This window comes from Oncorhynchus nerka, linkage group LG23 (assembly GCF_034236695.1).
Source record: "Oncorhynchus nerka isolate Pitt River linkage group LG23, Oner_Uvic_2.0, whole genome shotgun sequence".
Lineage (NCBI taxonomy): Eukaryota > Metazoa > Chordata > Actinopteri > Salmoniformes > Salmonidae > Oncorhynchus > Oncorhynchus nerka.
Window position 1 is genome coordinate 42,692,635 of NC_088418.1, and position 144,179 is coordinate 42,836,813.

The window sequence follows — 144,179 nt, forward strand, 5'->3', positions numbered from 1 at the left end:
AAATTGCAATTGGCTCAGAACAGGGCAGCACAGCTGGCCCTTGGATGTACACAGAGAGCAAAAATTAATTTTTCTCCTGGCTCAAAGTGGAGGAGAGATTGACTTCATCACTACTTGTATTTGTGACATGTTGAAAGCACCGAGCTGTCTGTTTAAGTGTCTAGAGCACAGTTCAGACACCCATGCATACCCCACAAGACATGCCACCAGAGGTCTCTTCACAGTCCCCAAGTCCAGAACAGACTATGGGAGGCACACAGTACTACATAGAGCCATGACTACATGGAACTCTATTCCACATCAGGTAACTGATGCAAGCAGTAGAATCAGATTTTTTAAAAACAGATAAAAATACACCTTATGGAACAGTGGGGACTGTGAAGCAACACAAACATAGGCATAGACACATGCATACACACACATGATAACATACGCACTATGCACACACGTACACATGGATTTTGCATTGTAGATATGTGGTAGTGGAGTAGGGGCCTGAGGACACACATTTAATGTGTTGTGAAATGCATGGTAATGTTTTTGAAATTGTATAACTGCCTTAATTTTGCCAAACCCCAGGAAGAGTAGCTGCTGCCTTCGCAGCCTAAAACCCCAAACATCAAGCAATGCAGATGTAGAAGCACGGTGGCTAGGAAAAACACCCTAGAAAGACCAGAACCTAGGAAGAAACCTAGAGAGGAACCAGGCACTGAGGGGTGGCCAGTCCATTTCTGGCTGTGTCGGGTGGAGATTATAACAGAACATGGCCAAGATGTTCAAACGTTCATAGATGACCAGCAGGGTCAGATAATAATAATCACAATGGTTGTGGAGGGTGCAACAGGACAACACCTCAGGTGTAAATGACAGTTGGCTTTTCATAGCTTATCATTCAGAGTTAGAGACAGCAGGTGCGGTAGAGAGAGAGTCCAAAACAGCAGGTCCGGGACAAGGTAGCACGTCCAGTGAACAGATCAGGGTTCCATAGAACCTTCACTCCACCTCCACTGTGGGGTTCTATTTTCTACTTTGGCCCTATCTGATCCTACTCCAGGCCAGCAACCTGGGAGGATGGGACACTACTATACAAAACACCTTGTAACTGTTCTGCGGTAAATCTCGCACACTCAAGTACTTATGTGCAGCTGCCACTACAACATATATCTTCTGAGATTTATGTTCCATTCCTGCGGTACAATTGACAACCATTGCAATAAAAAAAATTAAAAAACCTTACTGAAGCACGTTATTCCTATCACTCTCTGATGGGCTTGCTCCTACCTATCTCTCTGATTTGGTCCTGCCGTACATACCTACACGTACGCTACGGTCACAAGACGCAGGCCTCCTAATTGTCCCTAGAATTTCTAAGCAAACAGCTGGAGGCAGGGCTTTCTCCTATAGAGCTCCATTTTTATGGAACGGTCTGCCTACCCATGTCAGAGACGCAAACTCGGTCTCAACCTTTAAGTCTTTACTGAAGACTCATCTCTTCAGTGGGTCATATGATTGAGTGTAGTCTGGCCCAGGAGTGGGAAGGTGAACGGAAAGGCTCTGGAGCAACGAACCGCCCTTGCTGTCTCTGCCTGACCGGTTCCCCTCTTTCCACTGGGATTCTCTGCCTCTAACCCTATTACAGGGGCTGAGTCACTGGCTTACTGGGGCTCTCTCATGCCGTCCCTGGAGGGGGTGCGTCACCTGAGTGGGTTGATTCACTGTTGTGGTCATCCTGTCTGGGTTGGCGCCCCCCCTTGGGTTGTGCCGTGGCGGAGATCTTTGTGGGCTATACTCAGCCTTGTCTCAGGATGGTAAGTTGGTGGTTGACGATATCCCTCTAGTGGTGTGGGGGCTGTGCTTTGGCAAAGTGGGTGGGGTTATATCCATCCTGTTTGGCCCTGTCCGGGGGTGTCCTCGGATGGGGCCATAGTGTCTCCTGACCCCTCCTGTCTCAGCCTCCAGTATTTATGCTGCAGTAGTTTGTGTCGGGGGGCTGGGGTCAGTTTGTTATATCTGGAGTACTTCTCTTGTCCTATTCGGTGTCCTGTGTGAATCTAAGTGTGCGTTCTCTAATTCTCTCCTTCTCTCTTTCTTTCTCTCTCTCGGAGGACCTGAGCCCTAGGACCATGCCCCAGGACTACCTGACATGATGACTCCTTGCTGTCCCCAGTCCACCTGGCCATGCTGCTGCTCCAGTTTCAACTGTTCTGCCTTACTATTATTCGACCATGCTGGTCATTTATGAACATTTGAACATCTTGGCCATGTTCTGTTATAATCTCCACCCAGCACAGCCAGAAGAGGACTGGCCACCCCACATATACTCTCTCTAATTCTCTCTTTCTTTCTCTCTCTCGGAGGACCTGAGCCCTAGGACCGTGCCCCAGGACTACCTGACATGATGACTCCTTGCTGTCCCCAGTCCACCTGACTGTGCTGCTGCTCCAGTTTCAACTGTTCTGCCTTATTATTATTCGACCATGCTGGTCATTTATGAACATTTGAACATCTTGGCCATGTTCTGTTATAATCTCCACCCGGCACAGCCAGAAGAGGACTGGCCACCCCACATAGCCTGGTTCCTCTCTAGGTTTCTTCCTAGGTTTTGGCCTTTCTAGGGAGTTTTTCCTAGCCACCGTGCTCCTACACCTGCATTGCTTGCTGTTTGGGGTTTTAGGCTGGGTTTCTGTACAGCACTTTGAGATATCAGCTGATGTACGAAGGGCTATATAAATAAATTTGATTTGATTTTGATTTGATTTGTTGGCCTCGGCCTACTCACAGGGATCCTCTTAGCATCTCTCACCCTAGACCCATCTTCCTCTACTACTCTTCACTGCCACAGCATACGACACCTTCTGCACTACTCTGATCCTGGCAACGTCAACATGCCTTTCTCTCACCGTACATTCTCTGATCTCCAGCACCATGGGTATCCCTACAGTTTACCCACAATCTCTTTAAAAAGGTACTTCACATTCCTTTGTCTCATGTCCTCTTGAGCACTTCTCACATCTAGGAATCTTCCCCCTACACACTGCTTCCACATGACCATACGCTGGATGCCTAAAACACCATAATGGATTTAGGACAAAGCTTACATCCTAACTTGACTTTATCTGGTAAAGAATCAAAACTTATTGTTTTCTCTGTTTCGCCACGCTCTACACCGGGTCTGCATCGCAACAAATGGTGGGGAATCTTCAACTTCAGTTGAACATCCTCAACACAACATCACTCCAGTTATCACTCCTGCTCTGGAGAGGAAAGCAAGCCACAGTTGTTATCCCCTGTCGTGTGATGCAGAGAGCACGCTCCCTCTGGATGGCAGAAAGGCAAACAATCTACACGATTCCACTTCGAGTCACTTTCACTGACCCAACATTCTCCAACCTCTTCTCCACCCAACCTGACACCACATATGGATCAGCCAGAAGGCAATTACCCATTCTCTCCAAAAACCGGGACGAGGCTCCAACTCGGCGGTCTTGAACTGCACCTGCCACCGCAGTTAATTTATCCTTATTCTCGTCATGTTAATTTTTCTTCTGCTGCACTCCATGTTTACTCTTAGTATGTTCCACTTTCTTCCTTTTTTTCCTGCCTGGCTTTTTACAGACCTCTATGGGTTCCTCTGACACCATCTCCAAATCCCAAAATAATTTGGGCGTATTCCCTTAGGGTCGGTATCTCAGCCCCTGAGAGGGTCAGACATTCCAGGGTAGGTGCAAATTGATGGCTCGGTTGGTTGCTGGGATCCTATGACTGGTTAATACATGTGTTCTAGCCAGCTTCACTTCTTCTGACCGATATGCATTCCTGATCCACCTGGGAAGGCCCCTGTTGGCCAGCTTCTAGAAGTTATTCGGATGGACGGTTCCTCTTGCCCCTCGTGGATTCGCCTCCATTGGTGGAGCCCCTTTGGGAGACGATTCAGCCCAGCTCGCCAATATGCTCAGTCGAGCTACCTGTGACCGAGACCCAGTCGATCCGTCTGTCCAAGTGGCCCTAAAATGTCAATACGGTGCAGGGAAAGGCATGCCCAGGTAACGATGGGGTGTCAGATACAGAGATTGGGGTGTCAGATACACATTTTTCAAACCCTGTCATAGGCTCCTTTGTGCAGTTCCAATAAAATGAACAGTGTCTATTCCAGACCTCGGGCTCCCAGAGCTTGCGCTATGGGTTGGTCAGGTCTCCTCCCTCGCAGGATGGACTGATCCCTGCTTAGTGCATCCCAGGGGGAACTTGGCTGGGATAGGGCTCCAATCCTGGTTCGAGACTGGTTCCCCTCTTATTAACAATCGCTTCGGTTGTTCCCAACTGGCTGTCACCTACTATCCCCAGTACACCTGACTCCACAGTTGCCTTGGAGGGCGATTGGGGACAGTTGGCCAACCTGGTCTCCCCCTCCTCTCTCTCCCAGTGGGAATTTGGCCAGGATTGGGCTTCAGTCCTCACCGGAACCTGGTTCCCTTATCTCCAAACGCCTGGGTTGTCTCGACTGGCTGTCCCCTCCTACCCCAGTTCGCACAGCTCCACGGCCACGTTGGAGGGGGATTGTGGATAGTTGGCCAACTGGATCTCCCCTCCTCTCTCTCTCCTTGGGGAACTTGTCCAGGAAAGGGCTCCAGTCCTCACCCAAGCCTGGTTCCCTCTTATCTTCAAACGCCTGGGTTGTTCCCAACTGGCTTCCCCCTCATATGTACAATACACATGGCTCTATGCCCACGTTGGATGGGGATTGGGTATAGCTGGCCAACCGAGTCTCCCCTCCTCTCTCCCTCGGCGCGGGGTTCTGGGCCGGTGCGGTGCTGGTCCAAAAACAGTGATCCGATCAGATCCATTCTCCCATCAAGGTGCCGCAATGGTGAGTGCAGACCCTCTCACCCATCTTATTCCTGGCCATGGACGTTGAAACACGGACCAAAATCTAGGCATGTCGGGGGACAGAGCCAGTCAACTTAATCGATGGATCAATCATGAGGGGAATTACTTCCTCTCTTTAGTTAAAGTACATTGAAAAAGTTTTCAGTCCCCTTAACTTTTTCTACATTTTGATACGTTACAGCCTTATGATAAAACTGATTACATATTTTTTTATTCTCATCAATCTGCACACAATACCCCATAACAACAAAGCAAAAACAGGTTTTTAGAAATGTTATTAAATGTATTCAAAATAAAAAACTTAAATAATACATTGACATTCATATTCAGACCCTTTACTCAGTACTTTATTGAAGAACAATTGGCGGCGATTACAGCCTTGAGTCTTCTTGGGTATGGCACTACCTGCTTGGCACACCTGTATTTGGGGAGTTTCTCCCATTCTTCTCTGCATATCCTCTAAGGCTCTGTCAGGTTTGATGGGGAGTGTTGCTGCACAGCTATTTTTAAGTCTCTCCAGAGATGTTAAATTGGGTTCAAGTCTGGGCTCTGGCTCGGCCACTCAAGGACATTCAGAGATTTGTCACGAAGCCATTCCTGCAGTTTCTTGGCTGTGTGCTTAGAGTCATTGTCCTGTTGGAAGGTAAACCTTCACCCCAGTCTGAAATCCTGAGCACTCTGGAGCAGGTTTTCATCAAGGATCTCTCTGTACTTTTCTCCGTTCATCTTTCTCTCGACCCAGTCCCTGCCACTGAAAGAAATCCCCACAGCATGATGCTGCCACCACCATGCTTCACCGTAGGGATGGTGCCAGGTGTTCTCCAGACTAGATGTTGGCATTCATGCGAAAGAGTTCAATCTTGGTTTCATCAGACCAGATAATCTTGTTTCTCATGCTCTGAGAGTTTTTAGGTTACTTTTAGCAAACTCCAAGTGGGCTGTCATGTGCTTTTTACTGAGGAGTGGCTTCCGCCTGCCCTCTCTACCATAAAGGCCTGATTGGTGTAGTGCTGACAGATGGTTGTCGTTCTGGAAGACTCTCCCATTTCCACAAAGGAACTCTGGAGCTATGTCAGAGTGACCATCGGGTTCTTGGTCACCTCCCTGACCAAGGCCCTTCTTTCCCTGATTGCTATATTTGGCCGGGCGTCTACCTCTAGGAAGAGTCTTGGTGGTTCCAAACTTCTTCTATTTAAGAATGATGGAGGCCACTGTGTTCTTGTGGACCTTCAATGCTGCAGAAAAGTTGTGGTACTCCTCCCCAGATCTGTTCCTCGACACAATATTGTCTCTCAGCTCTGCTGACAATTCATTCGACCTCATGGCTTGGCTTTTGCTCTGACATGCAATGTCAACTGTGGGACCTTATATAGACAGGTGTGTGCCTTTCCAAATCATGTCCACTACAATCAAGTTGTAGAAACAACTCAAGGATGGTCAACAGAAACAGGATGACCCGAGCTCAAAGTCAAGTCTCATAGTAAAGGGTCTGAATACTTATGTAAACAAGGTATTTCTGTTTTTTATTTTTTATGAATTAGCATACATTTCTAATAACCTGGTTTCACTTTGTAATTATGGGGTATTGTTTGTATATTGATGATACTTCAAAAAATACATTTTAGAATAAGTCTGTAACGTAACAAAATGTGGAAAAGGGAAAGGGGTCTGAATACTTTTTGAATGCACCTTATGCAATAGGTTACCAGGTACACGTGGAAAGGCTGGGTGACAGGGGCGAGAGTGTGAGAGACGGGCAGGCATGTAGACGAAGAGATGAAACGGTAAAAGTTCCACCTTCACCTAGTGAACAAGGCTGTGGAGTGTAGAGTGGGGAAAATCGATCAGGTTACCGATCAGGTTACCGGGTGCACATGGCCTGTTAGAGGTTACCAGATGCACAGAGGCGCGTCTGGATCACCATGTGCCTGTGGTTTTTGGCAATTGGGCTATAGAGGTCTTACTGGCCGGGAGAGGGGTGCTTAAGTGTGGGTGCCACGGTTCTGGAGATGGATGAGCACCAGAAAGAGGGGTGTTTCCCGGGTAGGGAGAGCAGGTGTGGAGGCCTGAAGTTTCAGGGAGATGGCAGGCAGACAGGCAGGGAGATAGTGTAGGCCTAGAGGTCTGGACTTATGCTGTGGAGCTCCAGTGTAAGGAGTGGCAGTAGTGAGGCCCAGACAGAGAGTGCCTTGAGTGGGGCAGAGGTCAACAGTTCTGGAACTCCAGAAAGGGAGGGTGAGGTAGGCATGAGGCCCAGACAGTGGGTGCCTCGAGTGGGGCAGAGTTCAGCAGGTTAGTGGTGGCCTGTGTGGTGGTCAGGTACTCCCAGTCCAAGTGAGAGAGGGCATGGAGTGGGGAGAGGTCAGCCCACCTCTGAGGGCCCCTGCAGCTATTCCCCCTAGCTGCACATGGTAACCCTTTTGGTCATCAGGTGCACATTTGGACTTCAACTTGGTGGTCCAGGGATTTGACCCCTGATGACTGGGCATTAGTAAAGTTTGTGGGGGACAGGGCTTATGTCAACTTTGCGGCCTCACGAAGGAGTAGCCTGGGACCTTCACGCCTGTTTCATACCCAATTAAGACAGCCCTTCGACGATCTCCAGGTCAGTCTTTTAACCTCATAGTCCACCAATGCCGGATCCGGTATCGTGACTACAGCTCAAGCTCATTAGCATAACGCACAATGCGAAAAAATATTCCTAAAAATATTTAACCTCCACACATTAACAAGTAAAATAGCTCAAATGAAAGATAAACAAGTTGTTTATCTACCCAGCAAGTCAGATTTCTAAAATGTTTTACGGCGAAAACATAGCACATATTTATATTAGATCACCACCGAAACAAAAGGCAAGCGGCGGCCATTTTGTCCCAGAAAAAATAAAATTTAAAAGTAGGATTAAAAAATAAATAATTCACTAACCTTTTGAAAATCTTCATCAGATGACAGTAATATTACATGTTACACAGTACATAAAAAATTTTTTCAATAATATGCTATATAATATCCATAAATCTCGGTTGACGACATTTAAAAAAAAAACATGCTACTCAAATGTCAGGAGAAATGATGATAGCTCCGACAGATAACGTCAGATAACAAGCAATAAACATGACTAAATATACATGTTCTACATATTTTTACAAAGATACACTTCTTCTTAATGCAACCGCTGTATTACATTTATTTTTAACGTTACAGACATCGTTCACTTGGCTATATTAGGAGTCGGCGCTCCTATATTAGCAGTACGTTTGGAGTCCACAGAAACCCAAAATACCTACATAAATATTCCCTTACCTTTGATGTTCTTCCATCAGAAGACGTAGAAGGAGTCATACTTACCCAATAAATCGTTTGGTTTCACGTTGCGTGTCCCTGTATTAGCATATGCTAACTGCTTCAGCTGAAATGCATCAAAAATGACTTCTTGTCCAGCACTCTTGCGCACCAAAACTTCCAATTTACATATTATATGTCGATTAAACTGGTCAAACGATGTGCAAAATCGAGCTTTATGCTGTTGTTAGCATGTAGAACAAAGGACAGCGCTAACAGACAAACCGGCTTCAATTTGTGTATCTTGGAAAAGACCCTTCCCCAAATCGGCCACGCGCAATAGAGTGCCTGGTTTTGAGAGGGACACGCAGAATTTCGCGCGCCAAAGGTGCAGGGCTCGTGCGATTCTCACAGTGAACGCGCCATTTGAAAGCAGACATCGCGCTGAACTGATAGAGACTGTTCCTGCATCCGTAGCTGCCTGGGAAGGGTGTTGGCGATGACGTCAAAGTAGACCTAACTTTTCTATTGTTGACAGAGTGTTTCGGAGAATGGCTCTCCTGAGAGTTCTGCTTTACATACAGACATAATTTAAACGGTTTTAGAAACTTTAGAGTGTTTTCTATTCAATAATAATTTTTATATGCATATATTAGCAATTTTGGGAAAAAATATTTTCAGTTTACTATGGGCACGCACTTTCTCCAACGGGGGCAGTATAGAGCCCTAGGCTTAAGTGGTTTTAACCACCCGGGGACCTTCTGGCTCTCGGACTTTGGTGCAATAGGTGTCAATTTTGGGCTGAGCTGGGCTGGGCATACGAGCTTGGGCCAAGGTGGCCATTTAGGACCTGGATTCTCAGGTCTGGGATCCAAATGCGGGGCCGGCCAGAGCAGGGCTCAATCTAGCCTTCACCACTGACAAGGTGAGCACTCTACCTGTTGAGCCATATGGCTACGGAGGGTAGAGCGTACGGTCCAGTACATCACTGGGGCCAAGCTTCCTGCCATCCATAACCTCTATACCAGGTGGTGACAGAAGAAGGCCTTCAAAATTGCCAAAGAGTCCAGCCACCCTAGTCATAGAGTGTTCTTTCTGCTACCTCAAGGTAAGCAGTACCTGAGCACCAAGTCTAGGTCCTAAAGGCTTCTTAACAGCTTCTACCCTTAAGACATAAAACTGCTGAACTGCTAACCAAATGGCTACCCGGACTATTTGCATTGACCCCCCCACCCCCCCGACCCCTTTTTTTTACGCTGCTGCTACTCTCTGTTTATTATCACTTTACCTCTACCTACATGTACAGTGCCTTGCGAAAGTATTCGGCCCCCTTGAACTTTGTGACCTTTTGCCACATTTCAGGCTTCAAACATAAAGATATAAAACTGTATTTTTTTGTGAAGAATCAACAACAAGTGGGACACAATCATGAAGTGGAACGACATTTATTGGATATTTCAAACTTTTTTAACAAATCAAAAACTGAAAAATTGGGCGTGCAAAATTATTCAGCCCCTTTACTTTCAGTGCAGCAAACTCTCTCCAGAAGTTCAGTGAGGATCTCTGAATGATCCAATGTTGACCTAAATGACTAATGATGATAAATAAGTGTCGTTTAAAGTTTGCCACAAGCCACCTGGGAGACACACCAAACATGTGGAAGAAGGTGCTCTGGTCAGATGAAACCAAAATTGAACTTTTTGGCAACAATGCAAAACGTTATGTTTGGCGTAAAAGCAACACAGCTCATCACCCTGAACACACCATCCCCACTGTCAAACATGGTGGTGGCAGCATCATGGTTTGGGCATGCTTTTCTTCAGCAGGGACAGGGAAGATGGTTAATATTGATGGGAAGATGGATGGAGCCAAATACAGGACCATTCTGGAAGAAAACCTGATGGAGTCTGCAAAAGACCTGAGACTGGGACGGAGATTTGTCTTCCAACAAGACAATGATCCAAAACATAAAGCAAAATCTACAATGGAATGGTTCAAAAATAAACATATCCAGGTGTTAGAATGGCCAAGTCAAAGTCCAGACCTGAATCCAATCGAGAATCTGTGGAAAGAACTGAAAACTGCTGTTCACAAATGCTCTCCATCCAACCTCACTGAGCTCAAGCTGTTTTGCAAGGAGGAATGGGAAAAAATTTCAGTCTCTCGATGTGCAAAACTGATAGAGACATACCCCAAGTGACTTACAGCTGTAATCGCAGCAAAAGGTGGCGCTAAAAAGTATTAACTTAAGGGGGCTGAATAACTTTGCACGCCCAATTTTTCAGTTTTTGATTTGTTAAGAAAGTTTGAAATATCCAATAAATGTCGTTCCACTTCATGATTGTGTCCCACTTGTTGTTGATTCTTCACAAAAAAATACAGTTTTATATCTTTATGTTTGAAGCCTGAAATGTGGCAAAAGGTCGCAAAGTTCAAGGGGGCCGAATACTTTCGCAAGGCACTGTACATATTACCTCAATTACCTCGACTAACCTGTAGCCCGGCACGTTGACCCTGTACTGGAACACCCTGTATATAGCCTCGTTATTGTTACTTATTTTATAAATGTTTTATTTAGATTATTTAGTTTAAAAAAAATATTAAAACTGCATTCATGGTTAAGGGTCCAATACCTGTTGTATTGGACGCATGTGGCAAATTAAAATGTATTTGATATATATCAGATCTGCTTTAGCCAACATAGCGGATGTTTTGGTGCTGTTGAAGGTGGAACTGCATTAGAGGTGTCAAATCCACAAGTGGTTCCCAGCATTGTACCGAAAGCGAACATTGCCATTGGCTGCATGGAGTCGCATTAACAGAAATCTCATGTAACCTTGTTTACAAGTTCAAACACTGGAATGTGAGTTAAAAGATGATATCAACTCTCATTATTTGGTCCAATTTCTCACTTTGAGAGTAATTGTTTCTTTATAGCCTACACTCTTGTTCTGAACTTCTAATGTGAGTGAGGCAGGTGTGGCTTTGTGACAATGATCACAAAAGCAGCTGCTCACTGATTTGAAGGCTCCAATGCAGTTCAGACTGCTATTGCCGGTTGAGGCTTCATCTAATTTAAGTCATTCCTTCGTATTTTTATTTCCGATGGAAATAACATCAATCTCCATGCACTGTAAATGACAACTTGATAAGAGCTATTCATAAGAGCTAAGTGAATGAGTGAGCCCTTTGGATAAGGGGATTGTAAATAGAGATGACAATTGTTTTAGACATATCTTACCTTCTGATCGTTGGAGACAAATGTGAAACCAGTCGTATGACAGAAAACTAAAGCATATCAAACACATGACCTTTTCCAGGTTTATGAAATGCTGGTCTAATAACTTGGGATGACATTTGGAAACACAAGCTATAGGCTTCTGTAAGCATGCGCAAATTACAGTATGGCGCCAAATTTACCATATGCCCTTTTCACTGTACTTTTCACTGTATTTTTCACTGTACTTTTCACTGTACTTTTCACTGTACTTTTCACTGTATTTTTCACTGTACTTTTCACTGTACTTTTCACTGTACTTTTTTAAACAATTTGTATAGTGGTAAAAACCAGCCACTATTGGTAGCCACCATTAGTTATACCCACATACATTTATAACTGTCACTGATTTAAGTATTAGTTTCCTTACATGTTGCATCATTCCATTCCATCGTTAGTTTGTCTTTCTTTCTTCAAATCAGAACAGGGGCAAGAGATACAGACTGATGGGGTGGGCTAAAGACATAGTCAGGATAGGGTTGCATGGAAACCCTCTCGTTAACATAACCAGAGACCCTGAAGCCATATACAATATCCTGAGGCAGCACATTGGAGAGGCAATCTCATCCACAATCCCATTAGCATGCTTCTATGAAACCTTACCGAGACAGTCGGAGTGCTGCTTGGATTCTTGGGTCAGACTGATCAAAGCAATTGACCTTGCCAATGAGTGCGTGCAAAGACAGGGAAAAATAGTTGATGATCCAGGTCATGAGGTGACCATGATGTTTGTTAAGCACTGGCCTGACCCAGCAATATATGCCACCCTTAGGTGCAGGCCTATTGAAAATTGGACAGCTGGAGATTTACGGGAAATGATTGGCAACCATCACAGAGACAAACAGTCAGCCAGACGCAGGGCGCAGAGTACTGCCAAGGAAGACGCGATGACCCCCAATACGCTTGGTGTATAAATCAACAAGCTGTCGGTCATGATAATTCAGCCACACCCACTACCAGTGATCAGGCTTCATTGAACAAAGTGATTTCTTCCATAGAATAGTTTCTCTCAACCCTGGAACAGAATCACAGGAGAACTTTGGCCAGAGCTCCACAAACCAATAGATCCGCTGGCCCCTGTAGAATTTATAAGGCCTCAGACCATTCAAGTCAGTCACACTGCTTGAAGGAGGGCCTATTTTTCAAGTGTCACATGACAGGCCACACAGGCTTTGAATGTACAGCAAGAAAACAAGTTGGAGAGGCAACTGCCGAAGCTCCCCCTGGGCCTGCTTTAAACTAACATGCTCACATCAAGAGGGGGGCAGTGTGGGCGAACATGTTACACCCCCACAGAACACCGTGGAAACAAAGACTAAAAACACCATGAAAACTGAGACGATTTATCAGAAAATAGAGAGTAATGACTTTTTCTTTTCTATGTTCCAGTGCCAGAAACTGTAGAATTTCAAGCTCTGATAGACAGTGGGTCTATGACCTGCACGTTAACGGAGTCCGCTGAAGACACACTTCTGAGATGTAACATGATAAATCCATGGTCTAGAAAGCCAACTCAAGTCATTACTGTAGGCTGTGGGGGGAAACAGGAACAGCCTAACTATGAATATGTCTTGAACATTGATCTTTAATATTGCAAGATGGCAGTGTCTGTTTTAGCTGTACCTGGACAGACAGACGGCGTGATAGTTGGATCGAAAGCCATAAAACATGATGCAACAGGTTAAAGAAAACAAAGCGGTATTGGGACAGCCTCTCCAAACCTGCCAAAGAAGATTCACATGGACTTTTACTCAGCATGCTAGCCAACGGGAACCGCTGGCACCGTGACAATATACCAGACAAAGTGGGAACTGTAGTGCTCAAGCAGTGTGACTCTCATGCCTCAGCATGAACATTTAGTCTGGGGAAAGCTGAAAGAAAAGGTGCCTCTATCAGTTGGTAGTACTGTAGCTGTAGAGGCCACTACAGCATGATCTGCACCAAGAAATGTCCTAGTAGGACACACTGTATGTCCTTTGAGGGGTGACAAGTGGGTCCCCATGAAAGTGAACAACATGTTAGACTGGCCTATTGTTCTCCACTGTAAGACCAAGCTGGCTGACGTGCACCCATGCCCATTCCTAGCCCTAGAATACCTAGAGCTCTACGCCAACCATGTTCAGGGCTCCACGAAGGTCCAGTTGGCTGTTCAGAATGCTTCCCAAGTAAGGGAAGAATGTTCAGTGAGTGGGGAAAGGGGAACGAGGAAGTATAAAAGCTGAAAGAGCTATATGCTCAACAGAAGTTGACATAGAGTCCTGTGAAGTGTCTGATAGGTGGAAAGAAAATCTAGTGGACCTTATTGCTCAGTATGAAGGCATCATCTCCAGGGACCAACTTGACCGTGGGGGAAGCGAAGAGCGTCATCCAGCAGATACGACTCAAAGATGAAAAGCCTTTCAGGCTGCCGTACAGGGGGGTTCCACCATCTGACTACCAGAAACTGAGGCGGACGTTGGAGGAGATGGAGGAGCGGGGCATCATCCATAAGTCCAGTAGTCATTTGTTAGGACGGATAGGAGGAATATTAGACATACAGAAACAGAACTAAGTGGTATCTATGTGAATAAGCTAAACTGAGCCAACAAAGAACAGACTGTTTTGAGCCACATAGAATCTAGTCAAGGGATTAATAATTTCCAAGTGACACAGACCTGAACTGGTGTGGGACAGTAACTATATATTTTTTTATCTAACCAATACAGGGGCCACAAACTATGTATATGTATTGGGAAGACATGGTTGTGTTCATTAAAATCTATTGGAAATGTACTTATAATGGGAACATATATATGTAATAAATGTATTATATTTTATAGTGAGCCTGTGGTTGCGCCACCAATATAATCTAAGAGTTAATCGTCTACATAGAAAGGAGGGAACATGTCTGGTGGAAATGTATAAATACTGATGTTTTGAACAAGAAGAGTCAGTCATTCTATGGAATTGCTCAGTTTCTGCTACTTTTGAAATAAAGTATTTTTGAATTGACAAGTTCCGGTATCTAAGAAAAATTTGATTCAATATTTCCACAACACCATCTAGACCTTGCAGCTGATGCCATCTAGACCTTGAGAGTCTTTCAGAAAACTTTTAGAGTCAATGACTCAAGTGATTGCTGAGTCTGATTAAAGAGAACATCTAGCCGCCCTGATTCAAGTCTTGTCAACTTTAGTTGAAGTGTAGGCCTAAGTGACAGAAACCCCAGTGAAACATGGAGGCCCGGAGGATAGATCAATAGAGAAATACTGTAGGTCTCAAGAAAGAAGTCACTCTTCATTTCTTGGTTCTTCTGTGGTACTTATAAAGACAGCTACAATAGCAAAGAGATTGAAGCCAGTTTAATTTGATATTTATTGGACATGAAAATATGGCCTATTAATTGTAATGCATTTGAGAGTCGTATAATTAATTGTAGTCCATTTGAATTGCATATCACCCCAAAGCATTGTCCGGGGTCTGCTATGATGATAAACATTTGGCAGCAATCATGTCACCTCCATAGAAATCATACACAGCAATCACTGTTTAATTAAATGTCTACTTTAACACTATTACGATAGCTATTACTGCACTGTGAGTATAAATGAAATTGGATTCCAAGGAAGAATTAATCCGATATTATTTATAAGGCATCGTTATTTAATACTTTTCAAAAAGACATAAAAAATACACAACTCAGGCAGATAAAAAGAAAACATTTGCTGATTCATTACTGCCTTTTAACATTATCTACTGTAACACCTCTCAAGCTCTCTCTTGGCTCTGCTTCTCTTCTTTCTCTCCCTCTCTCTCTCTCTCTCTCTCTCTCTGTACTCCTTACTCTCAGCCCTCCCTCTCTCCCTCTCTCAGCTCTCTCTCCATCCCACTCTTTTCTCCCTCTACCTCTCAACTATACCTCCCTCACTCATACCTCTGTCTCTCTCTCCCTACCTCTTTAGCTCTCTCCATCCCAGGCCATCTTTCTCTCCTCTCGGTTATGCAAAAACTCTGAATAATTTATTCAAGGCCCAGCATTTAGAAGTCTTAATCCTGGGCTGATGCTCTTAGGTGAGCCATAATTGTTTGAAACTGTAAAAGTGGGATTTCAGCCACTCAGATAATCACCCACTGTTAGGTTAATACCCGAGAAGGGAGGGATGGATGGAGGGAGGCAGTACTGGAGGGATGGAGTGAACAAAAAACATGCAAGATTCAGCTGTCAGCCCGCCTGGTCAGCCTGGTCAGAATGATCATCCTCGCTTGGCCGGTGCAGGGGGGTATGTTAACACTCACCGCTCATGCCCAATTCTGTCCTCCCTCCTTCCCACCTCACAAAATCGTCCACCCCGTCCGCCCCAGCAGTCTCGGCCTAATGGAAGCTGACAGGGTGTAAATTAGTTTAAAAGAGTTGGCTGGCGGATGGTCATTTTTCTCATTTAGTGGTAAGATGAGCTGGCCGAGCCCCCAGCTGTCTGTCTTCCTTCCTGTGGGTTAAGAGGACGAGAGGCTCAATTCAACACATCAGGCCTTGATTACCATCTTGATGAGGCTGCTCCTCTCTCCATTTTCTTCCCTCGCTGTATCTCTCTTTTTTTCTCACTCTACCTTTCTCTCTTTCTCACCCTCCCTCTCTCCGTCTCTGCTTCCCTCCCTAACTGGGGGAGCAGAGGGTGAAGCAGAGAGAGAGAAAGAGAAAGCGAGAGCAAGTGAGAGAGAACAAGAAACCTATGGATGTAGGATTTTGTCAAGGCTTAAAAGTATTGTGTTGCAGGTCTGTTCAGCAACAAATAAAAGCAGCAGAAGCGTGAGCTACCATAGCGATGTGCTCTGCTTCCTCCAGGCGCTCCTTTTCTCTCTCTCTCTCTCTTGCCTGTCTCTCTCCAGGCTCCGGCTCGACTGGCTGTGTGTCAGAAACTCTCTCCTTCCTCAAAACACAGAGCCTATAGGAACAGCCAAACCAGCCTTAATGGACCGGCCTTGTCCATATTGCATGTGTTTATACTAAATACCCGATTAAAAGGCTTGATAAGGACACAGGGTTTTTAAGGATAATGCATAACAAAATGATGTACAATGGGATTTGGGGTTGATATTAATTCAGGTGAAACCAGGTGTTTTTGTGTGGTTCTTTATAATTGCTTTGGTAACTGCAAGCTTGTGATTTATTGTTGTCCACTCTGTCCCTGTCTTTGCTGGGTTGAAGAGGTGGCCTTAGTTATCCTGAACATGTGAAATGATTTCATACTGTTGATGGCTCCATATACTCCATTGGTTCTGGTTCACAACTACGTTTGACCTTCCAATAAAGTCTCCAAGCCAATGTTGTTTACCTTCAAGCAAGATGTCCTTTTCCTTCTGTGAGTAATGAGCATTTCTGAGAACACACACATGTACAATACCAAAGTACAGTAATTAACATTAAAGCCAGGTCCATGTCCACGTGCACCAGATGCATCCTGGGTTCCTGTGAGATGCATGTATAATGAGAGAAAGAGAGAGATTAGTCATTAATGGAGGATGTTAGCAGTGGTGTAAAGTACTTAAGTCGTTTTTTGGGGTCTCTCTATTTGACTATTTATATATTTGACTACTTTTAATTTTACTTCACCACATTCCTAAAGAAAATTATGTCCTTTTTACGCCATAAATTTCCCCCGGTACACAAAAGTACTTGCTGAATTTTGAATGCTTAGCAGGACTGTAAAATTGCCTAATTCACACATCTATCAAGAGAACATTCCTGGTCATCCCTACTGCCTCTGATCTGGCAGACTCACTAAACACACACTTTGTTTGTAAATTATGTCTGAGTGTTGGAGGATGCCCCTGGCTATTCGTAAATAAAGAATAATATTAATAATTTTGCCATCTGGTTTGCTTTATAAGTCATTTGAAATTATACATTTAGCAATTACATTTAGTTTTTATACTTAGGTATATTTAAAACCAAATACTTTTACTCAAGTAGTATTTTACTGGGTGACTAGAGACATTTTCTACTAAGGTATCTTTACTCTTACTCAAGTATGACAATTGGATACTTTTTCCACCACTGGCTGTTAGTTAGTTAGTGGTGTTTAACGAAGCCTGAAATCCCAGCTGACACCAGCATGTCTTCTTCTTCTTTGGATTGGAGAGGCGAGCCAGAGAGCGTCGATCAACAGTCAAGAGGATAGCACTGGCCTGGAACACCAAGCACCGACTGTACAAAACTGTACAAAACCCGGCAAAGGGTATGATGATAAGGGGAGGTGTTTGTTTAGACAGAGACGGGGTTTTAATCCGAAATGAACAGTTTAGCTGAACAGCTCTATTGCAAAATGTTTAGATCTGTCACAAATTCCCCCAATCTGGTTTTAAGGAAAACAACAGACATTCCAATTCACAGTCTGACTCTCGGCTATCTTTGTAAAGATCCAAATGTAAAAGTAGTCAATAGAATCACATCAAACCAACACAAAGGATGCCACAACTGTTTGGCACACCCCTCTCCTCCTACAGTACATCCCTGGTGTATTAGTCAGGAGCTGAGGGAATGTCCTAGCCTTGACAGATCATTGGACCCAGTGCTCAGAAAACACCAAACAGTTTCATGGCTAGAAAATATTGGTGACGGAAGACATCTTCAGAGGAAAGCAGCTGCACGAGCCATATTGCTTTATTGATCCCCCCCCCATTCGAAAAGCGCTGGTTGCACTTCTTTAGATTTATATTGTAAACAAAGGCGTACAATATCAAATGTGAATTAGCACTTAAATGTTTTCCGTCACAGCAGTTCATATTTTGTGCCATTGGTGCAGTATTGGTATTGCAGCAAGGCTGCAGAGGTTTATGTGAAGAGAGAAGGAGTCTTAGTGTTTAGTGTTGGTTCTTAAAGCAGAGGCAGGCTCTGCTCTGTCTCTCTCCCCTGTAGACGCAGCTGAATGACGGAAACACAAACACTGTGCCTTTAGGACGGTCACTGGAAACAGTCGAAGGCATAACATCAACCTCAACACTCACACACAGACACACGCAAGGAAAGATATACACACATGTACAGTGCCTTCGGAAAGTATTCAGACCCCATGGCCTTTTCCACATTTTGCTATGTTGCAGCCTTATTCTAAAATGGATTAAAAAATAAATAAATTCTCTCATCAACCTACACACAATACCCCATAATGACATCACCATACCCCATAATGACATCACCATACCCTATAATGACAAAGCAAAAACATTTTTTTTTTAGAAAGGTTTGCTAAAATAAAAAACATCTCATTTACATAAGTATTCAGACCCTTTACTCAGTACTTTGTTGAAGCACCTTTGGCAGCGATTACAGCCTCGAGTCTTATTGGTATAACACTACAAGCTTGGCACACCTGTATTTGGGGAATTTCTCCCATTCTTCACTGCAGCTATTTTCAGGTCTCTCCAGAGACGTTAGACCGGGTTCAAGCCCGGGGTTTGGCTGGGCCACTCAAGGACATTCAGAGACTTGTTCCAAAGCCACTCCTGCATTGTCTTGGCTGTGTGCTTAGGGTCGATGTCCTGTTGGAAGGTTAACCTTCGCCCCAGTCCAAGACCCTGAGCATTCTGGAGCAGGTTTTCATCAAGGATCTCTCTGTACTTCGCTCCGTTCATATTTGCCTTGATCCTGACTAGTCTCCCAGTCCCTGCCGCTGAAAAACATCCCCACAGCTTGATGCTGCCACCACAATGCTTCACCGTAGGGATGGTGACAGGTTTCCTCCAGACATGACGCTTGGCATTCAGGCCAAAGAGTTCAATATTGGTTTCATCAGACCAGGTAATCTTGTTTTTCACGGTCTGAGAGTCTTTAGGTGCCTTTTGCAAACTCCAAGTGGGCTGTCATGTGCCTTTTACTGAGGAGTAGCTTCCGTCTGGCCACTCTACCATAAAGGCCTGATTGGTGGAGTACTGCAGAGATGGTTGTCCTTCTGGAAGGTTCTTCCATCTCCACAGAGAAACTCTAGAGCTCTGTCAGAGTGACCATCAGGTTCTTGGTCACCTCCCTGACCAATGCCCTTCTCCCCTGATGGCTTAATTTGGCTGTTTGGCCAGCTCTAGGACGAGTCTTGGTGGTCCCAAACATCTTCCATGAAAGAATGATGGTGGCCCCTCCCGGGTGGCGCAGTGGTCTAGGGCACTACATTGCAGCGCTAGCTATGCCACCAGAGACTTCGCGCCCAGGCTCTGTCGCAGCCGGCCATGACCGGGAGGTCCGTGGGGTGACGCACAATTGGCCTAGCATCGTCCGGGTTAGGGAGTGTTTGGCCGGTAGGGATATCCTTGTCTCATCGCGCACCAGCGACTCCTGTGGCGGGCCGGGCGCAGTGCACGCTAACCGCTAACGAAGGTCGCCAGGTGCACTGTGTTTCCTCCGACACATTGTTGTGGCTGGCTTCCGGGTTGGATGCGCGCTGTGTTAAGAAGCAGTGCGGCTTGGTTGGGTTGTGTTTCGGAGGACGCATGGCTTTCGACCTTCATCTCTCCCGAGCCCGTACGGGAGTTGTAGCGATGAGACAAGATAGTAGCTACTACAACAAAAATAAATGTATTCTTGGGGACCTTCAATGCTGCAGACATTTTTTGGTACCCCTCCCCAGATCTGTGCCTCGACACAATCCTGTCTCTGAGCTCTACGGACAATTCCCTCGACCTCATGGCTTGGTTTTCCAAATCATGTCATAATCAATGAATTTCAGGTGGACTCCAATCAAGTTGTAGAAACATGTCAAGGATGATCAATGGGAACAGGATACACTTGAGCTCAATTTCGAGCCTCATATTAAAAGGGCTGAATACTTATGTAAATGAGGTATTTCTGTTTTTTATTTGCATACAAAAAATATAACCGGTTTTCGCTTTGCCATTATGGGGTGTGTAGATTGCTGAGGAATGCTTATTTATTGAATCCAGTTTATAATAAGGCTGTTGCATAAGACAATGTGGAAACAGTCAAGGGGTCTGAATACTTTCAGAAGGCACTGTACAAATACGAACACATCAACAGAACAGGATTGGGAAATGCGGATATGGTGCACATATCACTATAGAGCTATAGGAAAGAGAGAAAGCATTTACACAGACCGATGTACACACAGTAATATTCTCCCATTTGTATGTGACCCACTTTGCCTCTTTCTCTACGGCAAAGACATTATCACAAGCTGTCTATTGTACCTCTAGGAGAAACTCCTCATTGTACTTTGCTCTAATCAAATTAAAATGTGTAGGAGACACGACTCCTCCGAACATCACACCGAACCTCCAGGATACGGGAGAGATTATTGAAATTCAATCAGATGTAATTAAATATTTTACAACTGTCTTGACAATCGCAGGCTACACACGCACATCGCACACAAACACACACAAACACACACAAACACAAACACAAACACAAATGAAAAACACACAGGTCCTTTCAGGAAACTCACTTCTCATTTGCATCCTATGAAAACTTCTCTGTCAACAACAGCTGTCTTAGTCTCCAGCTGGTGTTGGTAGAACAGGCTGATCCACTCAGTCAGGATTAGGAAGGAACGTCAGTCATCCAGCCAGCCGGCTAGTCAGACTGGTCCCAGTCAGTAAGTCAATGAAAGTCAGTCAGTCGGACTGAACAGCAGAGGGCCAAGTGTGGACAAGAGAAGTTCAGCATCTGGATCTTAACAAGTTGGAGGTTCATCTGGAAGGTATAGGCCTTCACTCAGAGCCTAACACACAACATTTGAATTAGTGTCTTTCATGGAATCCGAGCCCCTGGCTGAAAACCAGGACCTTGGACAGTACCACCTAATGTAGCAGGAGTCTGGTTATATGGTGCTGTCCAAGGGACTGATATCACCTCTTTTTATGTGTTTTCACTAGCATTAGATCCGTAGCCCGTTGCAGGGTAACCCTGTGCAAGTTCTTCAACATCGTAATTTTGCAGTTCATTAAATATCGACCAGGTGTACTACTCTGCATTTGTACAGTATATTGTTGTATAATTATGGAATCCATTCCACCATAATACATACAGCCAGCAGCATACACATATGGAGTCAGTCACACTATAATTTCTGTCCTAACTTTCTGAGCAAATGCCTTAATCAACTCTGTATCAATACATTCATATGCATATGTTAGTATAATCAAATCCCATTGAGACTGTCAATAAATCATTTGATTTGGTTTACTTATGTATATCAGGTGTGTACCTATTAGATATGTATGAGAAACTTACATGTGGACAATTAGACACTTTTTAAAGTAGATGGTGTAGAAGAAAATAAACAAGTATTTCCGGCAGTTTTTGGCATATAGGACAGGATAATTAAATAAACGTAATACAAAATGAGGTTTGATAAATATTACTTCCTTGAATAAATTGGATGATTTTGAAAACCAAAGCGTCTATATTAGCAAGTGATGGTTCTTTCATGTATTTCCTTTATTCTTAAAATATTTCATGATAAAAAAAGTGTCTCATGTAAATGATTCTAAAACTTTTCCCACAATGCCTCCCTTCTTCGCGTGTCATCATCATCTTCGTCTCTCAGGACTGGAGGTCAGCATTGTGCGACAGACACAAAAGCACAAAGAAATAAACTAGACATTATAGAGAAATGAGTAAGTAATCCACGCCTTTTACAATGCAATACTGCAGCAATCAGCAGGTTCCAAAGGCTGCTCATTGACTAAAGTGACAAAATCTCTGTCTGTGATGAGTTCAATTTTTGATAGATAGTGACTCTCAGGCCTGGAATTCAATCAGTTGCATTGAGGGTTCAGTCAGATTGTTTATGCTGTGTCAGAGTTGTTAACCACATTAAAACCGTACACTGCAAGACACTCTCACAGGCATCTGTAAAACATGACCATTAAATATTTAAACATAACTCAAGAGCATTTTTTTTTCTTTTATCTGTGATTGATAGTTTGGGAGATTAGAGGAGTGAGAGGGGAGAAGCTTACTTGTCATGAGAACAGAAAGAGAGCAGGACAAACCAGCGTTAGAGAGTTTGTTTTTCACGTTCTATGGCTGCCATTTTGTGACCACGTTATTCATGTCGAATAAGGTTCTCTACAAAGGTACAACATATAAAACTGTTAAATATATACGTTTTAGGCCTTTCAAAATACATTTTCATGAAATGTATCTTTCCACCACCCGCCAGCCTCAAATCAGAAATGACAGATTCAATGTTCTCTTTTAGCCTCAATGATGATCAGTAGTTTTGCTCTTTTACCGGTTTTACCAACCATGCTTATTGCAATGTGTCCCAATTTGTAGCTTTTGAAAAATGCAAATCAGATTTTTTTTAATACATAGATGTACGTTTACCTATATCTCCAGTTTCAAAATACAGTGGTGGGTTTAGTCAGAGAGAAAAAATGTCCGCAAAGTTTTTAAAGGTAACTCCTTTGATTGTATACTTTTCCCACTAGACTCTATAGTCTATGTTCAGAATGACATAAAGCCCAACATCTACAGCTATGAGGGCAGTCGTCGTTGTGTAGCGAGAAAAACAAGTATCCATTTCTCTTTCCTAATCTGGTCCATCTCGTCTTACAATAAACTGTTCTTTTTTTCCTCTTTGGTCTATAAAAATATGGAGAGTGCCAAAGGTGTACTCCAGCAGAAGGCCTATTCACAGCAGAGCACAGGGCGAGCAGTGAGCATGTCATCTGGTCCAGTCTGGTCCATAGTCTGGATAAATCCAGTCCAACGTTTGGTCCAGTCCATAGTCTGCTGCTAGGTCAGACACATCAGAACGCCTCGGGCCAGGTTCACAATAATCCTGTTCTTTGGAATACGTCTCTCTGTCCCCTTGCAGTCTAACAGAAGCAGGTATGGTTGAAGTAAGTGGGAGTCCTCTGTCCACTGAACAGACAGTAGCTGAACAGTACAAGTAGTCGATCTAAATGGCTCCCTATATACCACTCGCTCCCTCTCTGGACAAGGCGCTGACGGAAACCGGACCTCCACGGCACTAGAGGGTTCTGCTCATTTACAAAGCAGACGGACGCTAATAGAAGGGGGCAGACGGGACATGTTGATCCAATGACAGACAGTGGGTTATCTACAGCAGATGGTCATTGGTTGGTCGGAGCCGCAGAGGGGTGGAGCCAGGAGTCAGGGCACAGGAAACATGAAAAAGCTTCTCCAGAGTCAAAGATGAGACCTCGCTCTCGACTTCAAGTGCCATCAAACACTCCAGTATTGGCTGCCGTTGACTGTGTTTAAGAGACCTGCAGATCAATGAGAACACAAGTTCTGTCAGAGTACAGGATAATCAATGCTAGCTAATCACAGACAATCCTTAGACAATGCTAAGTTGCTAAAACTTCAAAACATGCCAAATAAATCAATGCTTGTGGTAAAAGTTGCCCAGGCCATAACCACAGACAGATCTAGGTTTAGATAACCAAATGCCAAATCTCAATGTTGACATTGAAGGGTGTGAAGAATACCTTGGACTAGTTATTAGGGTCCACAGCTACCTACTCCGCAATGACTGTCCCTAAATGAACGTTGTATATTTTACTCCCATTACTTTCGCTCCCATTATTCCCATAATAGATACTGTATGTGTAACTCATTCAAACGTCTACAGCTCTGAAATGAAGTTATGAAGAAATTGGACAGTCCCATACTAATCATTGTCAACAACAGTATGTTCTGGGATTCAAATATTGTGAATTCTGCTGGGGCATTAAACCATAGCAACAAAACAAGTCTTACAGTGCAGAACTGTAAAACAATTAATCAGCCTCACAGAAGAAATCTGGAGAGAGAAAAAAAAGTGTAGTTGGTCGGCACGCCATCTGGCCTATGTGTGGTCTCCAGCCAACTTGATAAAGGCATTGATGCTCTCCAAGATTGCCGGGGCTGCTTAATTTATAATAATGAACTCTTGACAATTACACAGAGTGCAAATTGCCATGAAAGGGGGCAGGTGTTAGATTAAAACTGGGGGAAATCCGGGGATAAAAACAACAGGAATGGAGCAATCAGCAACTAAATGAACCTGCTTCATTTAATAGGATAATGTCACAGTGTAGTGTACTCAGTGGCTGCAGAGGAGAAGGTATGGAGGGAATGACCCAAGAGTATCCAGGCTAAGAAGAGGGACATGTCTCCCACTAATACGCCCAGTGCAGCACCAGCCAACCTGGCAATTAGCGCCATTAGAGGTTCTGTACTGTTGCTGCGTCATTATGGCAGTGACAGTCACGCTGCCCTCTAGTGGTAAAATAAAGTTCACACTGAGACTGAATTACAGTAACAGAGTGGATGGAATAGACAACAAAAGTGGTGGTGTGACATGGAAATGAAGCATTCATTTGTTTGTTTGTTGGTTCATTCATTTGTTAGTTTGTTCGTTCATGAATTAATCCATCCATTCATTCAACATAGGCTAATAGAGAAAACATGGTAGCCTAGTACACTAGTGGCAGGGTGTCTCTGCGATATCTCAGGAGAATTTGAATGCAAATGACTTTAAATAGACTGCAGGCAGTGAGACTCTGTCTGTGTTGGTTTCCCTTTCTCTCCCACTACAATATCTCTCTCACACTGGCCGTGGTAAAAATATAATACTGTAAATCTTGCACACAAATCTGATCTCTATAAAAATGGAAACTGGCTATTAATGTATAGCATGATTATTGAATAGGTTCACATAGAAAATATGTCATTTCTTAATCTTATACTGGGTAAAGGAAAACGGGTGATACCTAGTCAGTAGGACAACTGAATTCCTTCAACTGAAATGTGTCTTCCACATTTAACCCAACTCCTCTGATTCAGAGTACTGTATCTCCAGTAACAGATTTCTGATGATTAGGAGAATACTAAAAGCAATCCTGCTGGCCAAAAATATATATTCTGCTTTAGCTGCCCAACTTTCAGGGTGACCCAAAACAAGAGCATCAATGAGATGTCACGTTATTGACAATAGCACAATTATTTTCACGGCACAAAGGTTTTTAGGACGCGACAGAACTTCGGGTAAATTCAAATGGCGTGAACTACTGTGCTGCTACAGGGACATAGAACAAATCAATCAATAGCTATCAGTATTCTCCTGAATAAGAAAATCAACTTATGGAAATAAAATATGGCTTGAGGCCATCTCTCTCTCTCTGTCTCTGTCTCTCTCTGTCTCTCTCTGTCTCTCTCTCTCTCTCTCTCAAATAGTAATAAAGGGATAATATGATTTAGATTGATAAGTGACAGAGCGTGTAACTAGGCCTATATTAAAGTGCCTGAGGAAGATGTGATCAAATGATTGAGGTGAGGTACTGTAGACTAGACACGTTAGTATGATTTAGATTGATAACAGAGAAAGTAGGACTAGTAGAATCAGTGCATGAGGAAGATGTGATCAAATGCTACCAGGGCTGATTGGGGATCTTTATGTTAGACGTGTGTGTTTGATATTCCGCAGACACTCCCCATGTTCTCTCAGGAGAAGAAAGTTCAAAGTTCAGTACTGTTATCTAAATCAGCTCTTTCATATTACATTTCCTCTACACATCAAATAAACTAACGCTGTTTTAAACCCAGTGTAAATACACATCACACAGTGTACAGCACATTAGGTCACCAGAGATCAAAGTGTGTGTTTGTGTACAGTATATGTTCACTTTAATTCCACCATGACCAACTTTGGGAAACGCTGTTTTAGGGTACATATATTAAATATTAAAAGTACAATCATCACACTTTCGCTCTCAAAAAAGGGGTACATTTTTTTTCATCATCATTACTTTCCTGCATGCTCTACTGCAGGTGGATAAAAAAAAAGTTTTTAATATCTGTCTTTTTCCATGTACATTCATTGATTGATTCATCTTGTGCTACACAACGATAAATAACATACATTTTTCTAAACTAAACCAATACGTTTGTTCAATTTTTTGCATCCGTTACTGAAATGGTTGTTCAAGTTTAAAATGGCTTACAGTGCATTCAGAAAGTATTCATAGCCCTTGACCTTTTCTGCATTTTGTTGTTTCACAAACTGAGTTTAAAATGGATTAAATTGTCACTGGCCTACACACAATACCCCATAATGTCAAAGTGGTATTACGTTTTTGGAAATTCTTACAAATGTATTAATGAAAATCTGAAATGTTTGAGTCAATAAGTATTCAACCTCTTTGTATTCAACCTCTTTGTTTTGACAATCCAAAATATGTTCAGGTGTAAAAGTGTGCTTAACAAGTAATAATAATTTGCATGGATTCACTCCGTGTGCAATAATAGCGCTTAACATGATTTTTGAATGACAGCCTCATCTCTGTACCCCACACATACAATTATCTGTAAGGTCCCTCAGTCAAGCAGTGAATTTCAAACACAGATTCAACCACAAAGACTAGGGAGGTTTTCCAATGCCTCGCAAAGAAGGGCACCTATTGGTAAATGGCTAAAAATGGGAAAAAAAGCAGACAGTCCTTCTAAACTCAGTTGCCAGAGAGGAAGGAAAACGCTCAGGAATTTCAGCATAGGGACAATGGTGACTTTAAAAAAGTTATAGAGTGTAATGGTTGTGTTAGGAGAAAACTGAGGATGGGATCAACACTAATTACGTAACTGACAGAGTGAAAAGATGAAAGCCTGTACAGAATTCAAATATTCCAAAACATGCATCCTGTTTGCAAAAAGGCACGAAAGTAATACTGCAAAAAACATGGCAAAGCAATTAACACTTTGTATACAGAGCAAAAAGTTACGTTTGGAACAAATCCAATAGAACACATTACTAAGTACCACCTCCCAAATTTTCAAGCATAGTGGTGGCTGCATCATGTTATGGGTATGCTTGTAATCGTTAAGGACCGGGGACTAATGGAGCTAAGCACAGGCAAAATGCTAGAGGAACATCTGGTTCAGTCTACTTTATACCAGACACTGGGAGATGAATTCACCTTTTAGCAGGACAATAACCTAAAACACAAGGCCAAATCTACGCTGTAGTTGCTTACTAAGAAGACAGGGAATGTTCCTGAGTGGCCAAGTTACAGTGTTGACCTAAATCTGCTTTAAATTCTATGGCAAAACCTAAAAATGGTTGTCTAGCAATGATCAACAACCAATTTGACAGAGCTTGAAGAATTGTGAAAAGAACAATGGGAAAATGTTGCACAATCCAGGTGTGGAAAGCTCTTAGAGATTTACCCAGAAAGACTCACAGCTGTAATCTCTGTCAAAGGTGCTTCTACAAAGTTTTGACTCAGGGGTGTGAATACTTATGTAAATTAGATATTTCTGTATTTCATTATAAATACATTTGCAAAAAAAAAAATCGAAAAACATATTTTTACTTTGTCATTATGGGCTATTGTGCGTAGATGGGTGAGTGGAAAAAAATGAATTTAATACATTTTGAATTCAGGCTGTAAAACAACAAAATGTGAAATAAGGGCTGTGAATACTTTCTGAAGGCACTGTAGGTAGTCTCCTCACACTGTTTCTAACCCTGGCTGTCATTATGAATGCAGGTTGCAGATGAATAAAAATTCAAACTGTTGGATATCCTAACGTTGGCTGGATTCCAATAGGAATTACAAATCACTTTGCAAGCCAGCATAATGTGACTTGAAGGTAGGATTGCAAAATTCTTGTACATTTCCTACGTCGCAAACTCCTACTTCGCAAACTTACTTGCAAGGTCTGATGTGGACAGTAATATATGAGTTTCAGGCCACTGTGTTAGGGTAAAGGTAGGTCTCAAAATAAGGCCTTATGAGACATGCAATGTATTATCATAAAGACTTTAATTTTAATGATAATATACACCGAGGAACTCATTTGCTGAAAGCCACAGGACTGAAAACTAATTCAACAACCACGTCTCTGTCACTAACAAATACAGTCATGGATGGCAACTCTAATCCAAAAGTACAAAGGAGGGTACCACTCCAATCACAAATGGTTGTTCCACTTTAGGAACAAATCGAAACCTTTATTTCTGAGTGTAGGTAGCATAGTAAGTTGGCTATTTCTGCTATTCTATACAGTATCATCTCACTTACCACCTGATTGTTTATGTCTTTAAGGGTTATCAGCCGACGTAACTACAATTAGTCTGAACCTAGACATACAGTACTATCTGAGATACATAGAGGATGGCTGAATCAACAGAGAGTAAACATAAAGAAAACATAAACGGAGACTGAGACTATCGACTGTACAGTTTGTTCTTTACGAATAATATTGTGAAAAAGCACCGTCTTGCTTTACAACTGGCTTCATTCATTTAAGTTAAGTAAGATTTACTCAGAGACGTGTCTGTTTCACCAAGACATACTGGCAGTATCTAGACCAGTCTATATGGTTCTGGTCGTATACTGTGTGTGTGTGTGTGTGTGTGTGTGTGTGTGTGTGTGTGTGTGTGTGTGTGTGTGTGTGTGTGTGTGTGTGTGTGTGTGTGTGTGTGTGTGTGTGTGTGTGTGTGTGTGTGTGTGTGTGTGTGGTGTCTCGTTCATTCCTCTGTGTGGATACAAGGCTCTGGGTGTAACAATTTAAAAACAACATATAAGACATGTCAATATAATGGTACAGAACTCAATGGCTCTTCCTAATGCTTGACACATGGATTTTTTTCTTGTTGCAAAACGGACTCTGGGGGCCCTTGAGCTCAAGGCGTGGAGTTTCTACACTTCCATAGAAATGGAATTGCAACACTAATATGTAATATCATATTATTACCAGTGTATCTTAGTGCACACTGCAATACTATTATTCTGCCAGAATCATAAAAATAACATTGGTTCGGTTAGAACCAGTACAGTTCCCGCGCAGCCCAGTCAAAACTGTTCGCTGCTCTGGCCCCCCAATGGTGGAACAAACTCCCTCACGACGCCAGGACAGCGGAGTCAATCACCACCTTCCGGAGACACCTGAAACCCCACCTCTTTCAGGAATACCTAGGATAGGATAAAGTAATCCTTCTCACCCCCCCCCCCCCTTACTAGATTTAGATGCACTATTGTAAAGTGGCTGTTCCACTGGATGTCTTAAGGTGAACGCACCAATTTGTAAGTCGCTCTGGATAAGAGCGTCTGCTAAATGACTTAAATGTAAATGTAAATGTTTTCCCGTTATGCTTTGATGCTGATTCCTGTGTTGATGGATTCATTCTGTACCTTGCTTTGTGGATTATGCCCACCGTGGTTTAGAGTTGGTTGTGTAGGTTGTTCATGTCTGTAGTAATGGACCAGTGGTGGTGGTGGTGGTTGGTGGTATGGTCTGAGGCTGTCTGTCACGGTCATCAATGCTCTCCTCCGCCATGGTACTGTCAGCGGAATGGAGGACCCACAGGGACTCCAGTCACGTCATAGAGCCTGGAGGGAAATTACAGAGGGGAGGGAGAAAGGGAGGAGGGAAGGAGTCATTTAGTCATTTTCAAACCAGAGTGTTACCACAATTGACCAAAATAATTAGAGCAATATGCCCCACAGGTCAAAAGCCTACTGTGCAGCTTCCGTAAAGAAGAATAAAGTAACAAAACAATCTATGTGAGATCTCTCTACAAGTCTTCCAAACCATAAAATACTTTTCAAATTGAAGGTGATGTGTGTGTGTGTGCGTGCGTGCGAGTGTGAGGGTATGTGCCTCTTTCTAGCTAATGGTTTGAAGCGTGCACGGCTCCTCCATGCAGTCTCGGACTAGGGAGGGAGGCATGGCGGTGGTGGCTAATGGTTTGCAGCGGCTGAGCCTGTTTGCATGGCAGCCGGAGCATCTGTCCTCTCTGCAGTGATTCTGTTAAAGCCTCAACTGGATGTGTCCTGCACGGCATGCCAGCCATGTGTGTGTGTGTTCTGTCGTACCAGCCGGGCCCAAAGGGATCAATTACACAGCAAGGCAAAGCAGGCCGTATCGTATCAAACCCTGCACTACCAGCACCACACCGCCGGGAATCCTTCCAGTATACACAGCCTGCAGTTCTATACAGTCTCTAATGAGTTAGCTAGGACTGGGACTGTGGATGATCCAAATCCAAGGGATGCGTTACACACTCTGTTCAACACAGTCATACAGTAGAAATACACTCTTCGAAAAAAGAGAACACGTTTTTCTTTTTCCCTAAGAGGGTAGTGTGTGCGAATATAAACCAAAAAATGTATTCCCATTCAAAATTATATTTTCCCTAACCTCTAAACCTGAACCTAATCATAACCCTTAACCCCACCTTAACCCCAAAATGCTAACCCTAAAACTAAACCTAACTCCTAAATCTAACCCCTAACCCTGATTCTAACTCTAACCCTCATTGTAACCCTAACTCCTAAGCCTAAAAAATACACACACACACACACACACACACACACACACACACACACAAACACGAAGAACACTAAGAGGTAACACCCCCAGACTGTGGGATCAGGCCTCCCGAGTGGTGCAGCGGTCTAAGACAATTCGTCGCAGTGCTTGAGGCATCACAACAGACCCGGGTTCGATCTTGGGCTGGCGGCAACTGGGAGACCCATGAGTAGGCGCACAATTGGCCCAGCATCGAGCAGTGTGTCAAGAAGCAGTGTGGCTTGGCAGGGTCGTGTTTCGGAGGATGCATGGCTCTCGATCTTTGCCTCTCCGGAGTCCGGCCGGGAGTTACAGCAATGGGACAAGACTGTAACTCCCAATTAGATATCATGTAATTGGGGGTAAAAAAAACACTGTGGGATCATCCTTTCCTCACAATTTTCTCAGTCTTAACACACTGAGTCCTTCACTTCCTTGATTAGCAACCTCTCCACACCACGTCTGCTGCTGTGAAACAGCCCTGATTACAGTGTGGTGCATAATCACAGGCTTTCTCTCAGTGGATGCCACCGACACCACTCTCTATTATGTAGTTAAATACCCCAATCAGAAGCGAGCTAATGGATTCACTGATTAAATTCATCAACTGCCACTTAAGAGGCTACCCCTCAATGTATGGTACAATCAGTGTGTGTGTGTGTGTGTGTGTGTGTGTGTGTGTGTGTGTGTGTGTGTGTGTGTGTGTGTGTGTGTGTGTGTGTGTGTGTGTGTGTGTGTGTGTGTGTGTGTGTGTGTGTGTGTGTTTTTTAGTTTATTAGGATCCGCATTAACTAATGCACATGCAGCAGCTACTCTTCCTGGTGTCCACACACAATGCACTGTGGCAGTTATAGACGTGTGTGTGTGTGTGTGTGTGTGTGTGTGTGTGTGTGTGTGTGTGTGTGTGTGTGTGTGTGTGTGTGTGTGTGTGTGTATGTGTGTGTGTGTTTTTAGTTTATTAGGATCCGCATTAACTAATGCACATGCAGCAGCTACTCTTCCTGGTGTCCACACACAATGCACTGTGGCAGTTATAGACGTGTGTGTGTGTGTGTGTGTGTGTGTGTGTGTGTGTGTGTGTGTGTGTGTGTGTGTGTGTGTGTGTGTGTGTGTGTGTGTGTGTGTGTGTGTGTGTGTGTGTGTGTGTGTGTGTGTGTGTGTGTGTACGCGTGGCTACCCCGCCATGTATGGTAGAATCAGTGTGTGAAGACGAGATGTAGCAAGTACCTTTTAGGCCGACAAAGGAAGTGTGCGTGTGTGTGTTCGTGGTGTTAAATCGTTTTCACTGAGTCAGAAGGTTCAATTGAGACAAGCCTCATTCTCAATTTTTTGACTCAATGTTTGTTCTAAATGTCTGAACAAATCTTTGAGAAATTAGTTGGATAACAAGTGAATGTTTTGGTAAAGCTTTGAGGGATATCTTTTAGCTGAGGAAGTGTAAACATTAATGCGGATGGCTTGGATATACTGTATACTGCTTTGTTGTATTCACCTCAAGAACCACTGCATGGTGTTCCCAAGGAAGATTTCTGCCAGGAGAATTTATCACTTCCTGCCAAGATGAAATGTTCTCTTGAAAACCTCAGCCTTCTCACAAAGGTAAAAGGGTCCAGAACAATGAAAGACAATGGCCACTACCTGATGTGCTCCAATTTGAAAAAATTGTATCTGTCAGACTGATGGGTTCAAGCTTTTTCTCCTCCCTTCTTGTCTCTCTCTCTCTCTCTCTTCCTTTACCTTCTCCCAAACTCCTTTGAATTGTTTATCCTATTAAATTGTCAAGAAATATTGTCAGATATAACCTAAGGTGATTCTTCTCTCCCTTTAACTTATTTTTCCCAGCATGCATTTGTTCCCTGTGATGAGAAAGAGTGAAATAGAGACAGTTCTCTCTGTTTTATCTGCCAGCACAATGGAGGAGACAGAGAGAGAGAGAGAGAGAGAGAGAGAGAGAGAGCAATAAGCAATTTAGCTTAAATAAATGTTGTTGAAAGAAGGTTTCAAGGATGACTGCTGAAACTAATAGTATATCACCATCAGAGAGATGTCTCTGAAATGCAGTTAACCATGTTAGACATTAGCGTTTATCTCTGCTGCCGTGTGTGAGAAATACACATTTAAATCCTCCGTGGGGGTATTGGGGTAGGTACAGTACTTAGTGATTGCTAAATTGGACTTTCATTGCATCATGAATACGTAGGTCTTATGGTTAAGACCTCTGTGACTCTATATATGCCATAACACAGATTTCTTCTTTTTTTAAGCCCATAACCATGTGTGCGAGGTGTATACTTCTGTTTCAAAGTAGATTTGTTTAAGACTACCAATAATCACTCTGTGTGACCCTGATTTAGTCCACTGATGGACAAGTTACTTTACCCTACATTTACATGAAGAGGGGCAGAGTCTGGGAGAGAGGGATTGGCATAGCCTTTTTTCTATTTTTCTATGCTCTGCAGATGACAAACTGCTCTGCAGATGACAAACTGGCATTTCGGATTAACCATCAACATCCACACACACTGTGAACCACAAAAGCCTCTTGGCCTCAGAAAGGATCAGAATAGGCCACCAGTATCAAACCAAACAAAAATTATGCATCAATGAGATGGTGGGATTTGAAGAAAAGTCATAGATTTTACCACATGATTTACATTTTTTAAAGCCTTAAATTGGCAGGCCTCAATGGGATTGAGTCACTATGTACTGTAAGCTTGGTCAAAAGCCCCAGTGCCTTGTCTGTCCATGTTCACAACCAGCACCTCAGAAAGTGACTGTACATGTCACAGACAGACAGACTGTACATGTCACAGACAGACAGACAGACAGACAGACAGACAGACAGACAGACAGACAGACAGACAGACAGACAGACAGACAGACAGACAGACAGGCTGGCAGGCAGGCAGGCAGGCAGGCAGGCAGGCAGACAGACAGACAGACAGACAGACAGACAGACAGACAGACAGACAGACAGACAGACAGACAGACAGACAGACAGACAGACAGACAGACAGACAGACAGACAGACAGGCTGGCAGGCAGGCAGGCAGGCAGGCAGGCAGGCAGGCAGGCAGACAGACAGACAGACAGACAGACAGACAGACAGACAGACAGACAGACAGACAGACAGGCAGGCAGGCAGGCAGGCAGGCAGGCAGGCAGGCAGGCAGGCAGGCCCTAGCCAACTATGGCCTCTGACCGTCTATTTGACATACAATATGGAGCAACCATGAATACCTGTCATCTCTCAGCCTCTCAGAGCCAACATCAACACAGGATGACAAACAGCCTTCTAACTTGGTTCGAAATAGACTCACCCAACCTTCTCTCTATACCTCACATCTGTCATACACAACAGATATATAGCTCGGGAATTCTCTGTGTGTTAATGTCTACAGTATGCAATGCTATAAGATGTTTGTGGGCCTCAACTTGCCATATAGGGTAAGAGAGAGACTCGATAATGAACTGTATCAATTGGATTTAACTCTTTGAAAATGATACACGGATATGAGTCACGGCATTGGCGTGACTCGGCGCATCTCTTCAGGAGAAGGCGTAAACAAGTTGGACTCAGCTGATGACTTAAATATGACAGATTAATTAATGATGAGGCCTACGCTGGTCAGAGTTCACGAAGGGCGGGTGGGGAGGCAAATTGGGGAGAGAGAGACAGCTGCGTAACCAATGTGCCCAAATGAACAGTATTAAATGACTAATGAGTGGAGGCAGGATAGTGTTTGCGACACGGGGAGAGAGGGAAGCGACGTTGGGTGTGTGCACTGTAAAACTTTTGCCTGTAAATTTACAGCATTAAACTGGCAGCATACATGCCAGCTATTTTACTGTAACTGCATGGGATTGGTGCAAGCAGGTTGGCTGCTAGGTAATGTTTTTTCATATCACAGCATATCAAATATACACAGTATATATACACTACAGTTCAAAAGTTTGGGGTCAAAAAAAGCACATTTTTTGTCCATTAAAATGACCTCAAATTTATCAGAAATACAGTGTTGACTTTGTTAATGTTGTAAATGACTATTGTAGCTGGAAACGGCTGATTTTTTTATGGAATACCCACATACGTAGGCAAACAGAAGCCCATTATCAGCAACCATCACTCCTGTGTTCAAATGGCACGTTGTGTTAGCTAATCCAAGTTTCTCATTTTAAAAGGCTAATTGATCATTAGAAAACCCTTTTGCAATGATGTTAGCACAGTTGAAAACTGATGTGCTGATTTTAAGAGGCAATAAAACTGGCCTTCTTTAGACTAGTTGAGTATCTGGAGCATCAGCATTTGTGGGTTTGATTATAGGCTCAAAATGGCGAGCAACAAAGACCTTTCTTCTGAAACTCGTCAGTCTATTCTTGTTCTGAGAAATGAAGGCTATCTCATGCCAGAAATTGCCAAGAAACTGAGATCTCATACGGTATGTACTACTCTCTTCACAGAACAGAGCAAACTGGCTCTAACCAGAATAGAAAGAGGAGTGGGAGGCCCCGGTGCACAACTGAGCAAGAGTACAAGTACATTAGAGTGTGTAGTTTAAGAAACAGATGCCTCACAAGTCCTCAACTGGGAGCTTCATCAAATAGTACCTGCAAAACACCAGTCTCAACATTAACAGTGAAGAGACGAGTACAGAATGCTTTTCTTTAAAAAAACAAGGACATTTCTAAGTGGCCCCAAACTTTTGAACGGTAGTGTATATACACTGTACATCAAATATGTATGAATAACTTACACTTCTAGAGGCCTTAACAAAGGCTTCCAAATTTGCAGTGTCTACAGAGCAAAACATAGCAAGTACTCAACCATTGAAGGTTTGAGGCTTATTGACACTCCAATCTGTCCCCACATTTTGTTGTTTGAAAGCTATTAACACATATTAGTTAAATTGGTACAGTACTCACACTCATGGGTGTAGCCTCTTAGAAGGCATGCCTCAAAATATGTTAATGACCCCAAAAAACAATACCATGCAACCACTTGAGGTCAAAAGGTTTTTTGTGATCCAGAAGTACAGTACACTGTAAACCCCAAGGCATTTTAAGTCAAATATTTATAGTAGGTTGTAATCAAAGTCAATGACATTACTACCAAAAGGTTTTTGTTGTACTGACTCAAAACTAAATGAGAATTCACACCAAATAAATGTTTTAAAGATATAGTGACACATTTTTAACTTGCTCTACTGCAGGTGGATTTTTTGGGAATTGATTTTAATAAAGGTGTTTTTGCATGTACAGTTGAAGTCAGAAGTTTACATACACCTTAGCCAAATACATTTAAACTCAGCTTTTCACAATTACTGACATTTAATCCTAGTATAACTTCCCTGACTTACTAGGATCACCACTTTATTTAAAGAATATGAAATGTCAGAATAATAGTAGAGAGAATGATTTATTTCAGCTTTTACTTCTTTCATCTCATTCCCAGTGGATCAGAAGTTTACATACACTCAATTAGTATTTGGCAGCATTGCCTTTAATTTTTTTTAACTTGGGTCAAATGTTTTCGGGTAGCCTTCCACAAGCTTCCCACAATAAGTTGGGTGAATTTTGACCCATTCCTCCTGAAGGAGATGGTGTAACTGAGTCAGGGTTGTAGGCCTCCTTGCTTGCACACACTTTTTCAGTTCTGCCCACAAATGTTCGATAGGTTTGAGGTCAGGGCTTTGTGATGGCCACTCCATTACCTTGACTTTGTTGTCCTTAAGCCATTTTGCCACAACTTTGGAAGTATGCTTGGTGTCATTGTCCATTTAGAAGACCCATTTGCGACCAAGCTTTAACTTCCTGACTGATGTCTTGAGTTGTTGCTTCAATATATCCACGTAATTTTCCATCTTCATGAAGCCATCTATTTTGTGAAGTGCACCAGTCCCTCATGCAGCAAAGCACCCCCACAACATGATGCTGCCACCCCCGTGCTTCACGGTTGGCATGGTGTTCATCGGCTTGCAAGCCTCGTCCTTTTTCCTCCAAACATAACGATGGTCATTATGGCCGAACAATTCTATCTTTGTTTCATCAGATTTTTGTCCCCATGTGCAGTTGCAAACAGTCTGGCTTTTGTATGGAGGTTTTGGAGCTGCGGCTTCTTCCTTGCTCAACGGCCTTTCAGGTTATGTCGATATAGGACTCGTTTTACTGTGGATATAGATACTTTTGTAACTGTTTCTTCCAGCATCTTCACAAGGTCCTTTGCTATTGTTCTGGAATTTATTTGCACTTTTCGCACCAAAGTATGTTTATCTCTAGGAGCCAGAACGCGTCTCCTTCCTGAGCGGTAATGAGGGCTGCATGGTCCCATTGGGTTTATTATTGCGTACTATTGCTTGTACAGATGAACGTGGTACCCTCAGGCATTTGGAAATTGCTCCCAAGGATGAACCAGACTTGTGGAGGTCTACAATTCTTTTTCTGAGGTCTTTAAAAAAATAAAAATATTTTACCAGAAAAGCTAGTTGAGAACAAGTTTACAACTGCGACCTGGCCAAGATAAAGCAAAGCAGTGCGACACAAACAACAACACGGAGTTACATATGAAATAAACAAGCATACAGTCAATAACACAATAGGAAAAATAATAAAGTCTTTATACAGTGTGTGCAAATGGCTTGAGGAGGAAAGGCAATAAATAGGCCATAGTAGTGAAGTAAATCAAATTTAGTAAATGAACACTGGAGTGATAGATGAGCAGATGGTGATGTGCAAGTAGAAATACTAGTGTGCAAAAGAGCATAAAAGTACATTAAAACAATATGGGGATGAGGTAGGTAGATTGGGTGGGATATTTACAGCTGATGTTTAAAGTTAGTGAGGGAAATATAAGTCTCCAGCTTCAGCGATTTTTGCAATTCGTTCCAGTCATTGGCAGCAGAGAACTGGAAGGAAAGGCGGCCAAAGGAAGTGTTGGCTTTGGGGATGACCAGTGAAATATACCTGCCGGAGGGAGTGATGGGTGGGTGTTGTTAATGTGACCAGTGAGCCTAGATAAGGCAGAGCTTTACCTAGCATAGCCTTATAGATGACCCGGAGGCAGTGTGTCTGGCGACGAATATGTAGCGAGGGCCAGCCGACTAGAGCACACAGGTCGCAGTGGGGGTGGTATAAGGGGCTTTGGTGACAAACGGATGGCACTGTGATAGACTGCATCCAGTTTGCTGAGTAGAGTATTGGAAGCTATTTTGTAAATGACATCACCGAAGTCGAGGATCGGTAGGATAGTCAGTTTTACGAGGTATGTTTGGCGGCGTGAGTGAAGGAGGCTTTGTTGCAAAATAGGAAGCCAATTCTAGATTTAATTTTGGATTGGAGATGTTTAATATGAGTCTGGAAGGAGAGTTTACAGTCTAGCCAGACACCTAGGTATTTGTAGTTGTCTACATATTCTAAGTCAGAGCCGTCCAGAGTAGTGATGCTAGTCGGACGGGCGGGTGCGGGCAGCGAACGGTTGAAAAGCATGGAATTGGTTTTACTAGCATTTAAAAGCAGTTGGAGGCCACGGAAGAAGTGTTGTATGGCATTGAAGCTCGTTTGGAGTTTAATTAGTACAGTGTCTAATTAAGGGCCAAATATATACAGAATGGTGTCTTCTGTGTAGAGGTGGATCACATGCAGCAAGAGCAAGAGGTAGATGAGGGAATCACATGCAGCAAGAGCAACATTGTTGATATATACAGAGAAAAGTGTCAGCCCGGGAATTGAACCCTGTGGTACCCCCATAGAGACTGCCAGAGGTCCAGACAACATGCCCTCCGATTTAACACACGACTCTGACTGAGAAGTAGTTGGTGAACCAGGCGAGGCAGTCATTTGAGAAACCAAGCCTGTTGAGTCTGCCGATAAGAATACGAGTCAATGAAGACGGCTGCACTGTACTGTCTTTTGACGATGGAGGTTATGATATCGTTTAGTACCTTGAGCGTGGCTGAGGTGCACCCGTGACCAGCTCACACAGCGGATAAGGTGCGGTGGGATTCGAAATGGTCAGTGATCTGTTTATTATTATTTATTTACCCCTTTTTCTCCCCAATTTCATGCTATCCAATTGTTAGTAGTTACTGTCCTGTCTCATCGCTACAACTCCCATACGGGCCAAGGAGAGACAAAACGAAACTCCGAAACACAACCCAACCAAGCCGCACTGCTTCTTAACACAGTGCGCATCCAACCCGGAAGCCAGACGCACCAATGTGTCAGAGGAAACACCGTACACCAAGCGAGGATATCCCTACCAGCCAAACTCTCCCTAACCCGGACGTCGCTAGGCCAATTGTGCGTGGCCCCATGGACCTCCCGGTCGCGGCCGGCTTCAACTGAGCCTGGGCTCGAACCCAGAGTCTCTGCAGTGCCTTAGACCACTGCACCACCCGGGAGGCCAGAGATCTGTTCATTAACTTGGCTTTCAAAGACTTTAGAAAGACAGGGCAGAATGGATAAAGGTCTAAAACAGTTTGGGACTAGAGTGTCTTGGCTGATTTCTTTTGATTTTCCCATGATATCAAGCAAAGAGGCACTGAGGTTGAAGGTAGGCCTTTAAATACATTCACAGGGACACCTCCAATTGACTCAAATGATGGCAATTAGCCTATCAGAAGCTTCTAAAGCCATTACATCATTTTCTGGAATTTTCCAAGTTGTGTAAAGGCACAGTCAACTTAGTGCATGTAAACTTCTGACCCACTGGAATTGTGATAAAAGCGAGTTATAAGTGAAATAATCTGTCTGTAAACAATTGTTGGAAAAATGACTTGTGTCATGCACAAAGCGGATGTCGTAACCAACTAAAGTTTGTTAACAAGAAATTTGTGGAGTGGTTGAAGAACGAGTTTTAATGACTCCAACCTAAGTGTATGTAAACTTCCGACTTCAACTGTACATTGAGTGATTGATTGACTAAATGTTAAGCTCCACAAAGATAACAATAATTTATCTAAACTAATCCAATCATTGAACTTTTGCACCCTTTACTGAAATGGTTGTTCCAGTTTAAATGGCTAGGTAGCTTCCTCTTAACCCTGGCAGTCATTATGAATAGAGGTTGCGGGTGAATACAAATTGTAGCTGTATGCCTTAATACTTGCTATATTTAAATAGAAATTACACATCACTGAAAAGCCAACATAATGTGATTCACAGAAATCCTGGTTGGAAGGTTTATTTGACTATTTTCTTGTAGAAAAGAGTAAAAATACAGAAAAACACTTGAATGAGTAGGTGTTGTCCAAACTTTTGACTGATACAGTATATATATGTTTTTAACTAAAATTGGCTGATATTCATTCGTCTCACCTGACAGCATGTGGTTGGTGCGAAACTGAACATTTAAATCTACTGTAGGCAAAGCTATTACTGTACAGAAATACAGTATGTCAGAGTAATTTTTACAGGAGGTGTCACATTCGTCGTATTGATGAGACCAAGGTGCAGCGTGACATGAATACATACTTCTTTTAATAAAGAATAAACACTAAACAAAATGAACGTGGCGCTATTTAAACCGAGTGCTGACAGGCAACTACACATAGACAATAACCCACATAACCAAAAATAGGAAAACGGCAACCTAAATAGGATCCCCAATCAGAGACAATGACAAACAGCTGCCTCTGATTGGGAATCAATTCAGGCCACCATAGACCTACATTTACCTAGACATACCAAAACCCCATAGATATACAAAACCCCTAGACAATCCTAAAACACACATACCCACCCTCGTCACACCCTGACCTTACCAAAGTAACACAGAAGACATAGATAACTAAGGTCAGGACGTGACAGGAGGCTTCCAATTACAGTTAACAACTGTATTTCTCACCATTTTACACATAATGGAGTGCAATCTAGAGCATTAATTCTGTAAAACATATTTAAGGTATTTTATTGTGCATTCAACAGTGTTTTACTGTTGTCGTTTAGTGTGTGCGTGAGTGAAGCAAGGGAGAGAGGTTGCTTTCTCTCCCCAAAATACCTGCCCGTGAAGACTCCATCCGCTCCAGTCATTAGCTTTAAGAGTTTACCTTAATTCAAACTAATTAGGAGCGATGAACAGGTAAACAAACCACTGTGTTGTTGGGGAGAAGTAGGAGGGAAGGGAGAAGCAGGAGGGAGGGGAGAAGCGTTTTAGGTACGCTTGCTTAGGTGTACCTGGCTGAGGTTGGATTCATTAATATGAGCATTCTGCTGTCTGCTGCCAGCTAGTGTAGCTAACTCTGGGATGGAACTGTGGAACTGTCGGGAGCCAACTCTGACATGGGAGCCAAGTCATGACTTGTGGTGACTTGTAGTGAGCGAGTGAGTGAGAAAGGGTTCACACTGGGTTAAGGCTACACATTGGTGGTTGATGGAATTAGAATGACTACAATTGACATTCCTATTCAAGTTAACATTCTGGTAATTCTAATTCCAAGACGTGACCCCCATTATGTGCTTTCAAACATAGTGATAATGAATATACATTCTGTAAATAAGACTCACCGTAGTGGTTTTGACTCTGCCTCCTGGTTGTGTACAAGTCCATCCAGATTTATTGATTAACAGGTCACAGCCCTCATCGTCCAGACATGGGACCATCTCACACCACTGTTTGGTTCGGACGATACTAGCTGTGGAGTGAGGGAGGGAGAAAGAGAGATGGCGAGAGATAAGGAGAGAGGAGAATGGAAAGGGAGAAATAGAGAGACATGGTTAACCTCATATCGGAGGGGTCAAAACACACAACTCTCAGTGTTTAAAACAATAAGCAGGTATTTACATTGTTTTCAGATGCTATTTTGGTTCTTTAAACTCAAATGATTGAGGCACTAAAAATAGTTGCCTTCTGGATATATTGTGAGAGTACATGATCTACCAAATAGTTAGCACACAGAGCCAGAGTACTATCAAATATTCTGGTTTACTGAAATCCGCCAGACTCGCTCACCCTACAGATGTAGATCTTAATTTGATCACCATGTTGCAGGATAACTTTCCTGCAGTGTATTTGAGGTTAAAAAAAAGGCTCCTGAAGTTTGTAATTTCCACATAAAAATTTCAGACTTGAAAAATGTATCAACTCCTACAAAAATCTCCAGAATGTATAATCCACATAATAATTCAAATGTCCTGTTGCCGCAGGATTATTTTCCTACTTTAGCAAACTGGCTCAAATTAAGATCCTACATTTGTACATCCAAAATAGTATCATTGATTAGCCACAGAAATTGATGCTTTTTCTACATCAGCCTTGTCTGTGGTTGTCTGAGTTTGTGATGAGTTTGTGATGATGCACTTCTGAAACGTGTACAAGGGCAGAAAAGTATACTTATCCTTATCCAGCTTGACTGTGGACGAATCAACAGATACAGTACGGACTAATAATAAACACTTCTTCTGAAACTAACCAAACTGGTTGTTAAATCCCAGAGTTTTTCTATTTGAGGTAGGCTCTTTGGCGTAGGGACTCATCATAAGCAAAAGTCTAATTTTAAAAAGTAGGACACAGTATTCCCACACCTGCATGCCTTCAGACAAATGGCACCCTCAACTAGCCTTCAGAGAGAGAGAGAGAGAGAGTTAGAGAGGGAGAGAGTTAGAGAGAGAGAGAGTTAGAGAGAGAGTTAGAGAGGGAAATAGAGAGATAGACATCTATAGAGAGAGAGATTTATTTTCCATCTGCAAATGAGTGTGTGAAACAATGGGAGACGAACGAAAGAGGGTGAATTGTTGCAACAAATGATATTGCCATATTCTGTCATGACACCTATGATATTCAGATCTAGTAATAAACCATATGCAAGAAAGATACATATGTTTTGATCCATTCACAGCAAATTGGCCAGTGTTAATGTTTTTCAATTTAACATTTATAGTGTTGATTCAAGTGTTAAATTAATACTCAGTGGTATAAATGAACCCTGGTGTTGGTGTTAATAACCTGGTAATAACCAGTGTTGAGTGTGAGAGTGTGATTATTTCAGCATTCTCTCCCCCGTATGCCCCCCTAGGCATAACTACAATAACATAACCAAAAAAACGGGTCACAACTCCTGCAGCTCTGTCGCACGCTGGGTATGTACATAGTCAATGGTAGGCTTCGTGGGGACCTCTATGGTAGGTACACCTATAGCTCATCTCCTGTCAGTAGCACTGTTGACTACTTTATCACTGACCTCAACCCAGACTCTCTCAGAGCATTCACAGTCAGACCACTGACACCTGCATCAGAGCACAGCAAAATCCCTGTCTGCTTGAACAGAGCAATACTCAATCATGAGGCATCAAAGCCAAAGGAACGGAATAATTTTAAGAAATCCTATAGATGGAAGGAAACCTATCAAAAACCTATTAGGCAACAACAAATTGTTAGACAACTCCCTGGACAAAACGTTCCACTGTAATAGTGAATGTGTACTGTAAACTTTGCAGTAAAAACCTAAGCAGTATATTTGGTCTCTCAGCTTCCCTATCAAAACAAAAAAATTCAAAACAGACAACCGAAGAAAATTAACAAAAATTACAAATGGTTTGAGGAATAATGCAAAAACCTAAGAAAGATATTGAGAAACCTATCTAACCAAAAACATAGAGACCCAAAGTAATGGCTCTCATTGGTGGTAGAATGAGTGGACCAAAGCGCAGAGTGGAAACTATTCATGATTATTTATTCCAAAAAAACACTCAAATAAAATAACAAAGTCAAAAAATGAAAGTGCACAGTTCTGTCGGGCACTAAACAGAAAACAAGATCCCACAAACTCAGGTGGAAAACAGGCTGCCTAAGTATGACTCCCAATCAGAGACAACAACAGACAGCTGCCTCTGATTGGGAACCACACTCGGCCAAAAACAAAGAAATAGAAAACATATAATTTCCCACTCGAGTCACACCCTGACCTAAACAAACATAGAGAATAATAAGGATCTCCAAGGTCAGGGCGTGACACCCATAAAATCTGAGCTACGCCTTCACTATGGTGCATGACTAAAACAGTACAGAAATACACTACGGAAAAAGAAAGAACAACACGTCAAAAATCAGATCAATATAATTGAAGAATCCATAGACTCTAACAGCTTCTGGGAAAATTGGAGAACACTAAACAAACAACAACACAAAGAGTTATCTATCCAAAATGGAGATGTATGGGTAAACCACTTCTCCAATCTTTTTGGCCTATAACAAAGAAAAAACAGCAAAAACATATACAAGATCAAATATAAATCTTAGAATCAACTATTAAAGACTACCAGAACCCACTGGATTCTCCAATTACATTGAATGAACTACAGGACAAAATACAAACCCTCAACCCAAAATGGCCTGAGCTGTTGATGGTATCCTCAATGATGGTATTCTCAAAATCCTCTACCACAAATTCCATTTGGCTGTAATTAAACTCTTTAACATCATCCTTAGCTCTGGCATCTCCCCCAATATTTGGAACCAAGGACTGATCACCCCAATCGACAAAAGTGGAGAAACATTTGGCCCCAATAACTACCGTAGGATATGCATCCACAGCAATCTTGGGAAAATTCTCTGCATTATCATTAACAGCAGACTCTTACATTTCTTCGGTGAAAACAATGTACTGAGCAAATGTCAAAGTGGCTTTTTACCAAATGATCATATACAGACCACGTATTCCCCCTGCACACCCTAATTGATGATCGTGGACTTCAGGAAAGAGCAGAGGGAGCATTCCCCTATCCACATTGACGAGACAGTAGTGGAGAAGGTGGAAAATGTAAGTTCCTCAGCTTACACATCACGGACACACTGAACAGTTTGATACAGATAGCGTGGTGAAGAAGGAGCAACAGCACCTCTTCAACCTCAGGAGGCTGAAGAAACTTGGCTTGTTACCTAAAGCCCTCACAAACTTTTACAGATGCACAATTGAGAGCATCCTGTCGGGCTGTATCACCGCCTGGAAAGGCAACTGCACCGTCCTCACACGCAAGGCTCTCCAGAGGGTAGTGTGGTCTGCACAATGCTTCACCAGGGGCAAACTACCTGCCCTCCAGGATGCCTACAGCACCCAATGTCACAGGACATCGTTTTGACCTAGACTACACAAAAAAACTATACATACCTTGGCCTAAAAATCAGCGCCACAGGTAAATTCCACAAAGATTCTAACATAAAATTCGACATACCAATTAGGATCTGACAAAAAATACTTGAATCAGTTATAGAACCCATTGTCCTTTATGGTTGTGAGGTCTGGGGTCCGCTCACCAACCAAGACTTCACAAAATGGGACAAACACCAAATTGAGACTGCATGCAGAATTCTGCAAAAATATCCTCTGTGTACAATGTAAAACACCAAATAATGCATGCAGAGCAGAATTAAGCCAATACCAAAAAAACAGAAAAGAGACGTTAAAATCTACAACCTAAAAGGAAGCAATTCTCAAACCTTCCATAACTAAGCCATCACCTACAGAGAGATTAGCCTTGAGAAGAGTCCCCTAAGCAAGCTGGTCCTGGAGCTCTGTTCACAAACACAAACAGACTCCACAGAGCCCCAGAACCGCAACACAATTAGACCCAACCAAATAATGAGAAAACAAAAAGTTAATTACTTGACACATTGGAAAGCATTAACAAAAAAACAGAGCAAACTAGAATGCTATTTGGCCATAAATAGAGATTACACAGTGGCAGGCCCAAACTGACCCTCATTTAAGGAAAACTTTGACTATGTATACTCAGTTTGCATAGCCTTGCTATTGAGAAAGGTTGTATTAGGCACACCTTGCTCTCAAGAGAAGACAGGCTATGTGCACACTGCCCACAAAATGAGGTGGAAGGTGAGCTGCACTTCCTAAACTCCTGCCAAATGAATGACCATATTAGAGACACATATTTCCCTCAGATTACACAGATCCACAAAGAATTTGAAAACAAATACAACTTTGAAATACCACAGTCTGCCATCACAGCAGCAATATTTGTGACCTGTATGCCACAAGAAAAGGGCAACCAGTGAAGAACAAACACCATTGTAATTCTATTTTCCCTTTTGTACTTGAACTATTTGCACATATGACATTTGAAATGTCTTCATTCTGTGTAATGTTTACTGTCATTTTTGGGGGGTTTATTTCACTTTTGTTTATTATCTTCTTCACTTGCTTTGGCAATGTTAACATATGCTTCCCATGCCAACAAAGCCCTTAAATTGAAATGTAATAGAAATTGAGAGAGAGAGAGAGAGAGAGAGAGAATTGATGCATTTTCAATGTTGCTTTGTGTATCACCAAATTAGCTTGAGATGATTTCACTGCAACACAACTCACCACGTCCAAAGTGCTTGACATAGGCTTTTCAAAAAGCTGTCTGTAAAATATAAGCTCCCTGCCCGCTCAGACTGTAATTCCAAACATCCTGGTAGTTAGTCATGAGAGAAAAATACAATTTCAGAGTGACTGTTTAGGACCATTAACACTGTCAGTGTTGCTTTAACACTGGATCATTTTCTGTCTGACTGTAACTTACAGAGGTCACCTTGAATTTCTATTAGAATCTAGCATAGATCATAGAAGCAGTTCCCTCCTATTCATGAGACTAGATAAAACAAATGTAAAAAAAAAAACATGTTCTGTGAAGAATTACAATAATGAATGTCATTCTAAGATTAAACAACATTGCTAAACACTCACGATTCCCATTGCCGCATTCTGCAATCAATTGAATGAATGTTTTACATCTGAATTGTTCCATTGCAATAAGAACCACACTGTAGCTATTTGTATCAACACAAACAACACTTGAACCCAACTCAGCAACCAAATCAGGAGTGTCGTAACATAACACGCCTTCAGACAAAAGGCCTAATCAGTCCTAATTGTGTATCTAATGGAGAAACGTTGAGCACTAGTAATCAATGCTCAATGGGATCCGCTTCAGGCCTATATTCACATTGCGTCGTGTCTCTTTCTCTCCCTGTGCTGTGGTTGTTCACACAGTGACCACACAAGAGCACTCAATTATGCCCCTTGACAGGCTTCTCTTGCTTTACATTCACATCCATGCACGCTCGTTCACACATACTCACTCAAACTCTACATTTTTTTTTTTAAATTTGACCTTTATTTAAATAGACAAGTCAGTTAAGCACAAATTCTTATTTACATTGAGGGCCAACACCGACCAAACCCGGACGACGCTGGCCCAATTGTGTGCCGCCCAATCATGGCCTGTTGTGATACAGCCTGGATTCGAACCAGAGAGTCTGTAGTGACGCCTCCAGCAGTGACGCCTCCGCTGCGCAACTCAGGAGCCCAACATTTAGGGCCCCCGCCAGCCGCTAGCAGTCATAGACAGATAAATCTATCCCATACAAAACACTGAGGCGCAGTTCATGATGGATACGTTTCAGGAGAAAAAGTAATCGAGCTCAGCCCTTGGAGGAAAGAAAAGAGAAAGAGAGAAAAAAAATGAAAAATGTCCATTCACTGCAGGTGAAATGGGAAACTTGTTGGGAGTCTTTCTCAAGGACTCGCCAAGACAGACGACCCTCAATTGATAAAGACATGCTGTGGAGTCTGACGTGTGTCCTAAATGGCAACCTATTCCCTATACATTGCACTACTTTTGATCAGAGCCCTATGGAAAAGGATTCCATTTGTGACACTGACGTTGGTACTGTTGACTAACCCCATTCCGTACAAATTTGCACAACCGTGGCATTCAAACGAGGCTGTACATTAAATTGTGACGTGTCATGATGTAACGTACAGCACGCATAATGCCACTCATTCTCTGTCGTGCAGCCTCTCTTCTCTCGCAGACTAAAACAATAAAGAGATATGGTAAGGGGGATACCTAGTCAATTGTACAACTGAATATGCATTCATTTTTTTGCGTCATCACTGCAAGCCATCATGACTCTCAAAAGCCGTGACAGCCGCTGTTTACTTCTGAAGATAACATTAGCGCCGCCATAAAAACCTGATTCAAATTCGACACAAACCTTCAAATAGGTATTTAATGACACATTACATAAACTCTTTGTGCTGTTTTATTTACATTTTAGAGGCGATAAGTTTGACAGATCGGATGGAAAAAGACGTTTCCCCACACAACATACAGTGGGGCAAAAAAGTATTTAGTCAACAACCAATTGTGCAAGTTCTCCCACTTCAAAGAGGAGAGAGGCCTGTAATTGTCATCATAGGTACACTTCACATTATAGGATTTTTCATGAATTTATTTGCAAATGATGGTGGAAAATAAGTATTTGGTCAATAACAAAAGTTTATCTCAATACTTATTACTTGTTATACAGTGCCTTGCGAAAGTATTCGGCCCCCTTGAACTTTGCGACCTTTTGACACGTTTCAGGCTTCAAACATAAAGATATAAAACTGTATTTTTTTGTGAAGAATCAACAACAAGTGGGACACAATCATGAAGTGGAACGACATTTATTGGATATTTCAAACTTTTTTAACAAATCAAAAACTGAAAAATTGGGCGTGCAAAATTATTCAGCCCCCTTAAGTTAATACTTTGTAGCGCCACCTTTTGCTGAAATTACAGCTGTAAGTCGCTTGGGGTATGTCTCTATCAGTTTTGCACATCGAGAGACTGAAATTTTTTCCCATTCCTCCTTGCAAAACAGCTCGAGCTCAATGAGGTTGGATGGAGAGCATTTGTGAACAGCAGTTTTCAGTTCTTTCCACAGATTCCACAGATTCCACAGATTCAGGTCTGGACTTTGACTTGGCCATTCTAACACCTGGATATGTTTATTTTTGAACCATTCCATTGTAGATTTTGCTTTATGTTTTGGATCATTGTCTTGTTGGAAGACAAATCTCCGTCCCAATCTCAGGGCTTTTGCAGACTCCATCAGGTTTTCTTCCAGAATGGTCCTGTATTTGGCTCCATCCATCTTCCCATCAATTTTAACCATCTTCCCTGTCCCTGCTGAAGAAAAGCAGGCCCAAACCATGATGCTGCCACCACCATGTTTGACAGTGGGGATGGTGTGTTCAGGGTGATGAGCTGTGTTGCTTTTACGCCAAACATAACGTTTTGCATTGTTGCCAAAAAGTTCAATTTTGGTTTCATCTGACCAGAGCACCTTCTTCCACATTTTTGGTCTGTCTCCCAGGTGGCTTGTGGCAAACTTTAAATTACACTTTTTATGGATATCTTTAAGAAATGGCTTTCTTCTTGCCACTCTTCCATAAAGGCCAGATTTGTGCAATATACGACTGATTGTTGTCCTATGGACAGAAAAGGAAAGAATGAATGGGGCCATGTATCGTTAGATTTTGAGTGAAAACCTCCTTCCATCAGCAAGGGCATTGAACATGAAACGTGGCTGGGTCCTTCAGCATGACAATGATCCCAAACACACCGCCCAGGCAACGAAGGAGTGGCTTCGTAAGAAGCATTTCAAGGTCTTGGAGTGGCCTAGCCAGTCTCCAGATCTCAACCCCATAGAAAATCTTTGGAGGGAGTTGAAAGCCCGTGTTGCCCAGCAACAGCCCCAAACATCACTGCTCTAGAGGAGATCTGCATGGAGGAATGGGCCAAAATACCAGCAACAGTGTGTGAAAACCTTGTGAAGACTTACAGAAAACGTTTGACCTCTGTCATTGCCAACAAAGGGTATACTGTACTTGGAACACAAAGTTGGATTTTGGTTAACGGGCTTATATCGCGGTGAAGAGAATGTCGTGTTTCATAGTTTACAACCAATGTCTGTTCACTTGGGCGGGGCCTCTGAGTGAGCAGAGTTTACTCTTATGACAAACCGTTCTCTCATTAAGAAGCTAAAATTACATTTAATCTTTTCACAAATAGTTTCAGATTTAAACATTTTAATTGCACAACAATTCCATGTGAATCTGATAACTAGAATGTGTGGACTTTCCAAGATACAGTTTATGTCGTCCTATCATCAGTCATAATGTCTCAGACGCCAACTGATCTGACATCAGAATTCATGAAGTACCAACACATATTTTCAACTGGTTGGATTACCGAAATATGGTTCCGTTTCACACCTTTTGATGTTACCAGATGTTAAGGGATTTTCAACAGTTATGTCGGTATAGTAGAGAGAGGAAAATGGGGAAAGGTATTTATGGGGATCGTTAACCTCCCCCAACAGGCCAATGTCATGACACCTGTTAGACTATTTTTCCTTCTTTCTGTCTATAGTGGGCTACCAGCAGTATTGGCCTATACAATATACCATGTAATCAGTGTTTTATTTTTATTTATAATTATTTATTTTAAAAAACACAAGGAAGGGGTCACATTAAAGTATTAGAACAGGAAGGACAAACAATACAGCATCAAGACACTATCAAACAATACAGCATGAAGACACTATCAAACAATACAGCATCAAGACACTATCAAACATGTATCAGTCGGTCCGCAACAGAGCCATCCTTATGTGTGAGGTTGCGTGTGCATGATAGTGATATAAAATACATGTCATAGTTTCCTTTTTTATGATCTTGTGAAACCCGAACCCTCCAAGATCCCCCCCCACAGTTCCCCAATAGCTGTCCCTCAACCAATCGGGACCCCTCCCACAGTCCCCACAGCAACCAAGAGAATGAACTAAAGAGAAAAAAGGAAAAGACAGAAGAAAACAGCAAACAACAATGACAAAAAAATACATTTAAAACAAAGGACATCAAGGACAACTGAAATCATAACAGCAATGCCAACTGTATATGTTTTTGTGCATGTCTGGCACTATTACGTGTATGTGTGTGTTCTTGTCTGTGTTTATTTGAATGAGAGTGTGTGTATATGCATGTGTACAAACACCTGCACGGCATCAGCCTCAGGCAAACCGGCATTGGTTGTAAAAACACTGCCACTTAGTGTCATTCAAATGTACTTTTATTATGTTTTATTTAGACTTTTTTCCCACAAACTTCTCTCACACAGCAACTCCACTCCCACTTGTCTCCAATTCCACATACCAACCCTCAGCTTCCCTCAGCCCATCCCATCATTCTATCTCTCACACAGCAACTCCACTCCCACTTGTCTCCAATTCCACATACCAACACTCAGCTTCCCTCAGCCCAGCCCATCATTCTATCTCTCACACAGCAACTCCACTCCCACTTGTCTCCAATTCCACATACCAACCCCCAGCTTCCCTCAGCCCATCCCATCTATCTCTGCTGGCCACCCACTTCTTGTTTCTACGCAACACATAGCTTTCAACTATGCTATGATGTTTAATGTACAATTTCAAGCTATCTAATCGAATAAAATCTACAGATTGCTTGTTGAGGATAAATACTTTTACTAAGAGTATTAGTATATTAGTAATGGACTGATCCGGTCTCTCTAGATCTCCTAACAGTATCTCCTATTTCTAGGGTAAATTTTAGATCAATGCTATGCATTTTCAGCCATTGAGACCAGAAACAGGCTACCTGAGGGCAATACCAAAATAAATGGTCTATTGATTCTGTATCCTCACAACATAATCTGCAGAGCTTCGATGATTTTATGCCCCAAATATTCAACCTTTTGTTGGTGGCAAGAATTCTATATAATAATTTTTGCTGAAAATCACAAAGCCTTGAATTTTGCATTGTTTTATATATCAACTCATACACCCTGTACCATGGAATTGGTACATCAAACATCTCTTCCCAACTATTTTGCAATCTGTATGGCACAGTTGTCAAGGGCAAGCGGTGTTATGAAATAAAAATACTCCCCCAAACACTCCCCTCTTCCCAGCCCAGTCCAGGAGATGTCATTTGGTTGATGGAACGTATCTGTGGATAAGTTCATGTGGCGGTAATAAAAGGTGGAATAACATCATTACACCCACGGTGGGACAAGGTGAAATGGTGCACCACACTTATGTCAACCAGCCTGAGAGAGGGCTGAGATGATAAATCCTGGCTAACATAGAGAGAAGGGGTTGATGAGAGAGGGATGGCCTGGAAATACTGATCTACCAAAGCCTGCGATAGGATGGGGATGGATACAGCAGGATTCTCTGTACTGATGCTCGATCTGCTCACATAATTATAGCTAGGAACCATCTATTATAGCTGATAGGGCCAGCATCAGTGGGTAAAGCCGACATCTGGAGTGCTGCTGTTGGTGTACTACCATAAAATAATGTTTCAAGATGTCATGGCTCTCTCCGTCTTTCTGTTATCTGTGTCTTTCCACATCACACACACACTGACTTAAATACACACAAACATCTCTTAGTTGTCCCTTTTTCTGAATCCATGCCCAAGCCTCCAACCACTCCTCGCCATCAATAGGGTGCCATTTGGGACAAACCTAGTATCTCACCTATTCTCTACCACGCTCCTATGCTATAAGCATGACACACTCGTCCACTATGTGTACGTGTATTCAGTTTGTATGTGTGTGTATGCCTACAGTATGTGTGTGTTATGTGCATGCATGTGTGTGCGTACATCTTCGCGCGTGTGTGTTCAATGGTCTACGTGTGCAGGCTTTCTTTCGTCTGTGTGCTCAGACTGACTGTGCATCAGGAATAAACATAAATCCTAGCTTTGAAATTAGCCACAAGCGCCTTTCTCTCTCTCTCTCTCTCCCCTTGCTGTCTCTCTGATTTGCATATGATTATTCCACCCATTTGCTGGCTTAATGAATGTCTCGTGTTAAAACCTGCAAAGACTTTTAAAGCCTGAGGTTGTACTGCATTGAATTTGTGTCCTAAATAGCTCCGTCACTCATGAAGCTTCGGGAGGCTGTGATAACGAGATAGCATGCCGACACACATAGCAATAATCCTTGTTTCCTATGCGTTTAATGGTGGCCCACGCGTCCCTGGAGAGGTGTTTGTGACAACTTATGATCTTAATAAATAATTTATTATCAATGATATCAAGGATATGAAATACTGTATGGCAATACTGTGTGTGCAATAAAGGAAGACTGTAAAATGCAGGCTATATTATAAGATTGTTACTGGTCATATTTTAACTGGATATATTTTTACTAGGCAATTTCTTTTGACCTTGAGTTATGACATACTGTATGTATAGGTTGATTATTGCATACCGTATGATGTAAATGTACTATAGATGTTAGTGGTTCAATATCCAAAGGTTTCGTTTCAATCCTTTGGAACATTTCTACAATGTAGCATAGCACATAGAGTTTTTGTAGGTGCCATTTTGGTCCATAATTGGCAGTTCTTTGACATGCCAGAGCTCATGGTGTCTGCCAGTGCCCACGGCGTGTGCCTGTGTGTGTGCCTGTGTGCATGCGTGTGTGTGTGTGTGTGTGTGTGTGTGTGTGTGTGTGTGTGTGTGTGTGTGTGTGTGTGTGTGTGCCTGTGTGCGTGCGTGCGTGCGTGCGTGCGTGCGTGCGTGCGCGCGCGTGTGTGTGTGTGTGTGTGTAAAGCAGGGATGTGAGGTCTTCAGTGATATCGTACACTTGCAGATGTGCTCTGACATCTCCCCCCCAAACACACACGCACACACACATAGCCTGAAGATGCAGTAAGCCAGAGGAGGAAATGTCAACCGGAACAGGAGTCTTCGCCGATGGAGATCATTTAATAATAACTCTGTTCTGCTGGGACCTCCGTCACTACATATGCACCTGACAGACAGCAAGCCCCGTCGGCTGCTCCTTCCCAAACATTGAAAGATTTTGCCATTCTGTTTTTTTGTTTTCTATATCAAGCCATTATGTGTAGTGCGTTATACATACTTTTATGCTCAGAAGGAAATATAATAATATATACCGTACCGGTCAAATGTTTTCGAACACCTACTCATTCAAGGGTTTTTCTTTATTTTCACTATTTTCTACATTGTAGAAGAAGACATCAACACTATGGAATAACACATATTGAATCATGTAGTAACCAAAAAGTGTTAAACAAATCCAAAATATATTTGAGATTCCTCAAAGTAGTCACCCTTTGCCTTGATGACAACTTTGCAAACTCTTGGCATTCTCTCAACTAGCTTCACCTAGAATGATTTTTTAACAGTCTTGAAAGAATTCCCACATATGCTGAGTACTTGTTGGATGCTTTTCCTTCACTCTGCGGTCCAACTCATCCCAAACCATCGCATTTGGGTTGAGGTAGGGTGATTGTGGAGGCCAGGTCATCTGATGCAGCACTCCATCACTCTCCTTGGTCAAATAGCCCTAACTGTCACACCTTGATCTGTTTCACCTGTCTGTGTGATTGTCTCCACCCCCCTCCAGGTGTAGCCCATCTTCCCCATTATCCCCTGTGTATTTACGCCTGTGTTTTCTTGCCAGTCCGTCTTGTTTGTTCAAGCCTACCAGCATTTTGTGTCTCAGCTCCTGCTTTGTCCAGTTTCTCTTATTCTCGTCGTTTTTGACCCTTGCCTGTCTTGACCCTGCACCCGCTCGCCTGAACCCTCTGCCTGACCCTGAGCCTGCCTGTCGTGCTGTACCTTTGCGCCACCTCTGGATTATCAATCCCTGCCTGCCTTGACTTGTCGTTTGCCTTCCCCTGTTGTTACAATAAACATTGTTACTTCACACAGTCTGTACTTGGGCCTAACCTTGGTACCTGATACCTAACACAGCCTGGAGGTGTGTTCTGGGTCATTGTCCTGTTGAAAAACAAATTATAGTCCCACTAAGCGCAAACAAATGGGATGGCGTATTGCTGTAGAATGCTGCGGAAGCCATGCTGGTTAAGTGTGCCTTGAATTCTAAATAAATCACTGACAGTGTCACCAGCAAAGTACCATCACACCTCCTCCATGCTTCCCGGTGGGAACCACACATGCAAAGATCATTCGTTCACCTACTCTGCGTCTCACAAAGAAAGAGCGGTTGGAACCAAAAATCTCCAATTTGGAATCATAAGACCAAAGGACAGATTACCCACCGGTATAATGTCCATTGCTCGTGTTTCTTGGCCCAAGCAAGTTTCTTCTTCTTTTTGGTGTCCCTTAGTAGTTTATTTGCAGCAATTTGACCATTAAGGCCTGATTCACGCAGTCTCTTCTGAATAGTTGATGTTGATGTCTGTTACTTGAACTCTGTGAAGCATTTATTTGGACTGCAATCTGAGGTGCAGTCAATTGACAATTTCTGAGGCTGGTATCTCTAATGAACTTATCCTCTGCAGCAGAGGTAACTCTGGATCTTCCATTCCTGTGGCAGTCCTCTCGAGAGCCAGTTTCATCATTGAGCTTGACAGTTTTTGCGACTGCACTTGAAGAAACTTTCAAAGTTCTTGAAATGTACCGGATTGACTGACCATTACGTCTTAAAGGAATGATAGACTGTCATTTCTTTTTGCCTATTTGAGCTAATCTTGCCATAATATGGAAATAGGGCTATCGTCTGTATACCAACCCTACTAAGTCACAACACAACTGATTGGCTCAAACGCATTAAGAAGGAAAGACATTCCACAAATTCACTTTTAACGAGACACACCTGTTAATTTAAATGCATTTCAGGTGACTACCTCATGAAGCTGGTTGAGAGAATGCCAAGAGTGTGCAAAGCTGTCATCAAGGCAAAGGGTGGCTACTTTGAAGCATCTCAAATATATATAGTCTGTATCTGGTCTGACAACCATATACATATATATATATATATATATATACAGTATATCACAAAAGTGAGTACACCCCTCACATTTTTGTAAATATTTGAGTATATCCTTTCATGTGACAACACTGAAGAAATTACAAATTAAATTTGCTGTCCCCTCAAAATAACTCAACACACAGCCATGAATGTCTAAACCGCTGGCAACAAAAGTGAGTACACACCTAAGTAAAAATGTCCAAATTGGGCCCAATTTGCCATTTTCCCTCCCCGGTGTCATGTGACTCGTTAGTGTTACAAGGTCTCAGGTATGAATGGGGAGCATGTGTGTTTGGTGTCATCGCTCTCACACTCCCTCATACTGACTGGTCACTGGAAGTTCAACATGGCACCTCATGGCAAAGAACTCTCTGAGGATCTGAAAAAAATTATTGTTGCTCTACATAAAGATGGCCTGGGCTATAAGAAGATTGCCAAGACCCTGAAACTGAGCTGCAGCACAGTGGCCAAGACCATACAGCGGTTTAACTGGACAGGTTCCACTCAGAACAGGCCTCGCCATGGTCGACCAAAGAAGTTGAGTGCATGTGCTCAGCGTCATATCCAGAGGTTGTCTTTGGGAAATAGACGTATGAGTGCTGCCAGTGCTCAGACCATACGCCGTACACTGCATCAAATTGGTCTGTATGGCTGTCATCCCAGAAGGAAGCCTCTTCTAAAGATGATGCACAAGAAAGCCCGCAAACAGTTTGCTGAAGACAAGCAGACTAGGGACATGGATTACTGGAACCATGCCCTGTGGTCTGATGAGACCAAAATAAACGTATTTGATTCAGATGGTGTCAAGCATGTGTGGCGGCAACCAGGTGAGGAGTACAAAGACAAGTGTGTCTTGCCTACAGTCAAGCATGGTGGTGGGAGTGTCATGGTCTGGGACTGCATGAGTGCTGCTGGCACTGGGGAGCTACAGTTCATTGAGGGAACCATGAATGCCAACATGTACTGTGACATACTGAAGCAGAGCATGATCCCCTCCCTTCGGAGACTGGGCCGCAGGGCAGTATTCCAACATGATAACGACCCCAAACACAACTCCAAGACGACCACTACCTTGCTAAAGAAGCTGAGGGTAAAGGTGATGGACTGGCCATGCATGTCTCCAGACCTAAACCCTATTGAGCATCTGTGGAGCAACCTCAAATGGAAGGTGGAGGAGTGCAAGGTCTCTAACATCCACCAGCTCCGTGATGTCATCATGCAGGAGTGGAAGAGGACTCCAGTGGCAACCTGTGAAGCTCTGGTGAACTCCATGCCCAAGAGGGTTAAGGCAGTGCTGGAATATGATGGTGGCCACACAAAATATTGACACTTTGGGCCCAATTTGGACATTTTCACTTAGGGGTGTACTCACTTTTGTTGCAAGCGGTTTAGACATTAATGGCTGTGTGTTGAGTTATTTTGAGGGGACAGCAAATGTACACTGTTATACAAGCTGTACACTCACTACTTTACATTGTAGCAAAGTGTCATTTCTTCAGTGTTGTCACATAAAAAGATATAGTCAAATATTTACAAAAATGTGAGGGGTGTACTCACTTTTGTGATATACTGCATATATATGTGTGTGTGTGTGTGTGTGTGTGTGTGTGTGTGTGTGTGTGTGTGTGTGTGTGTTTAACACTTTTTTGGTTACTACATGATTCCATATGTGTTATTTCATAGTTTTGACGTCTTCACTATTATTCTACAATGTAGAAAATAGTGCAAAATAAAAAACCCTGGAATGTCCAAACTTTTGACTGGTACTATATACTGTATATAGAGAGCAAGTTGTTGGTACTCCCCTGAGTTTCTCCTGGTCAGGTTCAAATGTAACCATATACTGTTAAGAGATTGCTGTATAACATGACCCTGTTTAGGTTACAAGGTCCAGAAAAACAACTGGACCTTGTCGTTAGCCATCCTAGAATTATAACTCCTATGAGAGGACACACAGGCAGAAACAACAAGACAGCATGCCAGTACACGTAGCAACAATGAAAAGCACCACAGTACACGTCGTGCTACATGATGTCCCTGTTCACACTCAGGCTCCCAGATGTGTCAGCTCGACGGTTAACTTGAAAATGAAGAACCTATACAGCTGGTCTAAACCCATGACCCCTCAGGACCCGACACATTACACTCAATCCCCCATCTCTCTCTCTCGCTCTCTCTCTTTCTTCTCTTTCTCTGTGTGTCTTTCTATCTCTCGCTGTCGCTCCCTCATTCCGTCCCTTTTCACCCCCTCTCCCTCCCTCCTCCCTCTCTCTGTCTGTTGCCATCTCGCTCTCCTCTCTCTTGTGTGAATCAGGCAATTTAGCCTCTATTGACCTCTCCATACCAAACAAATCCACTATAAAGGACGCACAACCTTTTGGTTGGCAGATTTCCCACATAGCCCGTGTTTATTCCCCATTCTCACCACACAATACACAAAGACTGCTGAACACTAAACAGCCTTCAATTATGAAACAAGTATCTCTGAAACTGAACGGCAACAGCTATTTCTACTAGACTATGGACAAAAAGCTGGAAGGAATCACAGATCTCCTCAAAACCTTTTGGGTAAGAGCATTTAATTATACAAATAGTGTAAATAATCAAAGACTATCTTCACAAAACAGTTTTATTTTTTCAAAGATTTGAGTTTTCTAACCTTCACATCCTCTCTTTCGATATTCAACTGTGTACCATGAGAGGGACAGTGATGTTTGATTTGTAGTGTATGACATGATATACAGTAGTGATGGGGGAAGAAAATCACTACAGCTTCATATTGCGCTATTATTTTTGGAAGATATAGAGTAATTATACACACTGAACAAAAATATAAATGCAACATGCAACAATTTCATAGATTTTACTGAGTTACAGATCATATAAGGAAATCAGTCAATTGAAATCAATTCATTAAGCCCTAATCTATGGATTTCACATGACTGGGAATACAGATATGCATCTGTTGGTCACAGATACCTTTAAAAAAAAGTAGGGGTCGTGGATCAGAAAACCAGTCAGTATCTGGTCTGACAAGCATTTGACTCGTGCAGCGGGCACATCTCATTCACATAGAGTTGATCAGGTTGTTGACTGTGGCCTGTGGAATGTTGTCCCACTCCTCTTCAATAGCTGTGCGATGTTGCTGGATATTTGTGGGAACTGGAAGACGCCGTCGTATCCATAGCATCCCAAATATGCTCAATGGGTGACTTGTCTGGTGAGTATGCAAGCCATAGAAGAACAGGGACATTTTCAGCTTCCAGGAATGTTGTACAGATCATTGCGATATGGGGCCGTGCATTATCATGCTGAAACATGAGGTGATGGCGGCAGATGAATGGCACGACAATGGGCCTCGGGATGTCGTCACGGTATCTCTGTGCATTCAAATTTGTCATTGATAAAATGAAATTGTGTTCGTTGTCAGTAGCTTATGCCTGTCCATACCATGGGGCAAACCACTGGCCCACACCACACCACACACGCTGTTTGCCATCTGCCCTGTACAGTTAAAACCGGGATTAATCCGTGAAGAACATACTTCTCCAGTGTGCCGGTGTCTATCTACACACTGAAGTCGGTTATGACGCCTGTCCGGGTGAATTGACTCAGACAATCAGACCAGCATTCTGGAGTCACTTCTTCACTGTTGATGTTGAGACTGGTGTTTTGCAGGTACTATTTAATGAAGCTGCCAGTTGAGGACTTGTGAGTCCTCGTGTCTGTTTCTCAAACTAGACACTCTAATGTACTTGTCCTCTTGCTCAGTTGTGCACCAGGGCCTCCCACTCCTCTTTCTATTCTGGTTAGGGCCAGTTTGCTCTGTTCTGTGAAGAGAGTAGTACATAGCGTACGATATCTTCAGTTTCTTGGCAATTTCTGGCATGAGATAGCCTTCATTTCTCAGAACAAGAATAGCTGACGAGTTTCAGAAGAAAGGTATTTGTTGCTCGCCATTTTGAGCCTATAATCGAACCCACAAATGCTGATGCTCCAGATACTCAACTAGTCTAAAGAAGTCCAGTTTTATTGCTTCTTATAATCAGCACAACAGTTTTCAGCTGTGCTAACATAATTGCAAAAAGGTTTTATAATGATCAATTAGCCTTTTAAAATTATAAACTTGGATTAGCTAACACAACGTGCCATTGGAACACAGGAGTGGTGGTTGCTGATAATGGGCCTCTGTACGCCAATGTAGATATTCATTGGCTAACTGGGCTAGCTGCATTGTGTCCCACCACCCGCCAACCTCTTTTTTTACACTTCTGCTACTCTCTGTTCATCATATATGCATAGTCACTTTAACGATACCTACATGTACATACTACCTCAATAAGCCTGACTAGCAGGTGTCTGTATATAGCCTTGCTACTCTTTTATCAAATGTCTTCTTACTGTTGTTTTATTTCTTTACTTACCTACACACACACACACACACACACACACACACACACACACACACACACACACACACACACACACACACACACACACACACACACACACACACACACACACACACACACACACACACACACACACACACACCTTTATTTTCGCACCATTGGTTAGAGCCTGTAAGTAAGCATTTCACTGTAAGGTGAAAGCTGAGGGTTGTATTCGGCGCATAAACTTTGATTTGATATTCCATAAAAAAATCTGCCATTTCCAGCAACAATAGTCATTTACAAAATTAACAATGTCTACACAAGAATAAGGACATTTCTAAGTGACCCCAAACTTTTGAACGGTAGTGCACGTTTGGAACATATAATCGCACTGTCGAATTGCAATACACATAGAATCGTGAGAATCGCAATACATATCGCATCGACACCAAAGTATCATGATCTTATCAAATTGTGAGCTCCCTGGCAATTATCAGAGGTAATATACAGTATATTATCAAAGCTTCACACTCTCTCAGCCTATTGGTGTTGCTGGTATTATCAAACAGTTAAGCTTTAGGGGCAATACAGTCTGTCCCAAATAGTACCCTATTCATTACAATGCATGCTTAAAAAAATGGTCCACAAAAAAAGGTCCACACAACAAATAAGGGATCCTCAAGGGTTCTTTTGGAAGGGTGAAGGTTCTATGTGGAACCATAATGACTCAAAAAACTCTTTGAGCTCTTCAATGGTTCTTTTTAGTTCACAAAAAGTTTTTTTGGTATTTAAGTGATAATTCAAATGTGGGGGAGGTGGGTCATTCGAATATTTTGAGGCGTGGTTTTGCATACAGCTCTTTCTAAATTGTATTATATTAGAATTTTTCATTTTCATTTAATTTTCTTTCTCCCCTCCATACAAAAACCTATACACACAAAGAATGACTACATCTAATCTGCTCAGATCCGCATGCTAACACTCCCATCCCTACTTCCGGCATTATTGTTTGCCACACCTCTGTATGTGAAATCGTGAGTGAGTTTCATTCCAGTTTATCTACGTGTTGTGGCCAGGGATGACCTCAGAGACCCCCAGCTGCTCCAGCGGTAGCTTACTTAATTCAATTTGTCAATTAACACATTATTAATAACACCTGTGGAAATGTAACAATATAATATGGCAGAACAGAATTTCTTCCTTTCTTCAAAGGGATCTCCAAAGAACCTTTCAGATTGAGAAAGGTTCTTTATATAGCCATTATCAATAACCCTTTTTTTGGACAACAACCTCTCCCTCAACGTGATCAAGACAAAGGAGATGATTGTGGACAACAGGAAAAGGAGGACAGAGGACGCCAGCATTCTCATCGACAGGGCTGAAGTGGAGCAGGTTGAGAGCTTCAAGTTCCTTGGCGTCCACATCACCAACAAACTAACATGGTCCAAGCACACCAAGACAGTCAGGAAGAGGGCACAACAAACCTATTCCCCCTCAGGCGACTGAAAAGATTTGGAATGTGTCCTCAGATCCCCAGAAGGTTCCACAGCTGCACCATCGAGAGCATCCTGACTGGTATGGCAACTGCTCGGTCTCCAACCGCAAGGCACTACCGAGGGTAGTGCGAACGGCCCAGTAAATGACTGGGGCCAAGCTTCCTGACATCCAGGACCTCTACACCAGGAGGTGTCAGAGGAAGGCCCTAAAAATTGTCAAAGACTCCAGCCACCCTAGTCATAGACTGTTCTCTCTGCTACCACACAGCAAGCTATACCAGAGTTCCAAGTCTTAGGTCTAAGAGGCTCCTAAATAGCTTCTACCCCCAAGGACTCCTGAACAGCTAATCAAATGGCTACCCAGACTATCTGTTATCATCTATGCATAGTCACTTCACAGTTTTCCACAATTGTTTACACGTTTGCTGAATATTTGTCCCATTTTCCCATTTTCCCAAAACTCTAAACACAAAACACAAAACTCTGCAAATCTCTAGCGAAGCAAATGCTGCATTCAAAACTGTTTTTATCTTTTTCCAAAATGATTTTTCGCATCCAAATGACACACACACACGCCATATGAATAGATCTGTCTACCAACCAACAACACACTGATGTGCTCAACAGAAAACACTACTATGAATATCCCATCAGTAGGTTTATGCCTTTTGCACTTTTAGTGTTACACTGTAGCCGGTTGTAAAAGATTGTTACAGTAATGTGTACATACTCAAATATACATAAATAAACACTCACAAAGGCAATACAGTAACAAAAACATTGTCATTTATTTCCAACAGGAGAAAACCAGGAACAACATTCAGTAAGATAAAGGGTTCTCTGTACTATTTTTTTTTAAATGACAGTGACTCATTTTTTCAAAACTCTAAACACAAAAAGACAAAAAACAAAATATAAGAAAAAAGACATTAGGCTGCACCCTGCCTCCTATTTTGGTCTGGCCACAGCACCTCAGATACATCACAAGAGATGTTCTCCCTGGCTAAACAGCGGGGGAAGATGATGGATCCAGCCGCCTTAAACCCCCACATCAACTTCACCACATGCATCTTCCATTGCCTGGAGAAGAGGCATGCGTGCGAGGGGATGGCGGTCACACACCTATCGCCATGACGAAAAAACCTCTTCAATTGGGTTTAGGAATGGGGAATATGGTGGGAGGTATAGAACAATAAATTGTGGGTGGTCGATGAACCAGTTGTGGACCAGAGCAGCCCGGTGGAAACTCACGTTGTCCCAGATGACAACATTACTGGGCTGCTCTGGTCCACCCCTATGCTTGGCTGGAATGAGGATTCCATGTAGTGTGTCCAGGAATGAGATGAGAAGGGCAGTGTTGTAGGGACCAAGGTTGGTAATGGTGATGGAGGATGCCTTGCGGGCTACCGGCTAGGCACATGGTGATATTCCCTCCACGCTGTCCAGGGACATTCACAATGGCACCGTGGCCAATAATGTTCCGTCCCGTCCCCTTCTTTTGGCTAGGTTGAAGCCAGCCTCATCAACGTAAATATAAACGTGCTGAATTGCAGCAGCATCCAGCTCCAAGACTCTCTGAAACAGACAAGACAATATGTGACATAGACCTAAAGCAGTCAATATGGGTAGACACAATACACTGGATTACAGCACTGTAACGTGTCCACATAGTGCTGATATGATAGTAAATTCACAGTGTAGTACTTACTTGCACATTTTCAAAGCGCTGCTATTCAACCCTCTCTGAGTTGCGCTCAAATGGCACCTTGTAGACCTGTTTCATCCGGATTCGGTTGCGCTGTAATACAAGGTCCAATGTAGACAAGTCCACCTGGTGAATGCTATGTAATATTGTGCTGTCTGCAATTATGTGGTTCTGGATTTCTAGTAGTCTAATAGTATTTTTGCCACCACCTTGTTAACAAGAGCGGTTCCTGTTCTGGTGTGAACAGCCGGTGTCTTCCACCATGGCCTGGAGGTCTCTCAGTTCTGCAGAAGATCCACAAATATGATATGATTGATTACAGTAAGCAAAAATAATCATTTTTCTCTCAATATGAAATGACATTACTGTAACACTGGCCAACAATCACTGAGTAACATAGGCCTACTGATATGTCGGATTGCAGTATACTACAGTATCCATACATAAAGAGCATAGTGTAGATGGTAGGTAACTTACCGGTTGTCATTTCTGAATGTACGGATGATAGACGCAACCGTGTAGCGGCTCAGGTTGGGTTGTACTCTCTGCCCAGCCTGCCTCATACTCAATCCATGGTTTAGCACATGTTCAACCAATGTGGCCCTGATCTCATTGGAGACAACTGTCCTCCTCCTCCTCCTCTTACTCTCACTCTCACTCCTTCACCTCTAGCTCTTGCTTCACCATTGACTTCCATTTTCCTCCAAAACAGGAGAGCTCATCTGTGGCCTTTTATAGTGCTAAAGCTCTGATTTCTAAGTGAACAATTCTGCAACTAGTGCTTACACCTGTGAGGAGTGGGTGTTGCCAATTGGTGTAAAGAGCTTGGCATTGTGATTGGCGTTGCTTTCCAAAGGGACTGAAGATATTTTCATTTTGAATGTTGTGACTAATGTAGAGAACTGTGTGGTGTTTTGCAAAAAGTGTGATATAGAATTGAGAACTGAGTGTATAGCAGGAATTTCAATTTTTCAGACTTGGTTTGGGTATTTGGTCCTTGAGCTTTAGGTTTCGGTAATAGCGTTTCAAGTTCCAATTTTAATGTGTAAACAATTGGGTGAAACGGTAAATATTCTGCTGAGATTTTCTATATGTTTCAATCTGGTTACTGCAGAAATGCACAACATTTCCATCATTCTGTTTTGAATGTGTTTTTAACAGTTTAGCTCCTGTACAGGTTGTAAATCCAGGCCGCACTGCGTATTTCAAAAGTAACAACGGTTAAACTGTTAAATGTTCCATGTTCATCCTCTGCTCTGAATTCCTAGGGTCTCTATTAAGTGTGAGTGATGCTCCGGCTCCAGCTGTATCCCAGAGCCGCCGACAGTCCGGTCAGAGTCAGAGAGGATGAGAGAAACGAAGAGGAGGTGCAGGTTTCCAGGGGCCCCAGCGGTCTTGACCCAGTTAAGACGGGTTCTGTGACTGATGAACGACGCAGAGACCAGCACAGCCTCTATTGAGACAGTGAATGAGGGAGCTGTGTGTGTGTGTGTGTGTGTGTGTGTGTGTGTGTGTGTGTGTGTGGCACCACAGGGAGGGAGAGCATTAGGGTCTGTATGTCTCATGATTGGGTGAGCGGTTGTGTTGTGCATCCCCAGCCAGCACTGATGTCGATTTCTGATCTTTTAACTTCGCCCTGAACGCTTTTGTTGGGTAAGTAGGAATGGATCAGAATGCATCATTCCCCCCTGCTCGGAAAGTTTTCAGTTAAAGATATAAATCTGATCTGATTCGTGGACACACACAAACACATACAAACACACAGACACACACACACACACACACACACACACACACACAGCCGTAGCGCATCACAAAGCACAAAAGAAAAGCTATAACATGCTTCCCTATTATACTATTTTTTATCTTGACTGTTAAAGTTCAAGACACATCTCAAAACTTTCCACTCAAGTCCAACTACGTCAATACTCCTTACCTCTGAAGCCCCCTGTCAATTGTCTCTGTCTGAATCTCTGAAAGGCCCATTGAGGTTAATGAACAGAAGCAGTAGATGGACACAGAAAAACAAGAACAGACTGATTAAAACTTGGCTAACGTGGCAGAGACCCACAGACACACCATCAACGGCTAATTAGGATAATTGGATATGCCCACCACACAAAGATGACATCTCGTAATTATCCCAAAAGGACGCCTAGAAGCACTGAGAGGGAATGTGTGTGCCCGTGTGTTTCTGCATGCAATGCATGCATGCATGAGTGTGCTTGTGTGTGCGTGTGTGTGTGTGTGTGTGTGTGTGTGTGTGTGTGTGTGTGTGTGTGTGTGTAACAGACCAGATAATGCCTGTAGCCCAGAGTAAGCCAACCAGAGAGTTTTCTAACTTGACATTTAGAAGGATCAGTCTGGATCAATAGGAAAGGATAGGGAAACAATGGCCCACAGGTGTGTTGATGGTTAAAAGAGGAGGGGAAACAGTTATGACTTTCCCGATCTGGGATCTCTGACCGATTTCTATCCACATAGATAGGAAACAACACCGCTCAGGAAGGGATTGAGGGTGTTTTGATGGTAATGGTGATTGTGATGCAGGGGATACGCCCAGACTTACAATGTTAGAGGAATAAAAAGACAGTGAATATTAACTGTGGGAAATAAATCAAGTCAAATTGTATGGGTCACGTAAACGTATTTTTCCGACGTTGTCGCAGGTGCGACGAAATCCTTGTGTTTCTAGTGCCAACAGTGCAGTGATACCGACCAATAGAAAACAATACACACAAATTCCTAAAATATAAATGAAGAAAGAAATATCAGAATGAAGATGTGTAGAGCATGGTGTGTATTTTCAGTATGGACAGTATATGAATAGAAAAGGTGTGTACAGCAGTATTTATATAGGATGAGCCTTGACTAGAATACAGTATATACAGTGGCAAGAGAAAGTATCTGAACCCTTTGGAATTACCTGGATTTCTGCATAAATTGGTCATCCAATTTGATCTGATCTTCATCTAAGTCACAACAATAGACAAACACAGTCTGCTTAAATTAATAAAGTACAAACTATTATACGTTTTCATGTCTTTATTGAACACACCGTGTAAACATTCACAGTGCAGGGTGCAAAAAGTATGTGAACCCTTGGATTTAATAACTGGTTGACCCTCCTTTGACAGCAATAATCTCAACCAAACGTTTTCTGTGGTTGCGGATCAGACCTGCACAACAGTCATGAGGAATTTTGGACCAACTGTTTCACTTCAGTAATATTCTTGGGCTGTCTGGTGTGAACCGATCTCTTGAGGTCATGCCACAGCATCTCAAATAGGGTTGAGTTCAGGACTCTGACTGGGCCACTCCAGAAGACGTATTTTCGTCTGTTGAAGCCATTTTGTTGTTGATTTACTTCCTGGTTTCGGGTCGTCCTGTTGCATCACCCAACTGTTGAGCCTCAATTCGCGGACAGAGAGCCTTACATGATCCTGCAAAATGTCTTGATACACTTGGGAATTCATATCTCCGTCGATGATAGCAAGCTGTCCAGGCCCTGAGACAGCAAAATTAGTCCCCAACCATGATTATGATCCTGACTCCAACTAGCTTTTGGAGAAGTCATTAGCCTAGTGATTCACATACTTTTTCCAACCTACCCTGTGAATGTTTAAACAATGTATTCAATATAGACAAGAAAAATACAATAATGTGTGTTATTAGTTTAAGGTCACTGTGTTTGTCTGTTGTTGTGACTTAGATGAAGATCAGATTTAATGTTGTAACCAATTTATGCAGAAATCCAGGTAATTCCCAAAAAATGCCACTGTACATATGAAGTGGGACATTTGATTTTTCTGGCACCATTCCACCAGGGACTTCGCCTCCTCCCTGTCTCATCATTTCTGTTGTTTCATCAGCAAATGTAATGATTGAGTTCAATATGTGTGTGGTCTCGCTGTCATGGGTGAACAGGGAGTACAGAAAGGGGCTGAGCACATACCCTTGTGGGGCCTCCGTGTTTTGGATCAGCATGGTGGAGGTGTTGTTGCCTACCGTCAATACCTGGGGTTGGCTCGTCAGGAAGTGCAGGACTTAGTTGCACGGGGCGGGGTTCAGATCAGGGCCCTGAGCTTAGTGATGAGCTTGGAGGGCAATATGGTGTGGAAGGCTGAGCTGTAACAGCATTCTTACAAAGGTATTCCTCTTGTCCAGATGGGATTGGGCAGTGTGCAGTGCGATGGTGATTGTGTAGTCTGTGGATCTGTTGGGGCAGTATACAAATTGTAGTGGGTCTAGGGTGTCGTTAAGGTGATATAATCCTTAACTAGCCTCTCAAAGCATTTCATGAGTACAGGAGTGAATGCTACAAGGCGATAGTCATTTAGTTCAGTGACCTTCACTTTCTTGGGCACAGGAACAATGTTTGACATCTTGAAGCAAGTGGGGACAACAGACTGGGATAGGGAGATATTGAATATGTCCTGCCAGCTGGTCTGCACATGCTCTGAGGACATGGCTTGGGATGCCATCCGGGCCTCCAGCCTTGAGAGGGTTAAGCCCCTTAAATGTCTTACTCACATCGGCAAACGGAGAATGAGAGCTCACAGTCCTCGTGAGTGGAGGTGGCCCACGTTGGTGGCACTGTGTTTTCCTTGTAGCGAACAAAGGGGTTTAGCTTGTCCGAGAGCAAGGCTTCGGTGTCCGCGACGTGGCTGGCTTTGCCTTTATAATCTGTGATTGTCTGTCACATACACTGAGTGGAAAAAACATTAGGAACACCTTCCTAATATTGAGTTGCCCCCGCTTTGCCCTCAGAACAACTTCAATTCGTTGAGGCATGAACTCTACAAGGTGTCGAAAGCATTCCACAGGGATGGTGGCCATGTCGACTCCTATGCTTCCCACAGTTGTATCAAGTTGGCTGGATGTCCTTGGGTGGGGGAACATTCTTGATACACATGGGAAACTGTGGAGCGTGAAAAACCCAGCAGCGTTGCTGTTCTTGACTCACTCAAATCGGTGCGCCTGGCTCCTATTACTATACCCCGTTAAAAGGCACTTACATATTTTCACCTTCTGAATGGCACACATACACAATACATGGCTCCATTGTCTCATGGCCTAAACATCCTTCTTTAACCTGTCTCCTCCCCTTCATCTACACTTGTTTGAAGAGGATTTAACAGATTATGTAAATAGGGGATCATACCTTTCACCTGGATTCACCTGGCCAGTCTACAGTATGTCATGGAAAGAGCAGGTATTCCTAATGTTTTGTACACTCAGTGTACAGTGCCTTCAGAAAGTATTCATACCCCATGACTTATTCCACATTTTGGTGTGTTACAGCCTGAATTAAAAATGTATACACTTATTTTTGTTCTCATCCATCTACACACAATACCTCATAATGACAAAGTGAAAACATGTTTTTAGATTTATTGAAAATTAAATACAGAAATATCCAATTTACTGAATAAATATGTTGTAGAAACACTTCCTAGGTAAGTCTCTAAGAGCTTTCCACACCTGGATTGAGCAACATTTCCCCATTATTCTTTTCAAAATTCTTCATGCTCTGTCAAATTGGTTGTTGATCATAGCTAGACAACCATTTTCAGGTCTTGCCATAGATTTTCAAGTAGATTTAAGTGAAAACTGCAATTCAGCCACTCAGGAACATTCACTGTCTTCTTGGTAAGCAACATTGTAGATTTAGCCATGTGTTTTAGGTTAATGTCCTTCTGAAAGGTGAATTCATCTCCCGGTGTCTGGTGGAAAGCAGACTGAAGCAGGTTTTCCTCTAGGATTTTGCCTGTGCTTTGCTCCATTCTCTTTATTTTCTCTTAGCATTACTATGACATGATGCAGCAACCATCGTGCTTGAAACTATGGAGCGGTAGTCAATAATGTGTTGTGTTGGATTTGCCCCAACCTAACACTTTGTAGTCATGACAAAAAGTCAATTGCTTTGCCACATTTTTAGCAGTATTACTTTAGTGCCTTGCCGTGGCTAAATCAAATCAAATGTTATTAGTCACATGCACCGAATGCAACAAGTGTTCACCTTACAGTGAAATGCTTACTTATGAGCCCCTAACCAAAAATGCAGTTTAAAAAAAATATGGATAAGAAGAAGAGATAAAGTAACAAGTAATTAAAGAGCAGCAGTAAAATAACAATAGCAAGACTATATACAGGGGGGTACTGATACAGAGTCAATGTGCAGGGGCACCGGCATAGGTAACAACAGAGAGCACCAGTGGTGTAAAGAGGGGGTAGCCATTTGACTGGATGTGCAGGAGTCTTATGGCTTGGGGGTAGAAGCTGTTTAGATGCCTCTTGGAACTAGACTTGGTGCTCCGGTACCGCTTGCCATGAGGTAGCAGAGAGAGCAGTCTATGACTAGGGTGGCTGGAGTCTTCGACAATTTTAGTGCCTTCCTCTGACACAGGGCCTGGTATAGAGGTCCTGGATGACAGGAAGCTTGGCCCCGGTGATGTACTAGGCCGTACACACTACCCTCTGTGGTGCTTTGCGGTCGGAGACCGAGCAGTTGCCATACCAGGCAGAGATACAACCAGTGAGGATGCTCTCGTTGGTGCAGCTGTGGAACCTTTTGGGGATCTGAGGACCCATGCCAAATCTTTTCAGTCTCCTGAGGGGGAATAGGTTTTGTCGTGCCCTCTTTACGACTGTCTTGGTGTGTTTGAACCATGTTAGTTTGTTGGTGATGTGGACACCACGGAACTTGAAGCTCTCAACTTGCTCCACTTCAGCCCCATCGATGAGAATGGTGGCGTGCTCTGTCCTCGTTTTCCTGTAGTCCACAATCATCTCCTTTGTCTTGATCACGTTGAAGGAGAGGTTGTTGTCCTGGCACCACATGGCCAGGTCTCTGACCTCCTCCCTATAGGCTGTCTCAACGTTGTCGGTGATCAGGCATACAACTGTTGTGTCATCTGCAAATTTAATGATGGTGTTGGAGTCATGCCTGGCTGTGCAGTCATGAGTAAAAAGGGAGTACAGGAGGGGACCAAGCACACACCCCTGAGGGCCCCTGTGTTGAGGATCAGCTTGGCGGATGTGTTGTTACCTACCCATACTACCTGGGGGCGGCCCGTCAGGAAGTCCAGGATCCAGTTTCAGAGGGAGATGTTTAGTCACAGGGTCCTTAGCTTATTGATAAGCTTTTTAGGGCACTATGGCGTTGACTGGGGTGTAGTAAATTAATAGCGTTCTCACATAGGTGTTCCTTTTATTCAGGTGAGAAAGGGCAGTGTGGAGTGCAATAGAGATTGCATCATCTGTGGATCTGTTGGGGCGGTATGCAAATTGGAGCGGGTCTAGGGTTTCTGGGTAATGGTGTTGATGTGAATGACCAGCCTTTCAAAGCACTTCATGGCTATAGATGTGAGTGCTACGGGTCTGTAGTTATTTAGGCAGGTTACCTTAGTGTTCTTGGGAACAGGGACTATGGTGGTCTGCTTAAAACATGTTGGTATTACAGACTCGGACAGGGAGAGGTTGAAATGTAATGGTTCGCGCTTTCAGTTTAGCAGGAATGCTGCCATCAATCCACAGTTTTCGATTTGGATAGGTTGTAATCGTCACAGTGGGAACAACGTCCTCTATGCACTTCCTGATAGACTCTGTCACCCGAGTCAGTGCGTACAACAATAAACATTTCCCAGTCTGCGTGATCAAAACCATCTTGAAGCATATATTCCAATTGTGCAGACCAGTGATGAACAGTCCTTACCAGGGGTACTTCTGGTTCAAGTTTCTGTCTATAGGAGGGGAGGAGCAAAATGGAGTTGTGATCTGATTTGTTAAAGGGAGAGCAGGGAGGGTCTTGTAGCCATCCTGGAAGGGGGAGTAGCAATGGTCAAGTAGCACAGGAGATGTGTTGATACAACTTTGGTAGCGTTGTCCTCAGATTTCCTCGATTATAGTCCATATGTCTGGTTCCTACTGCGTGAACCCAAACAGTCACACCATATGGCTTCCTTCCCTCCTTCTACAGCTATGGCTGGACCCCTATGGAGCCTCTGAGTATTTGACACATAACAGCCAATAACAGCCGTCTCACAGTAGGTGTTAAGGCCTTGAGAGGAGCCTGTTATCTGGCCACAACGCAGTGGAGAACCTCAGAGACCACCATGATGAGGTCCATCATGCACTGCGAGAGGTGTTGTTCCGACCAGATTGTAAATAACCTAATCGATATATCATTTGGCATTTGGCTTCTATGGGAGCTTCTCCTTCGGGAATCGACTTTTCCAAACCAAAATGAACCCAATCAATCATGACTCCGTTGAGACCTCCTCAGAGAGAACTACGGAGAGTGGAAGTGATTCTCGATGGCTCCCTCTTGTTTCTCTTTTCCTTTTTCTCTCGTTCAGGTCTCACTCTCCATCTCTCCTTCTCTTTCTTCCTCTATCTCTCTCTTACTCTTTCCCTCCATTCCCCTCTCTCCTTCTCTATGTGTCAAAGTTAACTTTCCTTTTCTCTTTTTCCCCTCCTCTCATTCCCCATCTCTGTGGTTGAAACCGACAGAGTAGGTAGAGGTAGAGAAAGTAGGGAGCATAGCCACATAGCCAGGCAGTGTTCTGCTCTGATGGCACTTTGTGTTTAAGTGGAGGGCAGAATGTTCCTGTCAGGGCCCTGAGGCTGAGCGGGACTGGCAGGTGTATTATTCTCCCTCGCTCCCTCGTCCCTGGACAAATTCAAAGGCAATGTTACCCAACCACTCGGCAGGAGCCACTCTCTACTCCCTTCCTGCTACTCCCAGACCGAGCCAACTACCTGTCTCAGCAGTGCCTCTGTGTTTGTGTTTCTCTGTCTCTCATAAAACACAAGCAAATACCGCTTCTCTGGTATATATAACAGCATTGCAGTCATCTGCACAAAACTGGAGAGTTTGGGGATATGAATTGTGAAAATGTACTCCCATGACAGTACTTTTAATACTATGGGAACAAGCAAAAATATCGCAGAGTATGTGGTATTCGGTACTGGTGAATAAAGTCCTACTCAACCATAAGTGTCATAACCATCATTACCAAGATGGCATAGCAGTCAGAAGTCCTGTCACGCCCTGACCTTAGAGAGCTTTTTATGTCTCTATTTTGGTTTGGTCAGGGTGTGATTCAGGTGGGCATTCTATGTTCTATTTTCTATGTTTTGTATTTCTTTGTTTTGGCCGGATATGGTTCTCAATCAGGGACAGCTGTCTATCGTTGTCTCTGATTGGGAACTATACTTAGGCAGCCCTTTTTCCCACCCGTGATTGTGGGTAGTTAAGGCTATGTGCCACAAACAAAGTTAAGCGTCACGGTTGTTTTGTATTGTTTATTTTTTTTGTCGGCGTCATCACCTAATAAAAGGAATATGTGCTTTGGTCTATTTCTTACGACGGCTGTGACACGTCCTCTGTATGTATATAGTTACATCTTTCTTCGCATATCTTTTATATATGTTTTCTTTTCCAAAAACTCAACTTCAAAACACTCTCCTGCAACCTGCCTCACCAATTTCAAAAAAAGAAGTATTATTTACCTCAAATCTGAAATCCCCAATAGAAGCTAGCCAGAAGCTAACCAGAAGCTAGGCAGTTTACTGGCTAACGTTAGTATTCAGCTATCCTTTAGCTCGAAAAGCTATCGCCAGTTTTGTACAATGCGGCTCAGACCAGAACATACCGGACCTATTTTTCTCTCTATATCCCCGGATTTCTACCGCTAACTCTGGACATTTACACCTGGATCTCGAAGCTAGCTAGCTCCTATCCGTGTGACTATTGGCTTACGTCGATCCCGGAGCAAACATCAATTATTCTGGAGCTAGCCAGCTGAAGAGTTCCATCAGCCACTCCTGGGCCACAATCACTTATCCGGACTCGTTCTACTGCCGATGCAGAGCCCCACCGGGCCTTTACGACTGGACTACCAACGTTATCTGCCCGATGGAGTTATTCAACTGGCCCCCCATCGGGACGTTACCTGAAAGCCCATCTGCGGCCCGCTAATCGTTAGCCGTCTTATCAGCTGCTATCTGAATAGGTCTATTGGACAATTTTTTCTTGGGTCACTATAACTATATCTATTTTGCCAATTGGATTGATCCCCTCTACCACACGGTACCCCACTAATCTACAGACGGAAACGCACGAGGTGGCTAAAAACAGACCTCCATCCTATGCTAGCTTGCTACCGATGGCACGGCTACCTGTCTGAATCACCCCCCACAGCAACCTGCCCAAGCCTTCCCCATTTCTCCTTCTCCCAAATCCAGTCAGCTGATGTTCTGAAAGAGCTGCAAAATCTGGACCCCTACAAATCAGCCGGGCTAGACAATCTGGACCCTTGCTGTCTAAAATTATCTGCCGAAATTATTGCAACAAGCCTGTTCAACCTCTCTTTCGTGTCATCTGAGATTCCCAAAGATTGGAAAGCAGCTGCAGTCATCCCCCTCTTCAAAGGGGGGGACACTCTTGACCCAAACTGCTACAGACCTATATCTATCCTACCCTGCCTTTCTAAGTTCTTCGAAAGCCAAGTCAACAAACAGATTACCGACCAACCATTTTGAATCCCATCATACCTTCTCCGCTATGCAATCTGGTTTCAGAGCTGGTCATGGGTGCACCTCAGCCACGCTCAAGGTCCTGAACGATATCTTAACCCCCATCGATAAGAAACAATATGGTGCAGCCGTATTCATTGACCTGGCCAAGGCTTCGACTCTGTCAATCACTACATCCTCATCGGCAGACTCGATAGCCTTGGTTTCTCAAATGATTGCCTTGCCTGGTTCACCAACTACTTCTCTGATAGAGTTCAGTGTGTCAAATCGGAGGGCCTGTTGTCCGGGCCTCTGGCAGTGTCTATGGGGGTGCCACAGGGTTCAATTCTTGGACCAACTCTCATCTCTGTATACATCAATGATGTCGCTCTTGCTGCTGGTGAGTCTCAGATCCACCTCTACGCAGACAACACCCTTCTGTATACTTTGGTGTTAACAACCCTCCAGACGAGCTTCAATGCCATACAACTCTCCTTCCGTGGCCTCCAATTGCTCTTAAATACAAGTAAAACTAAATGAATGCTCTTCAACCGATCGCTGCTTGCACCTGCCCGCCCGTCCAACATCACTACTCTGGACGGTTCTGACATAGAATATGTGGACAACTACAAATACCTAGGTGTCTTGTTACACTGTAAACTCTCCTTCCAGACTCACATCAAATATCTCCAATCCAAAGGTAAATCTAGAATTGGCTTCCTATTTCGTAACAAAGCATCCTTCACTCATGCAGCCAAACATACCCTTGTAAAACTGACCATCCTACCGATCCTCGACGATGTCATTTACAAAATATCCTCCAATACCCTACTCAATAAATTGGATGCAGTCTTATCACAGTGCCGTCCGTTTTATCACCAAAGCCCATATACTCCCCACCACTGTGACCTGTACGCTCTCGTTGGCTGGCCCTCGCTTCATACTTGTCGCCAAATCCACTGGCTCCAGGTCATCTACAAGACCCTGCTAGGTAAAGTCCCCCCTTATCTCAGCACGCTGGTAACCATAGCAGCACCGACCTGTAGCACACGCTCCAGCAGATATATCTCTGGTCACCCCCAAAACCAATTCTTCATTTGGCCGCCACTCCTTCCAGTTCTCTGCTGCCAATGACTGGAACGAACTACAAAAATCTCTGAAACTGGAAACATTTATTTCCCTCACTAGCTTTAAGCACCAGCTGTCAGAGCAGCTCACAGATGATTGCACCTGTACATAGCCCATCTATAATTTAGCCCAAACAACTACCTCTCCCCCTACTGTATTTATTTATTTTGCTCCTTTGCACCCCATTATTTCTATCTCTACTTTGCACATTCTTCCACTGCAAATCTACCATTCCAGTGTTTTTACTTGCTATATTGTATTTACTTCGCCACCATGGACTTTTTTTTGCCTTTACCTCCCTTATCTCACCTCATTTGCTCACATTGTATATCAACTTATTTTTCTACTGTATTATTGACTGTATGTCTGTTTTACTCCATGTGTAACTCTGTGTCGTTGTATGTATCGAACTGCTTTGCTTTATCTTGGCCAGGTCGCAATTGTAAATGAGAACTTGTTCTCAACTTGCCTACCTGGTTAAATAAAGGTGAAATCAAATCCATTTTTAAAAAAGTGCCCTGCATCGTGAGTATTCCTGCATTCAGCGCAGATGTTAAGTGAGTGAAATTGCTGCTATTTGCTTGTTTAGTCAATACAGGCGAATCAAGGCTTGCACCCTTTAGAGGTAAGCAAGTTCACGTGGCGTTCAGTGTCAAATTGCCTATACGTCATCAAGGACTGATAGTAGCTGAAATGCTTGGTAAACAAACACACACACACACACACACACACACACACACACACACACACACACACACACACACACACTTGGTGTAGCTCATCAGAGCCAAGGTGTTCATAGTAAATCAACCAACACCAACATAAACAGACTTCAGATCCATTCTAAAATGCTAATTCCGGAGATTCTCCTTTCCCTTCCCGGTTGCCCTGGTAACACATCCACAATCGTCTATGCTTGCCACTGACAGAAACTCAGGTCTCGCTGAGAAAAAGGAACTTCAGCCACATTACGGCAAATATGCCGAAACCTGTTGGTTTTTATAATAAATGCCATTTAGCAGACACTTTTATCCAAAGCAAGTTATAGGAATGCATGCATACATTTTCACATATAGGTGGCCCCAGCAGGAATCAAACACACGACCTTTGGTAATGCAAGCTCTATGCTCGAACAACTGAGCCACACAGGACCATATTCACTGTCCTCCAAGACAGCCAAACGCCTCCTGCACAACCAGATTGTTCTCTAATTCTAGCTGCTTGATTAGACTGTAAGGTTCTCCCGTTAACAGGAATTTCAACACAACAAACATAATTTCAGCCACTTCATTCATTGTGACAGATTAAAGAAAGAACTACATTTGTGTAAAAGACAGAAACTACGTGGTGTACAGTAGATGTCGGTCTCTGGTGGATGGCTGGCTCCCTTGGGCGCCATGTTCCTGTTCATGTTCAGTTTGCTCTGTCTCACAACGACATAACAGGCTTCTACAGGTACTGTAGTATTCTCCTGCTAAAACAGTCTCTCTGCTCTGTTCTCCTCAGAACTAACACATTCTCAGGATGTGTCCAAAACGGCACCGTATTCCCTACAATAGTGCCCTACCTTTGACCAGAGCCCTATGAGCCCTGGTCAAACGTAGTGCACTATATTTCTTTAAACCAACATCATCCCTATGTTGTATACAGTGAATCTGATTTCCACCATAGTCATCCAAGGCTTTGATTTAAGATCAGACCCCTTCTCATATGCTATGATATTCTTCCATCTATTACATTATATGCTTGGTGGGATGAGTGTTTCACTATAAAGGAAATCAATTATGGATTCTAAGAGTGAGACTTCGTCCCAAATGGCACCGTATTCCCTACCTTTTACCAGAGGCCTGTGAGTCCTGGTCAAAACTAGTGCACTATATAGGGAAAAGGGTGCCATTTGAGTCTCACTCTTAGAATCCACAATTGATTTCCTTTACAGTGAAACACTCATCCCACCAAGCATATAATAAATGGAAGAATATCATAGCATATGAGAAGGGGTCTGATCTTAAATCAAAGCCTTGGATGACTATGGTGGAAATCAGATTCACTGTATAAAACATGATATTGGTTTAAAGAAGAAAATGATTCACTTGTATAATGTTGGAATTGCAAATGTATTCATTACACATATCTTTCCAATATACTCTATGTATAATATACTGAATGCGATCGTGCCATGGAGTACTGAATAGTCACAATCTGTGTGATTGTGTTTGTGTGCCCACGTACATGCGTGTGTGTGTAGGATAACCTTCCTCTGTCATTATCTCTGTAATGGGGCTACGTATGGCAGAGAACATGTTGCTCATCAATAGCATTCAAGTCATCATGCAAATGAGATCATTAATATTAATGATGGGTGTAATTCCTTCATGGCTGCCTCACAGCTGGGCTCCGCACACACAGATACTCACACACACACAAATGCACACACGCACACAGGCACACACTCATGCATGAAAGTACACAAGCATCCGCACACACACTCACAACATACACATACACACACACACACACACACAGGCACAATGACAATGTTTGACCGTGAGTATTCCCTGTGTTGATGTCGGCCCAGTCCGGTGCTGTGGCATTTTTGGATAAGCTAGCAGTTCCTTTTGGGTGGGAGACATTTTGGGGATGAGAGGGGATGATAAAGTAGTTGAACCGGTGCTAATTGTAGCAATGATGTTGGTGTTCAGTGAATATGTGATGTGGGGTGTGATCGGATGTGTCATTGCTGTAGCTACAGCGCTAAAGCATCATGAGTCACAATATTCACTGACAGTGGTATAAGTTTGACGGCAGAGTGAGACACTTTCTGTTTTGAGAGAACATTAAGGTCCACTGTTCTCTGAAGAGGGGAAAGTAGAAAATGAAAATGAAGAGTGGCCTCTTCTCCATCACTATGGCCATCAACATCACTCACTCCGTGACTATTTGTCGAACACACATGGCTGTACCTGTGTCTAGGATGACTAACAACAATGTAGGCGGCTCCAATTTGGGTTTGTGACCCATTTTCACGGCTGGGTTTTAAGTGGGCTATATCCAGGATGTATCCAGGTTAAGTGCTCTATACAGGGAGCAAGTCTCTGAGCGTTCAAACCTATCGCCTCAGCGTCAGACAGCTGCAGAACCCTGAGTTCATTGCCCTACAGGCTTATAATAAATCACCACTAATGGGGATCCTAATAAATACCAAATACCAACCTCTCTGTCAACCTAACCCTGTATCTAACACCCTATAACTCTTGCATCCCATCACTCAGTCTACACTCTGTATGAGGAATCAATGCTACAGTGTGGTTCTTCTGCCTACACTTCCCAGAAGGTACTGACCTGCTCTAAGATCAGCTTTCCTTCCACCCAAATGCTAACCTAAAACACTGAGGGACCCTGACCACAGATATGCATGATCAAGCAACATCACGCTATTCTAGATGGCAAGGGGACTCACACTCCGTGCTGCGAATGAACCTAAATAAAGAAATACCATAAGAGGCAACTTCCTCTACACACCCCATGCTGTGAAGACACTTCCTGTGACACCTACAGATCTTAAACTGATCGCCGTTTTGTTGCAGAAAGTTAGCCTTCTTCACAGGAAAATGTAAATGGACACAAAAATGCTTTATGATTTACATAAATGCAACAGAAAGCCGCGGAAACCCTTTCTCTTCATGCGGGGGGCAGTCGAGAGCATTCACTCATATTCAAGTGAAAGAATTTGCATTCTGCAGGAAGGTGATGGCCGAGTCAGATCCTGGTGCTACAGAAATATGTTCCTCCTGTAACAATAGGGGTCACATTAAGATGCCACATATGTAAACAAACACACTGCCACCTCGGCCTAGTCATGCTCTGCACTGAGTCAGTTAGTTATTAAAATAGGCTCATGCTCAGTACTCGGTACACTCACTGTAATTCAATGAGAGAGAAGGAGCTCTTGTCTCAGAACTATATATTAAGCCTTAGTGAGTTATCCTCCGCTCTTGTGAAGGATACATTGTTTGTATTCATTTGCATTATTTTTATCCTACATTTAATTTTTCTACACGCGGCTTGTCACTCCTGTGCTAATATACATATATATACATTTTTCCTTCTCCATGCAGTGCCCTGTAACAAGCTCCTACAAAAAAAAGTTAAGGGTGAAAAGGGTACCAAGGACCAGGGTTGCATCCCATAGGGAACCCTATTCCCAATAAGTAGTGCACTACTTTCAACCAGGACCTGGGGCTCTGGTCAAAAGAAGTGCACTGCATAGGAAATAGGGTGCCACTTGTGATACAGAGGAGGTGTGTGAAGGGACGGATAATGATGTATGCCATCCGGGTGCACTGAGGGACTGAATAGGGTTCAGCAAGCGTTAGTATTTCTGATGGAGCTAGCAGCTAGCTGTACCATCCCAAGGACATCACTTCCAATTCTTTGCAGGGCTTCACAGAACAATTAGATGAGAAGAGGATACAACAGTGGGTTGGGTTGTTCCTCCGCATACCGCATGACTCACACTCACAACCCGGTACAGACACAAGCACGTACAAACACACACACACACACTGGCACCGACACGGATGTGCACGCACACACACACAAAAACGCATCAGAGGCCCTCTTCAGATCCACCCAACATATCCTTTCCGATGTGTTTCATTGGGGAGACAAGGAAACAAACTTTGCCTTCCTATCTCCCTCCTTCAAACACACACACACACACACACTTTTCTATCCTTCTCCCTCACCTAGCTCATTTCACTGGTATATCCAGCCCACTGAACACGGCTGCACTCAAACATCTCCTGCAGTTACAGGCGGCGGGGAAATAATAGCCCAATGCTACACACCACATTCATTATTAATAAACGAGACATGTTCACGAAATTTCCAACCCGAGCCAATAAAAGGTATATTTACACAATACAAAACACATTGACAGAAAGAAAAGATGACTGCATAGCATTAATAGAGGATTATTTCCCTAACTCGCCAAATATAAACAAGAGAAATAACACCACATTGGCTGCCTAATGATGTGTCTTATCGTCTCAGTCGCAGTGGCTCAGCTCACTTGCTATCCTTGTCTCTTTTACCGCTTTAACGAGCGGAAATAACAAAGAATCTCATTGGTCTAATTGTTGTATCCACACAGCCAACATTACAATTCCAGGCATTACTCAAGAACTACCTACCTTCACATTAGCTGGAGGTTGGAATTTAAATATCATAGACACTTGCCAAATGCACACACACACACACGCACACGCACGCACGCACTATTCACTTTCTCTGCATGTCCTCTGCAGTCAAACCTCAGCAGCAGACATCCATGACACTCAGCTGTGCTTAACGCCATGTTGCCAGTCCATCATGGCCGACTAGCCCTGCTGTAGAAACACAACCAGCATCCCACTGCTTTTTGCTTCCAATTTCCTCTTATCAACCACATGTTCCACGAAACAGGACCCGCAATCACACTGCAATGGAAAATGACCGAGAAACGAATGAGTTGAACTGTACATACAGAAGATAGAGGAGAGGGAGAGAAAGGAAGAGAGTGAAAGAATCCCGGAGAAAAAAATGGTGTCTGTAAAATGTCAAATGGAGCTGAAGCTTTTAGGGGTAAAAGAAAGAAGAGCCATAGGGAGTAATTATTAATTGTTCAAGCCACGTGGCCTTCAAAACAGACACATGGAGGAACAGCGGGCCTGGCGTTTAGGCGCACTGCAGCACGCCACAGAGAGAGGGAGAGAGAGGGAAGGAGAGAGAGAGGATGTGGAGGAAAGAAGCCCCACTCTGGGGGTTCATTACCAGCAGAAGAAGTGTCAGAGAGGGAGGGAGGGTGAGAGATGTAAGGAGGGAGAAGATGAGAGAGAGAGAGAGAGAGAGAGAGAGAGAGATAGAAAGCAGTGGACAGAGAGAAAATAAGTGGGAGAGGAGAGAGCTAGGAGGGAAGGGCACAGCCGTGTCTGTTAATATTCCCTCCAGAGAGAGAGAGAGAAATGGAGAGAGAGGGAAAGAATCTCTGGAGCATGTGCTGACAATGATGCTCAGAAATGTTTAACACTTAAAGAGTGATAAGGGCTAGGTGTTTACACAATGGTGATAAAGTGTGGGCTGCATGGTTACTTGGAGGGGGGAAAGAGGGAGAGACACTCTTTGAAAAAAGGTGCTAAGTAGAACCATACAGGGTTCTTCGGGTTGTCCCTATAGGGGAACCCTTTTTGATGCTGGGTAGAATCCTTTGCAGAGAGTTCTGCCTAGAACCCTCAGTGTAGGGTTCTTCAAAGAATCCCCTGTATATATTTCTACCTAATACCCTCTATGAAGGCTTCTGCAGAGAACACTTATCTTTGGAGGGTTCTTATTAGAACGCTCTAACCCGCCAGCCTAATTAGCCTTTAAAATGTAATTATTTATGACAATACATTACAAAAACTGACTGCACAAAACATTAGGAACACCTGCTCTTTCGATGACATAGACTGACCAGGTGAATTCAGGTGAAAGCTATAATCCCTTATTGATGTCACCTGTTAAATCCACTTCAATCAGTGTAGATGAAGGGGAGGTGACAGGTTGAGACAATTGAGACATGGATTGTGCATGTGTGCCGTGAGGGTGAATGGACAAGACAAAATATTTAAGTGCCTTGGAACGGGTTATGGCAGTAGGTGCCAGGCGCACCGGCAGATTTTTACCTTGTCAGCTCGGGGATTTGAACTTGCAACCTTCCGGTTACTAGTCCAATGGATGTGTAATTCCTATTGGAATATCCAACAAATGGAATTGTTAATCACCCGCAACCTGCATTCAGAATAACTGCCAGGTTAGGGAAGATTGACTACTGAGACTACCTCAATCATCTAAACTGGGATAACCGTCTCAGTAACGGGTGAAATAAATCCAATTACTAACAGATTGGATTTGTTTAGAAAACTGTATGTTATTTATCTTTGTGTAGCATAAATTGAATCAACCAAACAACGTACATGCAAAAACACAGATATAATTTCTTATTTAACCTTTATTTAACTAGGCAAGTCAGTTAAGAACAAATGCTTATTTACAATGACGGCCTACCCTGGCCAAATCCAGACGTCGCTGGGCCAATTGTGCGCTGCCCTATGGGACTCCCAATCACGTCCGGATGTGATACAGCCTGGATTCGAACCAGGACCTGTAGTGATACCTCTTGCACTGAGATTCAATGCCTTAGACCGCTGTGTCAATTTGCAAGCCAGAGGTAGCTACAGTCTCTAGCTTAACGGAGAGTTACCACTGGGAGGGATATGTGTCTTAGGGGTTGAAATCTGAAGTAGAGGGATTGAAGGAGTGTCAATTTGGCAAGTGAATATGCAGCTAGCTTGATGGAGAGTTACTTAAGCAATGATGATCATTAACAGGATGACTTGTCAAACTGAACATCAGGGGAGAATAACTATTCATACAAGCTTTCATTGTGAGAGGTGCATAACAGACAGCATTCTCTAATCACAGGAATATTTATAGGACGGGATCCATTTAGATTTCCCTAAATGGCAGGTGACTTACACAGTGCTTAGATACCGCCAACATTGAGTAATTATTACAGTGAAAGGAATAAAAGACATTAACTTAGAGGCCCAGAGGCACTGCATACACAATATACAGGTAACTGCCAAAATAAAGGAAACACCAACATAAAGTGTCTTAATAGGGCGTTGGGGCACCACGAGCCAGAACAGCTTCAATCCGCCTTGGCATAGATTCTACAAGTGTCTGGAACTCTTTTGGAGGGATGCGACACCACTCTTACACAATAAATTCAATGTTTGTGCGTTTTGTGCATGGTGGTAGAAAACGCTGTCTCAGACACCTCTCCAGAACCTCCCATAAGTGTTCAATTGAGTTATGAGACGGCCACGGCCTATGGTTTACAACATTTTCATGCTCATCAAAAAATTCTGTGACCACTTGTGCCCTGTGGATGGGGACATTGTCATCCACGCCCATCAGGATAGAAATGATTCACCATAGGTTGAAGGTGATCACGCAGAATAGCTGTGTATTTACTAGCCTCTGCCGAGTTTCCATCAACCGGAGGGTCCGGTTTTCAGGGGAAAAGGAAAGAGAGCCTGTGACTTCCGCTTTTGGACTCTAACAAGGCGACACTCCATCTTAACTCCTCCCCCATATTTACTGGATTGGTTGAACAGTGTAGAAGAGAACCTCCCCTGCTTTTTTTTCCATTCTCGTACAGACTCGTCAAGAATCTAGTTTCAGGTGTTTCTTTTACACCTGCTTTGTTAGGTCAAATAAAATAAAATCATATTTGTCACATGCTTTGTAAACAACAGGTGTAGACTAACAGTGAAATGCCTACTTATGGGCCCTTCCCAACAATGCAGAGAGAAAGACAATAACACAAGGAATAAATACACAATGAGTAACGATAACTTGGCTATATACACGGGGTACCAGTAACGAGTCGATGTGAAGGGGTACGAGGTAATTGAGGTAGACTAGGCAACAGGGTACACAATAAACAGTAACAGTAGTGTATGTGATGAGTCAAACGAGTTAGTGCAAAAAGGGTAAATTGTAGATAGCTATTGGTTAGCTATTTAACTAACTATTTAACAGTCTTATGGCTTGGGGGTAGAAGGTTAGTATTTACTGGAGTTTACCGTGCACTCTAAGGGGTTGAGTGGACCAGGAAAATGCACCCCACACCATAACAGAGCTGCCAGAACTCTGATTTACTCAAGGGGTTTCCATGATTTTGGCAGTTATCTGTATCAGCAATAAAGAAAACAGTTAAGTGGCGGAGGGCCCAAAAACATATGGCGGAACTACTTGTAGCATTCAGGATCTGCATCCCAAATGGTACCCTATTCCCTATATAGTGCATTACTTTTGAACAGGGCCGATAGTGCACTTTATAGGGAATAGTAGGTGGGACACTATTAACCCTTATAGATTCCAAGCACACTGTACATAGTCTCGTTATTGTTATTTTATTGTGTTGCTTTAAAAAAAATGTATTTAGTAAATCTTTCCTTAACTCTATTGTTGGTTAAGGGCTTGTAAAGTAAGCATTTCAAGTTGTATTCGGCGCATGTGATAAATAATATTTGATTTGATTTGAATGGAATGAGAATTGGATGAATATGTAGTGCTGAGCAATTAGTGCTTGTATAGGTCGGTACGGCTTGTAAAAAAACTGTGATTTTCAATTGCGGTTTCAACTATTTAATTGCATAATTAAAAAATTAGACTACCATTATTTGTGCTTTTAATGGAAATTCCAAATACAAAAATAGTGAACATATTTATTCAAGTGAAACTATTCAATGGTCTCTGTCAGGTCCACATAGAAAAATAGGAAATTACAATGAAATAATACAATATTTTAGTTGTGTATATTACGTAGTTTTATTTCATTCCTTAAAGTCAGCATCGCATCTCTGCTCAGGCCGTAGCAGCCAGCCAGCCAGCCATCTAATGTTCTCTGATCTCCCCATAATGTATTTCTTCTTCTTTGGTATTATGGCGGTCCGCAAACAAATAAACTAAACAAAATTTTTCAGGACCCTGTCTTTCAAAGTAATTTGTAAAATTCCAAATAACTTCACAGATCTTCATTGTAAAGGGTTTAAACACTGTTTCCCATGCTTGTTCAATGAACCATGAACAAATGAACACGCACCTGTGGAACAGCTTACAGACGGTAGGCAAGATCAGACAGGACTGGCAAAAAGTGCTCTTCACTGACGAGTCGCGGTTTTGTCTCACCAGGGGTGATGGTTGGATTCGCGTTTATCGTCGAAGGAACGAGCGTTACACCGAGGCCTGTACTCTGGAGCGGAATCAATTTGGAGGTGGAGGGTCCGTCATGGTCTGGGGCGGTGTGTCACAGCATCATCGGACAGAGCTTGTTGTCATTGCAGTAATTTCAACGCTGTGTGTTACAGGGAAGATATTCTCCTCCCTCATGTGGTACCCTTCCTGCAGGCTCATCCTGACATGACCCTCCAGCATGACAATGCCACCAGCCATACTGCTCGTTCGGTGCGTGATTTCCTGCAAGACAGGAATGTCTGTGTTCTGCCATGGCCAGCGAAGAGCCCAGATCTCAATCCCATTGAGCACGTCTGAGACCTGTTGAATAGGAGGGTGAGGGCTAGGGCCATTCCCCCCAGAAATGCCCGGGAACTTGCAGGTGCCTTGGTGGAAGAGTGAGGTAACATCTCACAGCAAGAACTGTCAAATCTGGTGCAGTACATGAAGAGGAGATGGACTGCAGTACTAAATTCAGCTGGTGGCCACACCAGATGACCAGACTGTTACTTTTGATTTTGACCCACCCTTTGTTCAGGGACACATTTTTCAATTTCTGTTAGTCACATGTCTGTGGAACTTGTTCAGTTTATGTATCAGTTGTTGAATACGATTATGTTCATACAAATATTTACACATGTTTAAGTTTGCTGAAAATAAACGCAGTTGACAGTGAGAGGACATTTCTTTTTTTGTTGAGTTTATAATAGGTGCATGCCACCACCTACTGTATTGGCTGTGTACCTGTAGTATGAATTCATTACACTTTGTGAAAAAATTGCCCTACCAACTAACCCTGCACCCATTAAAACCTCACCGCTATTCCACTACTTTGGCCCTCTGATTCTAGGCCAGCAGCCTGGGAGGACAGGACACTACCGTTCAAATCATCTTCTAACTCTTCTGCAATTAAATCTCGTACACCCAAGTACTTCTCTGCAGCTGCCACCACAATATCTGTCCTCTGCGATTTAGGTTCCATTCCTACGGTACAACCTTGGCCATGAATGCCGAAAAACCAACCTTAATGAAGCACGTTATTCCTATCACTCTCTGTTGGCCTCGGCCTACTCGCAGGGATCCTCTTAGCATCTCTCACCCTGGACCCATCTCCCTCTATTACTCTTCACTGCCTCAGCATACGAAACCTTCTGCACTACTCTGATCCTGGCCACCTCAACCTCCCTATCTCTCACTGGACACCTCTGATCTCCAGCAACATGGGTATCCCTACAGTTTACACACACACAAAAAACTTTTTTTCCACCGATACTACACAAATGCTTTGTCTCATGTCCTCCTACACACTTCTCGGAATCTCCCCCCTACACACTGCTGCCACATGACCATAGACAAAAGCGCTCACGGGATAACTGAAACATACTAACTTGGCATCATCTGCTAAAGACTGCATCAAAACTCAGTAGTACAGATAGGGACTTCTCTGTTTCACCACGCTCTCCACCAGGTCTGCGTCGCACCAAACGGCGGGCTTCACAGACACCGGAAAGCTTCAACATCAGTTGATTGTCCTCAACACTTTACATCACTGCAGTTATCACTACTTTCAACACCCTACTCCGGATAGGAAAGCAAGTCACAGTTGTTGTCCCCAGCCGTGGGGTATGGAGCGCACACTCCTTCTGGATAGCAGAGGCGATTAAAAAATCTACACGATTCCACATCGAGTCACTTTCACCGACCCAACATTCCCCAAACTCTTCTCCATCCAACCTGACACCAGAAGGCAAAGATCCATTCTCTCAAAAAATGTCACTCCCACTGGGACAGAATCATTTTTGTCACTATCAGGGTGAGGTTCAAACTCAGCGTTCCTCACTGCACCTGCCGCCGCAGTTAATTCATCCTCACTCTCGTCAACTTCATTTTTCTTCTATAGCTCTTCCAAAAGTTCTGTGTGAACTCAAAACATGTTTCGCTTTCCTCCTTTTTTCCCTGTCCGCCATCTTCTCCTTCATCAGATCTTCCAGAAGGCTTGTGCATTCCACACATAATTATAACATGTTCCACTCTTCTCCTTTTTTCCCTGTCCGCCATCTTCTCCTTCATCAGATCTTCCAGAAGGCTTGTGCATTCCACATATAATTATAATATGTTCCCACCCTTCTCCTTTTATTCCTGTCCGCCATCTTCTCCTTCATCAGATCTTCCAGAAGGCTTGTGCATTACACACATAATTATAATATGTTCCACTCTTCTCCTTTTTTTCCTGTCTGACATTTTAAGGAGGAAGCTCTTTTGCCTGGTGAATTCAAACTGCATCAGTGCTGTATCACCTGATGCATAGGGCATTCTTGAATCTGGAGGATATTGCTAACTCTCGTGGATTGTCATGTTAACTCCCCCAAGGTGTGAGGGGGATTTGATGATGTATCATGTTCATGTTCTGAATGTATAGCTAGTTCCCCTAGGATTACTTTATTTTTAACTTTATGAATCTGAGTGATTTAGCATAAGCAAATGAAAAGAAAGAGTGGTGTAATGTTAACAGATGGGAAGAGAAGTGAGTGGGAATGAGCGGTATAACATGCCACACTTTTTATTTCTATGCTAATATCTGTGTCACATGTCAGTAGACATCCCTGAAGGGAAAAGCATGCAGGTTTCTTTGTGAATTATATTTCTGCCTGTCACACAGAAAACAACCTACACAATATGTTTTATTGTAAACTCACCAAAAAAAAAAAACATTGATATAACTACCCTAGAGAAATAACATTGCATTAGGTTCAGGAAACAAATTCAGAGTGAGTCGAAGAGTACTCCTTGGAGTTGTATTTTTCTCTTCTCTCTTTGGTAGGGAGAAAAAGCAGTGATGGCTCGACATTCGACAGTTCTCCGGTATTTTCCACTGACAACGTTCCGGGGAATAGAAGTGTTGATAGAGCTAGTGGAAGTGTTGAGATTATCAATGGAGGATAGGAGAATTGCTAGTGCGTAGTTTCTGTTCTTCGAGGATCATTTTGTGTTCAAAATGGATTTTGCCAAATGCAGTAAATAAGGAACTTAGGGTTTTTAAGGAAAATGCTCATATTGTTGTTTTGTAACATTGTTACCTAAAATAAACCTTGACATGCTCTCAAGCTGCCAAAATAATCACATATTTAACCATTTAACTGACAATCAAATTCCTCCTTTCCCTCCATCATGTAATTGCAAGTAATGGCAAGTTGGCAAGTATACATCATACATTGCTTCACCTGATCTCTCCTACTCCATCTCCAACATAACATTCTATGCAGTGTTCGTACAGAGATGGCAGATAACGACGATCCCTACGGTCTGATTTGTATTCCGGTGGCCTTTCCTCTCTTGACCCAGAGATCAAAAGGCCGGTTTAACATGCCCAGAAAGACTGCTAGGCACACCAGCCTCCCCACCCCCCATCTGGATGTCTACTACAGGAACCCATTGTCATGATGTGCCTATCATTACATTGAACATTTAAGTCATTTAGCAGACGCTCTTATCCAGAGCGACTTACAAATTGGTGCATTCACCTTATGACATCCAGTGGAACAGTAGTGCATCTAAATCTCTTAAGGGGGGGAGGGGGGGGGGGGGTGAGAGGGATTACTTTATCCTATCCTAGGTATTCCTTAAAGAGGTGGGGTTTCAGGTGTCTCCGGAAGGTGGTGTTTGACTCCGCTGTCCTGGCGTCGTGAGGGAGTTTGTTCCACCATTGGGGGGCCAGAGCAGCGAACAGTTTTGACTGGGCTGAGCGGGAACTGTACTTCCTCAGTGGTAGGGAGGCGAGCAGGCCAGAGGTGGATGAACGCAGTGCCCTTGTTTGTGTGTAGGGCCTGATCAGAGCCTGGAGGTACTGAGGTGCCGTTCCCAGTAATGTGATGACTGTTATTCATCAAATCAATTAACCATGTTTAATTGTTACTCGATTAAACTAATCATGTAACAACGAACTCATTGGGAATTTGGGGCACCACGTGAAAATTTACCACCAGTTACCATCTCCCGAATTAAACTCTTGAAAGGTATATAGATATATCTTGTTAACAGTCACTTATTAATTATTATTACCTCATAGCAGTCTCATTCTGAACATTGCATATTCCTTGCTATCTGCAAGAACCCTAACCTTATTGATAAATCAGCAATACACAAATTGGCTTCATGATTTATTTAATAATTAACTAAATGACACAGAATATATAAACACACACACACACAGTATAGATTATTGATTAGAAACGTAATACAATGAAACAGGTCCCTAGTGGACTAACAATAGCATGACTGCTTGGTTATAAAAAAGGGAGGGGTAAGGAAGAGAGAGGGATAAAGGGAGTCAAACTTATCGGACCATTGGAACCTACTCTCAAAGGAATAGTGATACTTTGCACAAAAACCACCGCTCATTTGGATACAAAATGCAATATAGAGTTGAAGTCAGAAGTTTACATACACTTTAGCCAAATACATTTAAACTCAGTTTTTCACAATTCCTGACATTTCATCCTAGTAAAAATTCCCTGTCTTAGGTCAGTTAGAATCACCACTTTATTTTAAGAATGAGAAATGTCAGAATAATAGCAGAGAGAATGATTTAGTTCAGCTTTTATCACGTTCCCAGTGAGTCAGAAGTTTACAAACACTCAATTAGTGTTTGGTAGCATTGACTTTAAATTGTTAAACTTGAGTCAAACGTTTTGGGTAGTCTTCAACAAGCTTCCCACAATAAGTTTTTGGCCCATTCCTCCTGACAGAGCTGGTGTAACTGAGTCAGGTTTGTAGGCCTCCTTGCTCGCACACACTTTTTCAGTTCTGCCCACAAATGTTCTATAAGATTGACGTCAGGGCTTTGTGATGGCCACTCCAATACCTTGACTTTGTTGTCCTTAAGCCATTTTGCCACATCTTTTGAAGTATGCTTGGGGTCATTGTCCATTTGGAAGACCCAGCTTTAGCTTACTTACTGACTAAACAATATGACATGATTCTTATTTAGATCCCCACAAACCATTCCTAAGATTTGAATGTCATGAATAATGTCCAATGTTTTCCTTTTATTGACATAAAGGTTTTGGCAGCAAAGAGCCTCTGGGACAAAAAGGTTTCAGTCTTCACATACTAGGGAGCCAGATGGAGAGATTCTGCAAACTATTTAAGACTGGCTGTTAATAAGTTAAAAATCAAAACGCCCCCCAAAACGCTCTCCGGTAGGAGAGAGGGGTCGTCTGGCTATCTGTCAGCCATTGTCAAGCTGATATGGCACCATTGTCAAGCTGATATGGCGTCATGACACCATTATGATTCACTAGATCACTAAAACTCCTTTCCCAACACACACCAACACCCTTTCCTCCTTGTTGCAGCTACTGCAGTTCATACTAAACGGAATGTACTGAGCTGACATTGGTAACAGAATCTCCCTCAGTTTATGTGACAAAAACTCTTAAATATCTACTCCGATCTCTTTCGGAAATAATGGGGTGTCAGCTATGATATGACACCTTGAGATTGAAAAGTCTATTTTGGTTATTGAACTACAGTAAGTACAGTAGATTAACACCAGCTAACATAATGACTGTGACAGAATTACATAATGTTTCCCTAATCTGTGCTATACAGAAATGCAGGATTATGAATGTCATTCTCTTCATGGTGATGTACCTGAATAGGTACACAAAGGTACAAACATGTAATATCCTCCTTTGCATGTTTGGATATTATTCTACATGCTGGCTATTATTCTAATGAGCTACACCCACAAGCAAGGCCACATTTGATTGGTACAGACCGGACCAAATCTGTACCAATCATTCTATTTTTCACAAATTAGGACATCATGGTACAGCACAGTAGAGCACAGTACAGCACAACAGAGTATAGTTCAGTACAGTAAAGTACAGTAGAGGATAGTTCAGTACAGCACACTACAGTAAATTATACTGTACTTTACGAGTGTGCTCTACTGTACTGTACTAAACACTACTGTACAGTACAGTACTGTATTATACTGACCTATTCTCTACTCTACTTGTCTTTACTGTACAGTACTGTACTGTGCTGTCCAAACTTGTGAAAGTAACAGGAAATGTTCATTCTTATGTGGATTATAATTAATGGACATTTTGTTGTAGGGGTTAATGCATTTTTTTGTTAGGGCAAATCAAGTCTGCAACTCCGAAGTGAAATGTACAAACTCTAGAAGCCTTTTTAAATCTTGAATAGACGACACGTTTGCATTCCTGCCTAATATCCTACATCTGTATATATTTCTCTCTTCCAGTCTCTTCCTGTCTCATGGAATAATAGTGCTGTGCAAAACAAAGGGTATACGACACAGAGAGCCAGTGTATACAAATGTACAGTACATCTAACCTGTGACTTAACCCTTATGGGTCGTTCCACCTCAAAAAGCACAAGAAAGAGAATTCAACACCCACTATTTCCAGGCATGCTGAATTTTTTTCTGTAGTTAGAAAGAGATAAGAATAGCATTCCTGAAACATTATTTTGTTGATATATAATTTCTAGGAAATTAAGCTACAATAAATGATTGCACCAAAATTGGATATTTTAATTGATTGGTTTCATATAGTTGTCAATAAATATAGTACCTAACATCCGATTTGGACCCTACTTCTTACTAACAATGAGTAAGACATGAGGAATCCAATAAAATGATTAAAAGCCACCCACGGCCACCCCACACACAACGCCAAGCACATCCCAACAACCAGTATACAGTATTACCAGTAAACAGTATCACTTCTTTATGTCTGACAAGTAGTATGCTGCGGCTTGGAGTATTGCTCCCCCCCAGCCCCTTTATCTCACCAATTTCAATCTTGTCTCATTACTGCAACTCCCCACTGGGCTCGGGAGGCGAAGGTCATGCATCCTCCAAAACATGACCCACCAAACCGAGTGTCTTAACACACGCCCGCTTAACCCGGAAGCCAGCCGCACCAACGTGTCGGAGGAAACACCGTTCACCTGACGACCGAGGTCAGCCTACGGGCCCCCGGCCCACCACAAGGAGTCGATAGAGCACGACGAGCCAAGAAAAGCCCTCCCGGCCAAATCCTCCACTAACCCCGACGACGCTGGGCCAATTGTGATACAGCCCGGGATTGAACCCGGGTCTGTAGTGATGCCTCTAGCACTGCGATGCAGGGCTATTGCTTTTTTATCTTATGTAATGTATTCCCTTTAGAATCTGGAATCCGTTTTTTTCCCTTGTTAAGAGAAATTAACCATCGAAGTCACTTGCATTATTTACCATAAATGAGTGCGAAAATAGCAGGTTTTTCACACTAGATGCTGCTGTTCCTACCACTGCCACATCCTTTTATCCATTTTGCTGCTCTCCTGTGTTGATTAAATCGATCCCAACATTTTCTTTGCAACTTTGGGTAGAAAACCAATGACTTTTGCTAATTATGAAAATAAATTCTGTGGTCATCCTCACAGTTCAAGACAGTCCTCCGTGAAAGCCATTCAGTTTGTCCTTCTCTTTGGCCTAATCTGTGTTCAGACCATTCCTGGTAAACAAGCACAGTATTAGGCTACAGAAGTTATAATGGCTTCAATGGTATGGTCTCGAATGGTCTTCAATGGTAAAAGTTAAAAGACACACACTGTGTATTGTTTTGCAATGGTACTAGATAGGGTTGGGCTTAATGGTAAATGTCACTAATCACACGACATTTAGAAAATGTTTCTAATAATTTTATTGAAATAAATACAACTGCCACGCAAAGGTTTATAACTTTAAGGTTGTCTTGTGCTGAACAATTAGTAGTTAGGGCTTTTTGAGGTCGGTTCAGTTTCGGTTGTATTATTTAAAAAATATATATATATTTTTTCACATTAAAATGCACTATGCATCATGTGGGTTGAATGCTGTAACACAGACTAAAACAGTTAATAAAAGACCCATGATAGTAGTGACGGCCAATTTCTGCTCATCCCTTATCAACCATAATTTATTCACGTTACTTTACTTGAATTTTTGTGTATATATTACATGTTTTATTTGATGACTACCATTTCATCCCAATTCATCATCTCATCTCTATAGAGCTGCTGTCTATGCTGTCTGACAAAAAACACCATTTTAGTAGTTCTTCAAAGTCAATAAGGCATACTTTTAAGTCTGCTGAATATCAATCACTTAGATCATGTATTTCCAAGTAGAGATACCTCGCAAAGCAGCTGCTCTCTATGCCTCTCAATCGCAACGCCCTACTATATCGCACAGTTTGGACTTGATCTGACTTACAGTATCTCTACAGAAACTGAGAAATGTCTGCAGTGAGCTCACAAAAACAATGGAATTCTAATAATTGAACCGACATTGATTAGTTGTTAAAACATTTTCTCAGTACTAGGGTTGCCATAACATTTTAGTCACTAGCCCATTTAACCATTAACGTTTTGGGCTTGTAAGAAAAGTCTTTGTATGAGAATTGCACCATAGGGAGGGCCCTCTCAGAAAGCTGCCATTTTTTAACTAGTCAAGGAGAGTTGGGTAGAAGCAGTAGGTTGCTAAGAGAAGGACAAACTGAATTGCTTTCATGGAGGACTGGCCTGACATTCAATTTATTTTCATCATGAACAAAAATCTATTGGTTTTATACTCAAAGTTGCAAAGAAAATGTTGTGATCCATTTCATAAACACAAGACACCAGCCAATTTGATAAAAGGATGTGGCAGTAGCAGGAACAGCTGCATTTAGTTGACAAAACCTGGTACTTTCACACTTCAATGGGTATAGTTCGCAGAGGCCAATTGGAGACCGTCTCCAACTCAGTTTGTCATGTTGAGTGTGTAAGTGTCAAAAGCCAACACAGACATGGCTTTAAAGTGCAACCAAATATTTCGCTGTGCAACCTAAAGTTTTAATTTGGGAGCACCAGTGCGACCCAAAGAAACTCAAATATTTTTTAAATAATTGTAGTAATGATAAGGCTGTTTCCTCGAGCGCAGATTCGTTAGTGTCTGTAACGAGTTCGCTGAGAGTCGGGAAGCAAGTTCAGGGCGTGGGTGTTTTAACCTCTTCAGTCGACCCTCTACTTTTTTGAACATTTTGTTAAAAATCGCGCAACATTTCAGCGCCCTGCTACTCATGCCAGGAATATAGTACGTTCATATGGTTAGAATGTGTGGATAGGAAACCCTCGGACGTTTTTAAAACTGGTTAAATCACGACTGTGGCTATTACATAACGTGCGTTACATCGGAAAGCGCAGGAAAACCTGATCACAGAAAATGGAAATAAATATCCTTGCGCCACTTCCAGCAATTGTTAACAGTGAGCCGAATTAGATAAGACCGAGCATTCAACTCCCACAGCATCCCCATGTTGTCGAGTATCTTGTGAATTTAATCATCTTTGATTCTTGGTTGAACGAAAGAGGGGCACCGCTTACCTCCGGTCTCCGCCCAGATCATTCCGGAAGAGCTCTCTCCTGAAATTTTTTCCAAGACGACAGCTAATGATATTTACATCGCCTACGGATGATTTTTATCGCTTATTAACGTTTACTAATACCTAAAGTAGCATTACAAACGTATTTCGAAGTGTTTTGTGAAAGTTTATCGTCTACTTTTTGAATTTTAAAAAATGACGTTACGTTGTGAAATCGCTGTTTTTTTCGTTTATCACACAGTCTACATATAACGATATCTTGGCTTTATATGGCCCGATTTAATCGAAATAAAGACCCAATAGTGTTTATGGGACATCTAGGAGTGCCAACAAAGAAGATGGTGAAAGGTAATGACTGTTTTCTATTTTATTGTGCGGTTTGTGTAACGCCGAAATGCTAATTATTTTGTTTACGTCCCCTGCTGTGCTTTTCTGTTGTAGTGTATTGGTGCATGCTATCAGATAATAGCTTCTCATGCTGTCGCCGAAAAGCATTTTAAAAATCGGACTTGTTGCCTGGATTCACAACGAGTGTAGCTTTAATTTGATACCCTGCATGTGTATTTTAATGAACTTTTGAGTTTTAACTAATACTATTAGCATTTAGCGTAGCGCATTTGCATTTCCAGAGCTCTAGTTGGGACGCAAGCGTCCCAAGTAGAGGCAACAGGTTAATAAATAAAAAAACAATGAACACGAAACACAAACAAAGCACCAACATGAAAACAGAGTCAATAACACCTGAGGAAAGAACCAAGGGGAGTGATAGATATAGGGAAGATAATCAATTAGGGTATGGAGTCCACGTGAGTTGTCATGAGGCGCAGGTGCGCGAGACAATGGTGACAGGTGTGCGGGATAATCAGCAGCCTGATGACCTAGAGGGAGTATACCTGCCTGTACCCCCTCCAATGCGTGGCTCCAGCCGCAGGAAGGCATGGCGATCCGGCTGAGGCATGAGAACCTGATGAGCGGGTGGAAGCAGGGGAGCCCGGCGTGCCGGCGGAGGCACGAAAGCCCGACGATCCGGCGGAGGTACGAAAGCCCAACGATCCGGCTGAGGCAAGGGAGCCAGGTGATTCGGCTGAGGCATGGAAGCCTGGCAATCTGGTTGAGGGATGAGAGCCTGTAGCACTTCCCGGGCCCGACGTCAATACTCTGACACAAAATATTCAATAAAAAAAGCACTCCCTGATGCTTCCCTTAGGTGAGGTGTTATTCTGTAACGAGTGTGCTGAGAATCGGGAAGCGGGAGTGAGTGTTTTAATAAATAAAAGAACAATGAACAATAAACATAAACAACACACCGACATGAAAACAGAGTCAATAACACCTGAGGAAAGGACCAAGGCGAGTGACAGATGTAGGGAAGATAATCAAGGAGGTGATGGAGTCCAGGTGAGGCGTCATGAGGCGCAGGTGCGCGAGACAATGGTGACAGGTGCGCGAGACGATGGTGACAGGTGCGCGAGACGATGGTGACAGGTGTGCGGGATAATCAGCAGCCTGATGACCTAAAGGCCAGAGAGGGAGTATATGTGACAGTATCCTGCGTGCACCATTAATTCAACGAAACCGCTTGTTTCTATCACAAACACTTCAAAAGATCTGACCCATATTACCAGAGCAATGTTATTTTTTTCCTGTCACAGATTGGGGGACTGCATTTTACATTCATAAACCATGTCGCAGGCCGTTCTAAAGCTACTCGTGGTTTTACACCTTGTTTGTTAACTCATTAGCTAGCTAGCTAGCTAACAACCTGGTAACTTTACCAGTACATCCAAACATTTATGGAACCTTGTAAATTCATGTGTTTATTATAATTAAAGGGATCAGGAGAGTGAAATGGCAAATAAGGGGAGTCTGTATTTATGCAACACAAGAAAAACATCACGTCGGCCCGCAGTGCGGGTTCAATTGGGCTGAGAGGAATATTTTGGCATGGAATTTAGACTTTGTCAGAAGAGGATGTTATTGTCGGTGTTTGTTGTCTCCTTGCGGACCGGGTGGAATGATAGGACTTATAAAATGGGGCAGTTGGGAAGATGAAATGTATCCTGTCCTCCACTTGAACAAACTGCTTCCAAGATATGTGTAGCACTCAACCAGCAGAATAACTCTTTTGTAATGGCAATACAGAGAGTAAATGGATGATATATTCTTCTCGGTATTCAATATGTTGCAGATGACTCATTGGATAGATCATCTTGCAGAATTTCTATCAGGATTCGATTCCCGAATTTTGGAGATTGTCTTGGTTGTGATGGGTCTCATTTGGATTATCCTTCTCGAGAGGTGACCATGAGGAGTAGAGATTGAGGGTTGACGAATAAGGACAGCGATCGTGTTTGGTCGGAAAGGCTCAGATCGTATCGATTTTAAATGTAGGATTTCAATACTGGCCCAGACCTTGAGAACTGAAATGACTGGTATCAAAGTTGTTTATTTTCCTTTTAGTCTCTTGTCTTATTCTCTGCCAGTGTACTGGGCTACTCCTTGTGTGTGATCCAGGAAGTCATTGAACAAATAACACTGACTTTAGGGAACCAGACACACAGGCCAAGATACAAATATCAAACCCCTGAGTCAAAGCAAGGAGCTTCGGGGTGGTGTGTATGTGGTGGGGGATTGCATGTCATGATGTTAGGTCCTTCTACTCATTATTAGACACACATACACATGCACACGTCAAGGGTATCAGAGAAATAGCAATAGAATTGGCTTGGGGGGGGGGGGGATAGGAAAAAATGCGTTACATTCACGGCTGACAAAAAGGAACGTCAAAAGGTAACTTGGAAACCACAAGAACATAAGAGAGATTTCACTGACGGATCCATGCCAAAGCATCCGATTAATGTGAAGCATAAGGTATAAGAAACTATTCACTGACGTGACATCACTGAGCTCTTCCAGCAGTCTTTCTGACAAAACCAGCACAATCACAACCCTTCCTATATGCTTGGAAAATGTACTGGTTAGTTTGAATGTTTCAATCTGCAATGCATCTTCAGTATTGGCGATAGTAGAGGCCTATTTCAGTGGCTAATATGTCCAACTCTGGTCTACACACCACCTGTTTACCCACATAGTTGGCCACACACTGTAAAAGATCACTAAAGACTTGTTCTCAACGATGTAAAAAGCCCCTACCGTCCACACAGGCTGGCATGGCTCTTGTCGTCCCAGCGATCTGTCCCTTCTTACAGGCACACCGTGCAGTCTGTCTGGCGATGGTCCGCCTGGGCTGACTGCTGTCCCTGTCCAGCATCACAATCTCACATGTCCCCGCCGCCAGTTGACCTGGAAGTGACATAGACATACAAAGGACATTATGTCAAAGTGGCAGAACATACTACTATTAGGGGAAAAAGTAGAACCATACAGGGTTCTTCAGTTTGCCCTCATAGGGGAACCCTTTTTTTGTGCTAAGTAGAAACCTTTGCAGAGAGGGTTCGTCATAGAACCCCCTGTAAATGGTTCTACAAAGAAGCTTCTATGAAGTGTTCTGCCTAGAACCAGCTATAAAGGGTTCTACCAAGAACACTTTTATCCTCTAAAAGGTTCTTCCTAGAACCCTCTATGAATAGTTCTACCAACATTATTAACAAAATGTAACTCTTTACGACAATACATTACATACAGTAAGGCCTTTCTTTTAGGGCCTAGTTATACCCTAAAGTTATACCCTAAAGTTATACTCTAAAAGGCGCCGGCAGAACTCGGCTAGGCAAAGTAAATGTCTGTGCCTCACCTACTTTCTTAAAAAGACCCTTGCTTGAAACACGAGACAAAAGCAGCGATATTACTGTTCGTCCCTCTTGAGATGCCCTGGCAACAACCTAGCCAGTATACACTTCCTCAAGATAGTCAGAATTAATCTAAGCTAAATCATGAAATCTGTCATTAATTTAGATGTTTTTTGCCAAGGGAGGTCTTAGCCGCGCAATTTTACATCTAACTAAGATGTTAGGTGTAGTATTTCTCAAGTGAAAAAAATGAACTAGTCATCTCTTGTTGAATGAAAACAAACACTTCATTGAAGAATCCTATCCAAAGTTCCCACTCCTACTAAGAATAGTACTGTTGTCCAATCAACGATGAAGGGGCTACCAAACCTCGACTTGGGTCAAGAAAAATAATGTACAGTACCAGTCAAAAGTTTGGACAAACCTACTTAAATCAATGATTTTCTTTATTTTGACTATTTTCTACATTGTAGAATAGTGAAGACATCAACACTATGAAATAACACATATGGAATCATATCGTAACCAAAAAAGTGTTAAACAAATCAAAATATATTTTATATTATTCAAATTAGCCACCCTTCGCCTTGATCAGCCCTCCCCCGTCCTCTCTCGCCTCCTTTAGAAAAAGTTCAAAGATAATCGAGGAGAGGCAGTGGGGAGAATGTGGATGAAAATGTGCTTATCGGAAATTAAACTCTCTTTCTCCACTCGTGCGTCATCAGGCAGATTATGCTTACAGGGATGGATCCCAAAATAACTGTAAAGTGATAAAAACAAATTAAGATCGATTTGAAGACATTTTATAGATAAAAACAACATGCTACGTATCGTTTTAAACCTGTGCATGTTTTTCTCCTCTGTGAAAAAAACAAAAGCTGATTCAAAGTAGTGATGTTACGTTTGATACCGGACATCCGAGACGTGTCGAAATCGATAAGCAGTTTACTTCAAAGTGGTGTGCCGATGCCTGTATCACTTTATCAGAAACATGTGAACTATGACATCCGAAGCTTCGTTTCATCGAACAACCACCTGATTGGTTTGGTAGAAGACAAAAAGGGTACTCTATGCATGCTCTCCGGCGTGTGGGACGTCATCTATAATCATTTGGCAGCTCTCAACCACTTATCGGTTTCCGGGTCACGGGGGACGGAGGAGAGAGGGTGGAGGACAGACTTTTCCCAAATGAGAAAAGGCCCTGGTTTACAGGCAACATCAGGGGCAAATTCATTATGGAAACCGTTTAAAAACTAAATTGATGGTTCCTCGCTGTTTCATTCCATTTGCTTCCATTTAATAAATATTTTGCAACAGAATTGGCACAATGAATGCACCCCAGCAACCCCAGTCCTGCAAACGACATTATGCTAGCTAGCAAAGTGAGGTATACTGTACCTCCAGAGTGAGATTATTCAACATCTGGAACCTTTAATCACTCACAATCTGCATTCAGAAGTACTGTCAGGGTTTGAAACTAACTGTTTTTCGAGACAACCTAAATCATCTAAACTGGAACAACCATCTCATTAATGGGTGCAATAAATCCAACTAGTAAAAGTTTGGATTAGTTGAGAAAAATGAATGTTATTTATCATTGTATAGAATAAGATTATTCAACCAATATATGTACATACAAAACATATATGGAAAGAAACAATTCTGAAAATCAACATGCAATCAAACATGCTGGGAGAAATTATTTAAAAAAGAGTGGTTTTCGCTACACAAAGTAAAAATAGCACAATAACACTCAACTCTGGTTATTAAAACCAACAATTGGGTTATTTTACACCACTGAGTGTTGTTCATTTAACTCAACACTAAAACTATTTCACTGAAAAATCAACACAATGTAAAACTGGCCAATTTGCTGTGTACCTTAAAATACACAGCTGGTTCACTCATACACAATCCCTTTGATTCTCCTACTCACTGCTCAATAAAATCACAGAAAATACTCATTTGAAAGACAGAAATCATGGCAGGATAAACTACATCAGTACTGTATGTAAAATTATTAAGGGAATACCAGATACATGCACAAATATTCCCATATAAACTCAGCAAAAAAAAGAAACGTCCTCTCACCGTCTACTGCGTTTATTTTCAGCAAACCTAATGTGCAAATATTTGTACGTACATAACAAGATTCAACAACTGAGACACAAACTGAACAAGTTCCATAGACATGTGACTAACAGAAATGGAATGATGTGTCCCTGAACAAAAGGTATCTAGTGTGGCCACCAGCTGCATTAAGTACTGCAGTGCATGTCCTCCTCATGAACTGCAACAGATTTGACATTTCTTGCTGTGAGATGTTACCTCACTCTTCCACCAAGGCACCTGCAAGTTCCTGGACATTTCTGGGGGGAATGGCCCTAGTCCTCACCCTCTAATCAAACAGGTCCCAGACGTGCTCAATGGGATTGAGATCCGGGCTCTTCACTGGCCATGGCAGATCATTGACATTCCTGTCTTGCAGGAAATCGTGCACAGAACGAGTAGCATGGCTGGTGGCATTGTCATGCTGGAGGGTCATGTCAGGATGAGCCTGCGGGAAGGGTACCACATGAGGGAGGAGGATGTCTTCCCTGTAACACACAGTGTTGAGATTGCCCGCAATGACAACAAGCTCAGTCCGATGATGCTGTGACACACTGCCCCAGACCATGACAGACCCTCCAAATGGATCCCGCTCCAGAGTACACGCCTCAGTGTAACACTCATTCCTTCAACGATAGACTCGAACCCGACCGTCACTCCTGGTGAGACAAAACCGTGACTCGTCAGCGAGAGCACTTTTTGCCAATCCTGTCTGGTCCAGCAACGGTTGCCTTGTGCCCATTGGCGACGTTGTTGCCGGTGATGTCTGGTGAGGACCTGCCTTACAACAGGCCTACAAGCCCTCAGTCCAGCCTCTCTCAACCTATTGCGGACAGTCTGAGCACTGATGAAGGAATTGTGCGTTCCTGGTGTAACTTGGGCAGTTGTTGTCATCCTGTACCTGTCCCGCAGGTGTGATGTTTGGATGTACCGATCCTGTGCAGGGCTTGTTACACGTGGTCTGCCACTGCGAGGACGATCAGCTGTCCACCCTGTCTCCCTGTAGCGCTGTCTTAGGCGTCTCACAGTATGGACATTGCAATGTATTGCCCTGGCCACATCTGCAGTCCTCATGCCTCCTTGCAGCATGCCTAAGGCACATTCACACAGATGAGCAGGTACCCTGGACATATTTATTTTGGTGTTTTTCAGAGTCAGTAGAAAGGCATCTTTGGTGTCATAAGTTTGCATAACTGTGACCTTAATTGCCTACCGTCTGTAAGCTGTTAGTGTCTTAACGACCGTTCCACAGGTGCGTGTTCATTAATTGTTTATGGTTCATTGAACAAGCAATGGGAAACAGTGTTTAAACCCTTTACAATATAGATCTGTGAAGTTATTTGTATTTTTACGAATTATCTTTGAAAGACAGTGTCCTGAAAAAGCGACATTTCCTTCTTTGCTGAGTTTAGGTACAGTTTAAAACATTCTCACAGCTAACTTTTTTTAATTGATCAGATTTACTCAAACTCCTGATGTTAAAGTTTAAAACGGAGGTAAACTCTAATGCTCATGCACTATTTAAAAGCTTATTCTAATTCAGAAGGGTTCGATATAGAACTCGTCTCACCTTCCAAATAATCATCAAAGACCCCTTTCTCCCAAAAACAGTTCTTAGAATGTTTAAGGTTCTAGAACCCTTTGCCTTACAAAGAAACTCCCAACTAACACGACCACATTGGCCCCATGTGGGTTTTTGGTGTCAATGTGTTTGGGGGCTAGATCCCACAAATATTTGGGAGTGCGTGATAGTAACAACTGTGTTGTCTTACTGATACAATGTAAGGGGCAATCGATCCAAAAGTGTTAGCTTACTTCAGGCGAAGTGAAGGCTGCCCTTGAGGCCAATGTTGGGCCGATGAGCAAAGGCATAAGGGTCCAATGCTTTAACCCGCATTGGGCCCACATTGTGCCAATGTGGGTATGTTTGCTGGGAAAATATGGGTTAATTTGGGCTTATATGGGCTAATTTAGGCAAAGTTAGGGCTGCCCTAACCAGATATGGGATGCCCACACTGGGCCAATGTGGAGCCAATAAGCAAAGGCACTGCCCAATGTGGGCAGCCTACGTGGGGACAATATTTCAACCTGCATTGGGCCCACATGATACCAATGTAGACATGTTTGCTGTGCCTCGTTTCCAAAAATATTTCTTCAGATGAAAAGGATTCTTGGAAGAACCCTTTCCCTCCGCAAATAATCAGTTTGGAAGCCTTTTTTCTAAGAGTGTAAGCACATAAACATCGCAGAAGTGTGTGCAGTATTGTTCTATGAGGAAAAGCATGAACATGCTCAATGCAGATGTAAGAAAGGAGACAAGGAGAGGACACACATTTTGAGTGTTGAGATGCACCCAATATTGAGAAAAAGCTAATAAAGCAGTCTAGACAATCACTTAAGAGGGCATTTTGGAGGAATGTTTTTTATTCTAATACTTATTAGACCCGCATTGGAAACCGCCAGACTTTACCCCATGGTATTTCTTATAAATGTTTCATTAAATTGTAAATTTTTTCATCACCTCCATGGACGTGTTGCAATCGTTAACCATGAATTAAATATGAATACTGATGAACCCTCCAATCACAGTTCAGCATCCACCTCACGTCCTGATTCATTTAATCAGGTGACCTCTGCCCTTAAATCAACAACTTGCTGTTCACCCATCAACCACATGCGCACACATACATATATATATATACAGTTGAAGTCAGAAGTTTACATACACTTAGGTTGGAGTCATTAAAACTCGTTTTTCAACCACTCCACAAATTTCTTGTTAACAAACTATAGTTTTGGCAAGTCGGTTAGGACATCTACATGACACAAGTAATATTTCCAACAATTGTTTACAGACAGATTATTTCACTTTTAATTCACTGTATCACAATTCCAGTGGGTCAGAAGTTGACTGTGCCTTTAAACAGCTTGGAAAATTCCAGAAATGTATGTAATGTCTTTAGAAGCTTCTGATAGGCTAATTGACATCATTTGAGTCAATTGGAGGTGTACCTGTGGCTGTACTTCAAGGCCTACCTTCAAATGTAGTGCCTCTTTGCTTGACTTCATGGGATAATCAAAATAAATCAGCCAAGACATTAGATTTTTTTTTGTAGAACTCCACAAGTCTGGTTCATCCTTAGGAGCAATTTCCAAATGCCTGAAGGTACCACGTTTATCTGTACAAACAATGGTACGCAAGAACAACCACCATGGGACCATGCAGCCGTCATACCGCGCAGGAAGGAGACGCGTTCTGTCTCCTAGAGATAAACGCACTGTGGTGCGAAAAGTGCAAATCAATCCCAGAACAACAGCAAAGGACTTTGAGAAGATGCTGGAGTAAGCAGTTACAAAAGTAACTATATCCAGAGTAAAAACGAGTCCTATAATCGACATAACCTGAAAGTCCGCTCAGGAAGGAAGAAGCCACTGCTCCAAAACCACCATAAAAACTATGGTTTGAAACTGCACATGAGGACAAACATTGTGCTTTTTGGAGAAATGTCCTCTGGTCTGATGAAACAAAAATAGAACTGTTTGGCCATAATGACCATCGTTATGTTTGGGGGATGTCATGCCACCAAATACTAATTGAGTGTATGTAAACTTCTGACCCACTGGGAATGTGATGAAAGAAATAAAAGGTGAAATAAATCACTAGTATTCTGACATTTCACATTCTTAAAATAAAGTGGTGATCCTTACTGACATAAGACAGGGAATTTTTACTAGGATTAAATGTCAGGAATTGTGAAAAACAGAGTTTAAATGTATTTGGCTAAGGTATATGTAAATACACACACAATCCTGGGTGATTCCCTCCCCTTGCTGCACTCCCATTAACCCCGGACTGTGTTGGGGGCCCCAGGTCTCATCCGGCGAGGGTTATCAGGGCCAGGAATTGGTAATTGTGATTGGCAACAGGGTCAGAGGTGTGATTTAATCTGGCCCTTAGTCACCACAGAAACATAATTAACTACCGGGTCACTCTCAGGGTAATAGTGATCCATCAAGAACGCGATGCTAGAATGCTGTGGAGACGAATTTGCAGTGGAATGGTGTGCCGATAGGGGTTGCCTATTACTTTAAATGCAGATGTGTGTGTGTGTGTGTGTGTGTGTGTGTGTGTGTGTGTGTGTGTGTGTGTGTGTGTGTGTGTGTGTGTGTGTGTGTGTGTGTGTGTGTGTGTGTGTGTGTGTGTGTGTGTGTGTGTGTGTGTGTGTGTGTGTGTGTGTGTGTGTACACTACTTTAGCACACACTAGGATGTACAGCGTATGTATCTTTTCACTTCCAAATGTAACTTCCAAATATTTCAGGATGAATGGAAAAAAATGGGGGGAAAAATAAATAAAATATATAACAGCATCAACATTTTATATATATGGATCACTTGTGTATGCTTTAGCCTGTGCATCTGTCAAGGTAGAGAGGTAAACAAACCCATACTGTGTCAAAGCATGTTACTAAGAGGACACTAGGTAGTTTACTTGACCCCCATATCAAAATAAACTACAAAATAATTCTATTTTGAAATGTATTTCAGTAAAATACATCAAATCTTGTATTTTTATATGAAGAAATACATTTGCAAAGAGCAAATGCGAACAGCAACAACATTCTCAGTAACGGTTACGGAAGCGTTTAACTTTTTACGACTGTGAAATGTTGTTATTCTATCTTAGTTTAATACAAGATAGACTGCTCAATGACCAAAATGTAAATGTATGTATATGTTCAAATGAACTGCAAAGCACACTGGTTATTATTATTGGCCTTGTTTTTAGGGTGGAGCTCATTGGAATAATACTTGTTCATTTTTACATATGCATTTATATTTAGTTAATTTAGCAGACACTTTTATCACACCATAGAGCCATCGGACTCCTGATACCAATGCAGTGTGAAAGTGGGCCAGAAAATGGTGAACCGTTGTACAAAATGGTACAGAAAAGTATTTTGTATATTTATAAATACAAATTACAACTCTCAAAAGTATCTTGTTACAAAATACACAATTTAAACAAAAGTATGTGGACACCGGTTCAAATTTGTGGATTCGGCTGTTTCAGCCACACCCGTTGCTGACAGGTGTGAATCTCCATAGACAAACACTGGCAGTAGAATGGCCTTACTGAAGACCTCATTTCATCATGACACCGTCACAGGATGCCACCTTTGCAACAAGTCAGTTCGTCAAATTTCTGAATCTGAGTTTGGCGTATGCCAGGAGACTGCTACCTGCCCAAATGCATAGTGCCAACTGTAAAGTTTGGTGGATGAGGAATAATGGTCTGGGATGGTTTTTCATGGTTTGGGCTAGGCCCATAAATATCAGTTTAAGTTAACACTACAGCATTCTAGACAATTATGCACTTCCAACTTTGCGGCAACAGTTTAGAGAAGGCCCCTTCCTGTTTCAGCATGACAATTCCCCTGTGCACAAAGCAAAGTCCATACAGAAATGGTTTGTCGAGATCAGTGTCATAGAACTTGACAGGCCTGCACAGCACCCTGACCTCAACCCCATCAAACACCACTGGGATGAATTGGAATTTCGACTACAAGCCAGGCCTAATTGCCCAACATCTAGCAGTAAGCCTTCCCAATAGAGTGGAGACTGTTTTTGCAACAAAGTGGAGAACAAAGCCACATTTAATGCCTGTGATTTTGGAATGAGATGTTCAACAAGCAAATAAATGTCCACATACTTTTTGCCATGTAGTGTATCACCTGGCAAAGGACTCTCATTAACAGGTGCAACAAATATAGCACTTACTAGGCACGCCTTAAAATATGTTAATGAGACAGCGATTCTTTCTCCTCCCACAATATTTCTCCACGATCCGCCAAAATGTACAGTATGCTGCAGTAAATATATAGCAAAACAGCAATATATTACTTCATTGATGAATGGTATTGAAAATCAGCAATTGCTAATAGTGAATATTTCATTTGGCCTATATAATACAGCATACAAACTGATATTTGGCGTTTATACCACTTGCACTTCAGGCCTTAACAAAGGCTTCTAAACTGACAGAGACTACAGGGCAAATATTTAAATGTGATTGCTGGAGAACTACAACCACAAATCATTTAAATTGGTACAGCACAAAAATAGCCTCTTACAAGACATGTCTCAAAATGTGTTAATGAGTGAGAAACAACACCATATACTTACTAGCGATAAAAAAAAAAAGTGGCGCTCAAAAAATGCAGTATGGTACTGTATTTTTCAATTGGCCATTCAGGTACTGAGGTGACTCAGGACAAGGTTAGTAGAATTCCTAAAATACATTCTCACTCACGGGTGCAAACAATACAGCCAATTACAAGGCATGCCTTAAATTATGTTAATGAGCCAGTGACTGTCCCGTCCACAACATTTACCCACAATGCACCATAATTAATACTGTAAAACACATTCATGGTATTTTACTGTGCATTCAAGTGTTTTACTGTCAAAATTACAGAACGGTCTTGGTGTGCTGTATAACAAATGTGAATACTGTGCATTCTACAGTAATCTACTGTATTCAGTTTATACAGTTTCATACTGTTGAAAATTACAAAAACATCTAACAGTTCCCACCTTATAAGAGCCAAAAGCTACAAATGTAGTTCTCTCTTTGTAAAGACAGGAGGAAATCATCCCACCAGCACTCATCAGCACATACCTGTATCTGATAAATTGATGCAGATCTGCAGAGACAGAACACAGGGCTGTGATGTCTTGTGTTACGCTGTGATGGTTTTTGATGGGGTTGTGATGTCGGCTGCTTTTGCACCATGTCATAATGTATGATGAGGGGTTTTTAATCTCTGACTGTGTCCTTCCCAGCAGGAGCCTATGACTAAAGAACAATGTGAGAGCTCAAGATTTCAATTCATCCTCCCCCTTCTCCTCCTCTTCTTTCTTCTGCCTCACTCACTTGTCTTCCTCTGCTCTTAATCACGTTTCACTTAACTTCCTCCTCATCCCTGTCTCTTTATTCTCCCTCTCTCCTTTGTCTTCCTCTGTTCTTCGTCAGACGTTTCACTTAACTTCCTCCTCTTTCTTTTCCCATCGTCTCCCCCTTCCCCTTCTTTCCCTCTGCTCTGTATCCCAGGTTTATCTCAACACTCTTCTCCTCCTATTTCATCTTCCTCTCTCCCTTGTCTTCCGCTGCTCTTCATCACACGCGTTTCACTTCACCCCCTCACCTCCTCCTCATCTCAGACTTTCCATTCATTTTATTCATCTCCTCCTTTCCTCTCCCCCCTTCTCTTCCTCTGTTCTTCATCACGTTACACTTAGCACCCTTCCTCCTCCTACTCCTCCTCCCCTTCCTCTTCCTCCTCCCTGCCTCTCCAGATGATGCAGGATAATGACTTGTCATGTGTGCGTTGCATCAGGCACAGCGGCAGAGTTAGTTTTATTTTTACACCCCTGCATAAAAAGGAGCCACTCACTGTCTCTCCCTCTGTCAGAGCCCCCTGTGAAATAATAATAATAATGTATTTCTTCACTGAAGCTGAGAACATTTCCGTGCCCACCATTGTCTCATTATATATAATATGTGGATCACTTTGGAGCTGGAGCACATTGTGTCATAGAGGCAGAAAGAGCCAGAGTGACTTTGATGAGTGTCTCCAGCTGCTTGTAGCCAGGCAGAGTACCGCGCGCCAGTCTTACTCCACTGTTGTACTGTTAATGATTGGTAATCTACAGTCCAAATGGATTCCTTTGCATACCGGTGACGGGTGTGACGAATATATCTTGTGTTGCATCCATCTCAGGGCTTTGTATTAAAAGAACGGTGTCCATTCCACAAACTCCTCTATGAGACTGAATCATCCACACAAGAATGGATGTCACATATACTGAGACACATTGTTAACATGGTTGAACAAAACTAACGCGTTGGCCTGATTGATGTATGATTCTTCTGTCCTGTTGTCATCTGGGTAGGCGAGATAGCTGATTGAAATGTATGTGTCCGGCCCTTCAGCGAAATGAGACCTCCATCAACAACATAGAAGATGGATTAACTTGGCCAGGCATACAACTTAATACACAGCAAGATTATTGACATGCTCCTTTCCTCCATTATTTCTTTGTGCGATCCCAGAAACACATTAGGATTGCCCTTTTGTACCAGGTCATTTGACAACCGTCCATTGCAGCAGCGAGTATACAAGACCAGAATGAGTGATTGATTTTACGTTGATGGGCCTTGGGGCCCCTTATATATATATATATATATTTTTTTTTTACCTTTATTTAACTAGGCAAGTCAGTTTAGAACAAATTCTTATTTATAATGAAGACCTACCAGAGAACAGTAGGTTAAATGCTTTATTCAGGGGCAGAGAGACAGATTTTTACATTCACTGTTTGCATCTTTAAGTGTGAATCTGATGAATCAAATACTTGCTATTTATAAGTCGATTGGTTCGTGTTTTTATTTTTTTCTGCCAGGAAAATGTAAAAAAGGTCGTAAAAAAACTGAAAATGACATGGTTTCAAAAACTGCTGGAAGTCATGTATAGTACTCACTCAGTCAGTATGTATTCTGTCGTTTTATATTCCCATTACAGTATATTTCCTCTTTCCATTCTATTCAACTCAAAATGTAAATTCCGATTCCATTCAGATGCGACTTGGGGGAAAAAATAGAAGCAAAGGAACAATATTTTGCTAATTCCCACTTAAATTCTTGGCATCCCGTGCTGCATGTAGCCCTCGTGGCAGTATTTTAGTAGAGTTCAAACTAGATAACGATCCACTGGAGTACAGCATATTCCCCCCAACATTACAATGCCTAAAAAAAATAACTACTCCGAGCCACTCAGCAACAACATAACAATGTGTTCCAGTGCAGATAAGGCAACTCCAGTGACTTTCATTCACTATCAATCTTTACTGTATGGGAAGAGCTCTCACTATCTGCAAGTACAGGCACTATACAACCAGAGAGGAGAGATCACAGAGGGCTAGCAGCACTACTCTGCATCATCCTCACCTTGACCCAGTCAACGGCCAACCAGACAGGGCGGAACAGAACACATTCACTCCTAAGATAAGTCATTTCTACAACGTCTTGGCAATATTTGTGATGAGCACATCACACACGCACTCAACTACATTATGCCAAAAATACATAATGTCCTTCAGGGAAGTGTGGCAAGAACTGTAATTAAAGGTAAAGTGCATCACCATCTAGTCTTAGCCTTGCTAGTTAGACGGTATGCACTGCAGGTCAGATTCCTTTGTAGGTTTCATTCTAACCATGGAGTTAGTTGTTATTCTTACCACTGTTGCCTTGGACACGACTTTAATTATTTGGGGAGTTTAGGCACAGGTTGCACTTTGTGGTAAATGGAGGCAATACATATACTTTGATTGATGTATCTCCAAACATAGGAATGGTGATGGTCTGAATGCAGTACACTCTTAGCAAAAAAAAAGGTACTGTGGTCCCTCAATTAAAGGTTTTAAGTTTATGCCGTGACCATTTGTGGTAGATGATGGCAGATTGTGGTGAATTGCGTCATTCTGTCATTGCACCACATTATCACAAGGGGGCAATAGAACGCCAATCTATCGGTAGTCTAAACTGTGGCACAAATTGACTATCTTTTTGTAAATTAATGGAGGTGTGAATGTTTCAGTCCGACAGGCTCTCTTCTCTGTCACTGCATCAGGCAAAACAAAAAAAATTGCTGGCGGGTGGTTCTAGAGTTGAGAGAGAACTTGGGTAAATACAATGGCACAATTACACTTGACATGTGGACTGAAAAAAATAGGCAAGTGGATTTTTGGTTTCTCTCCCTCTAAAAACAGAAATAAATCATTCTAAATAACACACTGGCTTTATTTACCACAGTGTGAAAGCCCCTCTATATGAAGTGAGTTTCTGAAACACAGAGTCCATCTTTGCTGATGTGAAGAAGAAACCGAATGAAAGAAAGTCCAGTGAGGATAGGGAGGGGGAAAAGTTGCCAATATTTTCAAGACCTGAGCTACTTCATTTATTTATGAAATTGACTAGTTTATTGAGGCAATTTAATATATCAGTTTAGGCTTGGCCTATTTAGTAGGCTATTTCGCAGCATAAAGCTATATTTGTCAGCATAAAGTGGAGTGACTCACTCGTTGCTTTGGATCAAAATAAATAAGTACCAACATTCTTTCTGGTAGTATTTAATAAAGTAGTATTTAATAAAGAAATGTTAATCTGAAGTTAATCTGCTCATGTTGTGCGTGTTCAATCATTTGTGACATCGTGGTTAATAAAATGAAGTAAAACTAAACAAATCAAGTAAATTATATTCATAATGAATAACTAAATGTGTTTTGCAAGCTTGTCACTGTTCCTTATTACATTTAAAAATATATATTTTATTTGATATTTTTAGACAATACAAAACAAACGACAACTACATCACACCTGCCCAGACCCACCTGCTCACACCCCCATCTCCAGCGCCCGCATCACTCTCCGCCACATGGCCTCAAACTGATCTGTTTTGTTTCTCTCCATCGCCCACACGAACCTTCAACATTTGGATAATAAACCATTTAATGGCTGACATTGGTTGATTTTAATACTTCTGACAGCCAAGTTTCTAACTCCACCCGTAACATTTAGATGTTATAACATTCCCAGAAGGCATGGATTATTATAACCTAATGAAAAATGAACCTGGTAATCTCATTTCATTTACTGCAGGCCTAAGACCTATGGGTTTAACCTTCTGAATGAGTGATTATATTGAAGATAGAAGCTGCCTCTTAATGAGTTCCAAGAGCCGATTCATTACCCAACAAAATAATATCAATTTATTTAGCCTAATTGGTTTTATGACTACAGACAGTAGGCTGTTATTCCTCATTTCCTCCCTGCATTAATTAATTGTATGCATGTCTATTCAACATTTGGTTAAAAATAAATACATATAAAACAATAACTTCAAAAACAGTCCATTCATCACTGGATATCTTCAAATTGTTGTGCAGGAAAAGGTCCCAGGTCGACAGCTGGTTTCTCCCTGAAACCACACATCCATCTGAAGGTGAGTCTTTATCCACCGTGCCTGGTCCCAGGCTCACAGCTGACTTCTCTCTGAAACCACACATCCATCTGAAGGTGAGTCTTTATCCACCATGCCTGGTCCCAGGCTCACAGCTGACTTCTCTCTGAAACCACACATCCATCTGAAGGTGACTCTTTATCCACCGTGTCTGGTCCCAGGCTGAGAGCTGGCTTCTCTCTGAAACCACACATCCATCTGAAGGTGAGTCTTTATCCACCGTGCCTGGTCCCAGGCTCACAGCTGACTTCTCTCTGAAACCACACATCCATCTGAAGGTGAGTCTTTATCCACCGTGCCTGGTCCCAGGCTCACAGCTGGTTTCTCCCTGAAACCACACATCCATCTGAAGGTGAGTCTTTATCCACCATGTCTGGTCCCAGGCTCACAGCTGGCTTCTCCCTGAAACCACACATCCATCTGAAGGTGAGTCTTTATCCACCGTGCCTGGTCCCAGGCTCACAGCTGGTTTCTCTCTGAAACCACACATCCATCTGAAGGTGAGTCTTTATCCACCGTGTCTGGTCCCAGGCTGAGAGCTGGCTTCTCTCTGAAACCACACATCCATCTGAAGGTGAGTCTTTATCCACCGTGCCTGGTCCCAGGCTCACAGCTAGTTTCTCTCTGAAACCACACATCCATCTGAAGGTGACTCTTTATCCACCGTGCCTGGTCCCAGGCGGACAGCTGGTTTCTCTCTGAAACCACACATCCATCTGAAGGTGACTCTTTATCCACCGTGCCTGGTCCCAGGCTCACAGCTGGTTTCTCCCTGAAACCACACATCCATCTGAAGGTGAGTCTTTATCCACCGTGCCTGGTCCCAGGCTCACAGCTGGTTTCTCTCTGAAACCACACATCCATCTGAAGGTGAGTCTTTATCCACCGTGTCTGGTCCCAGGCTGACAGCTGGTTTCTCTCTGAAACCACACATCCATCTGAAGGTGAGTCTTTATCCACCGTGCCTGGTCCCAGGCTCACAGCTGGCTTCTCTCTGAAACCACACATCCATCTGAAGGTGACTCTTTATCCACCGTGCCTGGTCCCAGGCGGACAGCTGGTTTCTCTCTGAAACACACATCCATCTGAAGGTGACTCTTTATCCACCATGCCTGGTCCCAGGCTCACAGCTGGTTTCTCTCTGAAACCACACATCCATCTGAAGGTGAGTCTTTATCCACCGTGTCTGGTCCCAGGCTCACAGCTGGCTTCTCCCTGAAACCAAACATCCATCTGAAGGTGAGTCTTTATCCACCGTGCCTGGCCCCAGGCTCACAGCTGGTTTCTCCTGAAACCACACATCCATCTGAAGGTGAGTCTTTATCCACCGTGCCTGGTCCCAGGCTCACAGCTGGTTTCTCCTGAAACCACACATCCATCTGAAGGTGAGTCTTTATCCACCATGTTTCTGGTCCCAGGCTCACAGCTAGTTTCTCTCTGAAACCACACATCCATCTGAAGGTGAGTCTTTATCCACCGTGCCTGGTCCTAGGCTCACAGCTAGTTTCTCTCTGAAACCACACATCCATCTGAAGGTGAGTCTTTATCCACCGTGTCTGGTCCCAGGCTGAGAGCTGGCTTCTCTCTGAAACCACACATCCATCTGAAGGTGAGTCTTTATCCACCGTGCCTGGTCCCAGGCTCACAGCTAGTTTCTCTCTGAAACCACACATCCATCTGAAGGTGACTCTTTATCCACCGTGCCTGGTCCCAGGCGGACAGCTGGTTTCTCTCTGAAACCACACATCCATCTGAAGGTGACTCTTTATCCACCGTGCCTGGTCCCAGGCTCACAGCTCCCAGGCTTTCTCCCTGAAACCACACATCCATCTGAAGGTGAGTCTTTATCCACCGTGCCTGGTCCCAGGCTCACAGCTGGTTTCTCTCTGAAACCACACATCCATCTGAAGGTGAGTCTTTATCCACCGTGTCTGGTCCCAGGCTGAGAGCTGGCTTCTCTCTGAAACCACACATCCATCTGAAGGTGAGTCTTTATCCACCGTGCCTGGTCCCAGGCTCACAGCTAGTTTCTCTCTGAAACCACACATCCATCTGAAGGTGACTCTTTATCCACCGTGCCTGGTCCCAGGCGGACAGCTGGTTTCTCTCTGAAACCACACATCCATCTGAAGGTGACTCTTTATCCACCGTGCCTGGTCCCAGGCTCACAGCTGGTTTCTCTCTGAAACCACACATCCATCTGAAGGTGAGTCTTTATCCACCGTGTCTGGTCCCAGGCTCACAGCTGGCTTCTCCCTGAAACCAAACATCCATCTGAAGGTGAGTCTTTATCCACCGTGCCTGGCCCCAGGCTCACAGCTGGTTTCTCCCTGACACCACACATCCATCTGAAGGTGAGTCTTTATCCACCGTGCCTGGTCCCAGGCTCACAGCTGGCTTCTCCCTGAAACCACACATCCATCTGAAGGTGAGTCTTTATCCACCGTTTCTGGTCCCAGGCTCACAGCTAGTTTCTCTCTGAAACCACACATCCATCTGAAGGTGAGTCTTTATCCACCGTGCCTGGTCCCAGGCTCACAGCTAGTTTCTCTCTGAAACCACACATCCATCTGAAGGTGAGTCTTTATCCACCGTGCCTGGTCCCAGGCTCACAGCTGGCTTCTCCCTGAAACCACACATCCATCTGAAGGTGAGTCCTTATCCACCGTGCCTGGTCCCAGGCTGACAGCTGGTTTCTCTCTGAAACCACACATCCATCTGAAGGTGAGTCTTTATCCACCGTGTCTGGTCCCAGGCTCACAGCTGGCTTCTCTCTGAAACCACACATCCATCTGAAGGTGAGTCTTTATCCAACGTGCCTGGTCCCAGGCTCACAGCTGGCTTCTCTCTGAAACCACACATCCATCTGAAGGTGAGTCTTTATCCACCGTGCCTGGTCCCAGGCTGACAGCTGGTTTCTCTCTGAAACCACACATCCATCTGAAGGTGAGTCTTTATCCACCGTGTCTGGTCCCAGGCTGACAGCTGGCTTCTCTCTGAAACCACACATCCATCTGAAGGTGACTCTTTATCCACCGTGTCTGGTCCCAGGCTGAGAGCTGGCTTCTCTCTGAAACCACACATCCATCTGAAGGTGGGTCTTTATCCACCGTGCCTGGTCCCAGGCTCACAGCTGGTTTCTCTCTGAAACCACACATCCATCTGAAGGTGAGTCTTTATCCACCGTGTCTGGTCCCAGGCTGACAGCTGGTTTCTCTCTGAAACCACACATCCATCTGAAGGTGAGTCTTTATCCACCGTGTCTGGTCCCAGGCTCACAGCTGGCTTCTCTCTGAAACCACACATCCATCTGAAGGTGAGTCTTTATCCAACGTGCCTGGTCCCAGGCTCACAGCTGGCTTCTCTCTGAAACCACACATCCATCTGAAGGTGAGTCTTTATCCACCGTGCCTGGTCCCAGGCTGACAGCTGGTTTCTCTCTGAAACCACACATCCATCTGAAGGTGAGTCTTTATCCACCGTGTCTGGTCCCAGGCTGACAGCTGGCTTCTCTCTGAAACCACACATCCATCTGAAGGTGACTCTTTATCCACCGTGTCTGGTCCCAGGCTGAGAGCTGGCTTCTCTCTGAAACCACACATCCATCTGAAGGTGGGTCTTTATCCACCGTGCCTGGTCCCAGGCTCACAGCTGGTTTCTCTCTGAAACCACACATCCATCTGAAGGTGAGTCTTTATCCACCGTGTCTGGTCCCAGGCTGACTGCTGGCTTCTCTCTGAAACCACACATCCATCTGAAGGTGAGTCTTTATCCACCGTGTCTGGTCCCAGGCTGACAGCTGGCTTCTCTCTGAAACCACACATCCATCTGAAGGTGAGTCTTTATCCACCGTGCCTGGTCCCAGGCTCACAACTAGTTTCTCTCTGAAACCACACATCCATCTGAAGGTGAGTCTTTATCCACCGTGCCTGGTCCTAGGCTCACAGCTAGTTTCTCTCTGAAACCACACATCCATCTGAAGGTGAGTCTTTATCCACCGTGCCTGGTCCTAGGCTCACAGCTGGTTTCTCCCTGAAACCACACATCCATCTGAAGGTGAGTCTTTATCCACCGTGTCTGGTCCCAGGCTGACAGCTGGCTTCTCTCTGAAACCACACATCCATCTGAAGGTGAGTCTTTATCCACCGTGCCTGGTCCCAGGCTCACAGCTAGTTTCTCTCTGAAACCACACATCCATCTGAAGGTGAGTCTTTATCCACCGTGTCTGGTCCCAGGCTGACAGCTGGCTTCTCTCTGAAACCACACATCCATCTGAAGGTGACTCTTTATCCACCGTGTCTGGTCCCAGGCTGAGAGCTGGCTTCTCTCTGAAACCACACATCCATCTGAAGGTGAGTCTTTATCCACCGTGCCTGGTCCCAGGCTCACAGCTGGTTTCGCTCTGAAACCACACATCCATCTGAAGGTGAGTCTTTATCCACCGTGTCTGGTCCCAGGCTCACAGCTGGCTTCTCCCTGATGCTTTATCCCTTGGAACCACACAAATACCAGGTGGACAGTAGGCCTCTTGAAGCAATAAAGGAAATAAACAAGTAGAACCATATATAGTTATTCAGTTTGTCCCCATAGGGGAACCATTTTTGGTTCTAGGTGGAACCCTTTGAACCCTCTATGTAGGGTACTTCATAGAACACCCCTGTAAATGGTTCTACATAAAAATTCTCTATGAAGGGTTTTAGGCAGAAGTTTAAACGTTTAATGTCACATGCACAAGTACACGGAAATGGCTTTTTTTTTGCAAGCGCTAAACCCAACAATGCAGTAATCAATAACAACGTAATAATAAAAATAACTTAAGGTAGAGAAACTATGTAAGCATACTACATATATGGTCAGTCAGTTCTAGTACCATGTTTACAATGTGCAGGGATACTGGAGTGATCGAGGTAGATACAGTATGTACATGGTAAGGTGACTAGGCATCAGGATATATCATAAAGAGTAGCAACAGTATAGATGATGATGGTATGTGTGTGTGTGTGTGTGTGTGTGTGTGTGTGTGTGTGTGTGTGTGTGTGTGTGTGTGTGTGTGTGTGTGTGTGTGTGTGTGTGTGTTTGGATTAGTTTAGAAAATGGTATGCTATTTATTAATCCATCAATGTACGTCATTGTACATGGAAAATACATATTGAAACAAACAATTGTGAAAATCCACATGCAATAGTGCATGCTGAGAAATATGACTGTTGATTGTGATTGTCTGCATTGTCGGGAAAGGGCTCGTTAGTAAACATTTCACGGTAAAGTCTACACCTGCTGTATTCGCATGTGACAAATCAAATTTGATGCGCTTTGTTTTGATTGTTTTTATCTACACAGAGTCAAAATGACACAATCACACACAACTCTTTTACACCACTGTATGTTAAGTTCACCTAAATCCTGAATCAACACTGAAATTATTACACTGAATTATCAACACGACGTAAAACTGGCCAATTTGCTGTGTACCATACAATACACTGCTGGTTCACTCAGAATCCCTTCTATTCTCCCACTCTCTGCTCAATGAAATCACAGAAAATGCTAATCATGGCAAAGATATCAACTATGTCAGGACCGTATATGTCAAATGATTAAGGGAATACCAGATACATGCACAAATATTCCCCTGTACTGTAAGTACAATTTAAAACATTCTCACACCTATTTTTATTTTTTTTAATTTATCAGATTACTCAAACTCCGGATGTTAAAGTTTAAACACTGATGTAAACTCTAATGCTCAGGCACTATTTGAAAGAATAAAACATAGAATAAATAAGCTTATTCAGATTTAAAAGAGTTCTATGTACAACCCATCTTGCCTTCCAAAGAATCATCTTCCAAAAAAAGGTGCTTAGGATTTTAAATGTTCTCTGTAAAACCCTTTGGCTTGCAAAGAACTCCCGGTATCTAAAAACGGTTCTTTAGATGAAAACGGTTCTTGGTAAAAAAAAACTATCAAGCCGCAAATAACCTTTTTTTTCTAAGAGTGTATGATGAGATCAGTGAGCCTGAGCCCCTGATGAAGTGAATAATGTTCGACTCCATCACCTCACCATCACACTCGGCCAGAGAGAGCGGAGGGAGGGAAATATCTATGCTCACACACTCCTGCCAAAATCCCTCTGGAAAACACCAAGAAAACACAGTGGGCAGAGTTCATTCTATCTCTGCCCACCAGTCCCAAAGTAACACAAGGGGACATGCAGCCATGTCCAGCTCTCTCTCTCTCTCACACACACACACACACACACACACACACACACACACACACACACACACACACACACACACACACACACACACACACACACACACACACACACACACACACACGTGATTTTACAGAGGACTGTATTCATAAACTACAGTAGTGTACAGCTGTTCACAGAGAGACAGAGATACGGAGCCAACAACAAGGTGAGTTGTCTGAAATCTAATTTGGACACAAACTGTAAATGAGTGAAACCTTGATGATGCACCCTGCCTTCGGGCCTGGCGTGGCAGATTTAAATGAAGCCTTTTAACAAGCTTAATAAAGGGCTGTAAGAGCCAGCACACAGTTGGCACAGCTTCCCTACACAGCAAACCTCTAGGTGGGTGAGCGGCACACCACCCACGGGTCTCATCCTGACACACACAAATGGGAATGTTATGTTTACACACAGACGCATCTTCACGTGCATGAACAAATGCGCAAACGCAGGCAGGCAGGCAGGAACGTGCACACACACACGCACACACACACACACACACACACACACACACACACACACACACACACACACACACACACACACACACACACACACACACACACACACACACACACACACACACACACACACAAACTTACTGCCCACCCAGCTTGAAACAATACATCAGCTTCATACAGTATGGGGCTGACAAAATACAGCCATAGACTCTGCATGCTGTTGGAAAACAGAGATCAGAAAGGGGCAGCTTGGGCCGCTAAAGCGCTGGGCAAAGAGGAGAAATATTAGCTCTCTGTCCAGAAATCACAATCAGAAAAGCGCGAGACAACTATCATTAAAAGCAAAAAGGGAAAGTGCTGCCTGTTCAATCTATTTTGGGGAGGTGCGGTTGTTTGGAGCGGGAAGTGGCAGAGCACTTCACTTTGCATTGGCCTGTCTCTAGCCAGTTGATTTCATTTTCTCTCTCCCGAAAATACTGGAATGTGTGCGCACACACACACACAATATATAATATATGCGACTTACAGCCATGCGTACATACATTTTCCATATATGTGGCCCCAGTGGACATCAAACCCACGATCCATGCATTGCGAGCACCATGCTCAACCAACTGAGCCACAGAGGACCACACACACACACACACACACACACACACACACACACACACACACACACACACACACACACACACACACACACACACACACACACACACACACACACACACACACACACACACACACACACACACAGAAGCACTGGTAAACCTGCAGTCTAAGTAACATTGGCTACATTTACACTGGCAGCCCACTTCTTGTTTTGTTTTTTTTACTAATTGGTCTTTTGACTAATCAGATCAGCTCTAAAAAAGATCTGATGTGAAAAGATCTGATGTAATTGATCAAAAGACCAATAAGTGGAATAAAAATCCGCATTTGGGCTGCCAGTCTAAACGCAGCCATCTAAAGGTATTGCGTCAGACAACCTTCTCCAGTATAAGCTATGTGCTCCAAGGGATAGATCAGGCTAATTAAAACACGTTGCTGTTCATCACAATGCAAATCTCTGCTCCTATTATACACTACATACACAGGGTGTATATACATCATTTAATATATCAGCTCTGTATGTAAATACATCGAAATGAATTAGCATCTACCAGGCAAGTATCTTTTCATAAGGATGGTAGCCTATGGAGTACGGAGTATGCCGGCTTCCCACGAGGGGCAACCTTTACCTCCGTGTTATGTCTTTAAGAATAATGAATTCTTGTAATAGCATGATTCTGGCTTGGAACATTTAAATGAATGTTGATCAATTAAAACGGTGGATGACGGGAAAAGAAATGACCCTGATCACCCTAACGCTACACACACACACACACACACACACACACACACACACAAAGCATCACTGCAATAAAGCACATTTTCCAATCCCTGAGGATCCACAAATGGGGCCAGGCATGCAAGCCCATTAAACGCCACTGTGATTTCACAGGTTAAACCTCCATCTGAAACGAAACACCATGTCTCAGCACTCAGGGCCAGGGGGAAGGATAGAGAGGCCACCCTTATGTACGCAATTTATCTGTGGCAGCAAAAGCCTATAATCAGGCCTAGTTGGGATGTGTTTGTAGTTGGAGTGTGCGTGTGCGTGTATGTGTGTGTTTGTATCCGAGTGCGCCTGATCGTGCACGTGTGTGTGGCTGTCTGAGAGTGGTGCGAGTCCATGACTTCTTTCATGGAGGGTTGATCAGCATTCATCAGGAGGACTCAGGGACTCCAAACCAGCCTTCCTTTAATCTCACTCTCTCATTCAGCTGGCCCCCTCAATGTGGCTCAGCTGTGTGATGAAGAATGCTCACATTCTCCCTCCATCTCTATCCCTTTCCATTTCCCTTATTCCATCGCTCTCATTTTCTCTCTCGGTCAGACAGTTGGTTGGTAGGTCTCTCTCTTCTCTCTCACTCACAAACCCTAACATATCAGGGGAAATATTAGATATATTTTCAAACAAGTTCAAAAACACAAATATAAAACATTTGCCCAATTATCTACTTGCATCAACACCAATATAAACCGTCCCATCCCATGCCTATAATACTTCTAAGTTGGGGAGAATATAAGTGTGTCATGGTGCTGTCGGTTACCCCAGTTAACGACAGCTCTATTCTAACCTCCAGGCAGTCAGTTCACCACTCAGCCAGCTAATCCTCCCACTCCCTGCCTGCCATTCTCTTCTCCCAGAATAACGATGAGCTTCACTCCACAAAGCCTTTCTCCTAATCATCCCAATGACGGGTCTGACAACTGACTGTATGACAATGAACAACACACACTGAGAGCATGGAACACAGATCATGTCGACGTCTGTTTCGATGACTTCAATTCAACAGCACCGAACTCCCTCTGTGTGTCACCAAATGAGACTTGTCTCTGCACTGTCTGCAATATCCTATCAAGGCTCGGAAATGGAACCATTTGAAATACAAGAAGAGGAGTATTTCTATTTTCTATTGACAGGGCTTTTATAGATGAGTAGTAATTATTCTGAGACATTTATGGCTAGCTGGGGGAATGTGAGGTTAGGTAACATAGAAACATAGAAACAGTCATGTTATTCAGACACAGAAATAAGCACAGATATTGTGAGCGGACCAAGGCGCAGCGTGAGTATAGAGCCACATATTTTTAATCTCCGTGAAACAAACAAAAGAGAAACACGCCGTCATGCCGTGCACACAGACAACTAAACACAAACCATATCCCACAAAACACAGGTGGGGAAATGGCTACCTAAATTTGATCCCCAATCAGAGGCAACGATACACAGCTGCCTCTAATTGGGAACCATATTAGCACCAACATAGAAATAGACATACTAGAACACCCCCTAGTCACGCCCTGACCTACTACACCATAGACAACCAAGGGCTCTCTATGGTCAGGGCATGACATCACCAGGTGGCACGTATGTACAGTCATTGAAGGAAATAATGAAACAGTGTGAGAGAACCTCTGTTGAAACCCAATGACAACACATATACACCTGATTCAATTCGCAATGGTCTAAACTGAAGACCATGAACTAGACCGACCATGACAATTCGAATACATGATTAGTGTATTGATGGAATCAGTTGTATTACATAAAGCTGAGCTGGAACAAGCACCTGCACATAGTACAGTCCTTTGAGACAGTTTGCTACAGAAGGCAAATAATCCTGCAACAGCAGGAAATGTTAATGATTATGTGGATTAGAATTCATTTACATTTTTGTAGCAGTTGATGCATTTTTTGTTAGGGCAAATCAAGTATGACATTTTAAAGTAGAAGCCTTTAGAAGCCTTTTTAAACCTAAAATAGACTAGAGGTTTGCATTTCCTGCTATGCAGGAAAATTCCCAGCAACAAAAGAGTGATCAAATTAAGATCCTACATCTGTAACCCAACTAGGCTAATGTTTCTATGGGACAGAAATGGGGTATGTTTCTTGGTTGAGCCAGAACAACCTCAAGTAATTAGGGATGCCCCCATCTGGTTCGCCCCTGGAGATGGTGTGTGTGAGATGGTGGTGGTGGTGGTGGTTTGACACTAGGGGCTGTCAGTCACTCAGTCACCCCACTGACATGTCACCCTGATATGCATCTGACTAGCAGCCCTACCCCACTATCCCAGAGAGACCCACAAGGTGGGCTGAATCTACACATCTGTTCCTGGGCCTTTGATATTCTGTTCTATTTTATTCTACCCTCAAAAAACATCCCTACATTTGACATGCAGAATCAGACACCACACTGCGAAAGCATCCAACTGCAAAAGCACCATCATCAACAAACACAACATAACAATCAAACCTCCTCTTATAGTTCAATGTTGTGGCTGAAAAGCAGTTTGGCCAGACATTTGCTCATGAATATTTAGTTCTACATATGCATTAGCTCGGTTTAGTAGCAGTACCAGCTATAAGATTTATGAGTATGGGAGATGATTATAAAGCAGGAGTGGGTATGTGTCCCAAATGGCACCCTATTCCCTATGTAGTGCACTACTTTTGAACCAATCCCATAGGAATTGGTTCAAAAGTAGTGCACTACATGGGGAATAGGATGCCATTTGGGACGCCCACCCGAAGGGATGTCACCCGCCCACAGGCATGAAGAACAGACTTTACAACAACAAAAATTAAAACCAGGTGGTAGTTTTGGGGCCTTATTAACCGTTTGGTCTATCCAAGCAACTTCTCTCCATGTGCCTTAGTTGGATTGTGTGTGTATCTTCCATTATAGGCCTCCTTTTCACTGACTATGCATTTGAATCGCATTGACTCAAATGGAAAGGCGGGGTTTGTAGATAACTTGAAATCATAGGTGCCATGGAGTTAAATGTCAACACAAGGCTCACATAGGCCTACTTAGCTGTGCCATACATTATAAAGTCCTTCAATATCCCATTGACTTCGAAAGTGGTTGAAGGGAAGAAGAAGCAGAGCACAGAAATAGCATCAAATGCCTATGCAATAACCTTGTTGTAATTTCAGGACCCTGTGTGTGTGAGGTGAATTCCCCGGGAGCTAAAGTATGCCCGTCTCGCCATCTCCCCTCTGATGTGTGTGTTGTGTGTTGTTGTTGTGTGTGTGTGTGTGTGTGTGTGTGTGTGTGTGTGTGTGTGTGTGTGTGTGTGTGTGTGCGCGCGTGCGTGCGTGCGTGCGTGCGTGCGTGTGTGTGTTAGTGTACCGTGATAACAAACCTCTATCGCCTGGCCGTTCACACAGAGATAGGGCCACCACACGCTTCGGCTGCAACCAAGGTGCAGGGAAATATTCACCTCTGGGAGCAAGGAAAGAGCCGACAGGTATGGAAAGGCAGCCCAACTCACTACTGTCTTCTCAGTACTAGAAGCTGTTTATTTGCAGAAAACATTTGAATAAATCAATTTATTCATTTTAGACACGTCTCACCATTGTTGTGCTCTCCAAACTCCTGCCCATTTCATTGTGCTTTGTTTCCCAATTATAAAATGTTTGTTAATATTGACCCACGACTTTAAACGTAATTTCTGCTAAATCCTTATTACATATAATCTTACAATAATCGCGAGCATTTCACCATTTCATTTTATTACCGTTTACTGTTGCATTTAATTGACCAATTCCTATCCTGAGTGGCGATGTTTAAAGTGCACGTGAACATTCCTTAAGTGGTAGACGTTCATTTCATTTCCATCGAATGTGTTTGTTTGCAGTCAGTCCTTGGAGCTCCTTGTCTCTGTCAAATGTTCTGTACCTGTGAAAATTGTGCATGAGCGAGTTGCTGAGTTCGAATACGTATACGCGGCCTCCCCATTAGGACACCAACGGAGAGTTAAATTAGACGGAACCAGGGTGCACCGGATTACAGCCCACACCATGAGCGGTCCAACCAAAGAGGGTGAGGAAGTTATTCCCTAAAAGTTTTTCAGACCAGTTACTGTACATAAATCCTTGTAGCTTACTGATGTCTACTAATTATTATATTAGTAGCCTATACAACTGGTAATAGATTCTAAAGCAGTTTCTGAAGTAAAGGAAAGGAAAAATGCATTAACAAGCACAGTGCAGACAACATTATACACAATATACAGAAGAGTAGAACTGCTGAGGTTGTAAGACGGGATGCTTTTCAAAGACAATACAGAGCATCACCAGGCTTTGAGCCAATCACAAAGGTGGGCTCTTGACAGTCGACTCCTGAAATAAACACATTTCTGTCTCTCTGATGAGCAAGGCTTCGGAACAAAGAAAGGGGAAAGAGTAATGGAAATAAATTGAAGGAAAAAATCGAATCTACTGTGGCTGTCAGTGGTGAAGGTGACACATGGTAGAGTGTATGATTTCAATGCGGTTCGCATCCTCATTTTTCTCCCTATTGTGACTCAAGGCCCTGTCATTCATCTGGTGAAAATGGACCGTTTGAGTGTTATTATCAAGCTGACACAATGCACGGCTTGACTCCTCTCTTCGCTTCCATCACTGTGGTGTGTGTGTGTGTGTGTGTGTGTGTGTGTGTGTATATCGCCCATTGCTTTGTAATGTAGACATTACATACAGTACAGTACTTAAATGGGAGAAATATTTCACTGTTAAGGTAATGTACCGTGTCTACATTAGTGTGTGCGTGTGTGTTTGTGTGTGTGTGCATTCCTGTGTGCCTGTCTGTGTATGTATGACTATAGCAATAAAGCTAGTAGCTGCCATTTGGCACAGACAGACAATCCAGTCTAATAGGGAGGACGTTCTCTACTGTGGCCCAGCATTAAGATATACATAATTAATTCCCCTCAACACCCGACTATTATCGGGCACCACACTTTTGACACTAGTGAAATAGGGAATAGAGTGCCACAATAGCTATTACTGAATGATGGCCAGCCATCATTCTATCAGGGCAAAGCAAGGCTCCAATGTACTGTAAAGTTCAATCTTCATATTAAACGCCTGCTGACGCTGTTATAGGGGATTTTTCTGTTTTGTACTGTACTAGGTCTGTGTCCCTGATGGCACCCTATTCCTTATAAAGTTCACTGCTTTTGACCAGGGCCCATTATGGGCTTTAGTGTGCCATATGGGACTTAACCTAGCTCTCTGGTCATGTTTGGTAAATGGTATTAGGAAATGATCAAGGAACTCATGAATATATTTTAAACAGACAGGGTTGAGGCTGTTGAAAGAGTTGAAATTATAGAGTCAATTCTTTCTCGCTCTTTCCTCCTCTTCGCTCCGGCTCGGAGCAGAGCGGAGGTTGCTTGCCAGTAGTGAGGTATTGGTTCAGAGTAATTGGTATTCTCTGCACATCAGACCCAATGCAGAGCTTCTTATGAGAATAAGGGAGGAAACACGCTTATCTGTTTTTCCACAGTAACTGGGGGGAGGTGGGGGTCTCTGCTCTCGCTCTGCAACGCTAGTCTAGCTAGCTGCTCTTATTTTCTTCCCTGTGCAGTTCTCTACTGTCAGAGCTCATTATCAAGTGTTGCTTTGCTTTGCTCGGTGCCGCTGTCCACACTTTTAGCCTTTCAGCATTCACCACCCCCCAGCTCTCCCACACCGCCATCCTATCCTCCCTCCTCATCATCTGCCCCCCACCACCCACACACAGATACAGTGCATTCAGAAAAGATTCAGAACCCCTTGACTTTTTCCACATTTTGTTACGTTACAGTCTTATTCTAAAATTGATTAAATTGTTTTTCCCCCCTCATCAATCTACACACAATACCCCATAATGACAAGGCAAAACATTTTTTTAAACATTTTTAGCAAATAAAAAAAACGGAAATATCACATTTACGTAAGTATTCAGTACTATGTTGAAGCATCTTTGGCAGCGATTACTCAAGTCTTCTTGGATGTGACGCTACAAGCTTGGCACACCTATATTTGGGGAGTTTCTCCCATTCTTCTCTGCAGATCCTCTCAAGCTCTGTCAGGTTGGATGGGGAGCTTCGCTGCACAGCTATTTTCAGATTTCTCCAGAGATGTTCGATCGGGTTCAAGTCCGGGCTCTGGCAGGGCCACTCAAGGACATTTAGAGACTTGTCCCTGGAGCCACTCCTGCATTGTCTTGACTGTGTGTTTAGGGTCATTGTCCTGTTGGAAGGTGAAACTTCGCCCCCAATCTGAGATCCTGAGCACTCTGGAGCAGGTTTTCCTCAAGGATCTCTCTGTACTTTGCTCCGTTCATCTTTGCCTTGATCCTGACTAGTCTCCCAGTCCCTGCTGCTGAAAACCATCCCCACAGCATGATGCTGCCACCACCATGCTTCACCGTAGGGATGATGTCAGGTTTCCTCCAGAAGTGATGCTTGGCATATAGGCCAAATACATTCAGGTCTGAGAATCCTTTAGGTGCCGTTTGGCAAACTCCAAGCGGGTCGTTATGTGCTTTTTACATGAGGAGTGGCTTCCGTCTGGCCACTCTACCATAAAGATTCCTGATTGGTGGAGTGCTGCAGAGATAGATGTCCTTCTGGAAGGTTCTCCCATCTCCACAGAGGAACTCTGTCAGAGTGACCATCGGGTTGTTGGTCAGCTCTCTGACCAATGCCCTTCTCCCCCGATTGCTCAGTTTGTCCGTGCGGCCAGTTCCAGGTAGAGTCTAGGTGGTTCCAAACTTCTTCAATTTAAGAATGATGGAGGCCACTGTGTTCTTGGGGACCTTCAATGCTGCAGACATTTTTTGGTACCCTTCTCCAGATCTGTGCCTCAACATAATCCTGTCTCTGAGCTAAACGGACAATTCCTTCGACCTCATGGCTTGGTTTTTGCTCTGACATGCACTGTCAACTGTGGGACCTTATATAGACAGGTGTGTGCCTTAACAAATCATGTCCAATCAATTGAATTTACCACAGGTGGACTCCAATCAAGTTGTAGAAACATCTCAAGGATGATTAATGGAAACAGGATGCACCTGAGGTCAATTTCGAGTCTCATAGCAAAGGGTCTGAATACTTATAAGGTATTTCTGTTTTTATTTCTTTACACATTTGCAATCTTTGTCATTATGGGGTTTTGTGTACTTTGTGAATGCACTGTGTACACACATATAGGTAAACAGAGAGAAACATGCTTACTACACGCACATGCACACACAAATACACCAACTTCATCTCACAAATGCGTTATGGTATTGAATAGTGGTGAGGCTATGGTCTGTGAGTAGGCATCAAACAATGTTTCTCACCTAGCTCGTACACATGGCTTGGCCATAGCCAGTCACTTCCTACCAATACCTTTATTTAAGGACGAGTCACCATAGCAACACCCCAAAAATAATGCAGAGTAGCAAACCAGCTACAACCTGTGGCACTCTCTTTCGGTCTCCCTCTCTCTTAAAATCTCTCTTTCTATTTCCTCTCTTCCCTTTCTCTCTCTCTCAATATCTCGGTCTCTTCCCCCCTCTCTCTCTCTTCTTGACAGAACTCAGTCTGTCTGTCCCTTTCCTTTCTACCTCATTAACTGGCACAGTGCTACTCGTCAGTCTGTGGTCAGTCAGTCCAGTCATAAGATACTACTGCTCCTCCGCTCATCATTCCATTTGCTTTTACAAGCAGTGGCTCGGTCCATCCGGCATCTCCAGTTGAGCGGTTATCTGTGCTGATGGGAGAAAGGGCCTGACAAAGCAGTGAGCCCATGTGTAACCATTTGTGCCAATTATTTCATTAGTCTGACAGACTCCCTTCCCTCCACTGGCAGCAAGCAGGTCGGCAGGCTGGACGGTCTCCACTCTGCTCTCGCCTCCCTGCTCTGCACGCTGGAGAGCACCGCAATGGGTTCAAGTCCATCAATTAATGAGGCAATTTGCTCAAGTGGTTACACCTGGGCTGAACACTTTGTGTAACTCTGCTTGCTTATCACAAGCTATTAGGGTGAGGTAGGATGAAGGTGGGCTAGTTTTGCTGTCTCACTAGGCTTCGCTGGTTATGTCAGTGTGTGTGTGGGATGATGGTGAGTGTTTTAGGGTTTGTGTGCATGTGTGCGTGTTTGTCTGTCAGTCTGTCAGTTTGTGGGTCATGCCTTCTCTCCGTCAGACTGCTGCTGAGTGTCAGTGTGTTTGTGTGTGCGTGTGTGAAGTTTGTGTGTGCGTGCGCACGTTAGGGACGTAAGGATTCACTGATACGCATCGGACTTTGGTTCAAATGTTAAAGACACGAGTGCACCAACTGATCCAAATGTAGCATGCATATGTCAGACAATCAATTCAAATGTCATGAATTTGGCGGTTCAACATTTTTTTCCCCCAGACTCCTTCAGTGTCGAACTAAGCATGCAATTGTGTTGACAGTAACTGATCTACAAGTAATGTTGCATACCGAACAACCCCAGGCAACGTCAGCAGCCTAGTCAAACTGCGCAGTGCGCAGCTTTGCACGCTGACCGACGAGAGGTAGGCCGATTCCTGATCTGGCAGATCTGCTGCATCACCTTCAGCATTCAAACGCTTGTAAAAATGGCTTTGTGCAGTACTACGTTTTATTAGTTTAGTTATCTTTAGAAAATGTGCTGTTGAACATTGTGTTTTATCAAAGTAACCTAAGCTATCGCCGGAGACGCACCTCTCAACTGGCTTATAGGCTTACATCCCGACCCGGGGTTTACATTCGATTTTAGTTACGGCTCAGCTCAGGTGCCTAAATACACCATAGCCATATACATCATTTACACACACACACACACACACAAGTCAGCTCATGAGCTGCAGGTTTGAATGTAGAATGGGAAATGAATGTGTTTTATGTCACAGATGTTAGTGCATCAAAATGTATTGCATCAAACAGAGTCTCTTCGATTCGTTCCTCTAATGAAACGGAATCGCACCAAAATCGATTCAAACTAAAACGCGTCATTCCTGTATCGTATCGGAGCCCGTGTATCTAGATAAGTATCGAATCGTCTAGAAAGGGACAGATGTGTGTGTGTGTGTGTGTGTGTGTGTGTGTGTGTGTGTGTGTGTGTGTGTGTGTGTGTGTGTGTGTGTGTGTGTGTGTGTGTGTGTGTGTGTGTGTGTGTGTGTGTGTGTGTGTGTGTGTGTGTGTGTGTGTGTGTGTGTGTGTGTGTGGTCCTCTGTGGCTCAGTTGGTTGAGCATGGTGCTTCGCAATGCATGGATCGTGGGTTTGATGTCCACTGGGGCCACCTATATGGAAAATGTATGTACGCATGGCTGTAAGTCGCATAAAAGTGTCAGCTAAATGGCATATATTATATATTGTGTGTGTGTGTGTGTGTGTGCTGCTGACAAGCACAACTACAAGCAGATGTTTGTTGTCCCATCCACATTTTCAGGCCTCTGAATCTTTGACGACGCTGCTTCAGAAATGACGATCTCTGCCAGTCAGAGTCACATGGGATAACCAGGCGCCATGTGGTTTGTATTGCTTCACGAATCGACGGTGGATACAGAATAATAAATTCTATACAAATCTGTGGGGACACATTCTCCTGTACTGTATTTACAGCGTTCTGTATGTTGAGTTTGAGTGCTCGAGAAAATATGAGCCGATGTATTCAGTGTGTGTGTGTGTGTGTGTGTGTTTGTGTGTGGTCTGAATAAAGATTTGTCTATGCTACAGAGACAAGCACGGACACACCAGCTAGGTAAAGTTGCATGTTTACAGACTGACCCCATTGCAGCGAGCTGTGCGGAGCTGTAGCTATAATGTATGCTTGAGGTAAACCACTATGACAGGACCTACACGTTTCCCCTTCTCTCCATCTGATTGCAGCAGGCGCATTCTCACTCCTGCATCCACGCAGGCCTATTGATTTCATCTCATTGGGATGTGCTATTATCCTTGGGCTTCTGTAGCAACACCAGGTATCATTTATTATTTTGTTAAGCAAGGCAAATGTGCCAGCCCCGCATATTTCATTCGCTGTGTAAATATCGTTATTAAAATGTGATGTTTATTCATCTTTTTGTGTGTGTGTGTGTGTGTGTTCTCTGTGGCACAGATACCTCATTGTCTGAGTCCTATCCTCTCCGGGGTTGTATCATTCTTTTCTCCCCCCACTGTGATTATTCCTGCAATATGAAATGTCATATATATATATACGTGTGGACTCGAGGCGCAAAGGGAGTTTGAAGTCAAGTCAAAGTGAAGAAAAAGACTCTGGTGGAGCAGTATCCGCCAGCCTGCCAATATGCACACCAATGCATACTGAATGGATGTTATGTTAACACTCAGGGGATGAAATATTGAGATGGGTAGAAAGCTTTGACCTGAATGACCAGCCCAGCCCTAATGTTTCCATACAGACATTAGGTGTGTTTGTGTGTGGGTGTGTGTGTGTGTGTGTGTGTGTGTGTGTGTGTGTGTGTGTGTGTGTGTGTGTGTGTGTGTGTGTGTGTGTTTTATGTTTGTGTCTGTATGCTGTGATAGAAAAATGACATATTTACCTGATTTGTTTAATATTAATAGCTAGAAATGAATACTAAACATTTTGGGGGGATATTTCTGTTCTGTTTAATTCTGTGTTTCTGTAAAGAGATGGTTTTCACTCTAGCTTCCTGCAGTTAGTCTGGGCGTAGGGTCAAGAAAATGGGTTTTACTAGATAGCTTGGGCTGACAATGACTTGGTAATAATGACCTAAATCTGGCATTCTATAGGCAAGATGTGGTGTGTGTGACCCGAGATAGAGATAGCCTGGGAGACTTTAGAACAATGCCTCGTTGTCTCATCTTCCTGGCATCTGGGAAACTAAGCCAGGTTGGGGGTAAAACACCATCCTGTGTAGATAACCAAGGTGTCTTATGGGAGTTGTGTGTGCGCGTGTGTGTGTCACATGCATACATATGTGCGTGTAGCCTAATCAATCCAGAAATCAACTCCTGCAGGTGCTTGCAGTAGCAGTAGTTTGCCTTCGACCCAGAAGCTAAGAAAAGTGTTCTGTATCTATGAGTCTGTTTTAACAAGGCCAGTCTGTCTAATAATGAAGTTATTCCATCCGTACGGAATTAACTGCAGTGATTATGAATAAGCTAAAGCAGTCTTGTTTTTGTTCCCTGTGGATATTGACAGGGTTGTAAAGACTAGTGTAAAACTATATGTAGCCATGCCTGCAACCATAAAGGAAGCTGTAAACTGACATCCAACAAATGAGAGAGAGAGAGAGAGAGAGAGAGAGTTGGGTGGGTGGCAGGGTGGGTATAGTGTCAGCCTTACACCTCCGGAGTACATTGCACTCACACAGTCATACACGTCCATGTCTATGTACGGTACGCCACCACTGAATGTCCATTCCCATGTACTGACTCCAAACCATTTACATGGTTCTAGCCTAACCCTAGATGCAAGCAATCCACTTTTGCCAATGCAAACCAAAAATGAGTTTCAAATGAACAAATCATATCGGACATTACTATTATCGCAATGACACTGTAGCTAAGATAGCAGTTGATTACTATGTCAGGTGAAGCACGTATCATTCTAATAGCGGAGAACGGGGCCAATTAAGTTGATCACTGTGTTGTGATTTTGGCGGTTTAGTTGCATGACTAACATCTATATCACCCCGCCTGACCATCATCCAGGCACACATAATAAAATGACCAGGTCGATGAGTGAGTACTTCAAGTAGACAGTCATGATTACTTTTCCCATACACCTTTACAGAAAAACTATTTTCCTCCATTGTCTTTGGGTCAGGATGAAATTGTTCTCAGCATTCAATCTATTCAAGTTGTGCCAAGCTAAGGGAATGTGGCGTCCAATGTTTTAGGATATTCATTGTGTCATTTCTTTTAATTCGTTTTTCAATTGAAAATAAAGGATCATTGACGGAAGCGGGAGGAGGAGGAGGAGAGACATGGAGGAAAAGGAGCCTGTTTGGCTTCAAGTCAGCCGCAGAAAATAAGGATCTTTATGAAATTGCTTTAGACACAATCGGACACGCAAGACAAAGACTGTGGTTGGCCTTGTTAAAATCGATGTCTCCATTATTCCGAGGAAAAGAAACATGCAATTCATTCCAGTGAAGCGTGGATTGTGTTTTTACCCTGTTAGACAGAAGGTAATGTTCTACAAACAAACTAATCCCATAGAAACTAACATGTCCATTATAGTGCAATCAACAGTGGTACTTTGAGTAGCCTTCGATATACGTAATCTATACTTTGTAATACAACGCAACCGAAGAGAATGAGCACCCCCTCCTCCCACTCCCTGACAGTCAATTAGACAAACGGCCCTCCAAGTCTCTAACCTCTGGGCGGCTCCCTCCATCTTTACCACTGTGCGTGTGTGCGTGTGTGCGTGTGTGTGTGTGTGTGGAGTGCATGCATGTGTCTATCTCTCTCTCTCCATTGTTGTGGGCTTTACTGAGACCCTAGTTGCCACTAAACACTGATCTATGGTCTAGGTGTTCAGGTGCATTTTACCCCTATTGGTTCAGGTTATGTTGAAGATGTGCTGAAGGACATGCTGCCACTACAGTAGATCTGTACCTAAAGGCTACTTGTCATTGAAGCAGATAGACAGACAATAACAGGGGGTGGAGAGAGTGGTCACTTAGGTCTGGGGCCTTTAAAATCAAATGAATGCTATTCACTGGGGACAAACTAGGGAAGGAGCGCAAAACCAAGACCACTTTTCTGATAAAACCCTAACCCTATACCTAACCCTATAACTCCACAGGGAGCTTTCATTAGCTATTTTCTAACACTGGAAATGTACTGTCCTCAGGGCACCGACAAAACTGCAATCAATAAAACCCTAAGTATATATGGTGCAACAGATGGGCAGGTTTCAAATACTGTATCGCCGTATACCGGGGTATTTGGAAATAGCCACGGATTCGTTTTTCAATACCGTCAAAACAGTTTTTTTTTAATACATTTGAATATTTGTAGCTACTTTTTAAGTTAATATCTGCAATCAACTTGTGCAATACGTTAGGAGGTAAAGCAGACTGCGTTCTTCATTTCACCTCTCACATTACATTATGAAGTTAACTGCAGTTCCCCAGAACAGTTGAGCAAGTCAGGTGTTTGTTTGTAAATAGCACAGCTAGTCAGCCAAGTACTGTAAGTGGATGAATAAATATGAGGACGGGGGTTTCTTTAAGTGTTAGCTTTCTGCCATGTTTGAGAAGTCAAAGTGCTTTGGATGAGTTATCTATACAGCTGCCACTGCTATCTTGATGTCCTTGTGTTTTTTTTTCTCCTTTCTGTCCTCGGACACTCAGTCTGCTCCTCCCCCATCTTCTCCGAGCAGAGCAGGCAGGCATGTTGCCCTAGCAACTCCAGACTCCACACAGACACAGCGTGTACACATACTGCTCCAGAGACAGTTCTGTTCTTCATTCAGACAAGCATGCTTGAAAACTTTGTTTGTTTGCACAATGTCTCTCATTCACATTAGCTTGTAAATGTCCTAGCTCACCAAAAATGACATTCGAGCTGGATTGTCTGTCTTGGCAATTAGGTTATTTTTGTTTGTGGTCATTAGTATATTTAGTTAGCAACCTCTATGAAAATGCACTAGTATTTATGGTAATTCTGTTAGCATTCTGCTCATTGGGCTTTTCTTGCTTTTTTAGCACTCCCTAAGATGGTAATGCTGTATCCCATGAGAGAAGGACGGTATGATGATATAAAAATCTGTATTTTGTCCAACCCGTGCCGAAACCAGGGCTATTTAATCTGATTTGTGACTAGATAAAAAAAAACACACAGAACAAATCTGTATTTTCAATTATATTTGATTCATACGACCTGATTTTTCACTAATTCAATCGGTTATTGTTGTATTCTTAAATTTGTGAATTACAGTATATTCCAACCCCTTTCAGATAATTCTATTCAACTGCTAATCCTTGATGTAAGGAACCCCTCACCTATACAGCATAGCGTTGGACTAGTAACCGAAAGGTTGCAAGTTCGAATACCCGAGCTGACAAGGTACAAATCTGTCGTTCTGCCCCCGAACAGGCAGTTAACCCACTGTTCCTAGGCCGTCATTGAAAATAAGAATTTGTTCTTAACTGACTTGCCTAGTAAAATAAAGGTTAAAAAAATCAAAATAAATAAAATTGTTGGTAAGGTAACAAAAAGAGTTGGGGAGGTGACAAAAGAGGGATTTCCGCATACAGTACAATAACCATGAGCCCTTATTTGCGTCTGTGTAGTGTGTAGTGTGTGTGTGTCTGCCTGTGTGTGTGCTGTATGGGAGTATAAGTTTTTCTTATTTTGTTGCATGACAACCTGTAATTAATTAAATTTTTATTTGGATTACATGTCATGGACATACACAAAATAGACCAAATTGGTAAAGTGAAATTTAAAAAATCAAAACCTGAAAACTGGTACGTGCATGTGTATTCACCCCATTTGCTATGAAGCCCCTAAATAAGATCTGGTGCAACCAATTACCTTCAGAAGTCACATTTTAGTTATAGTCCACCTGTATGCAATCTAAGTGTCACATGATCTGTCACATGATCTTAGTTCATATACACCCGTTCTGAAAGGCCCCAGACTCTAAAACACCACCAAGCAAGGGACACCACCAAGCAAGCAGCACCATGAAGAGCAAGGAGCTCTCCAAACAGGTCAGGGACAAAGTTGTGGAGAAGTACAGATCAAGGTTGGGTTACAAATAAAATATCAGAAACTTTGAACATCCCACAGAGCACTATTAAATCCATTAATAGTGCACCAAAACTCACGGTAGGGGGGCATTAATCAGAGAGGCAACAAAGAGACCAAAGATAACCCTGAAGTTGCTGCAAAAGCTCCACAGAGGAGATTGGGGTATCTGTCCATAGGACCACTTTAAGACATACAAGCCACAGAGCTGGGCTTTACGGAAGAGTGGCCAGAAAAAAGCCATTGCTTACAGAAGAAAATAAGCAAACACATTTGATGTTTGCCAAAAGGCATGTGGGAGACTCCCCAAACATATGGAAGAAGGTACTCTGGTAAGATTGAGCATTTTGGCCATCAAGGAAAATGCTGTCTCTGGCACAAACCCAACACTTCACATCACCCCAAGAACGCCATCCCCACAGTGAAGCATGGTTGTGGCAACATCATGCTGTGGGGATGTGTTTCATTGGCAGGGACCGGGAAACTGGTCAGATTTGAAGGAATGATGGATGCCGCTAAATACAGGGAAATTCTTGAGGGAAACCTGTTTTTGTCTTCCAGAGATTTGAGACTGGGACGGAGGTTCACCTTCCAGCAGGGCAATGACTGCTAAAGCAAGACTCAAGTGGTTTAAGGGGAAACGTTTAAATGTCTTGGAATGACCTAGTCAAAGCCCAGACCTCAATCCAATTGAGAATCTGTGGTATGACTTAAAGATTGCGGTACACCAGCGGAACCTATCCAACTTGATGGAGCTGGAGCAGTTTTGCCTTGAAGAATGGTCAACAATCCCAGGGGCTAGATGTGCCAAGCTTATAGAGACATACCACAAGAGACTTGCAGCTGTAATTGCTGCAAAAGGTGGCTCTACAAAATATTGACTTTGGGAGGGTGAATAGTTATGCACGTTCAAGTTCAGTTTTTTTGTCTTATTTCTTGTTTGTTTCACAATAAAACATATTTTGAAACTTCAAAGTGGTAGGTATGTTGTGTAAATCCAATGGTACAACCCCCCAAAAATCTATTTTAATTGCAGTTTGTAAGGCAAAATATTGTGAATACTTTCGCACCCCACTTTATTATCTTTGTCACTTCAGCCTGAAGGGATGCAGTGCTCAAGGGCAAAACAAACAAATCTATCCTTTTCTTTCTGCAGGTTTAAGCATCTTTGTGAGGAAAAGCAACATTAATGAATGTGCCTGCCATCTGTACATGCTGTACATGTAAGTCACACTACTATGCCACGGTAATTACACTATAACGTTTACCAGCACTTTCACCATAATTATGCAATATGGGTATCACAAAGACAAACAAACACACCAGAGGATCACACTTCTTTCACATAGACACTATAATGCTACATGTCAACTTTTATGTCAAACTGTTCTCTCTGACACCATTCCATAACACCACATGTCAAACCGTGAGAGATCAATTAAATCAACTGGTCTGGCACAGAGAGATGTGACTGTTGGGAGGAAGGCAATATAGGTGTCTTATTATTGAACTCCCAATGGAGAGGTTCCCCTTTCGACTGTCACTCAAGGCTTCCTCTTCATTTCTGAGTCGTAACCTGCCTAAATGACTACAGACCGTGGCACTCACATCCGTAGCCATGAAGTGCTTTGAAAGACTGGTAATGGCTCACATCAACACCATTATCCCAGAAACCCTAGACCCACTCCAATTTGCATACTGCCCAAACAGATCCACAGATGATGCAATCTCTATTGCACTCCACACTGCCCTTTCCCACCTGGACAAAAGGAACACCTATGTGAGAATGCTATTCATTGACTACAGCTCATCGTTCAACAATCATAGTACCATCAAAGCTCATCACTAAGGTCAGGAACCTGGGACTAAACACTTCCCTCTGCAACTGGATCCTGGACTTCCTGACGGGCCGCCCCCAGGTGGTGAGGGTAGGTAGCAACACATCTGCCACGCTGAACCTCAACACTGGAGCTCCCCAGGGTGCGTGCTCAGTCCCCTCCTTTACACCCTGTTCACCCATGACTGCATGGCCAGGCACGACTCCAACACCATCATTAAGTTTGCTGACGACACAACAGTGGTCACCGACAACGACGAGACAGCCTATAGGGAGGAGGTCAGAGACCTGGCTGGGTGGTGCCAGAATAACAACCTATCCCTCAACGTAACCAAGACTAAGGAGATGATTGTGGACTACAGGAAAAGGAGCACCGAGCACGTCCCCATTCTCATCGAGGGGGCTGTAGTGGAGCAGGTTGAGAGCTTCAAATTCCTTGGTATCCACATGAAGAACAAACTAGACTGATCCAAACACACCAAGACAGCTGTGAAGAGGGCACGACAAAGCCTATTCCCCCTCAGGAGAGATTTGGCATGGGTCCTGAGATACTCAAAAGGTTCTACAGCTGCAACATCGAGAGCATCCTGACCGGTTGCATCACTGCCTGGTACGGCAATTGCTCGGCCTCCGACAGCAAGGCACTTCAGAGGGTAGTGCGTACGGCCCAGTACATCACTGGGGCAAAGCTGCCTGCCATCCAGGACCTCTACACCAGGCAGTGTCAGAGGAAGGCCCTGAAAATTGTCAAAGACCCCAGCCACCCCAGTCATAGACTGTTCTCTCTACTACCGCATGGCAAGCGGTACCGGAGTGCCAAGTCTAGAACAAAACGGCTTCTCAACAGTTTTTACCCCCAAGCCATAAGACTCCTGAACAGGTAACCAAATGGTTACCCGGACTATCTGCATTTTGTGCCACCCCCCAACCTCTCTTTTACGCTGCTGCTACTCTCTGTTTATCTTATATGCATAGTCACGTTAACTATACATTCATGTATATACTACCTCAATTGGCCCGACCAACCAGTGCTCCCGCACATTGACTAACCGGGCTATCTGCATTGTGTCCCACCACCAGCCAACCCCTCTTTTTAAGCTACTGCTACTCTCTGTTCATCAGATATGCATAGTCACTTTAACCATACCTACATGTACATACTACCTCAATAAGCCTGACTAACCGGTGTCTGTATATAGCCTTGCTACTCTTATTTTCAAATGTCTTTTTACTGTTGTTTTATTTCTTTACTTACCTACACACACACACACACACACACACACACACACACACATACTTTTTTTCTCTGCACTATTGGTTAGAGCCTGTAAGTCAGCATTTCACTGTAAGGTCTACACCTGTTGTATTCGGCGCACATGACAAATAAACTTGACTGATTTGATTTGTATTGGTGGTCTGTAACAAATGTCTTGGTGAAATGTATGTATTGATTTATGAGCTGAAGCACCACTTAAGATAACTTGTCAGTCAAATGAGCTAAATGACAGACATGTTAAATCAGTCCAAAATGCTCCATATAAACAGTGTACAGAGTCAGTGACTTTTTGGGTTAAATTAAGGATTATCTAGTCATTGTCATTGTCATAGGTGAGCCACTGCATAGGATTATAATAATGTGGCATTCTAAATCCTCCATCTCCATCTCCTCATCCCTCAACTCATGAGGCCAGCAGCATACCACCCTGCATCCCACCGCTAACTTGCATCTGAAGCTAAGCAGGGTTGGTCCTGGTCGGTCCCTGGATGGTGGAAGTCCTGATAGGACCAGATGCTGCTGGAAGTGGTGTTGGAGGGCCAGTAGGAGGCACTCTTTCCTCTGGTCTGAAACAATATCCCAATGCCCCAGGGGACGGTGCCCTGTGTAGGTTCCTGTCTTTCGGATGGGACGTTAAACGGGTATTCTGACTCTCTGTGGTCACTAAAGATCCCATGGCACTTATCATAAGAGCAGGGGTGTTAACCCTGGTGTCCTGGCTAAATCCCCAATCTGGCCCTCATACCATCATATCTACCTAATCATCCCCAGCTTCCAACTGGCTCTCACTCATCCCCCCTCCTCTCACTTCTAACTATTCCCCCAGGTTGTTGCTGTAAATGAGAATGTGTTCTCAGTCAATATACCTGGTAAAATAAGGGATAAATAAAAAAAAGTAGATGCTGTGTCATATTATGCAAGATGCAACAACCTCTCTCCTGCCTGTTCAAAATTCCAGCAAAGCAATGATGCATGCCTACCTAAGATACCTTCTCCTGACACCCTGCTGCTATCGGAAAACCTGCAGAAGGAGTGTAATTTGTTTCGTTGTATTAAAATTGAAATGTCAGGGTACTGCCAATATATTTCATGAGATATATTATTCCTCATGTCCTCTGACTACACTGAATTCGGAAAGTATTCAGACCCCTTTACTTTTTCCACATTTTGTTACGTTACAGCCTTATTATAAAATTGATTTAATCGTTTTTTCCCTCAGAAATCTACACAGAATACCCCATAATGACAAAACATGGGTAGCGTCGCTGCACAGCTATTTTCAGGTCTCTCCAGAGATGTTCGATCGGGTTCAAATCTGGTTCAAGTCAGAGCTCTGGCTGGGCCACGCACGGACATTCAGAGACTTGTCCTTAATTAAGCATCTCCTGCGTTGTCTTGGCTGTGTGCATAGGGCCGTTGTCCAGTTGGAAGGTGAACCGTCGCCACAGTCTGAGGTCCTGAGCACTCTGGAGCAGGTTTTCATCAAGGATAACTCTGTACTTTGCTCCATTCATCTTTCCCTTGATCCTGACTAGTCTCCCAGTCCTTACCACTGAAAACCATCCCAGCAGCATGATGCTGCCACCGCCATGCTTCACGTTAGGGATGGTGTCAGGTTGCTTACAGATGTGACGTTTGGCATTCAGAACAAAGAGTTCAATCTTGGTTTCATCAGACCAGAGAATCTTGTTTCTTGTGGTCTGAGAGTCCATTGGGCGCCTTTTGGCAAACTCCAAGCGGGCTGTCATGTGCCTTTTACTGAGTAGTGGCTTCCGTCCGGCCACTCTAGCGTAAAGGCCTGATTGTTGGAGGGCTGCAGAGATGGTTAATCAATTTCAGAATAAGGCCGTAATGTAACAAAAGGGGGAAATGGGAAGGGGTCTGAATACTTTTCCAAATGCAGTGTATATAGAGTCCTGCCTGCCTGTATAAGTTAGATATCTATCATGCTGGGGAAGCTACATAATAGCACTTATTTATTTCATTTGCAAAACTATTTCATTTTTGGGTTGGGTAACATTCAATGCAAACAGATGTGGAAATATTTAATTTTTGACAGAGAACATTACAAAGGATTGTGCTACTAGCAACTGTATGAGCAAAATCATATTGCACTACTTACCATAGCTGCCTTTTTATTATTCTGGCCCCAATAGACTGTCATTAATGCAGTTCTTATGAATTCATTATATCAGCAGCGTGTATTTTACTCTGTAGCCTAGTGTGCATTTTGACCTTGGCTATTCCAACAGCACAAAGTGAACATGGTCCCAGCTTCCTTTGTGTGCCTCTTCCTGCTTCCCTGCATAGATTTCAATAAAAAATAAATACCTCCCACAATAGACTTCCAATTCCAAACCTCTGATATAATAAAGCAAAAAACATGATCAAAAATAACCAAAGACTGCAAGACATAAAATACATGTTTGCTAGACATAAAATACATGTTTGCTAGACATAAAATACATGTTTGTTAACCGATTTGTTATTTTTTGTGCTGTGGAAAGGAATGTAATGATATCCACAAAATGCTATTGAACGTGGACAAATATAGCCTTGGTCACGATCACAAACTCATTGACCAGGAAGGATAAGATCTTTTGCATGTGTGCATTCATCGGCATTCCGGAAGAATACCATGGCCCTGGCCTATCACACGCCACATGGAGTTCAGTTGGGTGGATGTGGATTATTTGAGCTGTAGTCAGATCTCAGAGTCCCGACAGACCCTTTTAGCACTGTAGGCACAAGACTAACAGGAAAGGTCACTTGGCACGCATACATTTCTCTTTCCATCATGTGGCACAGAGATGCCGTGGAGAGGGAGTCCATTTGCCACCAGTTGACCTGCCTTTCTACTGACAGTGAGGAGAAGAGCCTGGCCGAGTTGTAACCCAATGACCCTGCTGCCTGCCACACACACACCCACACACACAAAGAGTGCCCCTAGCCTCACGCCAGACATGAGAGAAAAGGCATGGCAGTTTGTGCATGGAATGTCTATTCAAAGCTTTGCCCATGTGAAATCCAGTGGTATTTTAGGTTAAACCACATTACCAGAGGCCTTTCATACCACCTTAAGTATGTCTGAATACACTGCAATCACATTGGGTTTCCTACTTTGAGGATGCATTTACTGAGTTACAATACAATCATATAGGTTATCTACAGTACTTCAAGCTGCAACAGATTGTGACAGCTTGAAAAGGTGGTGGCTGTATAAAAATGGTTTTAAAAAATGAAATCAATAAAACAATTGGAAAAATGTGTCCTAATGAAAACCAATTAATTGTCTTAAAAAGCAGTAAAAAAAAAAGTCTCAATTTTACATTTAGAAATTACATTAAGGCAGGCCAAAATAAAAGCCATATAGAGATACAGCAGGGCAGAGGGCAACACTAAGGTTTGTAGCTCGAGCTTCACCATAAGAGGAATGAATGTTTAGCAAAGGTTGGATCGTATCCAGTGGCCAAGCACGAGGCGTGACAACAGGAATAACAGCGGCCAATACGAGGAGATAATAAGGGTTTGTTCTCAGCCTTACCTTAAAGCTAAGACTATAGTGCCATCTATTGAAGACCTCAACTATAAATCACACCATCTATTGAAACGGGATACTACCCACCCATATATTAACGTTATATACAGTATCAATGTATTTATCTTCTGTTTTTTTTGTGTGGGTAAATTACCACAAAATAAATAAATACATATATATATATATATAATTGGATCAATTGGATAGGTCTATAACTTGTTGACGTTAACCAATAGGAAAGCATTGCTGGTGACACTCAGACCATTGAATTGTTCACGTTCATCAAATAGATAGCTATTCATATTATCGAATCAATTGTATTTTTTTGGCTTGGGGTCAAATCCAGCAGGGTTGCGCTGTGGCAAAGTTGATTAAGCATGAGAGCCAAAGACGCCTCCTGCACGAAGCTCTTTTGTCGGGCTATGAGACTTGATATAACACATCATGAAAGACAGTACAGACAGGCGACATGAAAACAGAGCTATGTAATATGACAACGCCATTATATAATGGTCTGAAATCAGTCACATGAAACAATTACCTTCTTTGAGCAAGCGTGAGTGGATGAGAAGAATAACAAAACAACAGATTGCCGCTCCGGCTAAAGCCCAGGCAACTCTGAGAAGCTGCATCCTGGCTGGTGAGTGGCGACGACTTAATTCAAACACCCGAGGAGATAAGTCAGAAGTCTTCAGAGACACACACAGCCTTCCATTCTGCTCCCATCCAGCGCAATGCTTCTCACACCCCACCCCCCACCCCAAAAAAATACAAATAAGAAAAAAATAGGCTGTTTTGTGAAAAACACAAAATATATCCCCTTTAGTTCGCTTCGGAAATAGCTGGGACGAATACAAATACTAGTCAGTCGGTCAGGTGAAGGGGAAACATAGATGATCCCGCCCGTGGAAAAGGACTCGGTGCTGGGTCAAAATTTAAGTGTGGGGTGCCTCCGTATGAAGCGGGGCTGTTAAACCCCCATCGTTTGAAGTGCTGGCATTCCCACTACCACTTCACCCCCTCGTCCGTGACTCGGTCACGGCAGGCTCACAAGCAGCTTTCTCTTCGCTCCCTCTCTCGGACTGCTGCGCGGGGATACGGTAATTCGGTGCGCTGATCACCACTCTCCTCCAGTAAATGTTCCACACAACTCCGGCGCAGGAATAGACTCAGAAGCTGGCAGCACCACCATGTCGCTATGCAGTAGAGCTATATTTCCGTTTAGTTTCAGTCAGATAGCACAGGGATAGCTCACAATCTGTGGATACCTCTCGTCTTAGTTGATCTACATGTAGATCATGAAAGATGCTCGCATCTCTTTAGATGTGGAGGCGATTACCTCCCGAGCTTTACCAGATAAAAAAAAAAAAAAAACGCGGAATAGACCGTCTTCCGTTAAGTTTCTTGATCTACTTCGGGATTTCGATACATTTGTCAGTTAGTGATGATGATGACAAAGTGTATTTTGGCCTCACCATCCCTGATCTCAGTACCGGTTCTCTTCGCCAGGCAACCGCATATAAAGTCGACAGACGCGAGTTTCTCTCTCCCTGCTCTGTGCTCTCCCGGTGAGTGACGTCACAACAACTCCCCCCCACAATATGTTTCCTCGGGCGAATTCACAGAGCCAGTGTGAGGAGAGGAGGAGGAGAGGCGTGGAGGGGATTGAGGAGGAACGGGGCTGGTTGGCAGATGAAAAACTGCATTGCTCGTTAACTACCTAATTACAGTGTCCCTATTCTGCATTTGGAGAACTTTGGTTGTATTACCTTAGGGCATATCCAATTGAATTTCAATGCATTTTTTAAAACATATTTTTCTATTTCAAATGTAGCCTACAGGCAAGATGCCTAGCACTCAGCTTGTGCCTTTAGTAGACTATAGACATATTTCAAAGACAGATTTGCACAAATTCTTTCAAACAAAAGTATTTTTAAATACAAGAATATGGGCATATAGGCCAATCACATGCAATATCTCCTGCGAACCAGTGTCCAGCCTATTTCCAAAGCCCTTGACGGGTCTGTGCCAATTCTCATATTCTATTTTTATTTAACTAGGCAAGCCAGTTAAGAACAAATATTTATTTACAATGATGTCCTACTGGGGAACAGTGAGTTAACTGCCTTGTTCAGGTGCAGAACGACAGATTTTTATCTTGTCAGCTCTGGATTTGATCCAGCATACTGGCCCAACGCTCTAACCACTAGGCTACTTGCCGCCCCAAAATCTATAGACAGTATAAACAAGTGAATCCACTGATATACTGTACTGTAGGGGGTTGAACTTCATCCAAACAAACCTCAGTTGCAGTGTCAATAACTTGGCTTCTGCAGCTATTTCACTGCTAATTAATGGTGTGGGTGGGGGGTAAAGGAGGTATTAACAACAAGGGCATCCATGTTTGATGCTGCCTTTGTAAAGAGAAAGAAAGAGAGAGAGAGAGAGAGAGAGAGAGAGAGAGAGAGAGAGAGAGAGAGACACAGAGAGAGAGAGAGAGAGAGAGAGAGAGAGAGAGAGAGAGAGAGAGAGAGAGAGAGAGAGAGAGAGAGAGAGAGAGAGAGAGAGAGAGACAGAGAGAGAGAGAGAGAGAGAGAGAGAGAGAGAGAGAGCGAGAGAGAGAGAGAGAGACAGAGAGAGAGAGAGAGACAGAGAGAGAGAGAGAGAGAGAGAGAGACACACACAGAGAGAGAGAGAGAGAGAGAGAGAGAGAGAGAGAGAGAGAGAGAGAGCTCCTCCCAGCCTCTTCCATTCTCAGGCTGTAATCTATCAGTCAGTGGGACAGCAATTAACGGAGACCTGTCCACAACTTGTCTGCAAAGGGGGTGGGGTGTGTGTGGAGGGCTGGGGGCAACATGGCTTACATTAAATATGGTGGACCCTGTCATTACCGGTCACTAAAACGCTTCAGCTTTGTTATTTATAGGACAAGGGCAGAAATGGCAACAAGCTTACACAGTCTCACAGCAGAATTGGATGTTCATCCACGTTCTCCAAACTTCAAATTTCGAAGTTGCTCCAAAGGTCAAATTTCGCAGAGCTTTTGTTGCTACTGCTGCTCTGTATCATTTCATTTCTCCAAACGTCAAACTTCGAAGTTAAGGGTTAAGCTTAGGCACACATTCCAAATGATTAAGGAAAGGGTTAAGGTTTGGGATAGGGTTAAAATAAAAATAAAAATAAAAAAACAGTTCTGATCCAGAGTCATGTGATTACACCCATGCAGCAAAACCCAAGCCTACTCGATGGCAACAGCGCTCACTGTTATGCCTTAGTGGCCAGTTGTGAAGGCATTTTCTGACGTCCTCAGGACATGGATAGACGTCCAATTTTGACATCAATCATAAATGACCTGGCTGAGAAATAGCCCTTAACCACAGACTATAGGTTCAGATTACCATATAACCCCCAAACCTAATCCTATTAAGGGAATGATAATTAACTGACCCTGCATAAGTGCTTGGTGGCAACAAGTCAAACATCCATGAGCTGAACAGTATCCTCAAGCACACATAATATAGGCCTTCTAATAAGTCCAGAGAGCCTTATTAGACTGTTCTAGAATACTTCTAAGCTAAAAGTCCAGGTGTCTCAAGCAAAGGCACGAGTAGGAGTGCAGCTACAAAGACGTGTTACGCTGTCCAGTCTTGTGCAGAAACAGGAGTTAGAGTCCTACAGAAAGAGTAGGAGAGTGTTATACTGTCTGTAGCCTTCCTCCTTGTTCAACTTGCCTACCCTCCTTTTCCCCCCCCCCCTCCTCTCTGTGTCTCCCTGCCCGGAGCTGAGGAAAGCATTCCTTGCTTTGTCCTCTGCTCTGTTCACATCGTCAGTTCGGTCCCATCCCACTAAAGGCCATAACAGCAGCAAAAGAAAAACGTATTGACTCTATTCCCCATTATCTTCTACGTGGACAAT

General features: G+C 43.1%; 1 protein-coding gene across 1 annotated transcript; it reads right to left on the bottom strand.

Moving 5' to 3' along the window:
• Positions 1 to 21,644: 21,644 nt before the first annotated feature.
• Positions 21,645 to 110,213, bottom strand: LOC115106861 (chemokine-like protein TAFA-5). Its single transcript, XM_065008398.1, has 6 exons — positions 110,145 to 110,213; positions 106,365 to 106,389; positions 96,979 to 97,128; positions 41,241 to 41,368; positions 29,582 to 29,779; positions 21,645 to 23,674 (listed from the first exon to the last, which is right to left on the bottom strand). The coding sequence occupies exons 1-5, from the start codon at positions 110,211 to 110,213 to the stop codon at positions 29,771 to 29,773; spliced, it is 381 nt and encodes a 126-aa protein (XP_064864470.1). The 3' UTR covers positions 21,645 to 23,674; positions 29,582 to 29,770.
• Positions 110,214 to 144,179: the final 33,966 nt, after the last annotated feature.

Excerpts from the sequence above, each read along its gene's own strand:
- LOC115106861 (XM_065008398.1), bottom strand. The coding sequence starts at position 110,213 with ATGGAGAGAAACAAAACAGATCAGTTTGAGGCCATGTGGCGGAGAGTG. Across the intron at positions 106,390-110,144 it reads TGCGGGCGCTGGAGATGGGG|ATCTGCATCAATTTATCAGA; the intron begins GTGTGAGCAGGT and ends CTGTCTCTGCAG. Across the intron at positions 41,369-96,978 it reads CATGCCAGCCTGTGTGGACG|CTAGTATCGTCCGAACCAAA; the intron begins GTAGGGGCTTTT and ends CTCACTCCACAG.